Source organism: Squalius cephalus (genome assembly GCF_949319135.1).
Source record: "Squalius cephalus genome assembly, chromosome: 10".
Taxonomy (NCBI): domain Eukaryota; kingdom Metazoa; phylum Chordata; class Actinopteri; order Cypriniformes; family Leuciscidae; genus Squalius; species Squalius cephalus.
Genome location: NC_137131.1, coordinates 21,907,950 through 22,052,128, shown reverse-complemented (window position 1 = coordinate 22,052,128; position 144,179 = coordinate 21,907,950). Strand labels below are relative to the sequence as shown.

The window sequence follows — 144,179 nt, the reverse complement described above, 5'->3', positions numbered from 1 at the left end:
TACAATTGCATTGCATTTATCCAAACAAAGTGTTGGTATATAATAAGCAAGACAGCAGTGATGTGTGATCTGAATTTGGCAACATTACAGAGAATTACAGTGAAGTTTTGGAATATTTTTCATAATAACAAATCATAAAAATAATGCAAAAAGACAAATTTTCCCCAAATAAGTGTCGTATAGCCTAACCATCAGGACAGCAGTGATGTGTGATCTGAATTTAGTGACACTATAGTGTGTGTTTCTGTTACTGACTGGTCCCTTCGGATCTGTCTCTCAGCCGCCTGCGCATGTAGAGATCAATGTATTTTGTCCACTGCGAAGGAAAGTTTTGCTCGTTTTGAGGAAAATGATTAAACCTTATTAAAACAATGTTATTTGTGTAGTAACAATATTCAGCTCATGAGTTACTGATCCGTGAAGTTCGAATCTGTTAATTTATTGCCAACTTTACTCAACTAGCACACTTCATGTACTGCAGCAACAGTGCACTTTTAACAAGTTTTTGGAGCTGTTTGTTTCACCATATAAGACTTTTGAGGTTTAAATATTGCTGCATTTCACAGTCAACTAAATGCAATAAATATGCCAGACCCCATGGTGTAGTGTGTTCTTTGGAGAGTGCTTAATAACATTCAAGTGTTTAACTTGGGTAAACACTGAAAAGTTATTGAAAGTTATTGAAATTTTGAGGTGCAGGTAGGATCATGTAGGACCTTCAATACCACATACATGGACAGTGCCATGTCACACGAACATAGTCGAGTTTTCCTAAAAAGTAAAGTTTGCCAAGCGGGGTAAGGTAAAGTTATTTTTAGGTTTGATACTTGCTGAATATTCACCTAGGCTGCTTTAAGGACCGTCTGTACGTACAGTACACAAATATTTTTTTATGTAATACTTACAGTAATTCACCAAAGAGATGTTCCAAAGGTTGTAGAATTTTCCTAGTGACCAGACTGACTTACTACAGGTGAAATTTTGACAATACGTCCCTTACTGTACGTACAACACAAATAAGTTTATGAAACAATTACTGTAATTCCCCTAAAATATTTTGTCATGTTCCAAAGGTTGTAGTACTTTCCTAGTGACCTGACTGACTTACTACACGTGAAATTTTGACAATACCTAATAATAATTCAATTCAATTCAATTCAAATTTATTTGTATAGCGCTTTTCACAATACATATTGTTTCAAAGCAGCTTTACAGAAAGTGCATTTCAGAAATGTACATTGAGAAATACAGTTAGTTAATCATGTATTGATTTAGGGCATAAACATCGCCAGCGTCGAGTCGTCTCTTCACAGGCGCTGAGTCGTCTCTGCACGGGTGTTGGAGAATCTGTAGTTTCCATGAGAGGCTGGATACAAACTGGAGCTGACGATCTGTATTTACCTCGGGACTAGCTTCCCGAGATAACAACAGAAAAGCATATGGGAAATAATTAGCGTAGCTGCTGTTCGCAATATTAATGCATTCAATCTGATTCAACTGTAGTATAAAATGTAAGTATTATGTGAATGCCTGGCTGAAGAGATGTGTCTTTAATCTAGTTTTAAACTGGGACAGCGAGTCTGAGCCTCAAACAATATCAGGAAGGCCATTCCAGAGTTTAGGAGCTAAATGTGAAAACGCTCTCCCTCCTTTAGTGGACTTAGATATCCTAGGAATGACCAGAAGCCTCGAATTTAGTGATCTTAAAGAGCGCGATGGATTGTAGGGCGATAGAAGTTCCGTTAAATACACGGGAGCTAAACCATTTAGGGCTTTATAGGTCAGTAGCAATACTTTGTAATTGATACGGAACTTTATAGGTAACCAATGTAGAGACGACAGAATTGGTGTTATATGATCGTATTTTCTTGATCTAGTAAGAACTCTAGCGGCGGCATTTTAGACTAACTGTAGCTTGTTTATTGAGGATGCAGGACAACCAGCTAATAAAGCATTACAGTAATCTAGTCTCGAGGTCATGAATGCATGAACTAACTTTTCTGCATCAGAAACAGATAGGATGTTATGTAGCTTAGCAATGTTTCTAAGGTGGAAAAAGGCTGTTCTTGTAACATATGAAATATGATTTTCAAAAGACAAGTTGCGGTCTAATATAACACCCAGGTCTTTTACTGTAGAGGATAAAGTAACAGGACACCCTTCTAAATTAAAGTTGTATTGTAAGAGGTTTTGTGGGCAGTTTTTTGGACTAATAAGTAATACCTCCGTTTTATCTGAATTTAATAGCAGAAAATTACATGTCATCCAGTATTTTATATCTTTAACACACTCTGTTAATTTAGATAATTTAGCGTTTTCATCTGGTCGTGATGAAATATATAATTGAGTGTCATCAGCATAACAGTGGAAATTAATTCCATGTTTTCTTATAATATTACCAAGTGGCAGCATATATATTGAGAATAGCAGAGGGCCTAACACAGATCCTTGCGGTACACCGTAGTTTACTGACGTTATCTTCGATTTTTCCCCATTTACGCAGACAAAATGGTAACGGTCTGATAAGTATGATCTGAACCAGCTTAATGCCTGTCCCTGAACACCAGTGTAGTTTTGTAGTCGGTCTAAGAGTATTGTGTGATCTATAGTATCGAACGCAGCACTAAGATCAAGTAAAACTAGTATTGAGATACAGCCTTGGTCAGAAGCTAAAAGTAAATCATTTGTGATTTTAACGAGCGCAGTTTCTGTGCTATGGTACGGCCTGAATCCAGACTGAAACTTTTCATAGATGTCATTTTCTTGCAAGAAAGAGCCCAGTTGAGCGGACACAACTTTTTCTAGTATTTTAGACATAAATGGAAGATTTGAAATGGGTCTGTAATTTGCTAGGTTATTATGATCTAATTGTGGTTTCTTAATAAGAGGTTTTATAACTGCCAACTTGAATATTCTTGGAACATGACCTAAGGATAAAGACGAGTTAATAATATTGAGAAGAGGCTCTTCCACTACAGGTAACACTTGTTTCAGTAGTTTAGTTGGTATTGGATCTAATAAACACGTTGTTGGTTTAGATGCAATGATAAGTTTATTTAACTCTTCCTGTCCTATAGTTGCAAAGCGCTGTAATTGTTCTTGCGGGGTGATAATTGAGGCTGAATCATAAGACACCATTAAAGATTGTACATTTACAATTGTGTTTCTGATGCTTTCTATTTTCTCAGTGAAGAAATTCATAAAATCATTACTACTACACTGTAACGGAATATTTTGCTCCGGTAACGTCTGTTTATTTGTTAGTCTAGCGACGGTGTTAAATAAAAACCTAGGATTATTTTGGTTGTTTTCTATTAGTTTGCGGAGATGCTCAGCCCTGGCTGCTTTTAGGGCCTTTTTATAACGTGACATACTGTCTTTCCATGCGATTCTAAAGACCTCTAGATTAGTTTGTTTCCATTTACGCTCTAAATTACGAGTTTCTCTCTTTAGAACATGCGTAACACTGTTGTACCATGGTGCTTTAGTTTTCTCTCTAACCTTTTTTAATCTAATTGGTGCAACGATGTCTAATGTACTAGAGGAAATAACTAGCACTATGAGCACCATTTTCTCTAGTGACAACAACTATAGAAATGATCTATAGTTGTTGGAAGGATTGTTCTGCCTGGTCGATAACGCGGCGCAACATGACAAATTTCAGCGGTACGTAGTATGCAAGTGACCATGTAATGGTCAGTGACTTCATCACTTTGCGGTATAATATCTATATCGGTTGGATCGGCTCCATGTGATATAATTAAATCTAGCGTATGATTAAGACGATGAGTGGGACCAGTTACGTTTTGCTTGACCCCAAAGGAGTTTAATAAATCTGTAAACGCAGCCCCTAAAGCATCATTTGAATTATCTACGTGTATGTTAAAATCTCCAACAATTAATGCTTTATCGACATTGACCAAAAGATCTGAGAGAAAGTCTGCAAACTGTTTTAGGAAATCAGCGTAAGGCCCTGGCGGTCTATATACAGTAGCCAAGGCTAGAGATAATATGGATTTCTTTCTTACATCTAAGAGAGTAACATTTAGCACAAGTACTTCAAATGAATTAAACCTGTGACCTGTTTTCTGAGTAACAGTAAGAATATCTTTATAGATTATAGCAACACCACCGCCACGACCAATCAGACGGGGCTCATGCTTGTAACAGTATCCAGGAGGAGTAGACTCATTAAGACCGAAATAATCATTTGGTTTAAGCCAGGTTTCAGTAAGGCAAAGTACATCGAAACTATTATCTGTGACCATTTCATTTACAATAACCGCCTTAGGTGTAAGCGATCTGATGTTTAAAAGACCTAGCTTTATAAATTGTTTTTGTTCACTAATATTGAGATTTTCTGGTTTAATCACAATTAGATTTTTCTTAGATCCTGCAGTAGATTTATTATTTGATCTCACTAAACGAGGAATAGACACAGTTTCAATATAATGTTCTACATTGGTACTTATATCAATTAAGTTTGGACAGCAAAGAGTGTGATTTGGACTTTGACTTACTAGTCATATGGTGTGTAGCGTCTTGGAGATGTTGTCCGACAGAAGAGCCGCTCCGATTCTGCTGGGGTGAAGGCCATCAGCACGGAAGAGCCTAGGTCGCTCCCAGAAAAGATTCCAATTATTTACAAAGAGCAGTCTCTGTTCATTACACCATGACATTAACCATTCATTTAGAGCAAATAATCTACTGAACCTTTCGTGTCCTAGTCGGTAGGTGGGAAGCGGTCCAGACACGATAATCGTTGTTTCAGGCGATGTACTGCGTACCGTCTCGATCAGGCTCCTGTAGTCCTTCTTCAGAACCTCCGACTGCCGTAGCCTGATGTCGTTCGTTCCCGCGTGCAGCACGACAGCTCCGACGGGCTCGTCACCGTTCAGAATCCCGGGAACCTGTGCAGCGACATCGAGAACACGAGCACCAGGAAAGCAGTGAGTGCGAACCGTACCTTTACCTATGGTAGCACGGACATGCCGGACGATGGAACTGCCGATGATCACAGCGTCGCATTCCGTCTCGCGTAGAGGGGAGAAGCGGTTCCGGGTGGAGATCTCGAAGGCCGGGAGGGGCGGAGAGGTCCTAGCTCTGGTCCTGGCCCGCGTCTTCCGCTGTGGAATCACCCAGGGTCCATGTTGTTGTGTCGGTGCCGGAGTGAATGAAACCAGGGATGATCGCATCCTGGGCAGAGAAACACATGGAGTAGACGAGGTCGGAGTCAAAAGGTTACTAACCACTGACCTGTGAGCATCGGCGCGTGATGTTTCAAGCGCGAAACGTCGATCTCGTAGCTCGGCCTGTTTCTCTAGTAGGTCGCGGATCTGCTTCTCCACGGATTCCAGCTCTAACTGCACAGAATGCAGCTCGAAGGTGTCCTCACCTGCACTCAAAGGTAACGTTAGACACACATCCGTTATATTCGCCATTATAGCAGATGTGCTATAATGGCGAATTATAGCTTTCAGTGATACGGGTGTAAATAAGTCGATCGATAGGCGCGACCACGCGTGTAATGCTAGCGGGCTAAGGCTAGTAGCGGAAGTTCGAAAGGTTGGATATATGTAGCGATATCAGAGCAATCCGATTGTTTTTTAAGGAGAATAGTATTTCCAGATATGTTCACACGCTATAAAAATGAAAAAGTTCGTTTGTAAAAGAGTGTAAAGAAGAAAAACAAGGTTTTTGAATTAATTCGACGGAGCTCCAAACACAACAACGCACTCAGACGCATGCGCAAATTTTACCTAGTGGTAATACTGTTCACTAAATTCACTAAAAAGGGTTTTGTTTGTTTTAGGTTGTAGGGAGGGGCTACATTATTAATAACAGTAGTGAGTGAACCTGTTCGCATTGGTGCAGCAAATCTGACAGATAATGAACAGCAAGATCATGGAGGCATTCAAGATACTGTACAGTGCAGAATTATTTTATGACCAACAAGTAATGTTTGCTTCTTGTACAGCAGGAATGATGGGTCTGATTGCAGAAGCCAATACACAGGTCCGGTATTACTTTATATGCAAGGTTATCCAAAATAATGGTTTGTTGAGAGGATGCTGCAAGTTGGCTGTTGGCATCATCTTTTCTGACACTGACTCTTCTGTCAATCAGCATGTAGTGTAGTTGTCCTTCAATGTCAATATTTTCACATATTTTAAGTCACATGTGCTGATATAGCCACCTGACATAGCAACATAGTATGTCTCTACCACTTACAAACTTTATCCTTACATGACATTCACTTTTATGGTCTTTCGACCACCTCCAAATTCAACTTCAAATTCAACCAAAGTAACGTAGAAAGTCATTGTTGATGTGAACACTGTTTTATTTGTATTATCTTTCTAATTGTTCATGGAATACCACTGGGATTATACATAAAAGTTGTAATTAATTCCTCGGGGTTAGAGTAATATTTCAAAATCACCTCTTCATAATTTTGCTGTTGTTGATCTTCTCTTGGTTTAAGTTGTTGTTATATTATCATAAACCCTTTAACTGATTGTTTTGTCAAGTACTTTTTACTTTACTATACTTTCTTTTAGTAAAGTGACGATAAAATAAAAATGTAAGTAAAACAAATGTGTGTGTTGGAATGAAAAATTTTTTTTTCAGCAGTTTTTTCAAATGTTTTCAGTCAGGACTACTTTGGGTAAACAAAAATATTTAAGCAATTGAACATATTAAAATTATTTAATATTTATTAATTGCATAATGTAATTGGTTAACACACATAACTGTTAGTGGTTTGTTACATAATTAATCCTTGTCATGTTTACCAATGTGACCAGTGCCAAAGATGGTACCATGCATGCTGCCTTGGACTATCATCAGAAAAGATACCCAATGGTTGTGCTCACTGTGTACAGTTAAACAGTGGAACCAAATGCCACTTGGCTAAACTTTGTGTCATTAAAGAATATCTGCAAAAACTTCTGCTTTATTATCCTTGTTGCAATATTACCACTGTATATCTGTATTTTGGGACTTACAGGTAAAGAACCAAGGACTAGATATGATTAATTAAGACCAGGAGTTAGTCAGTAAATTTAAGACAAGAGTCAGAATTATAATAAATTAAAGAAAGTTTCACTGAAGATATTTTGTAGTTTCATCATGCAAAAATCAGCTTCAAGACTCACAAGGAGTTTGTAGGCCGCTCTGTTACAGTTACAAAGATCACAGCAATTATACCCTTCACCAAGGTCTAAGCTACGTCCTTGCTTCAGGTTGAATGATTCTGATTGGCTAATAAATAGATAAACACACATTTTCTACACATAGATAGACTGAAGCATATCTCCATCGATTATGCGGCTGACACACAGACCCTGAATTTAGGCACGACGTGACCTTCCAGGTCGCAGATCTGGGTTGCTGGGCGCCAACATAAGCAGATGGATGTAGTGACACCTGTTAAAGAAGTCCATACTTCATTTCTGGAAATGATCAAGCACTGTTACTGCATTCAGTCACACTTTAAAACCTAACAGTTATATGTACTAAATAAAATTTAGTTCACTGCACTCAAATATTACCGAAAGTTATGTGGACACAATGACTGAAACAGAACTGAAACTGAATGAGTTATAGAACATTTCTAGAGCATGATAATTGGATAATAATTGGATAATTAAGTGATGACCTAACATTATTGATATGCTGTTAACAAGCAGAATCACTGAGGAAAAGAGAAACACAAGAACTACAACTGACTTCCAGCCACAGCCTTAGATGAAATCAAATGAAGATAAAAGAAGATAATAAATCTCTCAAGATCTCAGCACGTCGTTAAACAACTGCACAAACAGCATTACCAGCTTCACTTATTACTAACCAGTTTGACTTAACTATTTCTGTCAGACGTCTACAGAAGTTCTTAAGAGAATTAACAGAGGTTTGGAATTTGATGATTTATCGAGTTTCGTTTAAGGTCACCGTGATGGAGATCAGTGTTTGCTTTAGTTGGGTTTCTGACCCTTGACTTTTGCACATAAGGTTTTTTCTGGCTGCTGCAACCCGTGTGTTTACAAAGCACATTTGTTATGGCACAAAAATCAAGAAAAAAAAAAATGAGCAGATGTTGATGGTTAAGTATTGATGATGACAGTCATCATGTAGTGACCTGATTTCCTGATCTCATTCAGAGTCTAATATCTGATTAAACAGGCAACATACTATTAGTTTTATTCAAAACTATTTTACTCAATTTATTCAAAAATTCTACAGCATAAGTGCCAACAGTGTTGTGACATCAGATAAAAGGCTTTTACAAACAGTCTTAGTAATGCCATAGATGAAAATGTTTTCTGCACACACTATTTGAAAAATCCTTCATTTTATCTGATGGTCACAACACTGATACCATAGATGTTTTTAAAATCTGATTGTCACAACAATAGATCTTACAGTAGAATCAAGTCACTAAATAATGATTTTCATCATCAAAGCACAACCATCGACACCTGATCATACTTTCTTTTGGTTTTTGTGCCATAACAAATGTGTTACAGCAGCCAAAGAAAAACTTATTTGCAAGGGTCAAGAGCCCAACTAAAGCAACTGCTAATCTCCAATATGGTGATCTTAAACGAAACTCAATAAATCATCAACTTCTAAACCTCTGTTAATTCTTTTAAGAACTTCTGTAGCTGTATATGGGGAACAAGTTTCTTTCAAACATGAAAATAACAGGGACCCTAAATGTATTCTAAATATACAATATCAAAATCCTCTCAAATTTGTAAATGGGGATTTTTGGAATGGGTCAAATGCAGATAGAACCTTCTAATTCTAAAAAAAACACCTTTCTCTTAGAATTATAAGGTTCTATCTGCCAAAACATTATTTGAACACTAAATATAAAATTATTAATGTTGTAACAATGTCTCAACATTTGTTAGAAAGTAAAATTTGATCCTTTCTATGACATTTATTTCATATTTTTAGCACTTCCATGTATTTAGGACATTTCAAATTAAGCAAGGTAGGTCTAAATATTTTGTCCAGTGCAGATGTTAATTTTTGGTACCAATTTGGTGGGTAATTAAACACATTATTGCAGAAATTGTTACTTTAATCTTTCTTTTGTTTAGACAAAAAGCAGTTACTGTAATACATCTGAGCAGGACTTTATTCCACCTAAAGTGGGCCAGGTAAAATGGCTTTCTCTCTAGACATCAGTATGGCTGAAATAACATGCTAACGTTTATTGTTGTAATTAAGACCCCATCAATTAAATTGTTGACTATTTCACCTTTAAGGCTTAATATTGTAAAAATTAAGACATTTTAAGACTTTAAAAACTGCAAGAAAACAGACATGCATCAGCAAATTAATTCATAAAGTTTAATAATCATTGAAAAATGATTCACTGACTATATAATCAGAAAAAAGGTCAAATTTTTTCATTTTTTCAAGGTCTCAAAAAGTCATATTTTAAAACACAGAACTATAATACTCACTGTGACTAATTTTTTAAAACACAGACTTATACTCTCTATGACTCATTTTTTGATTGGTCCTCTTCTGTCCATTCGAAGTGCTGATTGGCTCACGCAGATAGAACCTTATAGAGCCAAGTTAGAGTTCGACTTTGTAGATAGAACCTTTTTGTTTTTTCAATAAAAAGTCCCAAAATGTACACAACTTTAAAAAAAACATCACATAATGTAAATAAGTTGTCACAGAATAAGAATATGTGAATAACTCAATTTTGACAATGTCAGATAGAACCTTATAATTCCAAGGGGACGAAATGACTGGTAGGGACTACATTCCTCCCGGGTTAGAGACGTCACTAACCCTGAAATTTACATAAACCCCGCCCCGAATATGCTAATCAATGACTAGAAGAAAACTACACATAAGCTACATAAATTCAACTAACCATTCATAAATGTTGTCTACATGTTGTCACTGTCACAAACTGCTCCGAGACACGAAGGTTGAGATCCAAATGCAGCTTATTTAAGGCGTAATCCAAAGAAGAGGCAATAGGTCAAACACAGGCAGGCAGTCCGAAAAACAAACAAACAAAACAGGCAGGGGTCAGAGGCAAAAGAGTAATCCAGGGAACAAGGCAAGAAATCCCAAAAAAACAAGAGACATGAAACCAGGGAGAATGCTCAGAAATGCAGTGAGTCTCTGGCTCGGCAGACGTGACGTGAACAGTCTCTGGATCGGCAGACGTGATGTGAACCTCAGGCTCGGCAGGGCTGACGTGATGCTCAGGCTCAGCAGGGCTGACGTGAATCTCAGGCTGAGGGGATACTGTGGGTTCACGGAGCTCCTCCTCTACCCCGCCCAAAGTAAACGATGAGCCGCCCAACAAAAGGGCCAGGTCAATATAGTGCTCTAAAGTCCCGTGAGGATCATGCAAGGGCATGAATGAACTGAGCGGTTCAGATAGTCCTCCCCGAAAAAAGATCATAAGGCATTTTGTGTTCATTGAGGTGAGATGTGCCAGTTCAATAGGTCAAACACAGGCAGGCAATCCGAAAAACAAACAAACAAACAAACAAAACAGGCAGGGGTCAGAGGCAAAAGAGTAATCCAGGGAACAGGGCAAGAAATCCCAAAAAAAAAAAAAAAAAAAAAGAGACATGAACCCAGGGAAAATGCTCAGAAATGCAGTGTGACACAAACAAAACTTCACAGTGAGTGAATGAGTGAACATGGTATAAATAGGCTGAGACTAACAGGGTAATGAGACACAGGTGAAAGCAATCAGTGATGATAAGTCCGGGCAGAGAGTTATGGGAAATGTAGTTTGTGAGGGAGTGATAATAGTCTGGTGTGGAGTGCCCTCTGGTGGCTCTCAAGGGCACTCCAGCTGGTGACTGTTACAGTCACTTCTTCTTGAGTCTCTCCATCTTTGTCTGACTCCGGTTTGAACATAAAAGGCTAAATGTTTTTGAAATTTTCAGTGCATGTCTGTTTGAGGTAAAAGGACACAAGCTGTTGAAGCTCCGAACTCTGTGCTAGGAGCAGCAGCTAATTTGCATTTAAAGGGACAGACACACAAACGATGCAATTTTGCTCACTCTCAAAAAGTGACAATTTTAACATGCTATATAAAAATATCTGTGGGGTAGTTTGAGTTAATACTTACCATTGGTAAGTATTAACTCAAACTACCCCACAGATATTTTTATATCCCTGCTGAAAAATCCAGCTTAAAACCAGCCTGACCATCTTAGGCTGGTTTTGGCTGGTCTCCCAGCCTGGTCATAGCTGGTTTATCAGGCTGGTTTTAGAGGGGTTTTGAACACTTTTTTTTAGCTGGTCAGGCTGGTCTTAGCTGGTCTTAGCTGGTCATTGTTGGGCTTAGCTGGTTTTAGCTGGTCAGCCTGGCTGGTCTTAGCTGGTTTTAGCTGGTCTTAGCTGGTCATTGTTGGGCTTAGCTGGTTTTAGCTGGTCTTAGCTGGTCATTGTTGGGCTTAGCTGGTTTTAGCTGGTCAGGCTGGTTTTAGCTGGTCAGGCTGGTCTTAGCTGGTCATTGTTGGGCTTAGCTGGTTTTAGCTGGTCAGGCTGGTCTTAGCTGGTCATTGTTGGGTTTAGCTGGTTTTAGCTGGTCAGGCTGGTTTTAGCTGGTCAGGCTGGTCTTAGCTGGTCATTGTTGGGCTTAGCTGGTCATTGTTGGGCTTAGCTGGTTTTAGCTGGTCAGGCTGGTCTTAGCTGGTCATTGTTGGGCTTAGCTGGTTTTAGCTGGTCAGGCTGGTTTTAGCTGGTCAGGCTGGTCTTAGCTGGTCATTGTTAGGCTTAGCTGGTCATTGTTGGGCTTAGCTGGTTTTAGCTGGTCAGGCTGGTCTTAGCTGGTCATTGTTGGGCTTAGCTGGTTTTAGCTGGTCAGGCTGGTTTTAGCTGGTCAAGCTGGTCATAGCTGGTCATTGTTGGGCTTAGCTGGTCATTGTTGGGCTTAGCTGGTTTTAGCTGGTTAGCCTGGTCTTAGCTGGTCATTGTTGGGCTTAGCTGGTCAGGCTGTTTTTAGCTGGTCAGACTGGCTGACTCTATGTCTTTTCTATTTTTCCTGCCACTGGGTGTTGTGACAAATAATGTAAACAATTCCAAGTATACTTAAAATAATCTTCAGGAACACAGGCAACCATTCAAACAAATTCCTTTTATTTGATATTGCAGCCCCTTAAAACAACCCATTGATATGCTAACAGTAATGTACAAAATTATTAATTGAAATGATTAAAATGCTAAAAACTATAATAGTAACTAAAGGAGAATTATAGAGATACATTACATTTTTCTTTTCTTTTTTATGACATCTTGTATTTTTTGGGATATGTAATACCCCACTTGCTTCTCCCGCTTCTCTCTCTCCTTTTTCGGGTTCTTTTTGTTTGAGCCAGTCACTGAAGCAGACTTGAAAGATAAATTATTTAGATTATTCATTTGTCACTTTTCAACTAGTAAAACTTAGAAAGGTAATCAACTAATGTAAAACCCTATTACTAAATTGGCTACGGCTACATAAAGTATATGAATGAATGAATAAATGAATGAATGAAATAACAGATTACCTCTCAAAACTTGCAGCTTGGAGGGTGTCAGGGGAGGCTTTGCAGAATGTTTATTCGTGGGACACTCCTTTCCTGACACACTTCTGCTCTTTAAAGTGTTTGTCCCCCAGTGCCACAGCTATCTCTTTAACATAGAGAGAATCTTTTGTAGATAAATTAATCTTCTTCCATGCCTCTTCTCTGATCCAAACTTTGTTTCCTATGTGGATCTTCAAGACAAAACATAAATGAGCTTCAATTGTATGAAAGAAAAAAAAAACACTCTTCAAAATATCTTCTTTTATGGTCTACAGAAAAAAGAAACGTATACAGAATATATTCCAGTTGGTAGCTATAAATGTTGTGATGTTACTCCTACTTTGGCTACCACATAAGAGCTGCATTTTTTTTTTTTTAAAGATCCCAATATGGTCCCACTTTATATTAAGTGGCGTTAAGTACTATGTACTTACATCAAAAAATAAGTACAATGTACTTATTGTGTTCATGTTGTATTGTAAAACACTTTTGCTGCTATTGAGGTGTGATACGGGTAAGGTTAGGGACAGGTGTGGTGGATTGGGTAGGTTTAAGGTGTAAGGGAAGGGTCAACTGTGTAATTACAAATGTAATTACATAAATTAATTACAGCTGTAATTACATGCAGGAATTTTTAAAATGTAAGTACAATGTAAAAACATGTAGTTACACAATAAGTACATTGTATCAAATTATTAATTTCAATGTAAGTACATGTAAGTACATAGTACTTAAAGCCACTTAATATAAAGTGGGACCTTACAAATAAGAAGCTGTATTTTTTTTCCCTACAAAGATATCTAGTCATTTTAGTGAGATTTGAACAATTTGTGTGGAACCTTTCAGCATGTGTCAAGCAACTTTAGTCTGGGTAGATGCCATATTTAATTCCAAGTGAATCAAAAATGAGGCTGTGTGGGATATGCATACAGTCAGTTCAAAAGTTTGTACCATCTAAATGTGCTGGATCTTTTTACTTCATCACCACCCATGTTTTCTAAAGTTGATTTTTTTCAATATTTCATCAACATAACAGTACATTTAACCGATTGTAAGTCTGTCTTTTACAGCGATGTGTTAGCTGTAGCTTTGATTTCGAATTAAAAGTCACAATATGTGATGATCATTAGCTTCAATGCAGAACATTAATAACTATGATTGGGACTACCATATATACATACATTATAATGAGCAAAATATTGCATTAAAAACGTTGTGAATTCTTTGGGTTTAGTTGCTGTGTTTCAGCGTGTTGTCCTGGGAGGAGCGCATCCACAACAGGAGTTTCACTATTGTGGGATTCCAAATTTATTAAAATGTTTAATTTAGGTTTACATTGAATTTAGCATGTTAAGGTTAGGTATAAATTATTATTATAAGAGTTTTTTAGCAAAAGACTCTGGTCAGTCCTGTTTTACTGAAACTCTTGGAGTTTGTGTTTTAGCAAGAGTGTCCTGTCAGTCCTGTTCTCAGGTCTCAGCATTTGAATGGATATGCTGAGTGAATTAGGGTGGGCAGCATTCTCAGTCCCAAACAGGTTCCGAAACCTGTTTCATCACAAAGTTTTGGTTCCTGCCCCTAAATGTATATAAACTGTAAGAGAACATCTCACAGATTCAGACTTGGTGACTGCAGCTACCGACAGATCGTGTTCTCAATAAAGAATCCTGCTGAAGAAACAACCAAGTCTCCTGGTCTTTCGATTCTAAGTTCACAACAACTTGGTGCCGTGACCCGGATGGAGAAAAAGGAAACTCAAAGAACTTCAAGCTCAAAGACCTGAATCCAGATTGAAACAGCAAGCTCAACAAAAGATCTGCTTTCCAGACAGCATCTTTTGGAATCCAGAGCGAAACTTCCAGCTAAACAAAGATTACCAGACTGAATTTTTCCAGCTTCCTCCAGATTGAAACTTCAAGCTCAAAGATCTCAAAGCCTGACTGAGTTCCAGAATCTTCCTTTACAACCAAGGGTTGGTGAGTTTCACTCCATTCAAAGAACCGCTACAGACCAGTATATGTGTTTTTTTCCTCTGCGCCGTTCAGAGAAGAGTTAACAGACAGCTGCAGGGTTTTGTTAACTAAGTTATCCTCTAAAAAAAGTTTTTTTAGAGATGAAAGATACCCTCTGCCCGTCAGGGAAGATTAACATTACAGGTTAATATTGTGTACACTGTAACGGATTTCTGTAATTTGAACAGTATTTTACTGTAATATGTACAGTAAGATACTGTAAAATATGTATACAGTATGTTACTGTAAACAGCAAAGGATTATGGGAAAATATAGGGTCACTACTGTAATTCTTCACTACTGTAAATCAATTTACAGTAGTGAACTTGCCCGCGAAAAACTGACCAATGGCAAGAGGGATTTCTTTTCAAGTGTTTTTTTGAGGGGTGAAGTGGCAGTTAATGCACAGACAAAATATCATGTATCTCACCAAAAAGGTTAGTATATAATTTCTATTTTATGTAAAACAAACATTTTCAAATGTTTTTACTTATGTTAACAGCAAACTAACATGATGTATCGTTTTGTTTTCGTCTGAATGGTTTTAGTGCCTTTTTTTCCTGACTGTCGTCAGAATGGTTTTTTGGTGCCTTTATTACTGTCTTTTTTCCTGACTGTCGGCCGGGTCGCTGTCACGGTGATAATATTAACTGGTGAGTAAGTTAAGTTCACCTATATTAGCCGAAATATTCTTTAGTTAAAACTATAAAAAATAATGGTTGTGTGTTCCTCTGCCTCTTTAACGCAAGTTAGCTCATCAGGCGGGCGGAGTCGTCGGTAACGTTAACCGAGCTAACAGCGAACTCAACGTGAAATACTGAGGTAAAGTGAGATAGACGAAACCCTTGTTAAAGTGCGGGTTTTAAACAATATTTTCACGTAGGCCTATATGATTTATTTTATTTTTAGTTTGTGATCTGGATAATGCCATCTGCAACAATGGAGTGTGTTGGAGCCTTTTCATTGTGATAACATCAACTGGTAACGTTATGGTCAACTTCACCTAAATTAGCCGAAGTAAACTTATTAAACAGAGAAGCATAATAACTTTGGTATGTTCTGTCTCCTCTTTCACAACTTTTTGGCAGATGTACAACGTAAATACTGAGTAAAACTAAGTTAAAGGGATAACGTAGTACACCTTAAACAGAAAATTATGTATGTCATCATTTACTCGCCCACAATGTGTTCTAAACCTGCATGAAGTTCTTTCGTCTGAACTTAAAATAAGATTTTTTGAATAATGTTGGTAAATAGTGGCTGGTCCGCATGGACTTCTATAATAGAAAAAATACTTTGGATGTCAATGGGGACCAGTAACTGTTTGGTTGCTCATGTTCTTTAAAATATCTTCTTTTGTATACAGCACATTAAATAATTTAATGGAAGTTATGAACAAGTTGAGGGTGAGTAAATGGTGACAGAATTTACAATTTTGAGTAAACTAACCCTTTATCCAACACCATTGTTAATTTCATATTTTGTTTTATTTTCAAGTTTGTGGTCTGAATTATGTCGTCTGAAATGTCGGAGGTGTATTTTGGAGTCTTTTTTTGTGATTGCCTTCGTAATGGTGATAACATCTACAGGTGAGTAAGATGACATCAACTAAATTAGCTGAAGTATGCATTAGTTAAGCAGGCAAACATGTTCTTTTCTGTTCTTTATTTTGAATTTGCAGCGGCCATTCCCTCCGGACTGTACATCACTGCTGACGCTCTCCACTAATACACAGAACGGGTTGACGTTGGAGAAGGAAGAGGAGAAGGAGGAGGAAAGGGTTAGCAATATACCATTATCAATATAGCAAAGTTTTGCTAACTAATATTTTTAATGTTGTTTAATTGATTAAAAACTATAAACACCATACAACATTATATCTTACCTCATCTTCACCCCACATGTTATTGTTGTTAGTAATAAGTTCTGTTATTGTATTTTAGTTTTTTTCTGTAAACTATAACACTAAAATGCTGCTGTGACTTTGTCTGTTTCAGGAGAGTCTGTTCTAAAAGCAAAAACATGGATGCTGACAATGAAGGGCAGAATCATCATCCAGTTACAACTGCTAACAGACGACTCTTCAGCATTAGCTGTCTATTTTGTCGAATGCAGAATCAGGTAAACCAATATATATATATATATATATATATATATATATATATATATATATATATATATTTTTTTTTTTTTTTTTTTTTTTTACATTACATTACATTTACATGCATGCATTTGGAAGTCACTTTTATCCAAAGCAACTTACATTGTATTAAGTTTAATTTAAATTATCCATTCCCTGGAAATCTAAGCTACAGGAATGTATTGAAAAAGAATGAAGCTTTAATGATTTTAATGTAATGTATTATGGGGTAACCATCCCTGTAGGTTAGGGGTGGAAATTGGCAAAGATTTGATGATTCAATAGTATTGCGATATTTGGGCCACAATTCAATATTATTGCGCTTCCTAACATTGCGATACTGCAAGTATTGCGATTCGATTCTGCGATATATTGCGATTCATGTCCCCCATATTATTCAAAGACATTACAAAAAATAAGACTGCTCAACTCACTTCAAATGTCACATTAAATCTGTGAACATCTTCTACACATTTACTGGAGGCTAGTGCAAAAACTTTGTCCTTGAACATTCAGGACACAGGACCTTATTACAGAGCGTAATTATATGAACGCGTCACCACCGCATTAGCACCAAAAACATGGAGATTTTATTTTAGAGAATAATTACACAACCTATTCGATATACTATAATTCTATAATTAAATAAACTAATCGAATATCCAAAAATTGTGACTCATCCCTGCATGTAATACCTTGTTTTTTTCCCAAAATCTTCACTTACGTCTCGATTTTCGAAGGGGATTATAAACGTTTCTTCCTTGGTTTGCTTTTATTTAGGCCTATTACATTCACATTCTTTACTGTGGTAAAGTAGAAAAACGTTGTAGGACAGATAGCCTACATTTTTACTTGCACGTCAGATTCATTTCAACACAGTTTTTGCTTGTTATTAGACATGTACGGCGCGTCAAGTTTATTTGATTTTTAGTTTCGCTCTCTCTGGCAGGGCAATTTCAAACATAGCTTAAATGTCTTGCCCTTGTGGAAGATAAAATTCACTTTTCATACCTTTTACAACAAGTAGAAAACATGAAGATATCAGAAAATAGATTGATGGTCTCTTTCCTCCTCGTGTCATCCCTCTCAAAGCACAGAGCGGTATGGCTTCATGTGGAATCACGTGTCTTTGTGTGGAAGTATTAAACGAAAGTTTTTTTTTTTTATAGATTTATCTTTTCTATTATGTAAGTTTCTAATATTTACTGATATGTATTTGAATGCTTTATAGGCTTTGTGTTGCTTCTTTGACGGAATTGCTCAAATAAAGACTTTTTTGCTCGAATGAACTACATTTTTTTATTTCAATTTTCATAATAACCCCCCAACCACTGCAGTGGTAAAAAAAACTGCCACCGTCACAGCCTTATAACCTATATTGGAATACTTTGCGCTACTGTATCAATATAATTGCGTGCGCAAAATATAGTGACACTGAACAGAATCGATTTTTCCCCCACCACTACTGTAGGTGGATTCAGAATCAGATGTAGTGCTTTTATTAACGCCAAAGTACATGCAGCATCAAGTTTGAGGGTTAGGGGAAATTCTGCCAACACCGGTCTGAAAAAATTATATATTTTTCCCTGCTTGTGTTTGCAGGTTCATTCTGAGAGTCAACCCTGATGGCACCAAACACCAAAGGCACAGATTAGATGGAAATCTGGAAAGGTCCAAAGAAAAGCATCAGCCTGAAACCCTCAGTGTTTCTCATCAGAGAGCTTGTCAACTTTGACTGGCAAAATTACTGAAATGTAACAACACAACACTGACTTTGACTGTATTTTATTGTTTTAAGGCCTGTTTTGCTTTTCAGTGTGTGTACGTTTTTGCCATGCTACAGATACAAATGGTCACCAGGAGATTAATTCTATGGACTTTGGAGATGTTGCCTTTTTTTTTTTCTTCAGCTAGTGGCTCCTAAAGGTCAAGATTTGTAATTTGTACTTCTAAAACAAAATGTTCAACGATTAAAAAGAATATTATAAGGACAAATGTTTGTGAGTTATTGTGATTTTTTGGGGGGTGGGGTAAACATAAATTAAAAAAAAAAATTTAAATGATGAAAATTTAAAAAAAAAAAAGAAAAAAAAAACTCAATACTAATACTGTAAATGAAAATACGGTAATAATACTGTAAATGCAAGTACAGTAAATGATACAGTATACTGTAAGTGAAAATACAGTAATGATACTGTAAAACATTTTACAGTAACTTACTGGCATCCAGCTGCCAGTAACTTACTGTAAAATTTACAGCAACCTCTTTACAGTGTACCCTTTGCTTTAGGCAGAGAAGAATTAGCTTTATGTGCTAGTTATTTCGGTTGATCCTCTGTTTTTGTAGGCAGGGAAGATTTTAGCGTAAATTGCTAATATTTTGGTTTATCCTCTGTTTTTTTGTAGGCAGGGAGATTAAGTGTGAAGTGTTGGTCATTTGGAAAGTTAACAATAGCTGATGTGTTAACAAGTGTACCCTAGAGAAGTTTTATTTTTTTTATTTTTTTTTATTGTGTGGTAACAAAGAAAACTCACAGAAATGTTTAGAAAAAATGCCAGACTGATCCCCACAACGGAAAAAGGTGGCTTTGCGACTCCATCGTGGTCAGAAATTGAATTCAAAAATATGTTAAGAGAACAAATGGACCTAATAGTCACTGAAAAAGTTAGACAGGAACTAACTCAGAAATATGAAATTCACCCAGACAAAACTTGGTCAGTAGATGAGTGTAAAAAGGTGCTTGGAGCAAGCATCCGCAAAAACCATATGAAGGGCATTATTTGTTGTCACCGAGAATTTGTTTTAGCAAAAGCTACAGAACAGTCTAAGCGCAACTCAGAGCTAGAGAAACAGGTAAATGAGCTACGTGCTAGAATATCTTCGTTGACTAAGAAATTGAGCCGCAACAAAGCTATAGAAAAAACTGATGTAGAAGTTAGTCAGCCAGATAACATTTACCCTGACTTACAAGCTTTTTTTGAAACAGATGTAGCCATCCAATCAGTAACTGATAAGCCAGTAGATTCAATGAAGGTGTGTGGCGCTAGGAGAAGGTCTCAGGGAATTGAGGGAACTGAAAGTGTTCCTCTCAACTCTTCTGTTGTCCAAGTACAAACTGTTGCCAAAGCGCTAGGACCCAAAGATATCGAGAGACTATCCCAGAGTTTACCCTCAGCACGCACAGAATTTTCTGAATTTAGAAGAGCATTGATAAGTAAAATGCGTCTTTACGACATGTCGTTGCCAGAAGTTACACAGCTGATGTCACAAATTCTAACTGAATCTGAATTCAACAGTTTTGAGTCTGCTGTTACTTCCGAACTGCAACATGCCAGTAAAGGCGATTTGAGAGAAGGTGTTTTGAAAATCCTAAAGAATCTCTTAGGACCCAAAATAGATTGGTCGAAAGTTACTAGATGTGTACAAAAGAAAGGAGAGACTATAAGTGAATACACTGAAAGATTTTGTCAGGCAGCTGCAACGTGCAGTGGAATAGTGGAGGATTCTGAAAGTGTACTAGATGATAGAGGAGCTCTAAGCCGAATTTGGGCAGATGGTCTTATAGCTGAGTACAGATCAGCCTTGCCATTCCTACATGTTACGTGGGCTAACGGAACTCTCAGAAGTAACCTAGACAGGTTAGCTACATGGGAAAGAGATGCTGATGTTAAAACCCAAGTGAGAATAGCAGCAGCTACGTTTAACCCAATGAAACAAGACAATAGATGGACTAAAAAAGAAAGTACATGCCACTACTGTGGAAAACTAGGACATTGGGAGAAAGAATGTAGGAAGAAGTTGCAAGATAATAAAAGAAATAGAATGCATAATTCTGCTCCTTCTCAACCTGCCTACAACCCGGACGTAGTTCAGCCAATGTCCACTGAAACTTTAGGACAGCTCGCGCAGGCTATTCTAAGAGCACAAAAAGAACAGGAAAAAAACTAATTGTTGGGGCTGTGAGTAGCTACCTTTCCCCGGTAATCCATCATGACAAAATAATTTTTGTGAAAGGTAGCATAAAAGAAAGAGAGATTGACTTTTTGCTTGATACAGGTGCAGAGATTACGATAATTCCTACAAAATTGGCTAAAGGTTTAGACATCCCGTACAAGAAAACCAAACTTTCTTTAACTGGCGTAATAGGTGAAGATTCTGTTTTGTATGAAACCCCGCCCATAGAGGTACAATTTGGCCCGAAAACTCTGACGACAAAATTGCTATGTGCTCCATTGAATACAGGTGCAATTTTAGGCATGGATCTTCTGAGACAAGTACATCTAACTTTAGACATGTCCTCAGAATCTGCTAGCATTAAAATTTCCTCAGCACACATTTCTACCAATAATGCAATCCCTCCAGAGTATGCTTTCTTACTGAATCATCCAATTTGGGCTAATGACAAGGATGATTGTGGTTTATTGACAGGTGTAGAACCAGTCAAATTGACAGGAACTCCACCCCCGGTTACCAAACAGTATCCGATCAGTAAGGAAGCCATACAGGGAATCAAACCTATTGTAGAAAAGCTGCTGACGCAAGGAGTGCTAGTTAAAACCAACAGTCCCTGTAACTCACCCATATGGCCCATCAAGAAATCCAATGGGACATGGAGACTCACCATAGACTACAGAGTAGCCAATAAAAACATTGATAAAATCACCCCGCTAGTGGCAGATCCATCTACAATTTGTAATGGCTTACCATTAGATTGTAAGATTTTTTCAGTAATTGATATGTCTAATGGATTCTTTTCTGTACCATTGCACTCTGACAGCCAGCCATGCTTAGCTTTCACAGTTGACCATGAACAATATCAGTGGACCCGATTGGCTCAGGGATTTCAAAACTCCCCGACCGTATACCATCAGGCTGTCAGACGTGATTTGTGTGACCCAGAATGTCCAGTAAAACGGTCCACTATGATCCAATATGTCGATGATATTTTGATTGCCTCAACAGATCACGAGGTACATCAAACTGAATTAGCATCATTGTTGGACTATTTGCATAAAAAAGGACACAAATGCAGCTTTCACAAAGCTCAAATTGCTAAAAAGCAAGTCACATTTCTGGGTCAAACAATTGGTGCAGGAAATAGATCCATTACACAGGATCGAGCGGCTTCAGTCAAAGCCATACCTCCGCCTACTACCATTAAAACACTACGCTCATTTTTAGGAACAGCAGGTTACTGTAGACCGTGGATTGAAGAATATGCCTCGATTGCTCAGCCTCTCTATGACTTGTTGAAAGGCCATGGTAAAGATTCAGATATTGTTTGTATGGAAGAACTTCACCTCAAAGCATTCAATGATTTGAAGAGAGCACTATGTCAAGCACCAGCATTAGGAATTGCCCAAGCTGATAGACCCTTTGTGCTTTATGTCCATGAACACTTGGGCTTTATGACTGCATGTCTAATGCAAGATCATGGGGGCAGTTTACGTCCAATTCATTACTATTCTGGTAAACTTGACATAGTAGCTCAAGGTATGGGACCATGCCTCAGAGCAGTACAGGCAGTTCATCTAGCGCTTCAGGCTTCATCAGTAATGGTGTTAGGTCAGACGGTAAATGTAAAATGCCCTCATGCAGTGTCCGCACTAATGAATCAAGCAAAAGTCACTTCTGTCACTTCCTCTCGTTGGGGAAATTGGTTAACTACTCTCACAGCCCCGAACATTGTTTTACAGCGTGCACCGGTCACAAACCCCTCATCATGTATGATGTCTGCAATGACTGAAGTTGTGTTAGAGGATGAAGGCGAAATGACTCATGATTGAGTTACGCTTACATATGCAGCGACAAGTGAAATAGCAGAAACTCCCATAGAAAATGCAGAATTTGAGTTGTTTGTTGATGGTTCAGCTCAAGTAATTGAAGGGAACAGACGAGCAGGTTATGCAGTAACGTCCACCACTGAGGTGGTAGCTTCAGGTCGTCTTCCAGATCATTTTTCAGCTCAGGCTGCAGAACTGGTAGCTTTAACTAGAGCATGCACACTAGCTTCAGGATCAGTTGCAAATATCTACACAGATTCCAGGTATGCTTTTGGGGTTATTCATGATTTTGGTGTCATTTGGCAAAGCAGACAGTTTCTAACTTCTGCTGGATCCCCCATTAAGCATGCTGAATTAGTGAAAGATCTTATGTTTGCCATGAAACTTCCAAAGAAATTAGTGGTGATCAAAGTGAAAGCACATCTCACAACTAACACTACAGAAGCTAAAGGTAATGCTCTTGCAGATGTAGCAGCTAAACAGGCTTGTTTCTATGTAACTGTACAAGTGTGTTCAGGTAGTACAGCACAGAAGACAATTCTGCCTCCTGAATCTATCATTGATTTGTACAAAGATGTTCCTCTATATGAAGCATGGACATGGTTAGACAAAGGAGCCACCGTTGATTCATCTGGCTGCTGGACCAAAGGGGGGAAGTATGTTGCTCCCGAATCACTGCTGCCATATTTGGCTCAACAAATACACAATTTGGGTCACAGTGGTCCAGCAACGATGAATCACAGGTTCTCAAATCAATGGTGGAATCCAAAATTCAGAAATGTAGCCACAGAAACAGCCAAAAGGTGTGTTACATGTCAGAAAAATAATGATTTACCAGCAGCCATTACACCAGCAGCACATACCCCAGCTCCACCAGGACCATTTCGTTATTTGCAAGTTGATTACATATCGTTGCCTCGTTGTAAGGGAAAAACTGACGTTTTGGTAGTTCAGACAGGACCACTTGAGTCAAAAATAACAGACATTTGTCAAATATTCAAATTTTTTATTTGCATTATGGTTAAAGTTACATTTGGCGGTATGGCTCTGTTCTGAGTTACCCATCATTTTCATGAGCTCCATGAAAGCTAGTCAGGGAACAGCAGCAGCTTCTGGGGACATCTCCCATTAACTGGGAAAGCAGCAAAAACAAATCCCCCATTGAGAACAGAGCATGCATCAATGACAACAGAATGGCACTGATTAAGTTAAACAGAAGTTAAAGGAGGAGCTAGGGAAGGAGGTGGGTTGCAAGCATGCAGTGGAAGCAGCCAAGCAGGCACACTGAAAAATTACTTTAAATACGGCGCCCTGTTTGATAGAGACCAATTGAGTGCTTAGAAATCAGATCAGCTGTTAGGTCTGGATAGGTATCAGCTGATAGCTGAGCTTGACTACGCGGCCTTCCTGAACTGACGCTGAACGCTATATTTCAGACAGGACCACTTGAGTCAAAAATAACAGACATTTGTCAAATATTCAAATTTTTTATTTGCATTATGGTTAAAGTTACATTTGGCGGTATGGCTCTGTTCTGAGTTACCCATCATTTTCATGAGCTCCATGAAAGCTAGTCAGGGAACAGCAGCAGCTTCTGGGGACATCTCCCATTAACTGGGAAAGCAGCAAAAACAAATCCCCCAAACAGACCATACCAGGCAATCATCCCTGGCTCTTCTTGCTAATTGAAGAGCCAGTAGAGGATTAAATGAGCGTTTCAAAAAGCCAATCTTATTTAGTTGAAAAGAATGACCCAATAGATTTACGTGGAGCTAGCAAGAGGAAAGAAGCTAGAGCTAATAAGGCTGTAAAATTAAAAATAAGCCCATTAGTAATTGAAGCAATGTTTATTTCAACTACAGATCACAAGCATCACTCATAGCTTTCTGAGCCTCAAGAATGGCTCGAGTATCTGGCCGGAGGTACCGTTCATAAGCTGCCGAAGACCATCTTCCCATAGCTTTTAAGGGTAGAAACGGGAGTAGAGGAAGCTGCAGTTGTAGCCGCCCCTATGCGCAATGAATGAGCCGAATAACGCTCTGGGGGAAGGCCGCAGTATTCACAAAGCAGGCGGAAACGGGATGCAAACCAAGCTCTAGACATAGACTTTCCCTCCTCCGTTGTAAATAATGGATCCTCCGGACGAGCTTGTGAACGACTCCTCAGATAAGCCAACATAGATGACAGAGGACAAAAAGCAGAGTTAGTTTCAGAAACATAAACAAAAGATCCTTCTTTATTTCTATCGGTTTTTGAGTGTTTTAGAAATAGGGTGAAGTGGTGAGAAAAAATTGAATCAGATATAGTGAGGTCATGTGCCGGATTAAAGGAACCTGTGCGTGTTGAAAACTCGCCACCTCTGAGAAAGCCATAGAAAGCCGTAAGCAATACAGATTCTAACAACATATCAGAATAAATCTCAAAACATCCCTCTCTCAGACGTGATATTATTTTTTTAAGAAGTGGAAGTGTGAGAGGGAGACGATGATCATTGCCTTTTGGTTTCTCTTTTTTGAGTCCATTAAGCAGGAGACAAATTGATGAATTTTCGAGCAAGCTGATGGTGGATGGATCCAAGCAGCGCAGGTGGAACTGAATGCCGGCGATTTTGCTTTTGATGGATGAAGGCTGCATTTTTTGGGACTCATAACAGTGTACTATAAAAGCACTAACATATGAAACATTGACAGGAAATACATCTACAGAGAAGGTGGCACAGAAAGAACTAAAATGAGACCAAGCAGTGTCGTACATTTTTAATGTTGATGTTGCTAAACCACTGCGCATGTACTTTGCTGCTGAATGTACATAAGATTGAAAGGTCATGTCTAATCTATCACAGTTTGGCTGAAAGGAGGGCACACCAAGCTGGCTGACGCTGACCCTGGGCACAGGAGGTGGAATTTCTGAAATTAAAATCGAGAAAGAGAATCAGCAATTTGATTGTTTAAGCCTGGAATATGAGCAGCACGAAAAATGAAGTTATTCATGACCGATAACCAAGTAAGGCACCTTACGAATCTGTTAATAAATGGAACTGATGAGCGACCTTTGTTAATGATATTAACAGTAGCTTCATTGTCGCAAAAAAACTGAATTTGTTTTCTAGACCATTGTTTGCCCCACAGAATACAAGCTATCACTATGGGATATAATTCCAACAGAGCGGTGGACATGTTATTATCAGGCACGGATAGCAGCTCCTTTGGCCATTTACTAGCAAACCAATGACCATTAAAAAAAAAACCAAAACCGATGGAAGGCGCAGCATCTGTATACAATTTAAGGGCTGCAGAAGACTCAAGATCATCATAATGAAAAAAGGAAATGCCATTCCAATTTTCAAGGAGCAAAGACCAGAACCTGAGATCGGATCTGCAGCCTTCATCTAAGGTAACTATGTCCTTAAGATCTTTAACTGATTTGGATAGATCGAGGAGTCTGGCAATAAAAGACCTGCCTTGTGGAATTATACGCATCGCGAAATTAAGATGGCCTAGAGGAGAAAGCAAATCTCTTTTTGAAAAAGAAATTGACATCTGAGCATTTCTCATGATTTCTCTAATGCGATTTAATTTCTCAAGGGGCAACGAGGCTTGCATTAAGTTAGAATCTAATGTAATGCCTAAAAACTCAATAACTTTAAGAGGGCCTAAAGTTTTTTCCTCCCGAAAGGGGAACACCTAATTCGGTGAAAGTGTGTTTTAACGCCGAAATGCATCTTTCTGGCTTTGCATTTTTATGATCCACAAGCAAAAAGTCGTCTAAAAGATGGAGCACGTGCGGTAATTTGCAGTTATAAAGAAGAATCCAACATAGTGCCTCTGATAGTGTATCAAATATTTTTGGACTACTGCGACAGCCGAAAGTGAGCCTGACTGAAAAATATAATTTTTCCCTCCATTTAACGCCAAATAAATGCCACTGCGATGGATGTAAAGGCATGACTTTGAAGGCGTCTGAAATATCTGCCTTTGCGAGCCATGCACCCCTACCTGCTATTTTAATGAATTTAATTGCATCATCAACAGTTGCGTAAAACAGAGAAAACGGAGCTAGAGGAATAAGACTATTGATACTTTGAGCAGCGTCATTATGGGGGGCAGACAAGTCAATAATTAAGCGCTTCTTCCCTGAATATTTTCGGGTAGCAATCCCTATAGGATTAATCCGACAAGTTGAGAAAGGAGATTTATCAAAAGGCCCAATCATGAATCCTTTCTTAACTTCCTTTTCCAACAAAGAATCAACAATTTCAGGTTCCTTAACAGCAGAAAGCAAATTATTACAGAAAAAAGAATGATTAGGTAACCATAATAATCCTGCAAAAAAACCTTGAATAAGTCCCGTTAATAAACAATTGACGAAGCAGCGGTTAGGATGATTTTTCAGAGCCTGTCCCAGCTTTGGAACATTAATTGGGGTTGATGGCTTTATTTCTTTTTCATAAAGCGGGTTCGTCTTGGGCACACCGATTTTGGGTGGCTGTCCCCACAGTAACTACAAGCATGAACATATTTACAATTATAAAACTTGCAAACATTTTCATTAAAATTATAGCACAATGGAGTAGCAAATGGTGTTACCTTAGAGTCAACATTTTGAAAGCCAGGCTTAGAGGGTGGAGGAGACACTTTTTTTGGGCATAGATTGAGTGTGTGAGAATGAGAGCCACAAATTGAGCAGGAGAGAGCTTGATGACCAGTGAAATGTCTGCTTATGAGGGTTAAGTCGACTACTGACCAGTCCAGTCTCTGATTAAAACGTTGAATAAACATAGCAGCTTTTGCAGAGAATGATTTGTGATAGTCGTAGAAGAGAGTTCCTCCATAAGTCAAAGCCAAGTCAGAAATAATTGCTAAATAAGTGTCCAGCTCAGCTCTACGAGACGGATAGATTTCACATATGACATCTCTGAAAACCCCAAATGCCACATTAAATTCAGCTAGTGTTAACATTTTTGAAAGCCGGGGATCGCTATCTTTAAGCATAACAGACACGTCGCCGCAATCAACAACACGCTTCTCACTCATTTCTGAGCACAGCAATATTTTCACAAGATTGACATCATTACCTGTGATGATTTGGCTTCTTAACTGATGAGAAATCGCAGACGCTGGCGGAAAGAATGGAGAGCCTGTAGACACGCGAACTGCACTTCCCATCGTTCTCCGTGGTATAGTCACCGAATTGATGACGTCATCATCCTGCTGCTGCGTAAACACAGGCAGCCGTGCCGTGGCCGATGAGGAGTTCTCGGAAGACTGGCCGGAGAAGAGAAGATTTGTCGAGGACCTAGAAGTTGAACCGGACTCCAGAGCCTGAATTCTGGAGTTCATGTCGGAGAGCGAAAGCTGAATGTTGGACAATGCTGACAACACTGGGTCGTTGCTTTGAACTGAAGAAGAGTAGATCGCTCGGGTTGAGACGGCTGGACCACTTGCCCGCTTGGGTGCAACATCAGCGGATGGAGTGGAAGCCGGGTCGAGGTTCTTCCTCTTCTGCGCCTGTTTCCTGCCGGAGAATGGAGGAGGAGGAGGAAAATCTGCTGCTGGGACGTCAATTTTTTCACAGAGCAAAGCAAACAGTTCCTTATGCGTAGCTCCAGTCGGTGCCGGGATATCGTGTCTATACAAGGTTTCCAGTAACTGAAAAATGACTTTAAATACGGCGCCCTGTTTGATAGGGACCAATTGAGTGCTTAGAAATCAGATCAGCTGTTAGGTCTGGATAGGTATCAGCTGATAGCTGAGCTTGACTACGCGGCCTGCCTGAACTGACGCTGAACGCTATATTAATAGACAAGTTCTCAAGATGGATAGAAACTTATCCAACAGGGCGTGCTACAGCTGCACATACTGCTAAATGTCTTGTCACTGATTTCATTCCCAGATGGGGATTACCAGATTGCATTGACTCAGATCAAGGTACACACTTCACAGGACAGGTTGTCAAGGAGGTGTCTAGAATGTTGAAGGTTAAGTGGAATCTGCACTGCCCCTACAGGCCACCAGCATCAGGACAGGGCAAACAGAACAATCAAAACCAGGCTAAGCAAAATGCATCAGGAAGGAGTGTCATGGGTGGAAGCATTGCCAGCTGTACTGTGTAGTATGAGAGCGTCACCTAACAGATCAGTAGGACTGAGCCCTCATGAGATTATTACAGGACGCCCAATGCAGATGCCAGGTGTGATTGACCTTAGAAATGCTGATGTTCACATTGCCTCAGATGCCCTGATCTCTTACTGTGAACACCTTACAAAGGCAGTACAGAGTGCCAGAGAGAGAGTTGAGTCATGTTGGCAGACTCCACCAGAGGGTGGACACACAATCGTCCCAGGTCAATGGGTCATGATAAAATCATTCGGACACAAGCCGTTAGAACCTAAGTGGCATGGACCACATCAAGTAATGATGATTACAGCAGCTGCAGTGTTGTGCCAGGGAAAGAAAACATGGACTCATGTGTCAGATTGCAAAGTGGTTCCTCCCCCTACAGGGATAGGATAGGACACATGGACCAGTGAGGTGCCCAGGGAAGAACTGGAAGCAACAGGCTTTCGGGGGCCAACCCTGTGGTGAAGATTCCCTTATAGGCCCTTCCCAACCATAGTCCATCCTCACCTCACTATTCCTTTTTAGGTGTCTCATAAATTAAGAAATAGGGAAAGAAGGAACCACAATTAGCAGACTCAGATTGAATAGAGGATACAACCCTAATGTTTGTAGTCTTTTCAATGAATACTGGTCTGTTGCAGTTGTTCTTTGTTTGTTTGTTTTTAACCATATGCACTGACCTACACACCTGCATATACCCAACCTCCAGAAAAAAACTAGACCAACTGCAGAGACTACAACCAACACAGAAAAAAAAAAAAAAAAAAACACAACGCAGAAACTCATCTACGGGAACTTCAGTCATCCAGCAACATGATCAAGATTGCCTTAATACTAACCATCATGGACATAGCGCAAAGTGTAGACCCCAGAAACAACATATTCTTAGAACTGATGAATATGTCAAGAAATGCCTTGTTTGCTGGAAAGAACGTTTGCATGCCACATGCACCTTCAGTAGGAGCCGGAATCCCATGGGTTGCACACCCTATCTCCAAATGTGACACGTGTACCTTATTCAATCATCATACCAGTGGATTATTCAACAAGGATACGTCACAATGTAACCATTCCTCCAGTTTCTCAGTGTTGCATTCCTGGACTACCATCCTAAAAACCTAACTTCAGCTACTCCCATCATGACAGATCTACTCCTGCCAATGATGTTCCACTGGTGCATAGAAAATTATGCTCCAGCATCGACTCCACTGGGTGAAATTCCTCGTGAACATTGCAGTTTTGTGATTGAAAGAGGAACAGATGATTCCCATGTGTACGTCACTACTACAGAAATGAAACAGGAAAATGATTTAAACGAGTGTCTCTCCAGGAATCCATCCCTACCGAAACTTTTTGCAATAAATCAGTTGTGTATGATTCCTCCACCAACTGCCACTTTTTGGTTATGTGGAACTTCTGTCTACAGCATCCTACCCAGCCAATTCAACGGCAGGTGCACCTTGGTTTATGTTCTGCCAGCTATCAGAGAAAACACACACTCCACTCCAAGCTCTCCACAGTTACATGATTCAGCTCCTTCTGCCAACAAAGATGGCTGCATTCCAGGACTCACTTGTGTTCAAACGTGGTGGTCAAGAACTCTTGGAGCCTTAATCCCATCGTATGGTGTCATGCAGGCTCTCGATCAAGTCAGAAGCCTGTCGGATTCTGTACAGAAATTGGCCAATGATACGGCTTTGGCCCTGGGCAACATCACGAACACTCTCGCTTCGCACAAGATAATGATCTTACAGAACAGAGTAGCCTTGGATTACATTCTTGCAAAGCAAGGAGGAGCCTGCACCATTATCGGCCCTGAGTGCTGCACCGGGTTAATGGATCCAACAGAGAACTTGAACAAAATCCAACACGACATTCTTGATCTTTCAACAAAATTACACCAGATGACTGAAGACAATTCTGCATGGTTCAGAAACTAGATTGGTAAACCCTGGTTGTGGATTAAAGAAATAGCAATGCTGCTGTTATTTCTCCTACTGGCGTTCTACATAATTATGCTTCCACAGTATCAAGTGTTTCATTCAACAAATGACTCACGCCTCTCACGAGAAAATGACTGGTCCAACCATAAAAGAATATTACCCGTAAGAACTTCACGGACCCTAATTGCATGTTTTGTTTCTGTGTCAGCATGCAATTACAGATGAACAACACAGATCATTGCTTTGTGCCTGTAACTTACACAAGTTACAAGATTGAACTTGCTATGTGCCTGTAATTTACACAAGTTATAAGAATTAACTTTTAAGTGTCTAAATTTGTATTTTGTGAGAGTGTCTTTTTTTAAAGACTCTCAAAGGGGCAAATGTGGGATTCCAAATTTATTAAAATGTTTAATTTAGGTTTACATTGAATTTAGCATGTTAAGGTTAGGTATAAATTATTATTATAAGAGTTTTTTTAGCAAAAGACTGATTTACTGAAACTCTTGGAGTTTGTGTTTTAGCAAGAGAGTCCTGTCAGTCCTGTTCTCAGGTCTCAGCATTTGAATGGATATGCTGAGTGAATTAGGGTGGGCAGCACTCTCAGTCCCAAACAGGTTCTGAAACCTGTTTCATCACAAAGTTTTGGTTCCTGCCCCTAAATGTATATAAACTGTAAGAGAACATCTCACAGATTCAGACTTGGTGACTGCAGCTACCGACAGATCGTGTTCTCAATAAAGAATCCTGCTGAAGAAACAACCAAGTCTCCTGGTCTTTCGATTCTAAGTTCACAACACTATGTAATAGTTGATTACTATTAATAATAGCTCAAGTTAATCTGTGCATGATTTTGTGCAAGTATAAGTTGTAATATTGTGTTTATTTTGTATAAATATCTGATTTATCATATATAGGTTTAGGGTTGTTCCTTCAGCTCTTTAGCTTTAGCGCACACAGCTCAAACACAACTTTATTTGAAACAGAAATACTAAAGATGTTTAATATTACTGTAGTATTAAAATGTTTAATATTACTGCAATATTAAAGAGTTCAATATGTTTTCAAAAACACTGATGTGTTATTATTCATAACTAGTACTTTTATTGTTCTTGTATCATTTTCATCAACAATATGGTTTGAGTAAAATCATTCCCTTATTGTCCATGCGGAGGCTATTTCATTTTATTTATCCACGGCATATGCATTTTGATTCTTTATATGTAGCCTAAGTAATGTAGTAAAGTAATAATGTCAAATTACTTGTTTGCATTTTAATTTCATTTTATTTATTATTATTATTATTCGCAAGGCAATGGATGTTTTGGTAAAACTTCACAATACATATGTTATTGCATTAACTAACATCAGGGTTTCTGCAGGTATCTTCAAATTAAATTTAATGCCTTTTTAATGCCATTTTTAAAAATTTTAATGCCATACACGACCCATGACTAACCACAGATATTATATATATATATATATAATAGTTTTATTTTAAAAAGACGTGTCCCAAATTATGAATTGCAACCATTCAGTTTGACGATGATGCAATGATGAAATTATATAACTCTGAACTGAATTAGAAATGGCTCAGGAGGCAGCTTAATTAATTGTCAATTTATTTGGAGATATTTCAAAATTAGCAAAAAGAGAATTATTGTATTTATAATTTTATCATCACAAAAACAGCTCTTCAATAAGCTCAACTTTTTAAACGCTGGAACTTAATGTATTCAAAGTACATACATAAGCAAGAGCTATAGAAATTTCAGTCATTTACTGTTTAAATAAGTTCATTAAGGCATGTGCCTTAATTCAGTCGATTTTAGTTCCAACTCTGACTCAACATTTTTCAATTCACAGCACTTTTCCTTGAATCTCCTCCTTAGAGTATTAGATTTTGTTATCATTTCAGCCATGAGCGTTTTCGATTTGTTTTCGGCCTGCTCAGCTAGTTGATCGGCGTCCTTCTGAAGGCTGGCGCACACGACCGTCAACACCCCCTTTTTCTTTTTCAGTTCTTCCAACTCATCTTCCAAAGCTTTTCTCTTTAGTCCACGCATGGCACCCTCTCTCTTCCTCCTCTCCTCATCAAGGTAGATCCTGTATCTGGTCCTGGCTGAGGCTACAGAAGCCAGTAGTTCCTTTGTGAGGGACACTTTGAGAACCCCCCCTAAAGCATGTACTTGGTCACAGACAAGTCTGTGGGCCTCAACAGTTTCTTCTTTTATGTTGCATGTCTCTACTTCCTTGTTCACGGAGAAGCCTCTCTCTACCGTAGCTTGCCCATGAGATAACAGCAGGAGGCGTTGAATGAAACTCCGAAGCTCAGGATAAGACGTGTTGAGAGTTTGGTGAAGGAAAGTATCAAGTCGTTGCTCCATGGGTTTGAAAGAGAGGAACTCCTCACTTTTGCCATGCAGAGAGAGAAAGCTGTCAAACTGTTGCACAACAGCATCACCTGCAATGGACAAACACAAAAAAATAAATCAAATCAATTTAAATGGATGGTTATTTATATACCTGGTACAGGATATTGATGTAAATGTATTTGTTTAATCTGAGTTTGAACATGAAAGGAAGACTAATGCATATAAAATGCATGTAACATCTAATTATTTACTGTATAAGCCCATATTATACTTCCATATCATACTATTTTTAAGCAAGCACATTTAAAAACAAACTTAAACTAATCTTTAAAATGTTCTTATGATCAAAGTACTGAGAACACATCTTATGCATACTGTGCTGTGTGTAACCTTTATTTTCTATAATATTCCTACCAGCTGAAACTCCTCCTGTCAACTGCTTGTCCTGCAGAAATCTTTGAACTAGAGACTTCATCTTTCCCTTGCACCATTCTGGGTCTCTGCTCATGACGGAGGGGTCTAAGCATGCTATCTGCCTGACAGTGGGGTATTTCAAAGGGCTCTTTTCTTGCATTTTCTTAACGATTCTGGAGAGGCACATTATGCAGTCCCTTCTAAATTCGAGGACAGTGAGGTGATCTATTCTGTTGCTTGATTTGCTCTGAAGAGCCTATCAAGGAGGGATAGCACACATCATGTTAGTTATATAGTAATATATCAGGCATGTTTAAAGTTTATGTATACATCATAGGCATAATTTGCGGGTGGGACGGGTGGGACATGTCCCCACCACTTTTTGCCAGGGTCGATATTGTCCCCACCACTTTTTAAAACATCTCGCGGCACGAACGTACCAATTCTACAAATAAAACATCTCCAGTTAACTGGCAGAGCATTCATTTAGTTGTTTTTTAAATAAGAGATGATCTAGCGCTGAAATGTGTTTTTTAAATCAAGTGATCAAAGTGCTCGTTGCCGCTGCAATCAGTGGCGCGGATAAACATCTCATTAAACGACAAATATATATATATATATATATATATATAAAAGAATAAAAAAAAATAACCACTATCAACAAGAAATAGGAATCACTGAAGAATTGGGGTGCAATGGATCACAAGACTCACAGTTCAGATAATACAGTGTGAGTCACGACTCAGATCATTCTTTTGGATCAGCGCAAAAACAACAACTTAGCTTTACATTTATTACTTGGACAACACTTTCAAAAATTAATATAAATTTCAAACATTATTAAAGACAATAAATAGTCAGTAATAATATAAGCACAAATAAAAACAACGGAGAAAAAAAATGTTTCATGTATAATAAGGTTTGGAATGACATTAGGGTGAGTAATTAACGACTCATTTTGGGTGAACTAACCCTGTAGAGTGCATTGTCCAAACTCCCTATTTTTTTATTTTACGTATGGAGAATAAGTTATTCTGAGGAAACATGCTTAATTTAATGAATTTATGATGCTCTCTGTGGCCTAACAGCAAATTAAAAACCATTATAATGACAAAATGATTGATAAACAAATGAATGATAAACAATTATATGACAAAATGAAGGCTGCAATACTAAGGTTGTCCATTAGATGGAGACATAGCATAAAAAGTCTAATCTTTTCTTTCAGTTTCTAATCAGTTAGAATGACATAAATGCAAGAACAAAAGAACAATTATACTTACTTTGAAATGGTGCAGTAGTTCCTCACTCTTTGAATGTCCCATGAACTGTGATCCCAGATAACGGGACTGGACACAACCAGCCTCCCAAAATCGAACATGGACATCTAGTTGTTTATTTTTTGTTGAGTGGTTTAAACTCTCATCAAACATCAAAACAAATGGTCCTGCATTGTTAACTGCAGTAATCAGTTGATATTTGAAGTATGGGGCAAGTCCAAATTTTAAAATGTAGCTGGTTTTGTCCTTGCCACAAGAGAAAGATTTGACGATTTCAGAATCAGGAAACATTGCCTGAAACAACTCAGAAACACCTTCATTGGACGCGTAAGAGTGGTGATGGACAGCTGTGTTCAGACACCAGAGCACCTCCGCCTGCAAAGTCGCATTTGAGCCAAACGTTGATCGAATGTCGCTCGATTTTGCTGTGGTAACGATAGCTGCTCCACAAACGTTGGTGACAGCATCAGTTGTCGTCGTAACGTTACTACGTGTAGATTTGTCGGTCACGCCAAAGTAACTAGACATAGGCCCTGTCCCAAATGGCACACTTGTGGACTTCCTCAGAGTCCACACTTTGGTGACGTCATGTAGTGCAGACCTATAGGGCCCTTGGCGCGAGTCCACGAGGGCGCATTGAGAGGTATTTTTGGGACAGACTCGATCGTCACGCCGGAAATAACGGCCTGTTTTTTTTTTTTGTTTTTTTTTGCATTACAATATAAATCATTACAATGGAAATAATACAAAACAATGAACATGAACATGTGGGGATACAGAGAAAATGAAAGTAAATAATAACAGTAAATAAAATATTTTTACAATTTATATAAAACTTGTTCTATAATACAGGATATTTTCGAAGCTCTTTTATTGGAGGGGATTTTTTGAAGTGAAGAATAACTGTAAATCATAAGCAAAAAATTTGCAACTAGGTTTGAATTTAAGGTATATTGCTTTGTGAATATGATATTTACCCATCGTACAGAAAAAGTTTAATATATCATCTAGCTTTTTATTTTCAGAGACATCAGAGTGAAAAATAACCTTACTGACAGAAATATTACAGGTCTGGTTGTTGTTGGACAGGAGAAATCACATTTTTTGCGCTCCAACGTCTCATCTCCACGTCCACTACGCAGCCTAATTTTACAGTTCTATATTTTGATATTGTGCATATCACCTGGGCATTAGACAATAGATATATCATGCTTATTTAAATGATGTATACAGTTGTACATAATAATACATAATGTTACATTTGAACTAAGATTGCAATTTTAAAACATAATGAAAATGTGCATGAGTTTCAGATGAATTTACAGGTTTCAATATTCATACTATGTTTACATGACTCAGTAAAGCCCTGATATTCGGTTCTATTTATTTAATGAATCATAATGTGATCGTATTATTCAACGCACTATTATTATGTTTGAGACATCAACCACTGGTCGATGACCATAATGTTTGTATAAACTGTAGGTAACAACTGGTAAAATGTACATCTATAGGTCATAAAAACTGTAATATTTTCTTCTCAGCCATGTCAACCATAGACATCATATAGGTAGACGCCCTATCGACCGCTACTGCCTATTGGCACGGACGAGCCGTGGGGCCGCCATCTTAAACCGGTCAACCGCTCCGCTCAGTGTAATCTGTTTGGCAGGTGTCAGCACATTTAATTAATCATATCTCACTGAATACCGAACCGATTTTCACGCGGGTTTTTTTGCTGCAAAGGTCATACATGTAGCTATGATACAGGACACATTGCATATTTTATTCACAAAATACAACCAATAGTAAGTACGGTAATGTTAAATGTTAAATCTAACTTGTGAAAAGTAATCCCCGAGCGATGGTCCGCCGATTTGAGCAGGAATATGCTGCACAGTGCTCTGGCGTCTACTGTATGGAAGTAAAATAATGTCAAATGTTTTTGAAATAAAAAGCCTGTTGAATTGCACTACTTGAAAAAAAATAGGCATTTCATTAACCATGCTTGCATTTTAATGCATTGTATTTTTAGGGCTTGCATTTTTATGGGCTGAAATTCAACATGGTTGAATATTTAAGCTGTGAATATTTCAATTAAAAACATTTCAAACACCTTTTCATTATTAAAAATTCAATAATCCATATTCACCTTTCATATTTCACTTCCAAAATATTCAAACTGTTTAAAAATACAACCAATAATATTCAACAGGCAATTTTCGGGCCATTTTATTTCGCTTTGCAAATTCGCTTCCACAAAATTCAGTGGTTCAAATTCGACAGTAAATTCAACATTCACGTCCAGGAACTGCAGGAAAAGCAATAGATTACAGAGCATACTCTCCATCTGCTGTTAGTCAACCTCACCAGCAGGTGGTGCAAAAGCGCTTGTTGTTGACGAAGACATTCATTCATAAAATGGAAATGATTATCTGTGTCAGTATGTGCGGAAAAGATGATAAACACACAAAAGCTGTACGTTTATGTTTCATTCAATAACTTCATTGTTACTTTACCTGTGTATTCTACATGTCATCAGCTTTCTCTACCATGAACATGATTATAATCGGTTTCCCTCAATACCTCATACTCAAGGATTCCCCTTCAGTTGGGACAAAACGCTTAACGTAGCTTAATGTACTAATACAGTGATATGAAAGATCAGTCTTGCACCTTATTGGGGAAGTAGGCTGTAGGCTACTATATAGGCTACAGGTAAGCATGGACTCAGAATATGAACTTGACGCGCAAAGTTTCATGCTGAGCGTTTCGTGATATACTGGCGATATACATATAAGCCTACTGGTGATATATACTGATATAGCCTACTATATATAGTATGCCTACGTGTATTGCATTAGCTTAAACTGTCATAGCACTTGCATATTGTTGTCCTATTGTTAATTTAACTGTTTATCACTTTGGATACAAGCGTCTGCTAAATGACTAAATGTAAAATTGGCTTGACATTGGACATTCGCACATTTAGGGACCGTCTCTAAAGTTGCATACAACATTGGCATACATGTTTCTAACTTCAATAGCAAACTTACATTTATTTGAATAAATATCAAAAATCCAAAGGGTGCGCAATGCGCATTATGCCTGACACTACATGAACACTTTACAGTTGGTTTTATGACTGTAAGTCGTTCTATTCAAATGCTATCGGAGTTAGAAACGTGTATAAGTCGTATACACTTTAGAGACGGTCCCTAAATGTGCGAATATCCAACATCAAGCCCAGTGTTGCCAGATGTACGATAATTATCGTATTTGTACGATAATTTTGACCTCTGTACGATGTACGATCAATAATGGAAAAAATCCTATAATGTACGATAATTTCAGAACTGTGTGACACTTCAAATGATGGTCATTGTATAGGACTTCTCTTTTATTTAGCCGTGGATTCTACGTCTACCGGGGGAAGAACGTGTAGAGAGAGGGAGCGAGAGACCTTGCGTGTGTGTGCTAGTGTGCCTCACGAAGCGCATGTAAGGACCCAACCAATCATGTAAGGACTCCCGAATCAGAAGTATTGAGGGAAACCCTAATAGCCTGCATGCAGCACATCGCCACAATATAAAGTTAAGGCAACTAACTTAACAACCAAGATAAATATATGTCAACCTCAAAAATGTAACATTGGACCTGTACATCCGCATCGGGGAATAACATTATAATCTTGTTCACGGTAGATAAAGATGCAAGTGCTACACAGAAAAAGTAACCGTGAAGGCACTGAATTTAACATAAAACCGCCGTCATAATAATCACAAATACACTTACATTGCTGTAAATGAGTTTTATGAATGAATGACTTGCTCTTATTTTGCTGGTCTTCGTCAACAACACGCACTTTTGCACCATCTAATGGTGAGGTCGACTAACAGCAGATGGAGAGTATGCTCGGTAATCTATTGCTTTTCCTGCAGTTCCAGGACGTGAATGTTGAATTTACTGTCGAATTTGAACCACTGAATTTTGTGGAAGCGAATTTGCAAAGCGAAATAAAATGGCCCGAAAATTGCCTGTTGAATATTATTGGTTGTATTTTTAAACCGCTGGAATATTTTGGAAGTGAAATATGAAAGGTGAATATGGATTATTGAATTTTTAATAATGAAAAGGTGTTTGAAATGTTTTTAATTGAAATATTCACAGCTTAAATATTCAACCATGCTGAATTTCAGCCCATAAAAATGCAAGCCCTAAAAATACAATGCATTAAAATGCAAGCATGGTTAATGAAATGCCTATTTTTTTTCAAGTAGTGCAATTGACCTTTCGCCGAGCCCCGCCCCCCTTAGTTACTGTTGCTACGTCCGACAAACAAATGGTCAAACACGACCAGCGCGACAGATTGCCATGACTGAAAAAGGTATACCCGTGCGTGTCAGTGACCTTTTTTGGAGCAATACCTCCGCGATATCCTCCAGATTGAGGCAAAAAGGGTTACAGTATGCAGTGGAGGGATATATTATAATATAAAAATACGCAATGAAGGAGACACGACTACTATCTACGTCTCTATCGAGGCTAATGCTTACCGGTGTTCATACACATCATTTGTGATTATGGCAAAGAACAAGGAAACAAGTGTTTAAAAGCATTGTAAGACACTTACTGTTGTGTTTTTGTGTGAAAGAAAAAAACTGTCTCTGAAAATAAAAGTGCTGTCAGCAATAATTTCTTATGTGTGTTTTTTCGCATGATAACACTATGACTAAAATTTTAAATGCTGCAACACATGGGAGTTATATTCCCGATGCTGTAGTTTATTTGATCAGTCACAGTATATCATTAATCAAGCTTAATTTTACTTTTCAACTACAATTAGGCAGGTGAACTGAAAGCTTTTACAATCTTTTAGCTATAACTTAGGCCTATATCATTGACAAAAGTATGTGGTGCATTTTCTTCCAAAAATGATTTTCTTTCTCAAATTCATGCTTCAAGTTGACAAAGCACAATAAACGAAATCACACAATAACTGTTTAACCAGACATAGCCTTAATTTGCATCTAAATAACTTTCATTGATTGTCTTTCATAATGCACTTACCATAATATTTATTAGGGGGACAACAGATCACAAAAATCGCGGTTGAGACCATAATATTTATTAGTGGGGCAACGGATCATAACACTCGCGGTTCAGACAATATTATGTTTTTTGATTTTCAGATAGGATAGTTTTTCAGATCAGAAAAAAAAAAAAAAAAAAAAACGATACCACAGCCAGCAATCGTAATGTTCGACACATTTAACTGGGATTGGGGCCGTCCACACTGTTTTATCCATTGTAGGCACCGCTCACGTTGTGTTTTCGGCTTTGGGAATGGAAAAAACATAACTCCTCCAGACAATCTCTCGGGGTATGTAGTGTCCGATTTACAAACGCCATGGGCGCACGCTTCACCATCTTGCTAATGTTTGTCGGACCTGCTCACATAGTAACGGTTGCTATGATGTGTGATTGGACAATGGCCGTTTTGGGGGAGGGGCCGGCGAAAGGTCAATTCAACAGGCTTTTTATTTCAAAAACATTTGACATTATTTTACTTCCATACTACTGCTGCTATGCAACGCAAATAGGAGTATGACCGGTTTAAGATGGCGGCCGCATTTCTTGCGCCCAGCGGCCAATAGGGCGTCTAGCTATATGATGTCTATGGTCCGAACCAGGTGCGAACGAGTGCGGTGCGAAAAAAATCGTGTCCATCCGGATGCGTTCAAAAAATTGAACTCTTGCGAAAGGCTACGGACGGTTTCTATCCGAAAATCCCAACGGAAGTTAGCGTTGCTATGGTACTGATAAACAAACCTGGATTCTTAACTTTTAATAAAATAAATAATGATTTTATAACGATTAGTTGTCATGTCATTTTTTTATTTTCATGATGTTTTAACGTTATTAGGGCAGTTAATACAATTAAATAATTCAATATTTAAATATACTCGCTTCCGAGGCTTCCGACCACTGAGCTATATAATGACATATATATATATATATATATATATATATATATATATATATATATATATATATATATATATATATATATATATATAATGTCATTCTATATAGATCAGTGGTTCCGACGCTTTTCACCGTTGTGTACGACGTCCGCTGGGGGCGTATTGCGTATTACGGAGCTGATTTCAACTGCCAGTGTGAAGGCGGCGTAAGAGATAGTAAATATTTTCCTGGATTTTTTTTTTTTTTTGTGCGTTCCCGAGATTAGACCTTCCGAAAACCCGAAGTCTCTAGGTGGTCTGGTTGAGGAGTAGATAGAAGTACAAGTTTGGTGCGCACAGACAGAACAGAAATCATGAGTTAACAATCGCAATTTTGTCCGGTGGAAAATTGCGCTAAAAATGCTTGCACTATTATTCATACACAGGGTACATCCAACACATAACACTTAGTGTTACAAACACACGATTCCTAAAGGAAACATTTAGAAATGTAACTAATTATTAAATCAATGAAAAGGGAAGCTTATTTAATCTTAAGGTTTTTGTGGAGGAAACCAGCTGATCAATGATGATGAACCGTAATAGTCACATATGACTCAGTTGCCCTAGATGTCCAAGCGTCACATGTCAAGGCAACCTTCTCAGCTAAAGCTAGACATTCCAGCACGTTTGTTTTAACCTCCTTGTAAAGATTGGGCACAGCGATTTCAGTGATGTGTTGCCGGGACGTTATAGTGTATGTTTGCACAATATAACGGAAACCTTTGTTTTCAACAACACTGAGCGGACGCATGTCTTTACAAATGAAATAAACTACTGACTGGGTTATTTTGGTTGCATGAGTTGAAATATTGCGATACTCAAGTGTATTGATTTTTTCTTACACCCCTATTAGTGATTTAAAGCGAAGTGCAAAAGAAGGAAAAACTCCAATGCAATCACCCCTATCGCATATAGAAACAGCTGGTGCCATCCTTAAAAATATTTTAATTAAAAAAAAAACATGTTAATGTTACATTAACAGTGCATCTCTATTTAGTTTTTCACCGATGTCAAGGGGCTGTTTACACCTGCACTTCATGCGTTTTCTCAGATCGGATTGCTGTCTGATTTATCAAAACGATTCCTTACGATTTCCATTTTTTGTTTATATTTTTTGCGGATATAAACCCGATCTTCAATTCCCGCTATATGCAGATTTAATGGAGTGCACGTCACCGAAATCAACAGTTATGAGATGCATTATTTGATCATCAGCTAAAATTTCTGAATCAAAGGCCGCAATAAGAGAAAGCAGAAACAGCCCAGGTAAGATCATTTCGTTTCTTTACATTTAATGAAGATGATTGTGTGTTAATCATCAGACTTACTTTCACTTTGATTTGCGATAGTTTGCACGTTGGCTTGATGAATAGATGCTCATCTGCTCATCTGCGGCGATGCGTGCTGCAGTAGCGTCGTCATATCTGACTATAACATTACATATTTAGCCTATAACACGCTCTCACATGTTTATTTTTTAATAAACCATATTCAACAACATATAAAAATGAAATAATCTTTATAGTAATTTGATAAAGCCGCAGCCATCATTACCAAGCGGCGCAAACCATTGACAGTGAATGAAACGAAGCGAACTTAGCCTACAGGCCGTAGTGTGACGCATGCGTAAACCAATGGTGTAAACAATAATGCGCCACGGGTTTTTATTTAACCCTCTGGGCTTCTTCGCCCGAAAACGGGCGAAAACTTGAACGTTTCGAATTGTTTAATTTTTTTTGCTTCATCGGATGGGGGTGAAACTTGGTGACTTTTGTTTTATTACCTATATGAACACACAAAAAAATCAAGGAGATGATTCTGATATGTTAAAGGGTCGTAAAAAAAAAAGTCACACTTAGCTTCCTCCCGCCCGAAAACGGGCGACATAGGAAATGAATGGGAAATACGAAAAAATAGGAAAACTCAGAGAAACTTTTGGTGGTACAAGCTACAGATCAGCCACTGTGCTTAAAAAAAGTGTACAGCAATGAAGGGGTGACACTCTAGAACATCAAGAGTGCAAATAAGACACCCCCCCCCACCACCACACACACACACCTACACACACAGAGAGAGAGAAATGAACTGGTAAGACTGAAACAGCAAATTTTGCCCCAAACTATATAAAAATGATATAATCATAATAACTCCAAAACTATAGCAAGGAGAGTCAAAAGGTAGGTATCGTTTGAAAGAACTCTTTTTAAATTTTTTGAAAATATAAATTACATTAGGACATTGTCCTGCCAAGAAACAGCGGATAAAAGACAATATATATATATAATTTTTATTATGATTTTGCATATCTTTCTTATTTGTCATGGAATAACTCAGGAAGGAAATAAGGTAGGAGGAAAATTCTTTTTTAGTGAAGTCCCCCTACATGTTAGCTGCATCTGGATAAAAAAATAATATTTTTTGGACAAAGGAATCAAAAGTTACAGCATTTGGAAAAGAGATAGCCTTTTTGTACAGTCTTTGACACCCCCTCATGGGCAATTTTTTCTTCATGAAGAATATCTTGTCATAAAAGCAATAGATTATGTTAATTTTGGGCTCATTTTAATTGTAATAATATGCTGTAAAAAATGAAGTGCCATTTTCAATTATCTGAGAATGTTTCATGAGCTGTATGATGTTTTTGACACATTGCAGTACATTATTTTATAGATTATGAAAAAAAAAGAAATTCTATTTATCAGCAAATAACTCAGCAATACTTAAGAGTTTTTCAAAGTGGATACATTCACTGTAAAGTTCAGACTCTAAGCTTTCAAATGACATCAACTTTGTGTTAATCAAGGCAAGATTTTTTAAAAATATGGTAAAGAATATTTTCGCAGCTAGGTGGCGCCTGCTGGCGGTACACTCGGTTTTAGAGGGATTACTCAGCACTCGTTAGGAGTTAATAAATGTAATTAGATGCATTAAAAAGCTGAGATCCTAAGCTTTAAAATGATATATAATTTGTGTTGTTCCATTCAGTGGTTGCTTAGTAATAATTTTTTTTCTTTCCGAATGGGAATAAATCAAATAAATAAATAAAAAAGCTATAGGCCGCCTATAGGCGGTTATAGGACATGACACAAATTAATACATTTTGAAGCCACTAGATGGCGCTCTTCTCAGTTGAATTTTTTTTTTTTTTTAGGCCTGCACTCTATTTTGATGTGAAATGTTGCATTTATTGAAAAATAAAAAAAAATAAAAAAAATAAAAAATAATATATTAATTCTAATGGAAAAAATAGCTAATAAAAATTATATAATTAATGCAAAATATCATAAAAAATTCCAAAAATTCTAAATAATAATCAGAAAACATTATAGAACAAAAATATATTTGATTTGTTATCCTGGGACAAAGTAAAGTAAGATTTTAAGGCTTCGCCCGTTTTTGGGCGGGAGGAAGCTAAGTGTGACTAGAATACGAAGAAGCCCAGAGGGTTAAAAGAAAGAACGTAGCTTATGTTTGTATGTAGGTCTAGGCAATTTATATCCACAATAATTAATAACTAATATTATTTTATTGCATTTGTATTAGTTGTTTGAAGAGTAAAAAAAAAAATCGGTCGGTATTAACGCAAGTTTACAACCGGCAAGTCGGTCGGACTAAAAGGGGAAAAAAATAAAAAATTGGGTCGGTATTAAATTGACAGGGTCGGTCGGGTTACGGCAAACAAGAATATTTTTAAGGATGGCGTGAGATACAATTTGCAAGACTATGTATTTAATAAATAGTGCGTGTAATTTCTTCAGTACCGTCAGCAGAACTGATAACGTCCAAGCTTATTGATACTGCGGTGACTGCGGTCTTCCATAATTTGGCCCCAGGAGGACCCATTTAATACTGGGTTTCAGTACCCATGCCTACATATGGGTGTGTTCATATGGATGAAAGCCTGTTGTGTTCGGTCTCTTGATTTGTGATAGTGGCAGCTATTGTGAAACTCATCTTCTTCATCTACTGAGTGTGGATGGCATCAAGGTCTTGTCCTGAAGAATCACGCACTGTAAAAAAAAAAAAGTTGACTTAACTTAAAATTTCGAGGCAACTTGCTGCATGGCTTTTTTGAGTTTACTCAACTTTTAAATCAAGTAGTTCACTTAACTCAATTCACTAAGTAAAGTCACATTTCTCCCAACTTAAGATCTTTTGTTCAGCTGATTGAGTTTTTGTAGTTAAAAAAACTTCGAAAATTCTAAAATTTCAACTTTTAATGTTATGTTAACTTAACTTAATAAAGTATGTTAAGTGGACTAAAAATGTGTTTTTAAACATTACAGGTTTAAAAAAATAAAACTACTACATTCTTGAAATTTTGTTGGAAGTTTTATTTCATAACAGCAAAAAACAATGTTCAACAGCTATACTTATTCTTAAAGTAATAAAACAAAATGCAGAAAAAACACTTTTTCTTTAACATTCAAAGTGTTATCACATTGACACGTTCTATGGGTAACATTTAAAATTGTTAATATGAAACACAAATGAGCAATGTAAGTGCAAGTTAAAGCAGCACGCTGACTTTTTGGGACTTTAGCTTATTTACTGTTTCCCCATAGTTAGATAAGTCCATACACACCCTTTTCATCTCTGTGCATGCCGTAACTCTGTCTGACACACCCACCACTAGCCTAGCTTCGCACACAGACTGGAGGTAAATGATTCAAACTAGCATACCAATCCCAAATAAGTGACAAAATAACACCAACATTTTCCTATTTACATGTTAAGATTTGTATAGTTACAGCTAGTATAAATAACAAGGTCTGTTTTTTATTTGTCACATATTGGGAGCAGTATGCTAGCTGGAGCCATTTGCCTCCAGTCTTTGTGCTAAGCTAGGCTGGCAGTGGGATCGTCAGACAGAGTTACAGCACACACAGAGATGAGAAGGGTATGTATGGACTTATTTAACTCTGGGGTATACTGTGAATAAGCTAATGGCCTAAAAAGTTGGTGTGTTCCTTCAACGTTTGGGCTTAAATTGCTGAAACAGTGGCACAATGTTTTTCACAACCTCAAGTTTACAGTTTAAAAACAAGTCACAGTAAAATCTTAGTTTTGAGGTACTAGCAGAACAATGAGAGCTCATCTCATTGAACACCTTCAATAACCTCAAAAGAGTATTTCAGTTTCTCTGGGTACTCAAAATCAACGGCAAACAGAAAGCCGAACAAGTATATGCAAGTGCAGGTTAACGTTTGGCCTTAAAGTGCTGAAAGAGTGGCACAATGTTTATCACAATCAAGTTTACAGTTAAAAAAAAAATTTCAAACAAAATGCAAGCACATTTAAAAAAAAACTATGTACTTGCATCTTAAATGCTTAAGATAAATGCAACATCACAGTAATAGCTTATTTTTTAGGGACATTACCCTAGGAGAACAATGAGTGCTGCCCATCTCCATGAACACCTTCTCAATAACCTCGAAAGTGTATTTTAGTTGCTTCGGGTACTCAAAATCCAAGGCAAACAGAAGGCCGAAGAGGTAAGCAAGTGCAGACTGCAAATCTGCAGCATCTTTCAGTACAATTACCTCCTCCAACACAACAGAAAATTTGATGACACTGGGCAGTGTGCTGGGGCAGGCATCATCTTCAATTACAATAAGGATTCCCACCTTCATCCCTCTGGTCTGTCTGTCCTCTGGAGTCTTGTCCTGATGATAATAATAATAATAATAAAAAAAGAATAAATCAGTATCACTTGACAGTTGACACCAACAACAACAACAAAAAAAAAAAGGAACTATTAAGTAATTGATGTGCTCTAAATTTTGCAATCCCACCTGCAGAATAAGCAAGATGTTAATAATTTTATAAAGTACATAAATACACAAAATACAATTGGCTATTTTTCAATTTAGTACTGCCCTGAATAAGCTACATCACAAAAAAGCAATTATAATAACCAAGATGGTATATTTTCAGTTTCATTAAAATTCAAAATATTAGAGATTAACAAATTGCATACAAAATCATTGACTGAATCATGGTGTATTTGCAAAAATATACTTTAAATCAATAACTAATGAATAATCAAAACAATCTGTTTGTTGTTAAAGGAGAACTTCAGTCAATTTTAACATTGAGATAATTTTACAGTACATAGAACAGTGTACACTGTTGGGTACTGTCGAGTTTGGCTCAAGGTCATGGTGCAAAGGACCCTAAGGTTGAAATTACTCAGAACCATCCCTTTAATACAAAAATTCCCATTACCATGGCAAGATGATGTATAAGTAATGAAACATGACTCACCTGGCATGTTCTAAAAAGTGCTGAAGAGTCTTCTCTGAGAAACACTGGGAGACCTTCCAGGACGGTTTGCCTTCTATGAGACACAATATTTGTGGTCTAAAAAAAAAAAAAAGGGTACAAAACAACAACAAAAATATTGTAATGCACTGTTATTAATTTAATTTTGTTATGAGTTTGCATGTATTTTTTAAGTCACAGAGCCTCTGCTAATGAGCCCATGAATCAAAATAGATGGCTTTAATAGGAAATCAGTATTGTATGCAGTAAGTTCAGAACCAAAATCTAATCAGCTAGTGAACACTTGAGATACATTGTCATAATTCTTCAAAAATATCTTCTGAAAATAAAATATCAAATGGCTCTTATAAAATCGTTTTTTAAAAACATCTATCTATTGGTAACTTTAACAAGTTACCTGCTGATCAAGCTTGTTGAGAAGATCTTCCATTTCGTTTCCAAATGCCCCCTTTCTTGCTCTGTACAACTTGAGGAGTTGTGGAGTGTGCTGGTGTATTGCTGATCTGAAAGTATCGAGGAGGTCCACACTGGTAATGCGTTTGAATTCATTACATAACTGTTGATAGAAATAAAACGGGTCACTAAACTGGCTTCAAATGGCTTACAACAGACATTTACAATCAACAGAACAATAAAATGCATTAAAGATCATCTACACCCAAATAATTTCACTTCAACCATCTTCATTTTACCTCATTTGGAAGAAACAGGGCAGGCCATCGTTCCAGCACTTCAGATACCATTGGCACTACTTCCACAATCTCCTTTCGTCGGAGGGAGAAAGTCAAGCTCATTTTCTGATTGATAAGCACTTCAAAAAAGACATGTTTGTTAATACAATTTGTGGTAACGCTTTGAATTAGATCAAATTAATTACAGACACAAGTTGACAATGACATGCATGTTTGTGGAGAGCAAAATACATTTGCAAATTCATTGATTTTATGTGCATATCTGTTAATATCAAATCAAAATCAACTCCATAAAATGATACTTACTTTAAATGAGCCGTTAACTTAGCAGTCTTGTCGATTCCGATGAGTAGAAACACGTGAGAATGCCTAGCCAGGCAAAGGGCACAAGGACAAAAATGTGCAGATTTTCACTGACTTTGAGTTGTCTGAAATGGGAAATTTATATTAGCCCACGGCAACGCGTGTGTGAATAACATTAGCCTATAAGTTCAAGATAAAGAGTCGACTTTAAAATATTTCTTTGGTGTCACGTTATTGCAAAAAATCCCAAACTAAATAAAGTTAGTTTAAAATAAGTGGCGATTTCGAACTTCTTAACTCAAAACGATTACCTCAGATTCTATTATAAACATTTTACATGCTGAATGCTGAAGTTAGAAGACTTGTTTAACAGTTAATCTTGCTCGTAGAAAAAAAAATCATACCATGCATGTACAGGGTTTTGCGATCAATAATACATACTAATTTTACAAACAACTTCAAAATAATGCATATATTCTACTTATTACTTACATAAAACGATGACTTTGAGAAGAAACACGTTGTATGCAAGTAAATCCGCAGGTCTCGCACGCTGATGGTCAAAATGGCTCCTTCGTCTTTCCACTGTTCGGTGTTCGCGCGCTTCACTGCACATGCGCCAACTTCGTGGTCGTTACAGTGCGCATGCTCCAACTTCCAACCCAACTTGTATGCTTGTTAACTCGCATTTACAAATCGAATTTACAACTAATACTATGTTGGTTCAATAATTGTTGAACCAACGACTTTTCACTAGTTAAGCCAACATTTTTGCATTTAATTGTCCAGTTAACTTAAATATAATAATTAGTCTAACTTTTTGTGAGTTGGATTTTTTACAGCAGGGCCAAACGATAGGGATTATATCTCATCTAACAAGAGCATAGCCATAAATTGAAGAACTCTAATGATATCTTTAGCCCCTGATATTGCATTGGGGATATCAATTCAAACATTTTAAAGGCTAAGAGTATGAGCCATGAGTAAGCTGGCCAGATATCTGTGAAAAATAACTTGCGTGACTAAAAGTAAAAAGAATTTCAGTATTTATCAGTAAAAAATACCTACAAATAAATAAATACCACTGAGTATGGTGTCTGTCTCACTGGCCAACATAACTCAATCATTTTAGACGTATTGTTTATTATTGTCATGGACGAAGTCGATAACTGGAAGCCATGTTAATCTTGGAATAATACGGCCACCGTAGGAGTTAAAACGCCCTCGGAATTGAGAGGAACAGAAACTAATATTCACTGGGTAGTCATATACAATTTCAGCGCTAGATGGGGGTAAAAATCACACAGTGTAGCTTTAATATCTTCTTTTATCTTCAGTTGATTTCATAAGACTGACCCCCAATTTCCACCGGCTGCGTTACGGCTGCGTTACGGCTCCGGCACGGCGGCGGAGTCAATAGGTTTCCATTAAAGTCAATGAGTGTATTTCCACTGAATGCGGTACAGCTGCGTTCCGACTCCGGCGATCCGCAGCCCTCCGTAGCAGATACGCAGAGCTTCTATTTTTGCCGGATGCCGGAGAGCTCCGCAGCACTACAGGGCAGAGTGCGCAGGACAGGAAGTCGAGCAAAAAACAGAACAAACCAAAACAAAATAAAAGATCCGGTTAATTTTCAAAATAAAATACACCGTGATCATGGCGGATCATATTTCCCTACACTACACCTTGAAAACGTCATAATATACCATTCGTCATAACGTTCTGTTTATAGAAACTACATATCGCGCGATCATACGTGAATTAGTGAGATCTCGTGGGTCCTCGTGACTTCAGCTGTCAGTCATGGCCGCAGCCGTTCCGCAACAACTCCGGACCTGGTGGGTATTGACGGACGACGGAACACGGAGCTGTCACGCAGCGGAGCCGTTACGCAGCCGTTACGCATCTGGTGGAAATTGGGGGTGAGTCTGAAGATAGTTCTTGCGTTTTTCTTTCCTTCATTGATTTTGCTTGTTAACAGCAGGTGTTCATCACTAATGCTCAATCATCACTTAATTAGTCACTTAATTAATCGCTTAACTTCTTGACTGCAATGTATATCTTCTTTTAGTTTTTAAAATTAAATTAATTAAGGTAATCGGTGTCCTCAAATGTAATGAGTTAGCTTAACTTATAGGATTTGACTTTGTGTGTGATATTGTAAGCTAGCAGTAACTAAAAGCGCTTAAAAGTTAATTTAAAGTTTGCAATTTGAATGCAGTGTAAAGTTTAATTGTTAATTAAGAAATATCCTTGTTTTAGTGGACTCGATTAGTTCAGAGTACTCATAACTATTGTTTTTTATAAACTTAATTGAATTGAGGTAATCAGTGTCCTCAAATGAAATGAGTTAGCTTAACTTGTTGGGTTTTACAGTGCACCTCTCAGATATTTAATACAGACATTAGAGAATACATGAAATAACATTTTCGATAATCACACTGGTAATTTCTATAACAAAGTAAAATCTCCTTAGCCTAGAGAAGTCATTCAAATCATTTGATATTTAGAAGGAAAATATTGATTAATACCTTGATTATAATCACTCATTAGTTATACATTGAAGCAGCCGTGGATTCCAGAATTGAATCATTACAATAAGGTTGTTGCTTATTTATAACGTTGAAAATATGATTAAGCTAAAATCTTTACAGTTTTTAATCAATGAACGAAATGTGTTGTACTAGGAACAGCAGTTCTAATACCTACTTTTACCTAATACATTTATCAAAATTAATTGAGTAGAGTGATCACTAGGAACATAATGTAACCTTTGGAACAAGAAGAAACACTTAAGGTGAATTACAGTAATTTTTTTCATAAAATATGAATTTACTGTACTTACAGTAAAGCAGGTATTGGCAATATTTAACCTGTAGTAAGTCAGTCTGATCACTAGGAAGTACTACAACCTTTGGAATATGAAAAAAACAAAAACAAAAAAAAACAACAACACTCCAGGTGAATTACAGTAATTGTTTCATAAACATATTTGATTATTGTACATACAGCAAGGGAGGTATTGTCAAAATCTCACCTGTAGTAAGTCAGTCAGGTGACTAGGAACATTCTCCAACCTTTGGAACATGCAAAAAATACTTTAGGGTAATTACAGTTATTTGTTTCATAAACATATTTGATTATTGTACGTACAGTAAGGGAGTTATTGTCAAAATTTCACCTGTAGTAAGTCAGTCTGGTCGCTAGTAAAGCACTACACCCTTTAGAACACGAAAAAATACTTACTGTGAATTACAGTAATTTTGTCATAAACTTATTTGATAATTGTACATACAGTAAGGGAGTTATTGTCAAAATTTCACCTGTAGTAAGTCAGTCTGGTCGCTAGGAAAGCACTACGCCCTTTGAAACACGAAAAAATACTTATGGTGAATTACAGTAATTTTTTCATTAACATATTTGATAATTGTATGTACAGTAAGGGAGTTATTGTCAAAATTGCACCTGTAGTAAGTCAGTCTGGTCGCTAGGAAAGCACTCTGCCCTTTGGAACATGAAAAAAATACTTACAGTGAATTACAGTAAATTCATCAAACTTATTTGATAATTGTATGTACAGCAAGGGAGTTATTGTCAAAATGTCACCTGTAGTAAGTCAGTCTGGTCGCTAGGAAAACACTCTGCCCTTTGGAACATGAAAAGATACTTACGGTGAATTACAGTAATTTTTTCATAAACTTATTTGATAATTGTACGTACATTAAAGGAGTTATTGTCAAAATTTCACCTGTAGTAAGTCAGTGTGGTCAATAGGAACATGCTACAACCTTTGGATGATAAAAAAATCCCTTTGGTGAATTAATGTAATTTGATTCTAAAATATTTGTGTACTGTATGTACGGTGAGGTAGATATTGGCAAAATCTCACATGTGGTAAGTCAATGTCTTTGTTTTTATGAGGTTGCAATTTGAGGTAATGTATTTCTTTGTAGGGTGTGCTTTGTAACTTTAAAATGATTCAGTAACCATAACAGACACATTGAAGGTATAATGTGAAACTGTACTTTGTTTATAATGGTTTCAAAGTTCATCATTCCTCTATAAATACATCCAAAAAGTAAAGAAGTTACTGTTTTCAGCTGTTATAGTAACAAATAAATTTAGATAATGTAATATTTTTTGATGGAAGGTGTGCCATTGAAGAACCCCATAGACGTTTTGCTAGTTTTTGAAGTGTTCACCTGTTAGGGGCGCACAGTCAAAGACCCAGAACCAGATATGATGAATGAAGACCCGGAGTCTGAATTATAATAAATTAAAGAAAAGATTTACTTAAGATAGTTTGCAGTTTCATCAGCAGAAGTCAACTTCAAGACTCACCTAATGCCAGTGGTTCCTTAACCTGCAACCAAAAAGACTAACACACACACTGACACACAGCTTTTTCAAGGTTGGATTTGGACACTCTCTAACTATAAACAGTAGAGTATTCTCAAAACATCAAGATAACATGTTCTTTCTCTCAAGCTACACTTTATTAGTCTAACTGGAAAGTAAGGCTTTAACTGAGAAATGGTCCCTTAAACTATTTGCTTCAGTGACCCTTGTGACTTATAGTCGTCAGGGTACCCTAGAAAAACAGATGTATGTATTGACACATGTTGAAGACCTTTCTTAACAAAACAAAACATCTTTCCATATATCATTTCTGGAAGCCGGGCTAAATGAGCAAGCACTGTTACTGCATTCAGATATAAAATACAGAAATTAGAGAATACATGAAAAGAACATTTCAGTAATCACACTGGTAACTTCTATAACAAAGTAAAATCTCACAAGCCTAGAGAAGTCATTCAACTCATGTGATATTTAGAAAGCAAAATATTGATGAATACCTTGATTATAATCACTTATTACATATACATTGAAGGAGCAGTTTATTCCAAAATCCACACCCTTCACACCCAAAATAAGCATCATGTTTGCTGTCATGCTTTCTGAGTTCTTGTCAATAATCTGATGGATTCAGTACCACGGACAGTGATATTTCTGCAGGACTGTAAACATCAATCAATGCACATGAATTGTGTTATTGTGAGAGTTTAATGTTAAACGAAGATGCCATACAACAGGAAAACATAAAAAATATAGTTTAGCCATTCTTTTTATTCAACACCTGGAGAACACTGTTACACTGTAAAGTCTTTATCGCACTTAAAAACAGAAAAACAGAGGTGAATAAAACAGCAAGACATGGGCTGTAGTGTTCTGTAGGGTCCAGACAAGATGATCCAACTTGCTTTGGAGCAGTCAGCCCATGCTTTCAAAACCTTTTGAAATAAATAATATGTCTTTATTAAAACCAACACACCAACACAGTTCTTGTTCATTTTGATTTCAAATAAATAAATAAATATAAAAACTAAAAAGTTGTAAAATTAAGCGATTAACATGATTTTCCACTTTCTACAGTCTGGATTTTTACCAAATTAAACCTTAAATGAGGAAGTCCGAATATAAAACCAACTTTACCTAAGTAACAAACCAGGTGGAAGTGGTCACGCACAGTTTAAAACGTAGGCTAATACTGTTGGCTCATTTAAGATATTGTTTTTGTCTTTTTTTTGTGTGTTTGGACTTTGGATAAAGGTTAATGAATAAATATAGGCTACATGTAATGTAAATGTACTGTTCATTGTTTAATATACTGTGATCTCAATGACACAAAAGGTTCTCGATGGAATGTATCTCGAAAACATGTGTAAATGGTTGTTTTCAACTAACAACTACTATTTTAAAACTGAAGAATCTTGCGTCTTCTTTTGACTTTTGCATTATTTGTCCCTTTGTGAGACCCGTAGGCATGTTGGAGGTCAGAAGGGGGGCGTGTGTGCGCGTTACATCTACTACACCAGTTAACAGCCGCGCTGAGTGAATCCACTCCATAAATACCAATACTGATGTTTATATCATCTAGAAACGTCGTATCGCCTCACAATTTGAACAATAAATTTGTTTTGATTTTTACATAATGCCACGCTTATTTATTGTGAAGTTTGATGTGGATTGCTGTTTACGCCTGTAAAATCCTGACGATTATAAACGGGTAAATGCGACTTGACTTAAGAAGTGGGAAATATGCGAAAAGACGTGAGGATTCTGCTGGTTGGAGAACGTAAGTCTCTTATTAATGGAATGGGGTCCTTGTTTGTTACGAAACGACCGTAACCTTAAAATAAGTGAACCTTAAATGAAATCAACATTTACACTCTTCTACTGAATTATTGAGCTTATAGGTGATATAAATGTTGGAAATTGTTGCATTGTAACATGAAATCGCAGTTTTGTCTGATGACAAGGTTACTGTAGGCTACTGTCACTGCAGACTGTTATAACCTGCTCCTGTAATGACAGCGCATGGCTTCATAACAGTAACATTGAACATTGACTCATTTGGTTAGATTTATGTGTGACAATATGAAACAAGATGAGAGGGTTTGTGAACTTCATACAGTATCTAGTCAACGTTTTTGAGCATCTTTACGTGCCAGTTTTAGTCTGTTACCCATTACCAGGTCTAGGTAGACTGCTTACTACGTAGATTTTTTGTCTAAGCAGACAGCCCACTATCTTTTACAAAAACTGTCTTGGTAGCCAGATCACAGGGTTTACAGAAGGTTTTCTTGGTAGGCACTAGGCAGCTCACTAGGTTTACAGAATAACATCTAGGTAGGCAACATTTGCAAAATACAATGTGTAAAAATAATAACTTAAAGGGATAGTTCACCCAAAAATGAAAAATCTGTCATCATTTACTCACCCTTATGTTGTTCCAGATATGTAAGAGTTTCTTTCTTCTGTTAAACAAAAAAGAAGATATTTAGAAGAATGGTAATCAGACAATTGATGGTAGCCATTGACTTCCATTAGTATTTCAAATGGAAGTCAATGGCTACCTTCAACAGAAACTCATACAGGTTTGGAACAACATAAGGGTGAGTAAATGATGACTGAATTTTCATTTTTGGGTGAACTATCCCTTTAAGGGTTCTGACTCCTATAACATAAAGCTGTTGTGGTCCATGAAGACCTGTTTACAATAAAAGGAAGGATAGGTTTAGCTGTGACAGGTTTTTTTATAGAATGCAAAAGGTTGGTAAATATTGTAGTTTGCCAAACTCAAATGTATTTGCCTATCTGATAATGATCTCTGTTAACTTATTTATGTGTTTTATGACCATAAGAGGGTTTCATCTGGCTTTAAAGGAGAAGTTCACTTTTAAAATTAAAATTCTGTCATCATATGCTCACCCTCATGTTGTTTCAAACCTGTATGAATTTCTTTCTTCTGCTGAACACAAAGGAAGATATTTAGAAGAATGTCAGTAACCAGACATTTTTTGGGTCCCAATGACTTCCATAGTAGGAAAAAAATATACTATGGAAGTCATTGGGACCCAAAAACTGTCTGGTTACTGACATTCTTCTAAATATCTTCCTTTGTGTTCAGCAGAAGAAAGAAATTCATACAGGTTTGAAACAACATGAGGGTGAGCATATGATGACAGAATTTTCATTTTAAAAGTGAACTTCTCCTTTAATGTAGACCTGGTAAGCTGTAACATTATGAAAGGACGTCCCCAGTCCCCACTAAAATATAAATTAAAATTGCATGAGGAATTCTCGTGTCTAGGTTACATTAAGGATTTCAGGGTTGATCAGGTTGATCTGTGGAGATGAGGAAACCGGTAATGCTCTTTTATTTGTCTGTGTGTATAAACAGCCAAAGTGGGGAAGACATCCCTGATCATGTCATTGGTCAGTGAGGAGTTCCCGGCTGTGGTATGTATTATTATTTCCATTACAGTCTCTGGAAAAATGATTGTTCTGACTTTATTATTTGCAACAGTGTCAACAGTGTTTGGTGTCAGTATGGATGTTTTTGTCATAATAGGTTCCTTATAGAGCTGAGGAAATCACTATACCAGCAGATGTCACACCAGAGAGAGTCCCCACTCATATAGTAGATTACTCAGGTATTAAACCAGCAATGATGTATTGATTGATTTTATGATAGCAAAAGCACAACATTACTGACTTTCTTTTGGAGTGTCTATTTACACTGTGCAGCTAGCACAGCAAATACTGCCAATAGCCCATCTTGTGGCAAAGGCTACTTTAGGGCTTTGTGTAAGGGGATGACTTAAGGGATAGGGACAAATACGCTTTCAATAAGGCAGCATCCATTTATTACTTTTATAAATATAATATATAAACAGAAGATGTTGCTATTAATGCATAATGTTTTATTACATAGGCTACTATGTTACACTGTTTCTGTCACTATTTGCTCTATGCACTACTAGTATTTACACAAAAATACCCTTTTTTTTTTGCTATTTAAACTTACTGTAAATAGCCTCTATTGCTCTGTGCACTTGGTGCAGATAACCTCTGTCTTTTTAAAATCTAAAAGTAATTAACTTTTTTATTTTTAGTAAATATTTGTATTATTATTATTGAATGGAGAGGAGATAACAATGTTTTTTTTTTTTTTAAATATGCACAGAAGCTGAACAGACAGATGAACAACTGTATCAAGAGATATCAAAGGTGAGATGTGGATTCACAACACTCAGTGATTTTTTTTGTCGTTAATATTTTCAGAGAAATTATATTTGTGTCCCTTTTTAGGCCAATGTTATATGTATAGTCTACTCTGTGAACAACAAGAAGTCTATTGAGAAGGTGAGAGAACTTGATCATACATTCTAGTCTTCATGCTATAAGTCAGAATAACTTAATCGTTCATTAGAATAATCAGTAATTTGATCCATGATTTCCAAATCTGTCTGATACTACAATTTACACATTTTACATTCAATTAACAATTTATATATTTTATTTGCTCTTATATGGTACAAGTAAAGACCTGTTCACATCAAGAACAATAACTATGAACAGTGTTGGGGAGTAACGGAATACATGTACCGGCGTTACGTATTCAGAATACAAATTATGAGTAACTGTATTCCGTTGCAGTTACAATTTAAATAGTTGGTATTTAGAATACAGTTACATTGTTGAAATCAATGGATTACATGACAATACTTATCTGTTTCACAAGTTTATTCACTCTCTAAATAAATTAAGGCAACTCCATGCATTTCCCAGAAGCCCCAATATGAAAACGAAAAAATGCGCGGTTTGCGTGATCAGTCACAATGGAGTCGGAAGAGGAGCAGCGGGAGCTAGAGGTAGAGATGGAGCCGGAACAACAGAGCCAGGGCAAGAATGCGTTTCTATCTTGGAAATTCAAACAGCATTTCACATTAAAGAAAGAGAAGGGAGAATGAAATATAACTGTGCAGTGCAACCTCTGCTTGCCAGCAACCAACCTCCTTTCAGTGTCCAAAGACTCCACCTCCAACCTGAAGAAGCATCTTAAAGTAGGCTACGGTTTTTTTTCAAATACGTAGACCTACACCACAAAAGTAGTTGAAGATCTTTTTTTTTTTTTAAATTGGTCAATTCCAGCGTTATGGACGTGACATTTGCAGTCAAAACTTGAAATATAAATTCTCAGAAAATGCAATAATAGTGAAACGTCTGTTTATATATCCATACTCCCTTAATAAAGGAGTCCAGACATTAGACAAATATTGGTCTACATGTGTTTTATATTTAATATGAGGGAAATAAACATGCGTGACACAAAAAAATCTTTAACTTTTAGCTGGCAAAATATATATATATTTTTTTGTAATTCTGTGAATTACACTGCGCAAACCAAAAGTAATACTACTCACCGGATTAAGAAGGGTTGGCTCTCCACAGAACATAAAAATATTTATTTTATTTTTCGTATTCGCATTTATGAGGAAAAAACAATGTTACGGTCGTGACAGTTCTCCGTTACGGACGTGAGCGCTCTGAAAGCGGCACTAAAAGACTACTTTAAAACTTTCACAGAGACCTCAAACAGAAAGCAAAAAGCCTTTCTTTAAAGTGAATTTCGTTTTGTATTAATTGTATCTTAATTTTAATCAATGTTTCATCAACCAATTGCCTGGATTTAATAAGAAGTAGCCTAAATATAGGCGCCGGTGCGTGAACTGGAGCTTGTCTCAAAATTAACGTTTCACACATACACTGTTTGCAGTGCGTATGCTGTGCGTATTTTTTCCGTACCCAATGTTAACAGGTTAGAGCTTTCACACTGCACGGGGATGCGGTCCGTTTATCCGTTCCAGTTGCGGTGCGTATACAGCAGTGCAGAGATCGTTTCCGCACCGAGTCTATTTCTGCTGTGCTGCAAACACTGAATTAAAGTGACAGCACATGTTTCGTGCTGAAAATGTAGTAATTTCACCATAAATGCATTTAATTAAATAAAATGCAGTAATACCACCATAAATGTATTTAATTAAATACTGCTTTTTTTTCACAGTCATCTTTTTACTTAAGACCGGGGTAAAGCAATGAAAACGTCTCGGTTACGTATGTAACCCTCGTTCCCTGAGTAGGGAACGGAGACGTTACGTCGGATGACGACGAATGGGGTTTCGTTTAGAAAGCCTATCATCTTCGAGTATATAAAACGAGCCAATGGCAAAGAAATGCCATGGGTCTGCAGAATTTGCATAGCGTAACTCCGCCCCACCCTGGGGGTATATAAGGAAGTGTGCTGGCAACATGCAGATATGTCTTCGCTGAGGAGCCGAGACTGAACTCAGGCGTTCCAGCGGTACAGCGGAAGTGGCAGGGAGACGTAACGTCTCCGTTCCCTACTCAGGGAACGAGGGTTACATACGTAACCGAGACGTTCCCTTTCGTAGTCACTCCGAGTTATGTCGGATGACGACGAATGGGGTTCCTAGTGTAATCACGCCACCTCTCGACTGTCTTCCAGTGCCCTGCGTAAGTCTGAGCTCCCTGCCGTGAGACTAGCACGGACGAAGGAGTCCTACTTAACACAGGAATACCAAGGTACACTGGGAAGCATATCTCAGTGGAAATATGCAATTATGCCCAGCCCGAAGGGGGGGACTTGGAATACACATATGACCCCGGGGGGCTGCATATGGAGTATCACTGGGGTGTCCAGCTGCAGGTGGAATCTTTCAACCCCAGGGGTGGCAAGGTGGCTTGCCAAGGGAAAGACACATGCTCAGAGAGGCTTACAGTGGAATACACATGTGGGGGTCGCCCAGAGGGGGAACCATGCACATGGAGGCACCTAGCCAAGCGCGAAAGCTGCCGTGGCAAAACTCTGGCGTTGACGTCGTCAGTGCTGGAGGAGACTCAGGGCTTATTAGGCTCACCTGAGGAGAATATCGCACGTATCCCGTCCGAAGAGAGGATTGGCAAGCAAGCGAAGACACCTGAGCAGAATCTCTTACCGGCTAGTTGAAGCGAGTACATGAGAAGAAACTGGCTCCACTCGGAGATTGTAGAATCTCGCGAATGTGTTAGGTGTCGCTCAGCCTGCAGCTCTGCAGATGTCTGTTAGCGAGGCACCATGCGCTAAAGCCCAAGAGAATGCCACACTCCGGGTGGAGTGGGCCGTCACACCAAGGGGGCATGGTCGACCTTTCTGCTGGTATGCCAAAGCAATGGCGTCCACTATCCAGTGAGACAACCTTTGCTTGGAGAGAGCCTTTCCCTTCAGCTTCCCACCATGAATAACAAAGAGCTGGTCCGAGGTCCTGAAACACTGCGTTCTGTCAACGTAAGCACGGAGTGCGCGTACTGGACAGAGCAGTGCCAAGGCTGGGTCTGCCTCCTCCAAAGGCAGCGCTTGCAGGTTCACCACCTGGTCTCGAAAGGGTGTGGTGGGAACCTTGGGCACATATCCAGGCCGGGGTCTCAGGATCACGTGAGAGTTAGCCGGCCCGAATTCCAGGCACGCTTCGTCAACCGAAAATGCCTGCAGGTCCCCTACCCTCTTGATGGAGGCCAATGCAACCAGGAGCGCTGTCTTCATTGACAGGAACTTAAGCTCCACTGATTGCAGAGGCTCAAAGGGAGCACTCTGCAGGGCAGTTAAAACCACTGAGAGGTCCCAAGAGGGTACGGGGGGAGGACGAGGAGGATTCAGTCTCCTGGCTCCCCTCAGGAACCTGACGATCAGGTCGTGCTTTCCCAAAGACTTACCATCAACTGCGTCGTGATGTGCGGCAATGGCGGCAACATACACTTTCTGGGTGTAGGGAGACAGCCTTCGCTCCAACCCTTCTTGCAGGAAGGAAAGCACGACACCGATGGGGCATTTCGTGGGTTCTAGATTTTTAGAAGAACACCAATTGACGAATAGGTTCCACTTCAACGCATAGGCATGTCTCGTGGACGATGCTCTAGCGGAAGTGATGGTAGCCACCACCGCTGGTGGTAGGGTACTCAAACCTGCCTCGTCCCGTCCAGGAGCCACACGTGGAGGTTCCAAAGATCGGGACGAGGGTGCCATAAGGTGCCCCGTCCCTGAGAAAGCAGGTCCTTCCTCAGAGGAATTGGCCAGGGAGGTGCTGTCGCGAGGAGTACTAGTTCTGGGAACCAGGTGCGGTTGGGCCAATACGGGGCAACCAAAATTACCTGCTCCTCGTCCTCCCTGATCTTGCGCAAGGTCTGCGCAAGGAGGCTTACTGGGGGAAACGCATACTTGCGGAGGCCCCGCGGCCAGCTGTGCGCCAGTGCATCCGTGCCGAGCGTGCCCTCGGTCAGGGAATAAAACATAAATAAAACAGGGAATAAAACGAGTCGATCTCCATACAGAGAAAAGAGATCCTCTGCACGGGGCAGAGTTTGCTGTTACCTGGGTTCCCTGATCTTGAGTTAACTACCTTAGTTAACATTAACTAATAATGAACAATAGCCTACTTCTACAGCATTTATTAATCTTAGTTAATATTCATTTCACCATTTACTAATACGTTATTAAAATGAAAGGTTGTATTTGTTAACATTAATTAATGCACTATGAACTAACATGAACAAACAATGAACCAGAGGTGGGAGTAAGTCACACATGTGCAAGTCACAAGCAAGTCTCAAGTCTTAACCTTCAAGTCTCAAGCAAGTCCAAGTCAATTTTGTGAAAAGCAAGTCAAGTCAAGTCAAGTCACTGCTTTATGTCAAGCAAGTCAAGTCAAGTCGTAGCTTGGGTCACAAGTCACTGGCAAGTCATACAAACGTTTGATGATTTCACTGAATTTATATATTAAAATAAGTTAAAACTACAGAAGTTGTGGACTATGGTTTTATTTGCAACATTTTTTTTAAATATGCATTTCCACATACAGCTGAGTGGTTACTACTATAAAAATAAAAAAATAAAAAATAAATAAAATTTCAAACTACATAGCCTAAAATGTAAATGAAATTAGGCCAACATTAAAGCATGAAAAAATAAATATGCCTCAAACATTGCAGAAGACCATTAAAAGGTATTAAACTATTCACAATTCAAGTATAATGGATCCTATGCCACCAAATGGCATTCTTCAAACTGGCATCCCCTTTATATAAGTTATATATTTTTAATTATGAAGTTAAAACCGTCAATATGTGGCGCCAAATCACCGTCTTAATGTACGAGTCATAGAAGCATTCATTCAACTGATTTGTTCAAAACGGCAGATTCGTTCTGGAACTAAGCAACTAGGTCACTGAATCACAAATACGCATAACTCTTTCTGTGGCTTATTTGGAACTATTGTCATTGGAGAAATAGAGCAAAAACAAAGAATATTTGGAATATTATGTCTAAAATGTCACATCACAATATTCACTCTTTGTTTACTGAACTGTTTTATAAAACCATTATCACATTTGCAATCGCGCCAATATTCTTGAAATATTTTTTAATATGATGTGTTATAATTATAAAAATAACTCATACTAGGGCAATTTTTCCACCACATTTTGAATTTTGGGTGCATATTAATTCTGCTGGCATTTTGCCCCCAACCCCCTGATAACATCTGACCCTGCTTTAAGAGAAACATAAAACACGACAAAACATTAACAGTTTTCTATGTTGTTTTTGTCATTGGAAAGAACGACATATTTGGCTTTAATTAAAGCATGATTGGAAAGAAATGTGGCAAATGTTATACAAAACATATGCCATCATTAATTATAATTTGAATATTGGCAACATTAAGCTACATTTGAAAACATAATTGTGTATAAAGAGGCATGCTGTTTTGACCAATATTCTCTCTAGATTTAAAGATAGTCAAATTAACTATAACAAACAGGTTAAACAAGCCATAGCTAACTTTAAGACATGGTGAATGAAGTTCGACTGTTCGAGGTTGTGGTCGTCCGATATCCCTTGCCTGTTATTATGCGTACAGCAAATCTTCTTGTATGAATATAGTCAATTTCTAGTGTTTATATCCAAAAAGAAACGATACTGGGAGATGTTTTTGTATTTAGCGCGCTCACCGCGATGTATAGCCATTTCTCAATATGCGTTCTTGTCTGTACTTGTGTTCTTGTGGACTTGTGAAACGTCATCAGTCGCTGCCCAAGTACTGTTCCAATTCAAAGTTCACATCTAGCCAAGTCCAGTTCAAATCCTCAGATGTGTTCTTGATCCGCCCCTTTTACCGAGGATGCATCGCAAGGTGACTTGTGCGGACTTGAGACAGCCAGGTATCCCAGAATGCATCTCACACCAACCAGCAAGCGTCAAGCAGAGGAGAAACTCCACGTAATTTAAAAATACTGCTGTAATTGTGTCACGAAATGTAGTTTTAAGAGTATTTCAGGTGAGAATGTAGTTGTTTAAAGCTCAAATCTTTGGTTTATTTATAAAGATAGCGCCTATTTGAAAATTTGATCTGACGTTTTCGGAGTTGTGAGAACCAGGCAGTCGGACGCTCTGCGCTCATGTACCCCACCGAGAACAGCCTTTCCTCGGTTAGTGCAGCTGACGTTTGCCGCTGGCTCGGATGTCTCTAGTCTAGTGGTTTAACATGAGATATAAATCGTCTTGTGTATATCTAACGGACGATTTATTTATTTTATTTGTCTCATTAATCTATAATTTGTTCCCCGGCAAAACGTTAAGCTGAGGGCAAAGTTAAGTTTCATAGCTTTATTTAGTCTATTTAACTTTAACGTTGTAGCCTAGAGAGCTGACTTATGTTTGACTGAATCGTTTGCTTTATTATTGTATAGCTTCTTATACCTTTTAGGCTACTTATACTTTTATCATGGCTATTATTGATCATTAAAACTGACATTTAACAAAAAAGGTTATATTTTATTTTATAAATTTAAAACATTAAATATTTTATTATACATGTTGCCTACATTCTCTTCACTGTATGTACATATATAATAAAATAAAATGACACAACCCTGTCTCTTTTTGCTAAATGTTAGTTTTAATGATCAATATTATAATGTTTTTTATTTATCATATTTTTAAAATGAAAACAAAAAGAGTCTTTATATTTCGTGTTGTTATAAGTATGCAGTGAATCAATTGCGTTGTCTGAACCACATTTGTGTGGCCATTATGTTTAAGATTTTTTTAAATGAAAACGAAAAGAGGTGGTGTGGTTTAGGAGTGGTGGTTTATAACATATTTTGTTTTATTTGTAGCCTAGATATACATAAAGAGATAACCGGAGTAGCCAGAGCGTGCTGAGTGATGCTATCAAGTACGCCGCTGTTCCATTTGCAGAATTATCGGACTTGCGTCCTCCCGTCCTCGGGAGTTCGTTCTCCTGAGTCGAACTTGTCAAGTCCGAACTACCAAGGACTCAAGTCCAAACTTTGCGTACTTGGCATTGAGAAACGGCTTATGTTTTTTCTGGGCTTGTGCAGCGTCACGCAATCGCGCAGAATCTGATGACTGGCGTCAATGGTTCTGTTGCTTTCATTTTGTTCATCAATTGATGTTGCGATGATTTATATAAAAATGTATATCAAGTCATTCTCGAGTCATACAGTTCAAGTCAAGTCAAGTCTCGAGTCATTGGATCTCAAGTCAAAGTCAAGTCGAGTCATTTTCTTAATTTAGTCAAGCAAGTCTCAAGTCCTTAAATTTGCGACTCGAGTCTGACTCGAGTCAAGTCATGTGACTCGAGTCCCCCATCTCTGCAATGAACAGCTGTATTTTTATTAACTAACATTAAAAAAGATTAATAAATACTGTAACAAATGTATTTCTCATTGTTAGTTCATGTTAGTTAATACATTAACTAATGTTAACTAATTAACATTATTGTAAAGTGTTACCGTGTCTTTTTAATAAATGCAACACATTCCCAAAGTCATGTGAAATAATCGTGTTACATAATCGTGATTTCAATACTGAACAAAATAATCGTGATTATGATTTTTTCCATAATCGAGCAGCCCTACATCACATCTTCCTCTGGAGCGCCGAATGAGACCTGAGTTCCCTGATCTTGCGCAAGGTCTGCGCAAGGAGGCTTACTGGGGGAAACGCATACTTGCGAAGGCCCCGCGGCCAGCTGTGCGCCAGTGCATCCGTGCCGAGCGTGCCCTCGGTCAGGGAATAAAACAAATAAAACAGGGAATAAAACAGGGAATAAAACGAGTCGATCTCCATACAGAGAAAAGAGATCCTCTGCACGGGGCAGAGTTTGCTCTTCTCCCAGTTGACCCGAAGGCCCAGACGAGCTAGGTGCCGGAGCACTAGGTCCCTGTGTTCGCAAACCTGGTCTCGAGAGTGAGCTAGAATCAGCCAGTCGTCGAGATAGTTCAGGATGCGAACCCCGTGTTCCCGAAGGGGAACAAGGGCTGCCTCGACGACCTTCGTGAAGACGCGAGGAGACAGGGCTAGCCCGAAAGGGAGAACCGCATACTGGTATGCCTGCCCCTCGAAAGCAAACCGTAGAACTGTACCAGCGGGGTCATGCGGACCACAGACGTACCCTCGGTGGTGCAGCGAAGCGGAATGACCGGCCCAGGCGTGGGTGGCATAGCGGCCCGGTGCAGGGGCACGGTCATTAGCCGCGTCCTGCCAGAGGCGGCCAGGGGAAGACCAGCGTCCCACGGGGGCGTGCTCTGGCAGGGGACTGGCGACAGAGGGGGACGAGAGTGGCGAGGCTCGTGAGCGGCGCGCACTGTCATCCGCACACTCTGTGTGCTCAGAGATGGGGGAGTGAGTTCTTTCTTTAACCACATTAGGGTGCTGCCCGTCGTGGGACGAGCAGCGGGGGTGGGAAAACCAAGGATTCTCCCCCGGCCCTCCACCGGGGGAAGGAGCGGCCCTGCTACCGTCTCCTGGGAAGAACTCCATCTCTGAGCAGCCCGTCTCAGGAGCGCCGCTTGGAATGGCGTTTAGCGGGGCACGGGGCGGGAGAGGGCTGTGGCGCCTTCCTGTGGCGTCCTCCACGACGCGACCCAGATGGAGGCTGCTGCTGGGGCCGTACGGGAGGGGCGGGAGCCGTAGGAGGGCGCCCTCAGCGGCGAGCAGACTGAGGCACCTGTGCCGACGGCTGGGTGGAGGCAGCAGCGGGCCGTCGGGGCAGGACGTGTTTGAGAGCCTCAGTCTGCTTCTGGGCGGTCGAGAACTGCTGGGCAAAGTCCTCAACCACCCCGCCGAAGAGGCCAGCCTGGGTTATGGGAGTGTCGAGGAACCGGGTTCGCTCAGCCTCACGCATATCGGCCAGGTTGAGCCACAGATGTCTCTCCTGGACCACGCAAGTGGACATCACCTGACCCAGGGAGCGTGCGGTCACCTTCGTCGCTCGGAGAGCAAGGTCGGTGGCGTCACGCAGCTCATCAAAGATCCCTGGGTCAGTCCTCCCCTCGTGCATGTCACGCAACATCTAGGCCTGGTAGACCTGGAGTGTCGCCATTGCATGCAGTGAGGAGGCCGCCAGCCCCGCAGCTCTATAGGCCTTCGCCACAAGGGTGGAGGAGAACCTACAGGCTTTGGAGGGGTGCTTTGGGTCACCGCGGGAAGAAGCACTCTGAGGACACAGTTGCATCGCAACAGAGCGTTCAACCTGGGGAACCCCAGTGTACCCTTTGGCGGCCGCCTGATCGAGAGGAGGCAAGGCGGAGGAGGTCGCCGAGCGATCACGGGAAGACAAGGGTGCCTTCCAGGACCTCGTGACCTCCTCATGCACATCCGGGAAGAAAGGCATTGGGGTCACGCGCTGACGAGGATCAGCGGCGGCACCCAAAAACCAATCGTCCAGCCGCGAGCGCACCGGACCAGGTGGCGGGGACCACTCAAGACCGATGGCCGCGGCTGCCCGGGAAAGCATGGCCGTTATCTCGGGATCAGACTCAGGCAATGCTGGCACACCCGAAGGTGGCAGCACAGCCGAATCCTCACTTCCCAAGGACTCCTGCCCACCTTATGATGCAGCGATCGACATCACATTAGGGCTGTGCAATGAATTGAATTTCGATTTCGATTTCGGCTCCCAACGATTACCAAAATAGTACAATCGAGTAAAAACGATTATTTTGCCATATTCTGTTTTGAAAGAACGCTCTAATTTTGTCTTGTGTTCTGAATGACGCGCGCACATCCGCCCCTCCCGAAGCCGTAAACTCTCTCAGCTCAAATGTTTAAACTGATAAGACTTAAAAGAAGTGAAAATGATAAACTTTAGTTACGATGCAATGCTGGCCCGATTGTGCAACTGACAATTCCGTCATGTCCTGACTCCTGAACGCGAGAGTGTAGTTTCGACGCTTGCCTTGTCCAACACATTCAGAGAGAGAGAGATAGAAGACGCAGCGCCGCTGAACACTCGCGCGGTTTGTGAAATTGCGTCTTGGAGAAAGTTTTAAAATGATTGATTTGATTTTATAATCTGTGTGGATTCATTTAGGATAGGCTACTCATACAAACTACAGGCTAAAGTGAGTCAATGTTTGCGGTGGAATTTCCCGCATCATAATTGGTAGACCTGCGGGAATTATTAAAATACTCATTGAAGTATTATCTGTTATATTATTTATTTTAATAGTTCAAAAAGTACAATAAATGTTAAAATTTCGATTTTTTTAAGAATTGTTGAAAGGTGTCTTTGGTAACACTTTACAATAAGGTTCATTAATTAGCATTAGTTAACTACCTTAGTTAACATTAACTAATAATGAACAATAGCCTACTTCTACAGCATTTATTAATCTTAGTTAATATTCATTTCACCATTTACTAATACGTTATTAAAATGAAAGGTTGTATTTGTTAACATTAATTAATGCACTATGAACTAACATGAACAAACAATGAACAGCTGTATTTTTATTAACTAACATTAAAAAAGATTAATAAATACTGTAACAAATGTATTTCTCATTGTTAGTTCATGTTAGTTAATACATTAACTAATGTTAACTAATTAACATTATTGTAAAGTGTTACCGTGTATTTTTAATAAATGCAACACATTCCCAAAGTCATGTGAAATAATCGTGTTACATAATCGTGATTTCAATACTGAACAAAATAATCGTGATTATGATTTTTTCCATAATCGAGCAGCCCTACATCACATCTTCCTCTGGAGCGCCGAATGAGACCCGCGGCAAGTTAGAGGACTGTACAGCGGGCTCATTTAAAACGCTCGCGGGTTGCACGGCGCTAGAGGACGGTGTGGAGCGTGGAATAGTCGGCGCTTTGTTCCACACCGTAACCCTCAGGTCACCCTGGCCGCCAGCCGAAGTACCAGCTCTCGTGGAGCCAGTAGATCGGGGTGCGGGTGAGGGGACTCTACCATGAAGGTCATTGAGTCTTGACCGCAACCGTGCGATGGGCATGTTCCCGCAATGGGAACATGACTCATCCACAAACGCTGCCTTAGCGTGCTCAATACCCAGACACACAAGACAGCGATTGTGCCCATCAGAGTCAGAAATGAGAAGACCGCAACCAGAAGTGCACGGGCGAGGCATCTTTAAAAAGACGTGCCGCGTGCAAGCTCTTTTAGAAAGGAGATTTTTTTTCACAAATGCTGAAGCGACCAGGGAGAGAACACACAAACACTGGCAAATCACTGCACAGATAAGCAGGGAATGTGCACTCGCTGGAACTCGCTGTCACACCAACACTTGGAGAGAGGCTCGTTCGAAGAGAAGAGATGAAGTACATCAACTTGGCTCCGAAGCGAAAACATATCTGCATGTTGCCAGCGCACTTCCTTATTTACCCCCAGGGTGGGGCGGAGTTACGCTATGCAATTTCCGCAGACCCATGGCATTTCTTTGCCATTGGCTCGTTTTATATACTCGAAGATAATCGGCTTTCTAAGCGAAACCCCATTCGTCGTCATCCGACGTAACTCTGAGTGACTACGAAAGGGAACTACAGTTTACCTCAACAAGGCAAAATAATGAACAACACTCATCTGATTTGTGAAGGTTGAAAAACAAGTTTTTTGTGGCATGCAAGATTTATTGTATTAAAATTGAAATGCAACAGAAAAGGCATGATAGATAGTCGGCTGTTTTTTTCAATTTTAAGTTTTAATTTAAATGTTTGTGATTTTAATAAGTAGCCTACATGGTTAAATATGTTACCACTTGCTTGAACAACTTAATATAGGCCTGTAATCTAGAAGTAATGCATTGATTAATATGTAGTTTAAATTGTTTAAACTTGAATACGTCTATTAAAGAGTGCATATGTGTAGGCTACAAAGAGAATTGCACCGGTGACAAAACTTTTTTAAAATAAAATTTGCTGATAACTTCTGGATTTGAAATACAAATATTGTGTATGTGTTTGTGGTACAGCCGCAGATCAGTTACGCATTGCAAACGCATCATATGTGAAAGCACTATAGCGCGTGCTGCTCCTGCACCGCATACGCACTGCACACGGAGTATGTGTGAAACGGGCGCTCAGCGTATAAGGTAGTATAGGCCCTGCTTGCCTCACAGACATGTCTACTTTTAAACAGAACAATTCAACACGAAAGAACTGCTCTCTGCATATGTAATCCGTATGAAATGTGCATTTCTCTCTGGCGCTTTCACTATAGGCTACTGCGAAGATCGCGAGTCAGCATAATCAACTTCATCTTTGTAGCTGACACTAACAAAGAAAACACTTGTTTATTAATAAACAATTAAAATATCTCCTTTCTATATTTGACATATTCATAATTATTACTTTTGCCGGTTCTTTGTGACAGCTTTTAGGTGCTTTATTGACATACGCGTCACCACCGCATCACCGCACCCCCACCCTACAAGAATAGGCCTGTTTATTAAGCAGGATTTGATGGCCGACACTTATAAAATGCAATTCAATGTGGAAGTGATCCAAGTATTCAGAATACATTACTCAGATTGAGTAACGTAACGGAATACGTTACAAATTACATTTTTGGGCATGTATTCTGTAACGAAATACATTTTGAAAGTATCCTTCCCAACACTGACTATGAAGAAATATAACTATATTAGCGTCCACACACCAACTCATTTATTAGAACTAGTTTGGCTGCAGGTATGTTGTATGCTACTTTAAATGATCAAGCTCTTTAAAGTGGATTCTGGTTGGCTGTCAATGTTTTAACATTGCAAAATAATAACAAAATAATAATAATTGCATAACAAAATAATGTAATTGTCACAGGTGACAAGTCACTGGATTCCCCTGATAAATGAGAGAACAGACAAAGATAGCAGGTAGGTACCCGCTGGTATTATCTTCTGATGGGATGATCTTCTGAACTCCTTTCTCACATTTAACTCCAGTATATTGCATAAATACAAAAGAGACCAAGATAAATGCCATTACAGTAAACACTACTGGTGCTCAGATTAATAGTAAACTATAATAAAAAGGAAAGTGGACTTCGTGGCAGTTTATGATGGAGGCCCAAAGTTTGCCAAACTTTGAGTGACTGTTGTGTATTGCACATTCAAATGGGCAGTAGCTAAAATGCGTGGGAGAAAGAAAAGAAATGGCAAATGCGTTCGAGTGCGTAATTGGCAATTGACTCACTGCCTTTATAATGTGGCACTGCACCGAATGACAATTCCTCTGAATATTTTTTCTTCTAGACCGTTGACTGCATCGTCGGAACAAGCCCGGCATAGAAAACAAAAAAGCTTGAGAACCACTGGTTTAAATAGTCCTGTATATGTCACCAGAGTCAAGTCATTACAGGAAGATCCTGTCATGACATTTCAAAATGTTTTATTTTTTATAATTGAAACATATACATGGATGAATTGTTCACAATAAAATCTATAACATGCATTTAGAAAACAGATAGTAAATCAGAATTTTCATTTGATGCTGACTTGAAATTCTTGGCAGTGTGTACAATAACACCCCAGGTCTATGGTATACTAAAAATAGCCAGAAACTGTTTACCTTTGTGTGTGTGTGTGTGTGTGTGTGTGTGTGTGTTTGTTTGTTTGTTTGTGTGTGTTTAAGGGTTCCTCTTATCCTTGTTGGGAATAAATCTGATCTGGTTGAACACAGCAGTATGGAGACTGTCCTTCCCATCATGAACAAATACACAGAGATAGAGACTTGTGTGGAGGTATGTCGAGCCATGCTGAATGTCTCCTAAAGCGGGGACACACTTGACGACTGTAAGGCCGATTATGAATGTAACTTGATACTTACAACTGATCATTCCCAAACACGCCGAGTCAGAGACAGTTGCGTTTAGTCGGTGTTTAAAATCTGCTCCAGTTGTTGGAAACATTCTTTAAGTGTTTTCAGTTCAGTCTTAGAATGTTTCAGCTAGTCGTTAAGTGTGTCCCCGGCATTACCCTGATGTCTTCTTTAACTATCAAATAGGTCATGTGCATTCAGATTATAGTCTGAATGTTGTGTGGATTCCAGTAAAATCAATTAATTCATGACAATCAAAAAAAAAACTTAAAAAATGTTAAGTGGAGTGTAAATTGCAAGGCACAGTCAGGGATGTATAAGAAAGTAATTGATGGTTAAAAAAAAAAAAAAAAGGGGTGTACATAAATGGTATATGGTCTGTCTATGGTCAAGTGAGATCTAAAGATTTGAACTATTCATTTATGTTTTTTTAACTATTGAACTTTGTGGGTTTAACGTGGTTTAACAATTTCACCTCTTTTGCAAAATTCCTTATGCTTCACAGTAAGGATTTACACAGCAATTTTGTTAAAGGTCCCATGACATGAAAATGTCACTTTATGAGGTTTTTTAACATTAATATGAGTTCCCCTAGCCTGCCTATGGTCCCCCAGTGGCTAGACATTTTTATAGGTGTAAACCTAGCCCTGGGTATTTTTGAGAAAATGAAAGCTCAGACGGGCGAATCTAGAATCTTCCCTTTATGTCGTCATAAGGGGAAAGGTTACCTCCCCTTTCTCTTCTTTGCCCGCAAAGAGAATTTAGCCCGCCCATGAGAAAATGAGCTGCGCGAGCGCGATATTGTTTTTTTCCTCGAGAGACATCATGGCTTGCAAACGAGCGAAGCATGGCAGTTGCTCAGTGTTTGGATGTAAAAATGAACACAAAAGTATTTTTTTTAGTTCCTTCATCTGAGCCTCTGAAGAACCAGTGGGTTATGTGAATTTCTGAATGTGTAATTGTTAAAAGTTCAGACAGATAATCTTTCTCTCAAAGTCGTTCAATACTGTTTATGCATCAGTAAATCAAGCCAGTGACTAAAATATCAACTTCACATCGTTTCTCTTGGTAGGATGAAAATAATCTTATTTAAACTGTGATTAAAAAATATACAGAAAGCGATCAAAGAACAATCCCTTTCCAATCGCCCAAGCTGTCAATCACACAGCACGAGTTTATCTGGACACTTGCCAAAACTCGTTATGAAATCAATGACGCTGTTACACTGCACAATGAAGCTTTTACTGTACTTACCTCATGTTTGCATTGGTGAAATCATTAATGAGAGTGCAGAAACTGTGTTGCAATGATAAGATCTTCATTCACGCGATCAACAGGCTGTCATCTGCTCAGTGCTCATCACTGCAACCTTTTATGTGATGGGAATAGATCTAAATACTTAAATTCTCATGATTCATTAATCTCGATAGCTGTAATAGTAAAAACGTATAATAGCTGGAATAGTAAAAGTTTTCGAGAGAGTTCCACCTGTAATGCTAGCTATTTCATATGCAAGCATGTCAGCCGATCACAGCAGTGAGCGTTTACACTGAAGTCTCACAGCAGACACGCCCCTTCAAACAGAGTGTTCAAATCAGAGGCTAAAATCAGGCTAGAAAAAATGCCTTTTATTTCTAAATTATTACAATTTTTTATCTTAAAAACATTCTAACATTATAAGGGCACCCCAGGAAACATTATAAAATAATAAAATAATCCATGTCATGGGACCTTTAATAAAGCTAAAGTCTCTAGTTGTCAGATTTGCAAATCGCTTAATATTACCTGGAAGTTTAAATCGCTCAGATAAAAAAAAAAAAAAATCCTGTATTCCTGTCTTTTCTTTGACTGTGTATAACATTTATGCCTGGTTTCACAGCCAAGGCTTAAGCCTAGTCCCAGACTAAAATGGATGTTTGAGCTGTCGTAACTGAAAGCATCTTGCATTGGCATATCTTAAAATATGTCAGTGCCATTGTTTTGTTTCAAGATGCACACCATGACACCAATAAAGTATTTTTCTAAGGCATGTTTATAAAAGCTACTTAAAGGGATAATTCACCCAAAAATGACAATTGTCATCATTTACTCACCCTCATGTGGTTTCAAACCTGTATGAGTTTCTTCTGTTGAACACAAAACAAGATATTTTAAAGAAAGTTGGTAACCAGACGGTTGATGTTAGCCATTGACTTCCATAGTACTATTGGAAAAAGACTATTGAAATCAATGGCTACCGTCAACTGTCTGGTTTTAATTGACAACATTTTCATTTTTGGGTGAACTATACCTTTAAATGTCCTAAATCTAACTATATTTAAAGCTTACTCCTGGCTTAATCCATGCCATATCTTTACAACCAGGGTTTTAATGTTTAATTTGCATCTTCTCTACCTCTTTTTTTAGTGTTCAGCCAAGAATCTTAAGAATATTTCAGAGTTGTTTTACTATGCACAGAAGGCTGTCCTTCACCCTACAGGGCCACTCTATTGTCCAGAGAAGAAAGAGGTCTGCACATCTTTGTGAATAAATACATTTTAATATGTAGGCCTAGTTGCATGAACCACACAGTACTTCATGTATGTGAAGTTTAAGTTGTTGTTTTTTTTGGTTCACAGATGAGATCTGCCTGTGTTCGAGCATTGACACGAATCTTTAAGGTGTCAGATTTGGACAACAATGGTGTCCTCAATGATTATGAACTCACCTTTTTTCAGGTGAGATACCTGCTGTGTATGGCCTTTTAGGGTGCACGACACAATATGTGGTCACCCCCTTCTAATTAACAGGGTTATATCATGATGTTTTAGAGAATTGTTTGCTTCCTGTTTGTTACGACAATTTAGGGAGAACCCTTTTCTGCTCCTGCATAACATTGGTGTACTAAGTGAGGTCTATAATGAAATAGTTTATTCGGGGGTGGAAGACCTTAACTGGCCTCCATAAAGCCAAGACCGGCCAAGACCTGAACCACTTTCACAACATTACGAAGAATTGAAACACCGGTCCCATCGCCAACATCAATGCCTGATTTAATTGATGTCCTTGATGTCCCTAAGAACATGTTTTCATATTTATACATTTAAACAACCATTTGTTGGTCCTAACCTTAAAGAAGACAATCTAACTCTGTATTTTGCTTTAAGTCAAAACATAACCATATAATCAAACTAAAGGGTCAGTTCACCCTAAATAGGATATTCTGTCATAAATTACTCTCTCTTGTAATTTCAAACACACTTTTGTTCATCTTCGAAACACAAAATGAAGATATGAAGGAGGTGAAAAATATGAAAGATGGATATTTGATGTGCTCCATGTATGCATGCTGATCAATGTTTATAATACAAGCCAAAATTAAATCTGTTTATCATATGGATTTCATTTACAACCTTTAACTTTTTGTAGCGTCAAAGTTTTGGTGAAATGGACTTTCACTGGAGAGACAGAGAGCTCTCAGGCTTTATTAAAAATGTCTTACTATAAGTAAATGATGACAGAATTTTCATTTTTTTGGGTGAACTACCCCTTTATGTTGTCGTATATTCAATGTCACTGTCTGATTCTTATTTTTAGAGGACCTGTTTCAACACCCCACTAGCCCCACAAGCCCTAGAGGATGTAAAAAATGTTGTAAGTAAAAACCTGACAGATGGAGTGCGTGACAATGGGCTCACTCTCAAAGGTAAGGCTGCATTTGTGAAGCTTAACATTTGCATACTGCCCTGTGTTTGCTCAAATCTCCCCAGAAAGGAATCGATACGGTACGCAGCACATCGCCTGATATAACGATCATTGTGTCAGGACCGCTTCCCACGTACCGTCTAGGACATGAAAAGTTTAGTAGATTATTCACGCTAAATGAATGGTTAACGTCATGGTGCAATGAGCAGAAACTGCTCTTTCCAAATAATTGGAATCTGTTTTGGGAGCGTCCTAGGCTTTTCCGTGCTGATGGCTTACACCCAAGCAGATTCGGAGCGGATCTTCTGTCGGATAAGATCTCCAAAATGTTAAATACCTTTTGACTAGTAACCAAAAGCCCAAATCATAGTCTCTGCTGCACCAAATTAACTGATATAAATACTAGTGTAGAACATTGCATAGAAATTGTGTCTATTCCTCGTTTAGTGCGATCAAATCATAAATCTACTGCAGGATCTAGGAAAAATCTAATTGTTATTAAAACAGAAAATGTTGCTATTAGTAAACAAAAACAATTTCTAAAGCTAGGTCTTTTAAACATTAGATCATTCACACCTAAGGCAGTTATTGTAAATGAAATAGTCACAGATAATAGCATCGATGTACTTTGCCTTACTGAAACCTGGCTTAAACCAAATGATTATTTCGGTCTAAATGAGTCTACTCCATCAGGATACTCCTATAAACATGAGCCCCGTCTGATTGGTCGTGGCGGCGGTGTTGCAACAATCTATAGAGATTTTCTTAGTGTTACTCAGAAAACGGGTTATAAGTTTATTTCATTTGAAGTACTTGTACTAAATGTTACGCTCTTAGATGCTAAAAAAACATCCCTATTATCTTTAGCCTTGGCTACCGTATATAGACCGCCAGGGCCTTACGCTGATTTTCTAAAAGAATTTGCAGATTTTCTCTCAGACCTATTGGTCAATGTCGATAAAGCATTAATTGTTGGAGATTTTAACATACACGTAGATAATCAAAATGATGCGTTAGGGGCTGCGTTTATAGATTTATTAAACTCCTTTGGGGTTAAGCAAAACGTTACCGGACCAACTCATCGTTTTAATCATACACTCGATTTAATTATATCACATGGAACCGATCCAACCGATATAGATATCATTCCACAAAGTGATGATGTCACTGACCATTACATGGTAACTTGCATATTACGTACTCCTGTAATATATCATGCTGCGCCGCGTTATCGATTAGGCAGAACAATCCTTCCATCCACCATAGATAATTTTTCAAATTGCTTATCGGATCTGTCTCAGATGCTCAGTGAACCCAAACAAACGGATGAACTAGAGGAACTAACCAGCACTATGAGCACCATTCTCTCTGGAACACTGGATATTGTTGCACCTATTAGACTAAAAAAAGTCAGAGAGAAAATTAAAGCACCATGGTACAACAATACTACGCGTGTTCTAAAGAGAGAAACCCGTAATTTAGAGCGTAAATGGAAACAAACTAATCTAGAGGTTTTTAGAATCGCTTGGAAAGACAGTACGTCACGTTATAAAAAGGCGGGCTGAGCACCTCCGCAATCTAATAGAAAATAACCAAAACAATCCTAGGTTTTTATTTAACACCGTGGCTAGACTAACAAATAAACAAGCGTCACCTGAACAAAATATTCCGTTACAGTTTAGTAGTAATGATTTCATGAATTTTTTCACTGAGAAAATAGAAAACATCAGAACCACAATTGTAAACGTTCAGTCCTCAATCGTGCCTTATAATCCAGCCTCAACTATCACCCCGCAAGAACAATTACAGTGCTTTACAACTGTAGAACAAATAGAGTTAAATAAACTTATCACTTCCTCTAAAACAACAACATGTTTATTAGATCCCATACCAACTAAACTACTGAAAGAAGTGTTACCTATAGTGGAAGAGCCTCTCCTCAATATTATTAACTCGTCTTTAACTTTAGGTCATGTTCCAAGAACATTTAAACTGGCAGTTATAAAACCACTCATTAAGAAACCACAATTAGACCCAAATAACCTAGCAAATTATAGACCAATTTCAAATCTTCCTTTTATGTCTAAAATACTAGAAAAAGTGGTGTCTGCCCAACTAGGCTCTTTCTTACAAGAAAATGACATCTATGAAAAGTTTCAGTCTGGATTCAGGCCGCACCATAGCACTGAAACTGCGCTCGTTAAAATCACAAATGATTTACTCTTAGCTTCTTACCAAGGCTATATCTCAATACTAGTTTTACTTGATCTTAGTGCTGCGTTCGATACTATAGATCACACAATACTCTTAGATCGACTACAAAATTATACTGGTGTTCAAGGACAAGCATTAAGCTGGTTCAGATCATACCTATCTGACCGATACCATTTTGTCTATTTAAATGGAGAAAAATCGATCATAACTCCAGTAAACTATGGAGTGCCGCAAGCATCTGTGTTAGGCCCTCTATTATTCTCAATATATATGCTGCCACTTGGAAATATTATAAGGAAACATGGAATTAGTTTCCATTGTTATGCTGATGACACTCAAATATATATTTCATCACGGCCGGATGAAAACGCTAAATTATCCAAATTGACAGAGTGTGTTAAAGATATAAAAGATTGGATGACGCGCAATTTTCTTTTATTAAATCCTGACAAGACAGAGGTAATACTTATCGGTTCAAAAAAACGCCCACAAAACCTCTCACAATACAACTTTAACATAGTAGGATGTCCTGTTACTTTATCCTCTACAGTAAAAGACCTGGGTGTTATACTTGACTGCAACCTGTCTTTTGAAAATCATATTTCATGTTACAAAAACAGCCTTTTTCCACCTTAGAAACATTGCTAAGCTACGTAATATGCTATCTGTTTCTGATGCAGAAAAGTTAGTTCATGCGTTCATGACCTCGAGACTAGATTACTGTAATGCTTTATTAGCTGGTTGTCCTGCATCCTCAATAAACAAGCTACAGTTAGTCCAAAATGCCGCCGCTAGAGTTCTTACTAGATCAAGAAAATTTGACCATATAACACCAATTCTATCATCACTACATTGGTTACCTATAAAGTTCCGTATTAATTACAAGGTATTGCTACTGACTTATAAAGCCCTAAACGGCTTAGCTCCAGTTTATTTAACGGATCTTCTATCGCCCTATAATCCATCGCGCTCTTTAAGATCACTAAATTCGAGGCTTTTGGTCATACCTAGGATATCCAGATCATCCAAAGGAGGGAGATCATTTTCACATTTAGCTCCAAAACTCTGGAATAGCCTTCCTGATACTGTTCGTTGCTCAGACTCGCTCTCCCAGTTTAAAACTAGATTAAAGACGCATCTCTTCAGCCAGGCATTTATATAATATTTTTAATCTTACAGTTAAATCCGGTCTCTAGTTCATAAATGCCAGAGGAGAACTGGCCCCCGACTGAGCCTGGGTTCTGCCAAGGTTTTATTTTCTCCATTAGGTCACCTGATGGAGTTTTTCGGTTCCTTGCCACTGTTGCCTTTGGCTTGCTCAGTTGGGGATACTTAATTTAATCAATCAATCAACAATACTATTGATCAGCATTACCAAACGTGGACGTTTTACACTAGAAACAAACACTGATGTACTATTTTATTTAATACTGTGAAGCTGCTTTGATACAATCTGCATTGTGAAAAGCGCTATATAAAGAAAGTTGACTTGACTTGACTTGAATATCCAGATTGTTTTTTCCCACAGGTTTCCTTTTCCTACATACTCTCTTCATCCAAAGAGGAAGGCATGAGACCACGTGGACGGTACTGCGGAGGTTTGGATATGATGACGATCTTGAGCTGCATCAGGACTACCTGTTTCCCCCGTAAGAAATACCACTTACCATCAGTCACTCTTTCAGCAAGTCACATTCTCTTGTCATGGGTGGAAGCAGCAGCGTCTTATTACACCTCATTTCTGATTTCTATTCAGTTGGCTTGTTTGAAGAGACCTCTGTAAATTTTCTGTTGGTTAGAACATATTGTAGATTTATATTACTCAGGTTTGAAATACAGATGTTTTTACTGGGTCTTAGTTGTTCTGTTGGTTACATATTGTAATTGTGCCCACTGTTCAGTACAAAAAGTTTTATAAATGAATTATTAATTTATTACATGTGAGTATGTGAGTGCACAGAATATCTTTTTTGAGAAACAGATAAGTGGTACAAAAATAATGTAACTGCTCCCTTACAGTAATTAAAATCAAGCTTGAACTCTCTTAATCTGGAACTTTCTTAATCTACTTTGAACATTAGAGACTTTTCAGCAATCCCAATTTAATCCAACTATGCTAATCTTACAGTTATCAACATCCGACTCTATGTTTACGTTCCTACAGATTAAAAATACCACCGGACTGCACCACAGAGCTCAATCACAATGCTTACCTGTTTCTACAGAGCGTCTTTGACAAACATGATAAGGTACAAGTGGTTGACTTCCTCAGACATTGACTGAAAAAAAAGTTAATCATAATATTATATTAACATATTTATTAAGATTATCCTATTTGATCCTTTTGAAATGTCTAGATAAAAATGTATGTCACAAATGTAGTGCTAGACTTAATTTGCCATTTTCTGGATCATCATTTGTATCTTGTTTTTACCGAAGCTTGTTTGTTTCTGTTTTAGGACAGAGACTGTGCTTTGTCCCCTGAAGAGCTTATGGATCTGTTCAGTGTTTTCCCCTACATCCCCTGGGGACTGGATGTGAACAGTACGGTCTGCACTAATGACCAGGGCTGGATCACATATCAAGGCTATCTCTCTCAGTGGACGTGTGTATCAACCATGCCATGTGTCTTTGTGTCCTTAATGTTGTGAATGTAATTATGTGTTTTTGAATAGTAGAATGAATCTATTGATCATTGAAATGCTACCCATTTGTTCATTTCTGTCTGGATGGTTCATCAGTTTGTCAATTATCAATGTCATTTTTGCAGGTTAACAACTTACCTGGATGTCCAGCGATGTCTAGAATATCTTGGCTACCTTGGTTACTCTATCATTGCTGAGCAGGAGTCTCAGGCATCTGCCATAACAGGTAAGTTAAAAGACATTTTTGCTACATACTGTATAACATATAATTATATACATATACAGTGGTGGCCAAAATTATTAGAACGGTAAGATTTTTTTAATGTTTTAAAAGTAGTCTCTTCTGCTCACCAAGGCTTAATTTATTTGATCCAAAATACAGCAAAAACAGTAATATTGTGAAATATTTGTACAATTTAAAATAACAGTTTTCTATTTGAATATATTTTAAAATGCAATTTTAAAATATATATTTTGGCCACCACTGTATAATTACTACTTCTTGGTATTTTTGAGCAAAAAGTCTGTATTTTCAAATATGCATTAATTGAGTAGGTTTTTAAAAGTGATTAGAAAATGACAGCATTTTCATCTTTGGGTGACCTGTTCATGAGTCACTGATCCCTCCTGTGGTTATTATGGTAATTGAAGATGCAGAAATCAAAAGTCAGTAGTCCACTCGGTCCGTGTACTTTTTGACGATTTAATTTCCTGTTTGGAGAAAACGAGAACTCATGTATGTTTTTTAGTTTAGTTTAAAAAATGAAAAATGTGATTTTGGCTCTTTTTTTTTATTTTTGGTTTACAAATTAGTTTATGGGTTCGATATTTCATTTGCACACGTGGGCGGCGCTGAAACTCCCCGTTCATTTGATTGGTCAAAACGCTCCACCTTCAAAATCATGTCGGTTGAAGAACACGGCATACCTTTAAATGTTATTAGTTCCCTTTCAGTCGCTCACGTTCGACGTAACGTCGACGTGACGACGTAATTGGGATCACTTCAGAGAGCCCTATCAACTTCGAGTATCTACAGAACAAGCCAATGAACGTTGGCGTGCGTGAACGCGTCACGCGCCCCCGCCCCGTCGCGCGGGTATAAACAGGAAGCGGGCGCACGCACACATTGTCTTTCACTTCGGAGCCGAGCTTTTGCTTTCACTTCCGAACTCTACAGGAAAAGACTGCCTTTGAAAACGAGAAGAGGACTCTCCTTGTGTTGGTGTGACGGCGCGATCAGCGGTGGCCGCGAGCATTGCAGCTCACAACTGCTGTTTTCACAGCATTATTGTTCTGTGTGTGTGTGTGTGTGTCGGTTCGGTGGGCGTTTCCCCGTGTGTTCATTCACACCGCGGCTACCCCTGGGTGCCTCAGCACTGAGAGAGTTATTTTTCTATTTTTTTGTTTTCACTAAAAGAGCAACACAAGCGTGACCCTGCGTCTTTTTCAAGATGTCATTCCGCTTGTGCGTTTCTGGATGCCGTCGTTCCCTGGCGCCAGCAGATGGCCACAGTAGTTGCCTCTCTTGTTTGGGCATTCAACACGCTGAGGCAGCTTTTGTGGATAGTTCATGTTCCCATTGCGGGAATATGACTATCGCAGCGCTTAGATCGAGACTCGCTTACCTCAAGGGAGGTGCAGTCCCCTCGCCTATGCCCCGATCTAGTGTCTATTCTGCCCCACAGAATAGACCTACTTCGGTGCATGACCAGGGTGATCTGAGGATTACCGTGAGGGCTTCCCCGTCGAGTCATCCTCCGCGGGCCCCTCACGCCTCACAAGCGCTGTCGCCATTGGGGCTCCTTAGTGAACGTCTTGGTCCTTCTCCGGAACGGCCAACCGTTTCCTTTGGGGCTCCAGCTGATGATCAGATGTCGATCGCAGCATCGGAGGGGGAGCTTCAGTCCTCTGGAGATGAAGACTTGGCTCCGTTGCCCCCCTCGGGGCGTGTAGCGTTATCCGAGACGGATCCAGAATGGACGGCTATGCTTTCCCGGGCCGCCGAGAAGGTTGGGCTTGCGTGGAACCCTCCACCACGTCCCGAACCTTCTCGGTTGGACGATTGGTTTCTCGGGGCGGGCCGTGCTGGTTCTCAGTGCGCCGCCCCGGTACCTTTCTTTCCGGAAGTGCATGAGGAGCTTTCTAGGACGTGGAAGGCACCGTATAGTGCCCGAAGCCGTTCTAGTGGCTCCTCCCCCCTCGCCACCCTCGACGGCGGGGCAGCTAAGGGGTATGTGGATATCCCCCCAGTGGAGCGGGCCGTCGCGATGCAGCTGTGTCCGGCGTCCGCTTCCTCTTGGCGGGGTAATCCACGCCTCCCGTCCAAGGCCTGTAAGTTTTCGTCCGGTCTAACGGCGAAGGCTTACAAGGCCTGTGGACAGGCTGCTTCCGCCCTCCATGCCATGGCGCTCTTGCAGGTCCACCAGGCCCAGGCGCTCATGGACATGAACGAGGGTGGTTCTGACCCAGAGCTCCTCTGGGAGCTCCGTGTGGCAACCGACCTCGCCCTCCGGGCGACGAAGGAAACCGCACGTTCAGTCGGTCAGGCGATGTCCACCTTGGTGGTCCAGGAGCGCCACCTCTGGCTCAACCTGGCGGATATGAGGGACACCGATAAATATCGGTTCCTGGATGCCCCTCTTTCCCAGGTTGGGTTGTTCGGCGACGCGGTCGAGAGCTTTGCCCAACAGTTCTCGGCCGCACAGAAGCAGACGGAGGCCATCCGACACATCCTGCCCCGGCGGACTGCTGCTGCTCCCACCCGTCCGCCGGCCGCAGACCCTCCGTCTACTCGTCGCCGAGGTCGGCCTTCTGCGGCGTCCTCCACTCCCGCTAAGCCCCAACAGCAGCAGCAACCATCCAGGCCTCAGCGTGGAGCCAGCCGTAGGAAGCCGACCCCGCCCGTCCAGGCTGCTGCCAAACCAGGAGGCAAGCGACGCTGCAAACGACCCTGAGACGGGCGGTCCGGAGGTGGATCAAGTTGCTCTTCAGGAGATGGCGAAGGCGCCACTCCTTCCCCCGGTGGAGGGCCGGGCGGAGAATCTTTTGTTTCCTTTTCTTTTTGTTCCGCCACTGACCCACGGGTACCCACATTTTCAAAAAAAGAGCAATTTCTGAAACCTCTGGGCCCCAAGAGGGCGCGCTTGGCAGTCGACGACGCCGCCATGCCTTGTCACTCCCGAGCCCCTCTTTCATCGCCAGCAGGCAGCAGTGGCTGTGTCCTGGACGCACTGACGCCTCCGCACACTCACTCTGCCCTTCGACGGAAGCAGGTATGTGCTGCACCACACACTCAGACCCCACTTCGGGCCGCTGTGCTGTCCAAGTCGGGTCCCTGCATTCCGCCGCGCTGCCCCACCCCGGATACGTCTGTGGTGCCCTTGGTCCCGCTTGCTCGGTCTCTGGGAGCCTGGTTAATGCTTCCCAGCCCGTCTCGCTGGCTCATCCGTACCATCAGACTCGGCTATGCGATTCAGTTCGCCCGGCGCCCCCCTGCTTTCAAGGGCATCCTGTTCACCCGTGTTCTGGCGGACAATGCCCCTGTGCTCAGGGCAGAGATCGCAGTCCTACTGGCGAAGGACGCGATCGAGCCGGTCCCTCCAGCCGATATGAAGACCGGCTTCTACAGCCCGCACTTCATTGTACCCAAGAAAGGTGGTGGGTTACGGCCAATCTTGGACCTGCGCGTTGTAACGAATACGACTCTGGGTAAATATGAATTAGCTCAAGAATATGGGGAATTTTGGGAATATTAATATTTATGACTCATGGTCATAATTCATAAGTCGCATGTACATTTATTTTATCAATTATCGAGATTACCTTGTTCTGTAACTGGTCTGACCAACCTTTAACTCGGCCAGCGAGTAGATGTAAGGTCAGTACAGTTAAGAAGGGGGTATTGACAAACTTCAAGAGAGTTTCATGTCCTGGCCACGGACATCAAACTTCCTGAGTTTATTAATTAAAACTACTCAAGTAGTCTATATATCGAGCTTTGTAGCTTATAGTTGGATCTTTTAAAGTTTCATTGACTTATAAGGTGGATTTCCAAACACAGAGGCAGTGAAAAGTATTTATGAATTTTAATAAATGCAAAACTAGAGATTATATGAGCTACGAATATAAACGTACGTAAAAATGCAAACAATAAACAAAACATATAACCAAACAATAACATAAGTGATCAGAATGAAATGAAAGAAAGAAAGAAAGAGAAGAGAAGAGGAAGAAGGGTAACTTAATTCACAGACCTAAGAGACATCAGGAAATCAACTTTTATCAACTCAATATACTTGCAGAATTCTTTGCTCTTTCAGTGCGATGCTGTAAAAGAGGCGCGTGTGTCCGGCTGGTTTGCGTCTGGCTTCGTCTTCTGGGTCGTTTCGCAAGACGATGTAAAGGCTTACTTGAATTTAAGTTACAGAGAAAGTTAGATCATTTCCCTTTTTGAGGGGAAAGGCACGGATGAGCTTAGTTGCAAAGGCAAGGCAGCTACTCGAACATGTGTTGGTCCGAGGAGAAGGCCCAAAGCCTTCCCAGAGGTTCCTGGAGAAGCGTTGCCGGGGAGGAGAGGAGGAGGTCAGAGCGATCGAAGAGAGAAGAGCGATCGAAGAGAGAAGAGAGAGGAAACTGAAGGTTTGGACTTTTATCAGTGTCCCATGTACCGCCCCCCCCCTTCTTCGTGGAGGACGAATCAGCTGTCGAGATCTTTTCTAGCGGGAAGATCCTTTGTTCGTTTGGAACGATCTCCTGGCTCGAGTTACAGGGACGATTGACTTAAACCTTCCAGTTCCAGAAATATGAAATGTGTAAACAATGTATATTACTGCATTCTGCTATTGGAATTTGGCTCTGTTATATTGAGAGAATTCCATAGACATCAGACACATCACATGAAGGTTGTAGAAATGCAAAGTTACAGGAGATATGCAGAATTATACACATTTAAAGTTTTGATTACCACATGACAAAATCGTAGACACCCCAATATGACATGGTCATAACAAAAGGCACCTCAGAAATATATCACCATTTTGGTAATGTCCTATGTGGGTAAGTCAATGGGAAATCTGTGTGTGTGTGTGTGGTGCGTTTGGGACGTGACTCGCTGGAATGTTAGTTTTCCTGGGTTGTAAAGTTTTATGGTCTGAGGTAGGGTTACCACAAGACACTATTGAGGAACTTCTTTCATGAACCTTCAGAATTAAAGATTTTACTCTAGCAAGTCACACCTCTATTATAAATTTGTAATGAATGGTAAAATGAAATTTTACTATGTGGAAGTCCATATATGGAAATGTGCTTCAGTTGCATCTCGTGGTGGGTTTCTGGTTGAAAGTCCACGAGTGTGTGTGTGTGTGTGGAATGTCACGAGGCTGTAAAGTCACAGGAAGTCCATGCTGAACTAGGGGGTTTTACAAGGGGTTCTTAAAAATAGGGTCCTCTTTATGGCTCAAATGTCCCTCTGGGGAAATTATTAACCAGATTGCAATTTTGACATGTCCAAGTAGACTTAGCGACGCCGTGGACAGACCCGTTGTCTAAAAAGACAACGAAGGACGTGTTTGGAGACAAGGAATTACTAATTGGAACAGCATGTGACCGCATGTCAGGCATTGTCGCTACAGCGTCCTGAACCGGTCCCTTCACAGGCTACCGTTCAAGATGCTGACGCAGAAACGCATTTTCAAATGCATCCGTCCCCAAGATTGGTTTGCAGCGATCGACCTGAAGGACGCGTACTTTCATGTCTCAATTCTCCCTCGACACAGACCGTTTCTTCGCTTTGCGTTCGAGGGACGGGCATATCAGTACAAGGTCTTACCCTTCGGGCTGGCCCTGTCGCCCCGCGTCTTCACGAAAGTCGCGGAGGCGGCCATTGCTCCCATGTGCGAGCGTGGTGTTCGCATTCTCAACTACCTCGACGACTGGCTTATTCTGGCCCAGTCGAGAGAGCAGTTGTGCGAACACAGGGACATGGTGCTCAGTCACCTCAGCCACCGGGTCAACTGGGAAAAGAGCAAACTCACCCCCGGGCAGAGGATCTCTTTTCTCGGTATGGAGTTGGACTCGATCAACATGACAGCGCACCTCACCGAGGCCCGTGTCCAGTCAGTGTTGAACTGCGTGAGCACGCTCAGACGCAGAACAGCGGCACCACTGAAACTCTTTCAGAGGCTCCTGGGGCATATGGCATCTGCAGCCGCGGTTACGCCACTCGGATTGCTTCATATGAGGCCGCTCCAACACTGGCTCCACGATCAAGTCCCGAGATGGGCGTGGCAGAGCGGCTCGTGCCGGGTCCAAGTGACTCCGCACTGTCGCCAAACTCTCAGCTTGTGGTCGGACCCTTCGTTCCTGCGGGCAGGTGTTCCCCTGGAACAAGTGTCCAGGCACTCTGTGGTCTCCACGGATGCCTCTGCCACCGGCTGGGGGGCCACGTACAACGGGCATGCAGCTTCAGGTCTGTGGACGGGGCCTCAACTGCATTGGCACATCAACTGCCTCGAGTTGTTACCAGTACGTCTTGCACTGAGCCGTTTCAAAACGCTGCTACTAGGCAAGCACGTACTGGTCCGTACGGACAGCACTGCGACCGTTGCGTACATCAACCGCCAAGGTGGTCTACGTTCCCGCCGCATGTCACAACTCGCCCGCCATCTCCTCCTCTGGAGTCAGAAGCATCTGAGGTCGCTTCGTGCCGTTTACATTCCGGGCCTGCTCAACCGTGCAGCCGACGAGCTCTCACGACAGCAGGTGCTACCGGGAGAATGGCGACTCCATCCCCAGGTGGTCCAGCTGATTTTCAGGCGCTTCGGGACCGCACAGGTAGATCTGTTTGCCGCCCCGGACACGTCTCACTGCCAGTTGTTCTATTCCCTGACCGATGGGACCCTCGGCACGGATGCTCTGGCACACAGCTGGCCCCGGGGCCTTCGCAAGTATGCGTTTCCCCCAGTGAGCCTTCTTGCACAGACCTTGTGCAAAGTCAAGGAGGACGAGGAGCAGGTCTTGTTAGTTGCGCCGTATTGGCCCAACCGGACCTGGTTCCCGGAACTAGTGCTCCTCGCGACAGCCCCTCCCTGGCCCATTCCTCTGAGAGAGGATCTGCTCTCTCAGAGACGGGGCACCCTATGGCACCCGCGTCCAGACCTCTGGAAACTCCATGTCTGGTCCCTGGACGGGACGCGGAGGTTCTAGGTGACCTACCCCCTGCGGTAGTTGACACCATCACTTCCGCTAGAGCCCCCTCTACGAGGCGCCTCTATGCGTTGAAGTGGAACCTGTTCGTTGACTGGTGCTCCTCTCACGAGGAGAACCCCCGATCTTGCTCGATCAGAGCCGTGCTTTCCTTCCTGCAAGAAGGGCTGGAGCGAAGGCTGTCTCCCTCCACCCTTAAAGTGTATGTTGCCGCTATTGCTGCACATCACGATGCTGTTGATGGTAAGTCTTTGGGAAAGCATGACCTGATCGTCAGGTTCCTGAGGGGAGCAAGGAGACTGAATCCTCCTCGCCCACTCTCTATACCCTCTTGGGATTTGTCTCTGGTCCTTTCGGCACTTCAGAGACCACCCTTTAAGCCTCTGCAATCAGCTGAGTTAAAAATCCTGTCCTGTAAGACAGTACTCCTGGTTGCATTGGCCTCTATCAAGAGGGTAGGGGACCTGCATGCATTTTCGGTCGACGAATCGTGCCTAGAATTCGGCCCGGATAACTCACGTCATCCTCAGACCCCGGCCCAGATACGTGCCCAAGGTTCCTACCACTCCCTTCCGGGACCAGGTAGTGAACCTGCAAGCGCTGCCTTCGGAGGAGGCAGACCCAGCCCTGGCTTTTCTCTGTCCCGTTCGCGCTCTGCGTCTGTACGGGGACAGAACGCAAAGCCTCAGGACCTCAGATCAGCTCTTCGTCTGTTACGGAGGCCAGCAGAAAGGGAAGGCTGTCTCCAAGCAGAGGATGGCCCACTGGATAGTGGATGCCATCGCCTTGGCTTACGAAGCCCAAGGCGTGCCCTGCCCGCCCGGGTTGAAAGCCCACTCCACTTGGAGTGTCGCTTCTTCCTGGGCGCTGGCACACGGCGCCTCGCTGACAGACATCTGTAGAGCTGCGGGCTGGGCGACACCTAACACGTTTGCTAGGTTTTATAGCTTACGTGTTGAGCCGGTTTCTTCCTGTGTGCTCGCTTCTACTAGCCGGTAACACCGAAGTTCCCGCTCTAGTGTCGGCTTGCTGCGCCACTCCCTTCCTAGGAAAGGATACGTGCGCTTTTTACTCCAGTCGAGTTCCCCATTGGCGAACCCTGTGAGTTCCTCCGCACCCCTTCGGCAGTCGGACGTTGCGGAGCGTCCGACGCCAGGCCTAGTGCTCGTATGCTTGTGTAACTTGTGCTAGGCTGGGTTCCATATGTGCGATCCCTGCGGCGATCCCATATGTGTATTCTTCCACGACCAGCTCCCTGCGGTGAGCCCGTGTCTTCCCTTGGCAGAGTCTGCTCTGCCGTCACTGTCCGGTGTGTCTCCCCCTTTGGGTGGAGCCACCCCAGTGACATTCCATATGTTGCACTGCCCCTTCGGCCAGTCCATATGTGTATTCTCCACATGTTACCTCCCTTCGGGCAGGATGTGGCTCCGCAGCGTTCTTTCCCCTGGAAAGGTACGCTTTTCCAGTGTTATTAAGAGTTCACTGTGTGGGGTATAATGGAACAGCAGTTGAACTCCCTCTACGCAGGTCTTCCGCCCCAGCAGTTGGGGGTCTGAGAGTCTTGCGTAGGGCGCTGGATGTGGCAGCAACCGTGGCGTTTTCCATGGGATCCCAATTACGTCGTCACGTCGACGTTACGTCGAACGTGAGCAACTGAAAGGGAACGTCTCGGTTACTAATGTAACCCTCGTTCCCTGAAGGAGGGAACGGGAGACGTAACGTCCCGTCGCCACCGTTGCTGACCATCGCTGCATGGCCGTCACAAATCTCGGCTCCTCAGCAAAAAACAATGTGTGCGTGCGCCCGCTTCCTGTTTATACCCGCGGGGCGGGGGCGCGTGACGCGTTCACGCACGCCAACGTTCATTGGCTTGTTCTGTAGATACTCGAAGTTGATAGGGCTCTCTGAAGTGATCCCAATTACGTCGTCACGTCAACGTTACGTCTCCCGTTCCCTCCTTCAGGGAACGAGGGTTACATTAGTAACTGAGACGTTTTATTATAAAACTAATACAATTTTATTACATACTGAATTTGTCGATGTTTCTCTGAGTTTTCTTTAATATGTTGGCTTGAGAAAGCCAGCATATATTTAAACATTATTATTATTTATTATTATTATTATTATGAGAAATTGACTCCACCTAGAACTTTAATGCTTCACCAAACTCAGCTCAGACCTTCAGACTGGCCTGACTCACTTCTTTTCTAACTGGTCAGACTTACTTTCCCAAAAAATCCATTGACTTGCGTTATCTGAGCAATGAAGGCCATAATACTTTATGCTGTCCACTAGAGGGGGCGACAGGATAATAAGTCTTTTCTATTCTCTTTCCCTGTTTGCAATAGTTTAAATGACAAATAAATGCATGAATTTCATTCATAAATAGGCCATATCTGTGTATCCACTCTCTAGTTTATTTTAAGATATTGTTATTCACACTGGTTTTTGCATTTAATGTTTGTCCATCTGAAACTTTTATTTGTCACGAGATCTATATTTTAAGATGTAGCCTACTAGAACAATATATGATTCAACAACACAAACTCTGTTTTTACTCGGCAAATTTGTTTTCCTTTCAAGTAGGCTATATAGCCTACAAGTTATCCTGCTTTTTGCCATGGCTTGCCGTACTGCCCAGAATAAACAATATTTTCTCCACACAAGATGTTTAAAAACCCTGCATGTGGTTTTTGTGAAGACGAGCACATATCTTACAAAGGTTCCAGTTCTGTTTAGGCTATTGTAGTTTGTAATGCTTGTTATGTTCCTAAATTTATATAGGCCTAACACATTTAATCTATCTATCTATCTATCTATCTGTCTGTCTGTCTGTCTGTCTGTCTGTCTGTCTGTCTGTCTGTCTGTCTGTCTGTCTGTCTGGCTGGTTGGCTGGTTGGCTGACTGAGCTTCCTTTGTGAAAAATAGCAGACCACCTTTTTTAAACTGTTATTTAAAACGGTGGTCTGCTATATTTCACAAAGGAAGCACATTTGTGCGGTCGTTGGCGTTATACGAGAAGGACATTCTGAATATGAGCCTACTGTAAAATTAGCTGTCTTAAAAATGCGGATTGATCATTGCAGAGTTATTCCAGACGCCTCCTGGTGCTATTCGAATTGGAATTGTGTAGTCACAGATTATGAACAGATGTTTTACACAACAAGGATATATATTCCCATTGGGTTTTCATGTTTTAAGGGAACTTTAGACATAATGATTTTTATACTGTACAAACTGTGTCATCCCCTAACTCTAATGTAGCAGTTATGGGTAGGTCATCTACGGACATCTAATGTTACGGACATATTATCATGGTACAGTTCAGCCTATTATTGATTTTTATTCCCACTTTCCTTTTATCCAAAGGGACAAAGCTATTTGCACTGTATTTATCAATGGGAAATACATCATGCTAAAATAATCTGTCATATACTGTGGCTCACATTAATGGGGTTGCTTGCAAGTCGCAACAGCACGAATTACGTGACCAGCAACCACCCACTTGTGCAAATGAAATATCGAACCCATATTAAAGTCCACGTGAACCGGAAGTTGAAAACGACTTTTCTCCAGTGTTGTAACGTATTTCCCAGTGAAACTGAATATTGAACAGAGGGCAGGGTTTTACTCTAGCTATGGAAGTAAAATAATGTCAAATGTTTTTGAAACAAAAAAGCCTGTTGAATTGCACTACTTGAAAAAAATAGGCATTGCATTAACCATGCTTGCATTTTAATGCATTGTATTTTTAGGGCATACATTTTTATGGGATGAAATTCAACAGTTTAATATTTAGGCTGTGAATATTTCAATTAAAAACATTTCAAACACATTTACATTATTAAAAATTCAATAATCCATATTCACCTTTCATATTTCACTTCCAAAATATTCAAACTGTTTAAAATATATTTACCTATAATATTCAACAGGCATTTTTCGGTCCATTTTATTTCGCTTTGCAAATTCGCTTCCACAAATTCAGTGGGTCAAATTCGACAGTAAATTCAACGGAACTGCAGGAAAAGCAGTAGATTACCGAGCATACTCTCCATCTGCTGTTAGTCGACCTCACCAGCAGGTGGTGCAAAAGCGCGTGTTGTTGACGAAGACCAGCAACAGTTTAGAACAAGCCATTCATTCATAAAACTCATTTAACACCAATGCAAGTGTATTTGTGATTATTATGACGGCGGTTTTATGTTAAATTCATTTATGTGTCTTCATGGTTACTTTCCCTGTGTAGCCTACATGCATCTTTCTCTACCACGAACAAGATTATAATGTTATTCCCCGATGCGGATATACAGATGTTACATTTTTGAGGTTGACATATATTTCTCTTGGTTGTTTAGTTGCCTTAACTTTATATTGTGGCGATGTGCTGCATGCAGGCTATTAGGGTTTCCCTCAATACTTCAGGATTCCCCTGCTGGACATATAAAACGCTTAACGTAGCTTATGGACTAATTACAGTGATATAAAACACCAAACTCGCAGGCAAGCAAGATGGACTCAGAATAACGCACAAAGCTTAATGCTGAGCGTTTCCCAGTGATAGACTGGCATAAAGTTGGCTTGACGTTGGACATTCGCACATACGGGACCGTCTCTAAAGTGTATACGACTTTGGTATACACGTTTCTAACTTCAATAGCATTTGAATAGACTTAAAGTCATAAAACCAACTGTAAAGTGTTCATGTAGTGTCAGGCATACTGCGCACCCTTTGGATTTTTTATATTTATTCAAATAAATTTAAGTTTGCTATTGAAGTTAGAAACGTGTTTGCCAATGTTGTATGCAACTTTGGAGACGGTCCCTAAATGTGCTAATGTCAAGCCAATTTTACATTAGGCTACATTTAGTCATTTATTTAGCAGACGCTTTTATCCAAAGCGATTTACAGTTAAACTAACAATAGGAGGACAACAATATGCAAGTGCTATGACTCTTCCCAGTTTAAGCTAATGCAATACACGTACTATACATATATATATAGAGAGAGAGAGAGAGAGAGAGAGAGAGAGAGAGAGAGGGGAGAAAAGAAAGTGTTAGTATTAATTGATCAAGTGTTGATTTTGTGCCAGTAGGCCTATATCACGAAACGCTCTGCGTGAAACTTTGCACATTAAGTTCATATTCTGATCTGCTTGCTTGTAGCCTATATAGTAGCCTACATCCCCAATAAGGTGCAAGTTTGGTCTTTCATATCACTGTATTAGTCCATAAAGCTATGTTAAGCGTTTTGTCCCGACGGAAGGTGAATCCTTGAGTATGATGAGGTATTGAGGGAAACCGATTATAATCCTGTTCATGGTAGAGAAAGCGGATGACATGGCTACACAGGGAAAGTAACAATGAAGTTATTGAATGAAACATAAACACAGCTTTTGTGTCTTTATCATCTTTTCCGCATATATATACTGACACAGGTAATCATTTTCATTCTATGAATGAATGGCTTGTTCTAAACTGTTGCTGGTCTTCGTCAACAACACGCGCTTGCATCACCTGCTGGTGGGGTCGACTAACAGCAGATGGAGAGTATGCTCGGTAATCTACTGCTTTTCCTGCAGTTCCAATGAATTTACTGTCGAATTTGAACCACTGAATTTGTGGAAGCAAATTTGCAAAGCGATATAAAATGGACCGAAAATGCCTGTTGAATATTATTAGGTTGTATTTTTAAACAGTTTGAATATTTTGGAAGTGAAATATGAAAGGTGAATATGGATTATTTAATTTTTAATAATGAAAATGTGTTTGAAATGTTTTTTAATTGAAATATTCACAGCTTAAATATTCAACCATGTTGAATTTCAGCCCATAAAAATGCAAGCCCTAAAAATACAATTGTTCGGTTCTTTAGGAATCTCCCCACCGAACGGGGCGTCAGGAGAGGACACGTTGTTATGACTCTTTGTGGTTTTTTTATTTACTGTGATTCATTTTCCATACACAGTTGATTAGTCCACAAATAACAGGTTATAAACCTGTAGAAATAGAAAGGCTATGGTGTAAACAACAATATTAATAGCCACATACATAATATACCATAAATACTGAAAAATACAAATATAAAAATATAAATTTCAATATAGTCAGTATTTAATATTATAAATATTATAATATACTTAGTTTTTAAACTAAATGACTAAACAAAGAACATGCATCTAATCACAGAAATGCAACAATTTCACACACACCAAATATACATCAATGTCAATGTTGCACATTAAACCAATACCCCAAAACCACAAAAGTGTTCTCAGTATGTTGGCCTAAAGTGAAAAACAGTGAGTGTAGTTTTAAATAGCAATGCTGAGCATAGCAATCCATTACATTACATTACATCCAGTGTAAAGCGATTAACTACATTACCCATCAAGCACCGCAAACAGGAAGTAACTCGTGTGATCGTGAAACGCTCCAATTTCAAACATTCGCTGGAATATACACAGATACTATCGAGCCGACAATGATAAACATCAGACCGCAAAACAAGGTTTTATCAGCGTGACCAAAGTAACAGTTATCAAGCATTACAATCGCGCACAGACAATCGGCAGCACAGCGGTAGCGCAAGTTTGCACATATACTGTTTACAGACAAACCGCAGCTCAGTGGATAGAAACAGCAGCTTACCGTTGGCGCATCTCTCCTGACGAAACAACATAAACTAGTACTCGCTCCCGCTTATAGCTCGTGCTCATTCATACTGGATTCTAACACACCGTTTTTACTGGTCTACGTTTCAACTCTTGACTGGCCCGTGCTTTAATCAGGTAAGTGAACCTCCCACTTATTAACCTGCGTTACATTGCTGTTGAACACCCGTGACGTGAACGCGACAACAATGCATTAAAATGCAAGCATGGTTAATGCAATGCCTATTTTTTTCAAGTAGTGCAATTCAACAGGCTTTTTGTTTCAAAAACATTTGACATTATTTTACTTCCATACTAGCGCTCCTCCTCTCCATCTCTGCTCATAGCAGACTAATATGGGGGGTATTATTGTTGCAATTTTCCAAATAAATAGATTAATATTCACAAATAAATGTAAAGAGTTTCACAAAAAAATATTAAATACACAAATAAATAAAATGAGATTTGCAAATAAATAAAATATTTACAAATGTTTTAGTATTTTACAAACACAACTCTGCCTGGCATTTATTTGTGAACCGCTTTCTGTGCATTTGTAAATCGCTGCACACATTTGTGAATCGGTTCCTGTGCATTTGTGAATCTCCTCACGCATTTGTGAATCGGTTCCTGTGCATTTGTGAATCTCCTCACGCATGTGGATTTTGAAACACTTCTAGCGTGGACGTGCAGACAGATCCACAAATAAGTGGACTCCACCCACCGCCTACTCAAGCCAATCAGATAACGGCCACATCGAGCTGGCCAATCGTAGCACGTTCTCGCTTCAACCATTCACGTTTGGCTTTACACTCGGGGCGGGAAATGATTCTTGCATCCTTGAAAGGAGCAGTAGTAGCGCTGAACTGTTTGTGTGGTAAAAACACTCTGTTTACAAACGATTGTTGGAGTTTAAGGCCTCTTTATATTTCCATCAGGATACATTAAGGGAATTATGATAATCAGAGATCCCGAACATCATGAACAGTCTCTACACCGGCAAGAGGCGCGACACAGCGCGCCAAAAGCAAATAGGCACTATCTATTCACTGCTGCCGTAGCAGTTTCAAATAATGTAAAACTAGCATGTTTGAAACGTTAACACATATTCCCTATGTGACGTCTGCTTAGCTGCAGACATGTCTGCATAATCGTACTCTTAACGGCTCTGATCGTAGCCTACTTATTGACTAGTGCTGGTTACTTGAAAAATCATATTTCGTGATAGTGTCCTGGACGCGGGGCATTCAATGATAGTAAACGGATGCCCGCACTTATTCTAGATAGATTAGATTAGAAGATAGATTCTTCTAGATAGATAGCCTCGCACGGGGTAGACACGATTGCAAGAAATTACAGGACATACGATTTTGCCTTTTAAAGCACAATCGCGGTGACAAATAGCAAATATGAGGCCAAATGACCACCCAATATGGAACGGTACGAGCCTCAGCATCAGCGTGTGCTGCAAATAAAAATCTTGCAATGCAAATTAAAAACTCGTGTAGTGGGTTGAACCCAGTTATTCATTAGTCAGCTACTTGATGCTTTTCTGTTCTATCTTGAATAACGTGACGCGTCCATAATGCGTTGTTCCCATAATAACAGAGATGTAAAGGGCTGTTTCTCTGGCTTTTTTCAAGGCTCATAAAAATTGTGGTTTGGCTTGACAAGCAGTCTAATGTAATTCTAACAAAATCCAAATTTTAAACATATTTTATGGGCCTTTACGCGTACACTTCCTATTTGAAATGCAGATGAATGAGCACAGATCAAGATCGCCCAGTGTAAAGCCAAACGTGATTGGTTGAAGCGAGAACGTGCTACGATTGGCCAGCTCGATGTGGCCGTTATCTGATTGGCTTGAGTAGGCGGTGGGTGGAGTCCACTTATTTGTGGATCTGTCTGCACGTCAACGCTAGAAGTGTTTCAAAATCCACAAATACGTGTGGAGATTCACAAATGCACAGGAACCGATTCACAAATGTGTGCAGCGATTTACAAATGCACAGAAAGCGGTTCACAAATAAATGCCAGGCAGAGTTGTGTTTGTAAAATAATAAAACATTTGTAAATATTTTATTTATTTGCAAATCTCATTTTATTTATTTGTGTATTTAATATTTTTTTGTGAAACTCTTTACATTTATTTGTGGATCTTAATCTATTTATGTGTGAATTGGATACATTTTTGTGAATCTCTTTACATTTATTTGTGAATATTAATCTATTTATTTGGAAAATTGCAACAATAATACCTCCATAGACTAACGGTTTGAGGGGAGTGGTTAAGCGTTTCCCAACCCAAGCCGTCAAACCTACATCATCAGAGAAGGGACGCCATTCCAGACCGGAAGTAACTTTTCAGTCTTTGATTAAAGATTATGACGGCAAACAATTTTTTCTGTGTATTTACTTGCACGGATTAATTTTTCACCATAAGACTAGTAATATGCGCTAACAAAGTAAATAGGGTCAATTTTGATTTCTGTTGGACTTTAAACCGATTTGTAAACCACAAACGAAAAATTAAAAATCGAGCCAAAGTCTAATTTTTCGATTGCTCAAAACAAGCTGGTTATTCCATTACAAATAGGAAATGAAATGATCAAAAAGTACACGGACCCCACTCAAGTCAAATCACCTTTATTTATATAGCGCTTTATACAATACAGCTGTTTCAAAGCAGCGTCACAATAATATAGAGAAAAATAACAGAATCAGTGTTGCAAACTTCATAAATTATGAGACAAATCCTTGATCTGTGATGTAGCCTGGAATTAAACCACACTCTGTTGATATCACTATTTTCTGCCAAACTGCTTTATAGATGAAATTAACTAATTTACAGTTTTTCTCAATCACTTTGGCACAATTCTCAAATGAGACTTTTTTTTCTCAAAACAATAGGTTCAGATCTCTGAACAATTAGTTTCTTGTTCACATCAGATTTGAATTTCTTATTGATTTAAGCAAATTGCATGTGCTTTGGCACATGTGTGCAAAAGAGTAAGTGCAATTGTCTACAATTTGCACAATGCACATGGCTTGTTGATCAAAACTGATAAGTTGATTCTACACAACTTCTAAACGTTATTTCAACGTGTGAGCCATCACATGCAAAATGATCCATTCATTTATCAAAATCAGTCAGACATGTTATATTCCATATATATTGAAGACATGGAATGTTTAACCAACCAATTAAGTTTGTATTTTACAGTACATTTTTTTTCTTCTAGAAATGTGTTACATGTAAACTAAAAGTTATTGTCATGGAAGAGCAATAGGAAGATATGTAACTAAAAAGATATGTACTGTATGTTAGAGAAAGAGATAATAGAGTGTGTAAAAATGAACAAGCAACTGAGAATTTTCAGTTGACGTAACACATTGCTGCAAAAATAAATGTACTATAAAAATACAAATGTTCATTTTCTTTTTGTGTACTGCAGTGTTCAGACATTCTTGTACAGTATAGAAAGCAGTTAGTCAGCAAAAAAGCTGGAAAAAAACATGAAATTTGTATGTAAAAAATACTTCCATGGTGAAAAAGCATCTATATATTTTGACCAGTATGGCTCACACGATGACAAAAACACTTTTTATTTTGGTGCCCTTGGCCAATTTACTAACACAATAACTTGGTTTTGAAGCATGAATGAAATGTTTTAGGTGAGTGTAAATGTTTTGCAGACATGCAATTGAGTTCTAATGTTCCAGCAAACAATTGTTGTGACAATTGAGCTTACAGTTTAGGAAATATTAAGACTGTTTTGAAAAATGTGCCAAAGCTATTGAGAAAAACTGTAATAATTAATGATCTTTACAAGGGAACTGAATCAACATTGAACTGACTTCAGCCGAACATCAGCCGAAATGCATCATTTTCCCGTTATCACTGTAAAGCTGCTTTAAAACAATCTGTATTGTATAAAGCGCTAAATAAATAAAGGTGACCTGACTTTATTTCCATAGTGCTTTGTACAATACAGATTGTTTTAAAGCAGCTTTACATTGATAAACAGGAAAATAATGATCATTGATGCAAACAGATTTCAATTCTGCTATAAAAAAGTTCTAAAAAAAAAGTCTTGATTCAGTTCAGTTCAATGACTGTAAAATTCATCATGACATTATGTATTTTATTTTAAAATTCATAAAAGATTAGTATGACAGCTGTGGTGTTGACAATGTTTTTGCTCATGCTAGTGACCCGTGATAAGAATCTTGACCTTCAGAAGAAACAGACGCAACGGAATGTATTTCGCTGTCATGTGTTTGGACTAACTGGAAGTGGCAAAACTGGTTTCCTGCAGGGCTTCCTCGGCAGAAACCTTGTGGTCAGTTACAAGAAAAACACTTAAATGTTTTTAAAAAAACATTTTTTTAATTGAAAATCTATATAGACAGCTTACCTTCAAATAAGTATCCTGTCTGGATTTTTTATTTATTTTTGCTAATGATATTGTGGAATTAAATTAGCAGTTTGGGTAACACTTTACAACAAAGTTAAGTTTGTTAAAAATGTGCTACATCTAATGCATTAGGGATTATGTTGTTTGTTCATAGTACGAACATGAAGTAATTTGTTCATAGCTCAGCTGTTGCACAGTTAGATTTCATCAGAGCTACTCTGTCTAGAAATGAGAGGAACAACAGCAACATGATTTTGAAATATTTTGCATGCTTATCTGTGGTAGGGTATTATTTGCAATTTATTCATTAAAAAATGTGACATTGTGTAGTTTCAGAAGTGACATTGTCATGATTGCTGTTTATTTACTGTCTGTTCCTCACAGCATCAGAGGACAATAAGAGAAGAGCATAAATCATATTATGCAATCAGCACTGCACATGTGTACGGACAGGAGAAGTACTTGTTGGTAAATAGTTTTTTCTTACAGAATCTTACACATTAGAGTTTTTTTTTTTTTTTTTTCAGTTTGTGGAACTAGTTTCTGAACACTCTTTTCAAAAAGTATAGAGAGTGGTGCAGGGATGAGTTAAAAACCCGAAAGACTAATTTGCTACTGGTTCCATCGAGATTTTCCTATGGGGTTTAAAATGGGGTTTTCCAATTTGTGAGTAAAATAAGGTCTGTGATAAACATAACTTGACGATTCTTGAATGTTTTGCTCTACCATGTAAACTGCACACACTCACACCCCAAACGCTCTTATCTAGATACTTCAAAATTCACATATTCGCTATGGGTGTGTGTGTAATTTATGCTGTAGAGCAAAATGTCCAAGTATCATCAAGTTATATTTACCACAGACCTTCTTTTTCTCATAAATTGAAAAACCCCAGTATAAAACCCCACATGAAAATCTTGAGGAAACCACAGGCGAATAAGGTTTTCTGGGTTTTGACAGAGGACTAATTCTGTCTATTGCAGTTCCTCAAACCATTTGAACTTACATGCATTTAATCCATTTAAAGAGTTTAGAGAATTGACCACCATTTATCATTATTTGTACTATTTATCAGTTTTTCGAAAAGTAAACTGAATCTTTGTTCAGTAAACTTTGTTCTAAGTTCCTATGTTTTTCCTTCAGCTCCACAAAGTCTTTCCAGATTTTGATTTCCTGTCTGAGACAGAACTTTCATGTGATGTTGTGTGTCTGATCTATGATGTCAGCAACCCCTGCTCTTTTGAGTACTGCTCACGAATCTTCAAGGTTTGCTATACTGACACAGTGTTGTTCACAGTATTGTTGTTTTACACTTTGATGTTAATTTTTTTGGTATCTAAAGAAAAAAGCATAGCCAATACTATGCTGTCTGTTTAATAGAGAGAGCAATAAGTTCACATTTGTGGTAATGTTCCTTTATGACTAATTTAAACATCCTATATTCGGCATGTATTCTGATATAAGTGTTCTAAATGCACGTTTTACCTCATTTCCCAGCAACACTTCATGGACAGTAAGACTCCATGTATGCTGATTGCCGCAAAGTCAGACCTGCCAGAAACAAAGCAGCAATACTGCATGACTCCACTGGAATTCTGCCGCAAGCACAAGATGCCTCCGCCTCAGTCCTATACCTGTAACACAGCTGCGGCTCCCAGCAAAGACATCTTCATCAAACTCACCACCATGGCCGTGTACCCGTAAGTGTGTTTACATTGTCCACAATTATAATATTTATAGGGTATTTTAACACATTTGAAGCACAGTAGAGTTTGCCTCTGCTTGTTAATTCCTTTTAGTGTGTTTTAAGACAAATGACTTATTACTATAAATTACTATTTTTTAATTCTCTCCGTTATCTCTGTTAACTCTTTCCCTGCCATTGATGGACATTTCTATCATTTATGAGACAACGCTTCCCTGCCATTGACGGAGTTTTCCGGCTTTCCGTGTTTTTACTGTTATATGGTGAGGGCCGCTATTAGACATCTTCTGAAAGAGTACTGAATCTCCCAATCAAAAGACGTGAAAAAGAAGCAGAAACAAGCAATATCATATGTAAGAGAAAAAAAGAGTGCATTAAAAGCTGTAAATAAAGTGTGTTTTTTGTTTAAAAGCAGATAGTCTGTTCTTTCTTTTGAAATATTGCATGATAAGATATTCATACAACAAGATATTTTGGGGGCCATTAAACTTTTGTGAAAATTATCAAAAATGCTGGCGCTGACTGGCAACTTTTTTCAAAAATGCTGGCAGGGAAAGAGTTAATTTACTGCTCTTGTTTATCTCTCAGGGTATTTTTTCCAAATGCAGATAACAATAAAAATAGTACATGGTCAGGTGGTTTACTCAGAAGCGAGTCAGTTTGTGAAGTCCCCAGCATGTGATATAATTTTTTCCTTTGTTTTGTAAGACAACAAAAGAGAAAACAACAGAGAATGTTACACTTGTTAGTAGTTTAAAAAAACTTGAGGAACACTTAAATTGACAATGTGCTTTTAATCGTTTCACTTTTTCCCTTTATCTGTTAACTCAGTAGTATATCTTGTTTCTTAGAAATGCCTCATTTCTGTTATGTGCTTGTATCTTTCTGTGTGTTGGCAGCCATGCGCGTCTGCGCTGCATGTGTACCTGTAACAGGTGCACTTTCTGTCTGTGTCAGAACTTCCTCAACTCTGAGCTTGTGCAGACGGTTCGGACCAAACTCTACACTGTCGTCTTTAGCAGGTTCTCAGGATGCTTTTATCTTGCTTCATTGCTTTTCCTCTTTGTTTTTTACTTATCTCTTCTGCATTTATCTTTATTCATTTACTTTTTTTCTCCATTACTCTCATGCTGATTCACATTAATTTTCTTTCATTCAGCTTTTTGTTTTGGCCTGGCATAATGTGCTAATAAACATTTGAATATACTATATAGTCATAATACTATATAGATTATAAGAAAATGCATTGTGGAGAGGCCCTCTAGGCAACAGAGCTGCTGCAGTTATGATCTTCTGTGGACTGTCACCTCTTTTCGGAGTTGGGCTGTAGATTTTTGGATAGGTTACCTAGCATTTTTGGATACTTTTTCAATTCAGTCCTGCTTATTTGTGTAGCAGTTTTCAGAAAGTATTGTTCCAAAGGAGATTTACAAAGAATAGTGTCTCACAAATTCCCCCAATGAACAAGCAAAATGACAAGGAAAAAACTCCCTAAGACTCTCACGCTGGGGAAGCCCACCTCCTTATGCTTTATACAATCATTAATGCCTGCATACAAACATGTTATTTTGAGGATTAGCTGTATTAATAGTAATATTCACAGTTGTTTTTGTGTGTGTGTGTGTGTAATTAGACCTAATGATTATAATGACTTATATTAAAAAACAAACCATGCAACATGCAACTAGTAGGGATATACCCTTTGCATATACCACATATGGCTGGTCTTGAGACTTTCATGGCGAAGGGGGTCACGGGTGTGGGTTTTGGTTTGCTTGAGTGAATTGAGCACTTTCCTGCACATTCTACATGCTTCTTAAATTCAATATCTTGTCATCCTCACCTGACTTGCAACTTATGACATGCAGCAATTTAGTTTCTCATTTTCACACAACTTTTAAGTTGCAACACAGTGATTCAGCTATTACCCTTTTCCTCTCTATTTACTCTTCTTAAAGTTTCTTTGTGTTCTCCATCTGTCATTGCCATTTCTTGACTCTGAAATTGTCATCTTTCTTCATCTTTGACTGAGTTTTGTAACATTTTAGTGTCAAGCTTTTCCTCCTTTTCTTTCAATAACACTGTTTGTATATTATATCTATTTATTTGAATTCTTTGGTTTGTCTCTTTTCGGGCATCGTTCACTGAACTTGTGTTTCAGTTTTCCCTACAGAATGTTCCTAAATGTTTTATTTGTAATTATCTTAAGTTGCAGCCACGTAACTGTATAATTAGTACAGTTCTAAATGCAAGCTATTAAACATTAATTGAACCTTTTTCTCTTCATTTCTGTTTGCTCTTTTTTTAGGCATATTACCCATTCTGACCTGAAGAGCTCTACATTTTGGCTCCGAGCGAGTGTTGGAGCCACTGTTTGTGCTGTTCTAGGCTTTGCCATGTACAGAGCCCTCCTCAGATCTCGATGAGCAGACCCTAAAACTTACATCCCCCACTTCCTGTCTGCCCTAGCTATCTCCCATTTGCAGAAGAATCAATAGAAACAGGAATATTTAAGAAAGAATGCATGATGCAACATAGCTGTTATATTTCTATTTATTGTCAAATGTACATTCCCACGTCTTGAGACTCTATTTGAGACAGAAAACTATAAAGTTTTTATTTAAACATGATACAAGCAAATTGTAAATATGTACATGAGAGATAATATTTATTTGTTGCCATGTGAATAAAACATATAGCATTCATATTTAAAGCAAACAAATGTCACACTTTGCTCTCGCTTGTATCTCAAACTGTCAGATAGACTGTTAGCGATCTGTGGTCCACTGTTTTTGAACCAAAACCAACCAAGTGGCAGACAAGACCGGAAGCCTGTCTGTGAAACTGTGGAAACACTTCATCTAAACTTTATTTGCATGCTTTAATGTTTTACATAACGTCTGAAAAATGATGTGAAAGTCTTTATCATCAACATTTTTTTCCCTTGTCAGTTTCCATCATTTTCCAACCTTTCAATAAACAGGTCCTGCAACATTATTTTGTGATATTGCAAATTTTTTTACATGGAGACTGTGCAGACAGTGGGAAACTACCATTCTGTTCTTATTCAGTTCCACACAAGGGATAAAAACAAAAATGGCAAATAAAGATATTGCCAGTGTGTACTTAAGAAATACTAAATACTTTGTCTTTTATCATATAATATATACATTTTATAAGCAATTCATTTCTGTATAAAAAGGATACAAGCTGAGATTCTGTTTTTGTAGCAATAAAATTACATGTCTTAAAAGTACCTTTAACAAAGAGGTATAGATGAAAGATGAAAAGACCAATTTTATGCTATCAAACTGATAGCTATTTAATGCTGATGATTCAGGAAAATCTTGTGGGTCAGCTAAAGCATCATCATGAACGTCAACACTCAAGTAGAGTGACTTCTTATTCACTAAATTTCGTTGAATCAATTAACATAAAGGTTTTCCTTGCTGAACAAAGTGGCCACAGAGCTGTTTGCTTCTTCCAGTTTTGCAATATCAGTCTGACAGATTGTGGCTTTTCTTTTGGTCGGCCGCACCCCAGTCATCTCCTCGTAAACAGGAACTACAGGCTGAGGCTTTCTACGGTTGGGCCTTTTACACTGTATGTGAGAGGAAATCGGTATAAGGGAGGGTTTAACTGAATAAACCATATACGGTTAGAAAGACACCACCTTTAAACCACATATTTGCTGGAAAATCGCTGTCAACAGTGTCAGGATTTTTTTTATTTAATTTTTGATTTTGTTGAACCAATATAACAATTAAACATTATATTGTAAAATAAAGTTGCAATGAAACTTTCAAATGTGTTCTTACTCACATTATAATTGTATTATTATTTTATTATAATCATTGACATATTCCCCAATGATGGGGTCCCTAATATTAGGGTCCACTTTTTTGAGGAGGAGGAAAAAAGGTCTATGGACCTATTGTTATATAAACTTTCTTCTATGTTTGCCTAAAGAACAACCTAAACAGGGTGGCACAGCTTACCTCACTCTCCCCTATCCATTGAATTTAAAAACAAACTTGAAACTAAATACTTACACAGTAAGCTGTAGCGAGAGTGAAAACCAGAACCCCCAGCAGACATGCAGCTCCAGAGATCACATACAGCAATGACAGGTAGCTTAAACAATCACACGATGGCAATGGCTCATGAGCTGCAACACAGTCACAACAAACACAATCTCAATAAAGGAACATGCTGCAGCCATCAATGAATATACATAATATATATATATATATATTTTATTTATTTATTTTTTGTATTTTTTTTGCAGACACTATTTCTTACTGACTGATTTATAGGTCAGATATTTATCTGACCTATAAATCAGTCAATAAGAAATAGGCTGAACACATGTAAAGTGGGTTATATTATAGTATTTATTATGGCTATTACTAAACTTTAGTTCATACTAAACTTATGGATTTATTGTAGCCATTTGTATCGCACACATATATAAGTAGGAGCCAAAAGAATTATGCACAAAATGTATCTCTTTTTCAGTAAATGCACTAGGTAGGTTTCAGCCCAAGTTTATATTATTTAAATGTTCAGTCTTAGGTTCTGTAACAATCATCTGCAAATAAAAAAGAACAGTACACAAAAAAGAACAAATGCTTTTGTGGTTTCTGCTTCCTTATGAGTAATTTGAGACTTTCACTGCTTGACTGCATCAGATTGTCAAGTTTCACTCACAGTAGCCTACGTTGATACATAAACAGGGGTAGTAAATTGCAAGTAATCTAATGTAGATCTAATTGTAGATTTGATGGATTTGAAAATCTTTCATTCCAATTTAACATGACTAGCATGTTGACTGAAAGATTCGAATACTACAAGCTAATGCACTGAAAAATAACAGTAATCAATCTGTTCCTGTTGAGGTTTATTAATTGATTATCCTACATTTGTATCCAAAAGTTACACACCACACTGCATGAAAATAATGCACTGAGTTAACTATTTACTGTTGAAAATGAAGCGCATCTGTATGATTTCTGTTTGTTAAGGTGATGGCATTAAATGCAAGATTAACCTATTTCGGCTATCCACTGTTTGGACGGGACATCACCATAGACCTGGATCTAGACTGTTTTATGTAAACACATATTTGAAAGTAATATAAATAAAGGTCACCTACAGAAGTCTTCAACATAGATGAAGAAATCCATCTTGCCAGGGATATTCTTATCATGTGGAAGACTGCCATAGTAGAATTCACAGTGGTACACGTCTGTGTCCTGACCCTGCAGGTTTGAGATTGTCAGATGAACTGTGTGGTTGTACAGCTCATCACGTACTGTGATGCGATCCTTGTCCTCAGATTTAGTGATGGTTGATAATAATCCTTCAGAAAGATACAGTACTCGTCTGGACTGCAGCAACCTGCGTTCCAGTGAAAAGGCGAATGGTTTTCCCTCCTTATTGGTTGATTCGCAGGAAATGTCAATGGATGAATTTCTTTCTCTGTGGATATAAACAATACCTCCATGTGCTGAGGTGAAATGGCTATAAGTTAGTAACATTTGTATAGATGAATCACATGTATTGAAAAATTAATGAAAGTTACACACACTAATAAAACTGCTTTAGACTGCTAAAATAAAATCCAACAAGTCTTATGAGTATACTTTTGTTAAACTTTAAATAAACATTAGCTTCACTCCTGACCATTTTATGTAAGTGTATTAGTCAGTCTTCAAATTATCTTAACAAAAAAACACTAACAAAAAGGTTAGAACCAGTATGGAATTTAACTTACCATTTACAGAGGGGGTGATAAGAAACAAGAGAACAACATGAGCATACTTCAAATCTAACATTATGAAAGAGGAAATTGATTGCGAGACCAGTGACTGTGGTAAGAAAGTCAAAACTGTCTGAGTGTAACAAAGAAATAATCTCAGATGAACATGAGGAGAGTGTTTTGACTCCACCTTGAATGGGGTGTGGGGTTTGGGGGCCTTTAACCCTTTAAAGCCGCATGTATCATATTTGATACACGAGTTTCTAAGACATATACTGAATCAGTGAGAGCAATACTTTCTTTGAAAACCTGTTGTATCTATTTTGATACGTGTATTCTGCCATCTTGTGGAATTTCACTGTACTGCAGGCAGTAGAGGGGTGATTTTTTAGCTTTTCAAATTGGCGGCTGCGAGTTGAATCAAGCTAGACGCTTTCGGCAGGAAAATAAAGGCTAATTTCAAGTTGTTAAGGTAAAAAATAATATTGGATTTCGCCTGATATAATTAATTTAACACTTTCTGAATTGAAATAATGCATAATTACTTAATAATTTAATCGTTAAATTACGAGTAAATCGTGTTGGAAATTGTGTATCAAATTTGATACAACAGGTATTAATGGAACATAAAGCAGTCTAAACAGTAATGTCAAATGTAGTAATGTTATTTTATGACTACCACAATGCAAACACACACAATATTGGGATGATTCAATTAATGGCAATTAATGACTGAAATGACATAACCCTCTGGGATTCTTCGCCCGAAAACGGGCGAATACTTGAACGTTTCGAATTGTTAAATTTTTTTTGCTTCATTGGATGGGGGTGAAACTTGGTGACTTTTGTTTTATTACCTATATGAACACACAAAAAAAAATCAAGGAGATGATTCTGATATGGTAAAGGGTCGTAAAAAAAAGTCACACTTAGCTTCCTCCCGCCCGAAAACGGGCGACGAATGGGAAATATGAAAAAATAGGAAAACTCAGAGAAACTTTTGGTGGTACAAGCTACAGATCAGCCACTGTGCTGAAAAAAAGTGTACAGCAATGAAGGGGTGACACTCAAAAACATCAAGAGTGCAAATAAGACACACCCCCCCCCCCCCCCCCCTCATTTAAAATGATATATAATTTGTGTTGTTCCATTCAGTGGTTGCTTAGTAATTTAAAAAATTCTTTCCAAATGGGAATAAATCAAATAAATAAATAAAAAAGCTATAGGCCGCCTAAAGCTATAGGCCGCCAAAGTGCATCTTTGCACTTTGTTGGTGCAAAGATGCAAGCATTGCACCAACAATCACTTCTCACATGTGTACTGTGAGAAGTGTAAGGTGCATCTTTGCCTGAACAAAGACAGAAACTGCTATGTTTTCAAACTGTTAAAGGCATAATAGATTTTTTGTTTCTAAAATCTACACTGTTGTAAGCAAAACGTTCCACAAAAGCCTGATGTATCAAATGTGATACAAAAAATATATCATAAACAAAATGAGTTGGCAAAATTTTTTTTTTTATATTTTGATTCAAGGCTTAATAAACATCTAATTTCCAAAAATATATAATTTTCTGCCATTTTTTTAATGTGTCAGGCTTTAAAGGGTTAAAGAACAAGAGGAAAAGGAAACCAGCATTAGGTGGTTTGTCAACTTCAGTTAATCTACGGTTTCACAACGATTTTTACATACAGTCATCTTCACTTTGTTAAATAACTCAAAAGTGTATTATGTTTGATAATATTTAAACATGGAACCATAAATATGAAAGTACAAATCAATCTCAGTCGATTATGAGTGGTAAATCAAAATTACACAAATTTCATTGCAATCTAAAAAGATAGAAGAGATATGCTGACTCAGCTCTTTTCCCTGGGTACAACAACCAAATGAAAAGTTGTTTGAATAAAACTGACCTTTTACTTTTTCAATGCCAATAACTTTTTTCAGAGCTTATTCACATCACAGAACCAAGTTATACTGCCTCTAAGAAGGGAGTACAGAGAACACAGACACGGGACTAAAAAGAAACAGATTTGGTCGTGAAAACAGGGGAACAGGAACTCTGGATTCATGTTATCAATCTGCATCTGGACACATGTACACATTACACATCTGAGAGGGCAGGAAAGGAAGTAGTCTAAAAAAGATTGTCATCTTATGTAGAAACATCCTGCTGGAGCCACAGAATGAATATTTAGACCTATCCTTTTCAAAGTCAGCAAAATGCTGTATATAATTTAGACAAAATGTATTGTTATTCGGCCAAGCAAAGAAGGAAAACAAAACAATGGCAACAGACAACTGGCAACAGAGACAGTTTGCTCCAATCAAATGCTACATAGGTCAAGGAACCCAAACTCCATCAGGTGACAGAAATGGAGAAAAAAGAAGAAGAAGAAAAAAAAAAAACCCTTGGGAGAAACCAGGCTCAGTTGGGGGACCACTTCTCCTAGATCAGGGGTAGGCAACATCAGTCCTGGAGAGACACTGTCTTACAGTTAAGATCCAACACCTGAACCAGCTAATCAATGTCTTCAGGAGTACTAAGGCTATACAGGTAGATTTTTTTAGGGTTGGAGCTAAACTCTGCAGGACAGCGGCTCCCCAGGGCCGATGTTGCCTACACCAGTCCTAGATGAACGAGCACAGTGGGAAATTTAGGTGGGAAGGAAGAGTTGTCAGTCCAACATTAAAACTGGACATTGTTGAGCCAATAGTAGACGACTGGCTTATCAGTGGCCTTAAGTAAAAAAACAACAACAACAAAAAAAACATGTCTGATTCCCAAGCATCTCTGTTTGGAGAATATGCTTACTAGTGAAATACTTCCCTTTTGTAAGGGATAGGGTTTTGAGGCTTTTTAAAGTTTAAGAGGTAAAGGAAACTTCTGTGAGAATGTTTTCAAATGTGGTTTCTTGTTTTTATAGAATATGTGTGTTCTCAGAAATTTTTTGTGTTATGTTCATTAAAATGGTTTAACGGTTACATCTCAGGGCTGAACATCGTGGAAAACATTAAAGTTTTCACATGTATTCACTACACGCACCTGTACACCTTCGTGCACTCGGAAAAGAAGAAAAAAAAGTGTTTGACTGTTGTTCAGTTTAATTAATACGAGCTAAAGCAACACATTTTTGAACATTTTGTCACAAATCAATTAACGTATTCAATCCACCTATTTAAAACCGAAGTTTATCTAATCCATTTTAGTTGACATTACTTTAACTGGGCATTATCTATTTTCTCACAAACCATCTAATGCTGGTTTCCTTATCCTCTTGATCTTTAAAGGCCCCCAAACCCAAAACCCCTTCAAGGTGGAGTCAAAACACTGCGCTCCTCATGTTCATCAGAGATTATTTATATCTTAAAATGTCAGTGCAATTGTTTTATCTCAAGATGAACACCAGTAATGTATTTTTTAAGGCATGTCTATAAAAGCAACTTAAATATCCTTGTTGAACTAAGGCCTAATCCTGGCTAAATCTAAGCTCTGTCTGTAAAACCCAGGCATAAGTTTTTTTATTTTTCAGTAAGGGAAATACCCGTTAGTGTTTAATGTTCCGTTACGACAGAAATTTAGAAGAGTTTAAGAGTTAATGTTTTTTAATTTTGTGGTTAACTTAGTGATATGATACTAATGGTGTGAGTTTAGTTGATTCACTCACAACTATGTCAGTACCGACACCAGCATTGTCTTATTTGTTCATTCTATACATTTCATATGATCAATGATTCTGCACCCAATAAAATCGTTTATTCAATGAATTTAATTCAGTCTTGAAACGCGATCCTGCAGATTTGCCATGTACATCAGGCCCTTCCTATCGAAGCAAGCTACACAACTCCTTGTCCAAGCTCTTGTTCCATCCAGACTTGATTATCGTAACACTCTCTTGGCAGGCCTTCCGGCATGTACTGTCAAACCTCTGTAACTGATGCAGAATGCTGCAGCAAGAGTGGTCTTTAACAAGCCGAAGAGAGCACACGTCACACCTCTATTCATCAATTAGCACTGGTTGTCAATTGCCGCTTGCATCAAATTCAAGGCACAAATGAACAACCACTGGCTCGGCACCCCAAACCTAAACTCACAGCAAAGTGCCCTCTAGCCTGCGTTCTGCAAGTGACTGCAAGTTACATTCTTTTAAATAGACTAGAAAACTATGTTGGCATTAGTGGAATTGCACTAGCATGGTTTAAATCATACTTATCTGACCGTTACCAGTTTGTAGCAGTAAATGAAGAGATGTCTTATCGATCACAAGTTCAGTATGGCGTACCACAAGGCTCAGTACTAGGGCCGCTGCTGTTCACTCTGTACATGCTACCATTAGGAGATATCATTAGGAAACATGGAATTAGCTTTCACTGTTATGCTGACGATACTCAGCTGTATATTTCTTCAAAACCTAATGAAACTTACCAGTTCACAAAATTAACGGAATGCATAGCTGATATAAAAAATTGGATGACTAGTAATTTCCTACTTCTAAATTCTGAAAAAAACAGAGATTCTAATTATTGGACAAAAAACTCCCACACGTAATAATCTAGAATACTGTCTAATACTTGATGGCTGCTCTGTTAAGTCTTCATCGTCGGTTAGGAACCTGGGTGTGTTCTTTGATACCAATCTTTCATTTGAAAGTCACATGTCTAGTATCAGTAAAACCACATTTTTCCATCTTAAAAATATATCTAAATTATGCCATATGCTCTCATTGACAAATGCGGAACAATTAGTTCATGCGTTCATGACCTCAAGGCTAGATTATTGTAATGCTCTACTGGGTGGTTGCCCTGCACACTTAATAAACAAACTACAGCTAGTTCAAAACACAGCAGCTCGAGTTCTTACCAGAACCAGGAAGTACAACCATATTAGCCCTGTTCTGTCAACACTGCATTGGCTGCCTATTAAACAATCGCATAAATTTTTAAATATTGCTGATTGCCATTACATCATAAGAAGAATGGCATCTACGCTAATTTTGTCTTTGTTATCCCGAGATTTTCCCGCAGCCTGCCGGATCCAGGCCGTATCCAGATCTGACGAAAGACCTTCGCCTGGACCCGATGACAACGCAGTGCTTAAGTGCCAACTAGTCTCTCCCTATGGAGGATCCCTTTATGTCACAGTTCTGTCACCCTTGTTCTGGGTTTTCTCTTGGTTTGTGACAGAGCTGTGACACTCCCGGTTTGTCATGTGTTTGTGTTGTTTGGTCTGTTGTGAGCACATGGCTGTCATGTTATTTCCTTGTGCCATGTGCTCTCCTGTCTATTGTCTAGCCCCTCCCATCTTGTTATCCGATTATTGGTTAATTTGTCCCACCTGCCCTTCTCGTTACCCTCCTTTGTTTGTTCCCCTATTTAGCCTCCCTGTGTTTGTAGTCCTGTGCTGGTTCGTTTGTCCTAGTTGCTTGTTCCTGGTGTTTCCTTCCCGTTTTGCAATCTGAGTTTTTGAGTTTGTACCTTGTCTGCCGGTTAATACATTTCCTCTGCATTTGAATCCTCGTCTCACATTCATCCATTCCGTGACAGAATGAACCAGCCTGATAATGTGGATTCAGCGGAGTGAAGTTTTTTCTGGAGAGGATAAGGAATCTTCAATTTCCTTGTTCGAATATTTTGCCAGGTGCGCTCAAAGGACTCTGGAGGAGGAGGTGACCATGGTAGACTGCGGTCAGCAGAAAGGCAAGCCTTCACCGCTGGTCCCGAAACGAGGAGAGGAAGGAAGAACCCCTCCGTGACTGTTCCGGTGGTCCCGGTTCCGGTGGTCCCAGTTCTGGTGGTCCCGAGTCCAGTGGTCCCAGTTCCGGTGGTCCCGAAACGGAGGAGGAGAAGGAAGACTTCCTCCATGCCAGCTCCGGGGGTCCCGAGTCCGGTGGTCCCAGTTCCGGTGGTCCCAGTTCCGGTGGTCCCAGTTCCGGTGGTCCCAGTTCCGGTGGTCCCAGTTCCGGTGGTCCCAGTGCCGGTGGTCCCAGTGCCGGTGGTCCCAGTGCCGGTGGTCCCAGTGCCGGTGGTCCCAGTGCCGGTGGTCCCAGTGCCGGTGGTCCAGAGTCTGGTGGCTCCAAAACACAGGAGGAGGAGAAAGGCTCCCTCCGTAACTGTTCACGTCACGTCTGCCCAGCCAGAGACTGTTCACGTCACGTCTGCCGATCCAGAGACTGTTCACGTCACGTCTGCCGAGCCTGTGTCACCGGACAAGATGGCCGCCGCAGAGCCTGTGTCCCCTGAAAAGATGGCCGCTGAAACGTTGTTGGATTATTTTTCAACGCTATTTAAGATCCTAGAAATTCCCAGGAATGTTCACGTCACGTCTGCCGAGCCTGTGTCTTCGGACAAGATGGCCGCCGCCGAGCCTGTTCACATCACGCCTGCCGAGCCTGGGTCTTCGGAAAAGATGGCCACCGCCGAGAGTGTTCACGTTACGTCTGCTGAGCCTGTGTCTTCCGACAAGATGGCCGCCTCCGAGCCTGTTCTAGTCACGCCTGCCAAGCCTGTGTCTTCGGACAAGATGGCCGCCGCCGAGCCTGTTCACGTCACGCCTGCCGAGCCTGTGTCTTCGGGCCAAGATGGCCACCGCCGAGACTGTTCACGTCACGTCTGTTGATGCAGAGACTGTTCCTGTGCCGGAGGCTGTACCCGTCAGCCCTGCCACGGCCCAGAGGGCTGTCTTCACTTTTTATTTGGTTGCTGTCTGGCGTGCCTGGGCTGCACACACTACCAAGATGGCAGCCTCCAGTCCGGTTGGAACCCCGGACACTGTGCTGAAGCCGGTGTTTGTTTCTGTTCCTGAACAGGTGTCCGTATCTGTTCCTGAGCCGGTGGTGTCTGTTCCTGAGCCGGTGGTGTCTGTTCCTGAGCCGGTAGTGTCTGTTCCTGTTTCTGAGCCGGTGGTGTCTGTTCCTGTTTCTGAGCCGGTGGTGTCTGTTCCAGTTCCCGAGCCGGTGGTGTCTGTTCCAGTTCCCGAGCCGGTGGTGTCTGTTCCAGTTCCCGAGCCGGTGGTGTCTGTTCCAGTTCCCGAGCCGGTGGTGTCTGTTCCTGTTTCCGAGCCGGTGGTGTCTGTTCCTGTTTCCGAGCCGGTGGTGTCTGTTCCTGTTTCTGAGCCGGTGGTGTCTGTTCCTGAGCCGGTGGTGTCTGTTCCTGAGCCTGAGCCGGTGGTGTCGGTTCCTGAGCCTGCGCCGGTGGTGTCTGTTCCAGTTCCTGCGCCGGTATCTGTCCCTGTGCCGTGGCCGCCCGAGGGGTCGTCTCCGCCCTGGCCGCCCGAGGGGTCGTCTCTGCCCTGGCCGCCCGAGGGGTCGTCTCCGCCGCCCTGGTTTTCTGCCAGGAGTCCGTACCCTTCTGTATCAAAATTTATAAGGAAAGACCAGTACTTTGTTTAGGCTTGGTTTGTAGGGAATTTCAAACCTGCGCACATATTCAAATGCACATACAGTGAGGAAAATAAGTATTTGAACACCCTGCTATTTTGCAAGTTCTCCCACTTGGAAATCATGGAGGGGTCTGAAATTGTCATCGTAGGTGCATGTCCACTCTGAGAGACATCCAGAAAAAAAAAAAATCCAGAAATCACAATATATGATTTTTTTAACTATGGCCCGGGAGATTTATTGCTAGGAATTTTGAGTGCTTTAGTTAGTTCATTAAGGCTAAGGGGTGCGTCTAGAATGTTGGTTTGTTCTGCAGTCAATTTTGGCAATGTCAGACTGTTCAAGAAGGTGTCGATTTCTGATGGAGTAGGTTGGTGAGTGGGGGAATAGAGGTTGCTGTAGAAATTCTGAAATGTGTTTATATTCTGTGGGTTTTGATTAATGTTTCCTGTGATGTCTAAGATGGCTGGGATGATTGATTTCTCTTTCTTGTGTTGGAGTGGCCCCTAATTTAATAACAAATGATTGTTGCAATGGAAGCGAATCAATCAAAACTAACTTTAGCTGGAAAATAACTTTATTAAAGAACCGCTATAAAACCAAAACAATCTCTGTTACCTTAAATTATACGTCTATCTCTGTAAAGCTGCTTTGAAACAATCTACATTGTTAAAAGCGCTATATAAATGAAGATGACTTGGTGCACAAAATCACTTTCACAGACCTTTACCTTGACTGTTCCATGCTAGTGGAATGACCTGCCAAACTCAACCCGAGTTTTATTGATTTTCAATAAACAGCTTAAGACGCATCGTCAACACTTGACCCATTAATACTAACACTTGCATTCTATTCTGAATATCTACATCTCTCTGTCTATATATCTATATATATACAGTGGGGAGAACAAATATTTGATACACTGCCGATTTTGCATGGTTTTCCCACTTACAAAGCATGTAGAAGTCTGTAATTTTTATTATAGGTACTCAAGGTCAAGGTCAAGTTTATTTCTATAGCACCTTAAAACAACACGAATGTTGACCAAAGTGCTTCACAATCTCAGCACAGATGCACAAACAGTTAAAACATACCATATCAAAAGAATTCAAACCAAAAAACATAAAAGATAAAAAATAAAATAAGAGCCTAGTAAAGACACTAAAAAAAAAGTGCAATTACATGATCTTTTCAAAAATGCATACAGCATTTAGACGCATTTTAATATGCTTGTGCAAAAAGGTATGTTTTAATCTATGTTTTAAAAACTTTTAATGTAGGGGAAGCTCTAATTGATAGTGGGAGTGTATTCCATAGTTTTGGAGCGTAAACTGAGAAAGACCTATCACCCTTTGTTTTCAGACGGGTTTTCGGGACATTTAATAATAACTTAGATGACGATCTATGTGATCTCTGAGGAGAATATGAACTTAAAATTTCTGATATATAATTAGGGGCCAATCCATTTAGAGCTTTAAACACGCAAGTTAAGACCTTAAAGTCAATTCTCTGTTTCACCGGGAGCCAATGGAGAGAGGCCTGGATAGGTGCAATATGTTCCCTCTTTTTTGTCCCAGTGAGGAAACGAGCTACAGCGTTTTGGACAATCTGCAATTGTGAAATTGATGACTGACTAATTCCAGCATACAGGGCATTACAGTAATCGAGTCTTGTGGATATAAGAGCATGTATTACTGTCTCCAAATCATTAAAAGTCAGAATATGCTTTAACTTACGAAGACACTTTAGTTGAAAAAAGCTGGCCCTGACTACAGAATTTATTTGTTTGTCAAACTTCATCTCATAGTCAAAAATGACCCCTAGGTTTTTAACATAAGAGTTACTTTCTAACTGCGAATTGCTTAGAAAAACACTATATTTCTTAATTTGAGTTTTGGAGCCAAACAGGATAACCTCTGTTTTATTTTCATTTAATTGGAGAAAATTCTTTTCCATCCATTCTCTAATATCCTTTAAACATGCTAACAGGGAAGAAACAGATTAATTTCCAAAATCTAGTGGTAAATAGAGAGTTGAGTATCATCTGCATAGATGATCTTATGATGCTCGAAAATCAAGCGCAGTGGAAGCATGTAAAGAGAGAAAAGAATTGGACCCAGGATGGAGCCCTGAGGCACCCCACAAGTTATTGGTACTGAGGACGAGGAAAATTCTCCAATTTCAACAGATAAGCTCCTATTTAAAAGATAAGACTCAAACCACTGCAATGCATTGTCGCAGATGCCGACCTCATGATTTAATCTCTGCAACAGAATAGAATGGTCCACAGTGTCAAAGGCTGCGCTTAAGTCTAACAAAACAAGGACTGCACAGTTGCCAGAATCGACTGATATCAAAATATCATTAGTCACTCTAAGTAAGGCAGATTCAGTACTGTGTTTGGCTTTGAAAGCAGACTGAAAAGGATCCAGGATGTTATTTGCAGTTAAGTACAGTGTAAGTTGATTTAATACGACTTTTTCTAAAACTTTTAATAAAAAGGGCAATTTTGAAATCGGCCTATAGTTATTAAGTTCTGAAGAATCAAGGCTGTTTTTTTTAGCAAGGGGTAGATCATAGCGTGTTTTAAACAAGATGGAACAGTGCTGCTATTCAGAGGCATTTATAATGGAGAGTACACTAGGTAAAACCACATCCAGTACCTCATTTAAAAGGACAGTGGTAATGGTATCCAGAGAGCAAGTAGTTAATTTCATTTTGGAAATCAGAGCCCGCAAATTGGAGTGTGATATAGTCTGAAAAGCAGACAGACTAGAAGAAATCAGTAAATTATAACAACTTTCAGATGAAGATGGTAAAATCTGGGACCTAATGCCAGTTATCTTATCTATGAAAAAGCTACAAAACTTCTCACACAGATCAGCACTTGGAGCAAAACTGGATAGAATGGGAGGATTTAACACAGAATTTATTGTGGAAAATAAAGACTTTGGACAATGAGAATTTTTTTCGATCAAATTTGAAAAATAATATGCCCTTGATAATTTAACAGCTTCCTGATATTGAGACAGACTAGCTTGCATAAGCTGATAGGAAATTTGCAGTTTGTCCCATTTCCATTTTCTTTCTGCCCTTCTACAACTTTTTCTTATAATTCTGATGTCTTCGTTTAGCCAAGGTTGCTTATTTCGTTTTTTTTTTTAAACTTTTAGAGGAGCGACTTCATTCAACACCTCGGTACATGAAGCATTAAAATTTGTAACCAGAGTCTCGACATCCATATCTTGAGCTGCCAAATTTGTACAACCAGCCACCGAAGCTACAAACAAATCCTTAAAATTGGAAGCAGTAGCTGAGTTTAAGGAGCGCGCAAGAAAACTAGGTGGCTGGTATACAGAGCTACAAGAAATAGGGAAATCACTGTCAAACACAACAGGCCAATGATCAGACAGACCAGTGTCACTTATGTAAATGTCATTAATGAGGAAACCAGAGGATAGCACAAGATCAATTATATGACCTAACTTATGGGTTGGTCCAGATACTGATTGCTTAAGGTTAAAAGAGTCCATTAGCTGTACAAACTCATTTACAAGAGGCTTAGCGGGACAACACAGATGTATATTGAAATCACCGACAATTAAAAGATTGTCGTTTCTCGTGACTATATCAGATAAGAATTCAGAGAAATCACTTAAGAAAACACTTTTAGAATTCGGAGGTCTGTATATCACAGCGATGAGCAGAGAGCAAGGGGATTCAACTTTACATAGCATAGCTTCAAAACTATCAAAACTCTCTGCTGGTATTTGCCTACACTTAAAACTGTTTTTAAAAATTACAGCAACTCTCCACCCTTCTTTGACTTTCTAGGGCAGCTGAAAAAAGTTTGTGGGAAGAAGTTCTGAAATAGGGCTCAAGTCATTTTCAGTCAGCCAAGTTTCAGTGATAAACATAAAATCCAGTTTGTTTGATAAAAAAATAAATAATTTAGTAAAAATGTTTTGTTTACCACTGATCTAGCATTTCATTTATCAAAGCTGACTTTGGAAGCACTGTTTGTTTTGCTTTCACTTCCACAGGGAGCGTGGACAACTTTGATAGAGACCGTAGATAATAAATGTTTGTGCCCCGTCTGGGTGTTTCCAGATGCCGGGTCCGTCTGACAGTCGACCATATAGTAGGTATAGAACCCGGTGTAGTAATAGTAGTTGTCCTATACGAGCGAGCTCCTCGATGAACATAACGTGGGCGGCGGATTATCCCAGACTCAACACACGGCGAGTAAACGTCAGGCAGCAGGCGAGATTCAGAGCGATTGTTCATGAGTAGTAAGTCCGAACTTGAATATTTTAAATCGCATGATGGTGGCGTGGGATCGATAAGCACTGAAAAAACTTTCACTCTTCCAGATGACGATTTGCTATAAGGCAGATAACAACGCCCAGCGCACAACAAACAAAAGCATGGTTCACTTCAGTCACTCACCAGATCAAACCTGATTTAGATACCAGGAAAAAAAACGTACAGCCCGAGAATAAATCCAGATTGAACCGCCAAAACACAGCAGGACAAAAAAAAAAAAAAAGTTTTTTTCTTGATCGAAGTTAACACAGTATGACTCACGAAAAAGTCATCTTTTAGTCCGATGGAGATTGCAATGATAGCTCTTTATGCAGATCTTCTCGGAGCAGAAACAGTAGTAAAGATAACTAACTGCACCATGAGGTTTGGCCCAGAGATTGTCCCGGGGTTTTAACTCAGCGTTGCTCCAGAAAAATTGCTGTCCTTTGATCACAATGAGAATGAAAGAGCCGACAAAAGCTCTTATGTAGATCTTCAAATAGCAGAAAAACAGCAGTGGAAATTACAAAAAGTGCCCCAATAAATACTGATTTCTCGAGGCAAGGCTTCGTTTCGTTCAGGAGCATGACCGGAGAGCAGCGACAGACAAGAACGCACGGCGTGCACTCAACCCACAATCGCCGTGTACTCTTCAACTGTGAGTGACGGAATCTAAAACAAAAATCCAGAAAATCACATTGTATGATTTTTAAGTAATTAGTTTGCATTTTATTGCATGACATAAGTATTTGATACATCAGAAAAGCAGAACTTAATATTTGGTACAGAAACCTTTGTTTGCAATTACAGAGATCATACATTTCCTGTAGTTCTTGACCAGGTTTGCACACACTGCAGCAGGGATTTTGGCCCACTCCTCCATACAGACCTTCTCCAGATCCTTCAGGTTTCGGGGCTGTCGCTGGGCAATATGGACTTTCAGCTTCATCCAAAGATTTTCTATTGGGTTCAGGTCTGGAGACTGGCTAGGCCACTCCAGGACCCTGAGATGCTTCTTACGGAGCCACTCCTTAGTTGCCCTGGTTGTGTGTTTCGGGTCGTTGTCATGCTGGAAGACCCAGCCACGACCCATCTTCAATGCTCTTACTGAGGGAAGGAGGTTGTTGGCCAAGATCTCGCAATACATGGCCCCATCCATCCTCCCCTCAATACAGTGCAGTCGCCCTGTCCCCTTTGCAGAAAAGCATCCCCAAAGAATGATGTTTCCACCTCCATGCTTCATGGTTGGGATGGTGTTCTTGGGGTTGTACTCATCCTTCTTCCTCCAAACACGGCGAGTGGAGTTTAGACCAAAAAGCTCTATTTTTGTCTCATCAGACCACATGACCTTCTCCCATTCCTCCTCTGGATCATCCAGATGATCATTGGCAAACTTCAGACGGGCCTGGACATAAGCTGGCTTGAGCAGGGGGACCTTGCGTACGCTGCAGGATTTTAATCCATGACGGCATAGTGTTACTAATGGTTTTCTTTGAGACTGTGGTCCTAGCTCTCTTCAGGTCATTGACCAGGTCCTGCCGTGGGATAGTCCTAAAATGGTTCAGGTCATACTTAGATGGGAGAGGTTATTATGTGAGTATAGGAGACCATAAGTCTGAGTGGACAGCCATGACATGCAGAGTCCCTCAAGGCTCAATTCTTGCGCCACTCCTGTTCAACCTGTATATGCTCCCAATGAGCCAAATAATGAGAAGGAACCAAATTGCTTACCACAGCTATGCAGACGACACACAGCTCTACTTAGCCCTATCGCCCAACGATTACAGCCCCATTGACTCCCTGTGCCAATGCATTGATGAAGTCAACAGTTGGATGTGTCAAAACTTTCTTCAGTTAAACAAAGACAAAACTGAAGTCATTGCGTTTGGAAACAAAGATGAAGTTCTCAAGGTGAACGCATACCTTCACTCTAGGGGTCAAACAACTAAACATCAAGTCAGGAACCTTGGTGTGTCACTAGAGTCAGACCTTAGTTTCAGTAGTCATGTCAAAGCAATAACTAAATCAGCATACTATCATCATCTGGAAAATATTGCAAGAATTAGATGCTTTGTTTCCAGACAAGACTTAGAGAAACTTGTTCATGCTTTCATCACCAGCAGGGTGGATTATTGTAATGGACTCCTCACTGGCCTTCCCAAAAAGACCATAAGACAGTTGCAGCTCATACAGAACGCTGCCGCCAGGATTCTGAGCAGAACCAGAAAATATGAACACATCACACCAGTCCTCAGGTCTTTACACTGGCTCCAAGTTAAATTTAGGATTGATTTTAAAGTATTATTACTGGTATATAAATCATTCAATGGCCTAGGACCTCAATATATTGAAGATATGCTCACTGAATATAAACCCAACAGATCACTCAGATCATTAGGATCATATCAGCTAGAAATAGCTGAGGGTTCACTCTAAGCATGGCGAGTCCGCTTTTAGCTATTATGCCAGCCGCAACTGGAACCAGCTTCCAGAGATCAGATGTGCTCCTACAGTAGTCACATTCAAATCCAGACTCAAAACACATCTGTTTAGCTATGCATTTACTGAATGAGCACTGTGCCAATGTTCGTCCGACTGTACTGTATTTTATTTTTTTAAACTGTTTTAATTATTCTTATTTCTTTTTATTATTTTTAATTTCTTCTATGTAAAGCACTTTGAATTGCCATTGTGTATGAAATGTGCGATATAAATAAACTTGCCTTGCAGTTCTGGGCTGATCCCTCACCTTCCTCATGATCATTGATGCCCCACGAGGTGAGATCTTGTATGGTGCCCCAGACCGAGGGAGATTGACGTCATCTTGAACTTCTTCCATTTTCTAATAATAGCACCAACAGTCGTTGCCTTCTCACCAAGCTGATTGCCTATTGTCCTGTAGCCCATCCCAGCCTTGTGCAGGTCTACAATTGTATCCCTGATGTCCTTACACAGCTCTCTGATCTTGGCCATTGTGGAGAGGTTGGAGTCTGTTTGATTGAGTGTGTGGACAGGTGTCTTTTATACAGGTAACGAGTTCAAACAGGTGCAGTTAATACAGGTAATGAGTGGAGAACAGGAGGGCTTCTTAAAGGGGTCATATAATGCCATTTTTGTACAAGCTAATATGATTCTTTAGGGTCTAAATTAAAAGTTTGTAATATACTTTAATTAAAAATTCTCATTAGTATTGTAAGAAAACACTCATTTTACCTGGTCAAAAACAGCTGTTTTCAGCACGCCGTTTCAGTGCATGTGTCTTTAAATGATAATGAGCTTTGCTCACCCCGCCCCTCTGTTCTGTGCGTACACCGTTGAAATAACACAATAACCATAACGCGGTTCATTATAAACGTGGGATTATGAATTATATTGAGAACGTCGTACATAGAAAACATGCTGTAATGTACCCTGAGTGTAAACCTTAGACATTCATTGTGAAGCGTGCAGCAAGGTTTGCAAATTTGCAAAGATTAATATAAATATTAATATAAAGGTTAATAAAACATTACACTCACTTCTTTCGGAGGTTCAGCAGAAACACGTTGGTACCGATCCGTTTTTTCTCGTTTGTAAAGCTGTCTGGTGTGAAATGATTTGCAAACATGAAAGCATCGTGGGGAATCCCCACGTCAATCCTTTTGGCATATCCCTTCAAAAACAAACTCAGCCACTGCCTCTTCAACGGTTCGGATTTAGGAACATCAAAATGACTGCTGTGTTCCTTTTTACACCGAAGAACAGAACACCACAATCGCAGACGCCATTCTGCTCATAGACAGCGCTCCAGTGAGGGTATCAACAATGACGTGCGGACTATGATTGACAGCTCGCTCACGAGCGAGGGCGGGTCTGTGTTGAAACGCTGCTGTCAATCACCAATCGTGGGAGGTGCGTCGATTTTGTGACGTCACAAAATCGAACAGCTTGATTTCAGAGAGGGTCAAACATATAAGGAGATTTAAAAAAAAAAACACTGGATGGATTTTTATTATTTTATGATGGTTGTGTACAGGCACTGCCAACACACATTTCAATACAATCAACTTGTAAAAGTGCATGTACCATTATATGACCCCTTTAAAGAAAAACTAACAGGTCTGTGAGAGCCGGAATTCTTACTGGTTGGTAGGTGATCAAATACTTATGTCATGCAATAAAATACAAATTATTTAAAAATCATACAATGTGATTTTCTGGATTTTTGTTTTAGATTCCGTCTCTCACAGTTGAAGTGTACCTATGATAAAAATTACAGACCTCTACATGCTTTGTAAGTGGGTAAACCTGCAAAATCGGCAGTGTATCAAATACTTGTTCTCCCCACTGTATCTATAAAAAAAACTTGCCATGTACTGTGCTAGACCAACTGTGATTAGTCACAGCACTTACACATTGTTGCCCTATATGCCCATTGTTGGTGTAATTGCTTCTATTGTTCTGCTTATTTGTAAGTCGCTTTGGATAAAAGCATCTGCTAAATAAAATGTAAACGAAACGTTTCCACACAAATTAGCACAATCAGTTTAGGTTGATACTGTATGAACGAAAGAAGTTCATTTAAACAAATCTTTTGTTGAGTCAACTTAAATTCTTAAAGTGTCATACTAACCAGCAATTGTGCATGTTAGTTTGCTAAAGCCATGTCTGATTAGTATGACACAGGAACTTACATTTACTATATTGTAACCAACCGTAACTAATTGGTGGAAAAGTTTTCCTTAATTTCATTGAACAAACCTTTTTTTAAAACATTTTTATAGGAAGCATATTGTGTACAGTAAGATACATTTTGCCAAAAGATGGTTTTAATACTTTGGCCAAACCATCTCCACTATATAACAAAGCTTATTAAAAACTGTTGGAAAAACACCTCAATTAACACCAAATAGCATGACAAGTTGTTTTCATGTGTGGAAAATAACCTTAAAACCATTTTGACTGGTACTGTATTGTGCATTAAAATTCAAGCAATGAAACAAACTCAAACTTAGAATACAGTTGTTTATTTCACAACATCAGTCCATAAAAAAACCCTACCTTTCTACTTTAAATCAGGAGCAACAATCATAACAATACTTCTTGGCATTCCAAGTAATACCAAATTAGGAAGTAAAGATGAAAACCAGTGTAAAAATCAAGTAAATTTAAAGCAGGGGTAGCCACCCCACTCCTGGAGAGCTACATTCCTGCAGTTCAGTTCGAGCATTGCTCCATCACACCGGGAATTTTCAAGTAATCCAAAACACCATGGTTATAACATGTGGTACAAGTGTGTTTGATTGACTCTGCAAGACGGTAGATCTCCAGGAGTAGGGTTGGCTACCCTAAAAGAGATAAATTTAAATTGTGACTGTCTGACAAACACTTAACTGGTAAATATCCTCAGTCAATTTTTCCTGCTTGCCCCAAATGATAAAACAGACGTCACATTCTTCTTGTGAGGAATCCATTACATGAGACTAAAACCCATGGGTGAAATACAAAAACATGCAGTAAAATTGGATTCTTTGCAATATAATTCACACAGCGGGTCTTACCTGCAGACCAGGAAATGCTTCCAAGCCATTGTACCAATTTTAAACTGGTAAGTGAGAAATATCACATCAAGCATGTCATGTCAGTCAAATGTGTGGTGCAATTCAAATCCAACTTCTGGAAAGCTCATTCATGCAACTAGGTTATTAAGTGAAAAATGTGTCAATTGACAGTTAAAAATATTAAGGAGTGATTACAGCTTTATTCTTTACTATAAATGACTCTTTCAATGGTGTGTTAAGACTAAATGCCTATATGAACATTCCAGAACAAATTAGTTATTGACAGAGTGAGTGTACCTGTAACGTCATTATGGCTTTATCAAGAAAACCAACCTGCCTGAAGACTCCATTGTTCAGGAAACACTCACACAAAAACAAAATCAAGAAGAAAAAAATTAAAATTAAGCATGTTTTATTACAATGAACATAGCAAAATAAAAAAAATAAAATAAAACAAAAAAAATTACAGAGAGACGTATTTACCCTTGTGCTATTTAAACCCTGAACAAATGGATGCAAACAGTTAAAAGAAAAAACACCATGACAACAGTGATCTGAAGCCCTCACCAATCTGATGTTGGGGACGTAAAGTCCAACAGCACAGTATGGTGCTGTGAGGGCTTCACTACTAAGATAAAAGCAGAAATCTTACTGGGAACTTGCCTTGTGCATGGAGATACTGTTAGGCCAGCGGCTTCAATATATTATGAACCTTTGTCTAATATACTGTACTTGTACAACCTGAATGAAACACAATAGGAAGAAAAGCAATACATGTATCAACTGTAACATTGATACTGCCGTTATCTTCTTGTCTTTTTATTTAAAGGCTGAATCCAATACTTTTGTGTGATATTACATATCTTAAATGTCCAGTTTTTCTTCAGCAGTGGGTTTAGAGCTCATTGGTTTGGCTACATTAAAAGCACAAGATGAGAAAAGGTTTAACCTCCAAACCTAGTGGGACGACAGCGCTGTTTCAGTATCGGCTGCCTGGAGACATTACGGGTGGCCTTATGCCCATGGGAGGCCCAGGTGGGCCACCTTGGTATGGGGGCACCATTGGGGAACTCTGTCCATAAGGAGGCATGCCACCAGTCAGATAACTAGGCATGCCCTGTGGAGGACCACCATACTGACCTGAAAGCAAAAAAAAACAAAACACACATTGTGATTTAAACTAGAGCGCAAGTTTATTATTTGTGTGTTTTTAAGTCCTGTCAGTTTAAACATCAAGCGCAAGAAGACTGGAACTCGTGAAATGACCGTCTCGGCGAGTATCCTCGTAAACAGTCAGTTTGTAAACAACTGACAAAGAATACTGATGAGTATCATTATATTGGATCCGTGAATTTATCTTGAAATGACACCAGCCTAATATACCTGTATGCAGCTGTTTGGGTCACAACGAGTGTTAAACAACAAGCTTTAACAGAGTTAAACAAAGTCAGTTTTTTCCAATATTGTGCAGCCCTAGACTAAATTTTACATTTACATAATAATTTAAACAAGACTGACTGCTAATATTAAGCATACATCTCATTTTGAAGGAGTTTGGCCAGCCAAACGTAATGAATTGAGTTAATCATCAAATCATCACTTATTTTAATGTCAACATGATTACGAATTAAAGTATGATTATAATAATAAACAGATAATCACTGTCCTTGATTACGATTGGCTGTTTGAATCTGTAAAAAGCTCTTTAAACATACATCTGTAACCTCATTACATCACTATTACAAAACCACTGAATCTGTTTGTTGCTTAGCAACCATTCTGATAAACATTGATTTAAAAAGTTAGTAATAAAATTAACCGCAGAGTATCATTACACAGAAAAAGTGGCAGGTCTATTATTTTGCATTTACACGACTTAATGCACAGATCATTTGACATACATACAGCATCAGATTGTTTTGTTCTGTCTATTGCTATGGTTATCATTGTCAATCGGATTCAACTGTGCATTTTAATACAGTTGTCAATCCAGAAACTTTGATATGTGTAGTTAGCAGGTAGCAGCATAAAAAAGACACTTTTAAAGGTTATTTCTGCTTCTAAATCATGAGTCCTTCTCTCGGCTGTCCCAGTGGAGTAGAGAGCACAATGAATTGTTCTTCATGTGCACAGTAACTGAAATGTACAACTGTTTAAAGAAAAGGTTCAATAAACTGTTGCATAGATATGATACACTAAACATCAATATCTATTCTCTTCCCCTTGTTTTGTGAACTTTTCAATGTGAAGCGCAGCACGCAATGACTCCATGTTGTTTCAAGCGCATCATTCTGCGCACGGGATGCACATAAGCCGCTCTAGTGCTCTATATTGAAGCCTTTCATAATAGGCCTATAATAATTTTGAATGAAAGATTATTATTGATGAACGAAATTAAGATTATTAATGGTCTTTCTTGTTCTGTCCTATCTATCAAATGTTGTTGCCTCATGTAAAAGCTGTGCTATATATTTAAAATAAATGTCTTTTCATTTTTTTTCTTCATCATTGTATTTTATAATACAAAGAACAATATGGAACATTTTAAACTAAATGTTTTTTTTTTCACTATAACATTTGCTGCCAAATTATCCACTAATCTCTTTTATAATAGCATTTTAATGAAACGAGAGAGCGCATCCGCGGTGATAGAAGAGATGTGCGCTGTGTTATGCGTTGCTATTGACAACGGTCATATAATTTAGTGTATGCTTAAAAAAAAAAGTGCATAGAGCTGCTAATTTTATTTGTTGTTTGTTGATTTCCAAATATAAAACTTGTTAAAATGTTTTCAGTGTGTGTATCAGTTCTTTTTGAACATTTTCATCTAATTTTAACAAAACTGTGATAATATTGATAATCGTGATAATTTTGGTCACTATAATCGTGATATGAAATTTTCATACACGTACATCCCTAAAAGAGGCCACTCTGTCCATCACAGAACGCAAACACCAGGGTTCGTACACCTTTTCCAAGGTCAAATTCAAGCACTTTTTAAGCACTTTCAAGGTCCATTTTAAAGCTTTTTCCAGCACCTTAAACCACCGTAAATTACATAGCAATACATAGTCAAAATTATTATTTAGAGTTTTTATCACATTAAAAGAGATAATGCTATAAACGTAACAGCAGAAGGATCAGATATTTAAGCAAATCACATGTTTTATTTTTTCAAAATGTATCACTGTCTAAGTAGATAATGCCTATGAATAATACTTTTCATTATGATGTCCAAATATTGCGTCCCAGATAATATGATTTTTTTCAGGCTGTAAAACTGAAGTAATTTCAAGGGCTGACAATATGAAAACATAGGATTTGAACAGAAATATTTTACAGGCCTTGGTTTTGGGACACATTCTTGATATAGACAAGGTTTAAACAACATGTTGTAATTCCATTTTAACCCAGAAGACTCTGACAGTGCACAGGCGGGATGGGTATCGTTAAGGTTTTAATGGTATTACTACTCTTACCGATCCTCCTTATCGATCCGGTACTTTAACGGTATTCTTATCGGTTCTTTTTGTTATATTAAAAAAAGGGAAAAAAATCATTTAGAACATAATTAATATTGCTTTATATTTTGAAATGTAAAATAAATATATATAGCAAAAGAAAAAGCAATGCTTTAACAAAATAAATAAAACATGTATGTTATGCAGAAGGGTGCAGGCTTTTGTGTTTTATATACAGAAGACATAGGACACCAAAAACAAAGTACAAACACATGGTCAAACAAAAAAAAGTATACAATAAAACAAATTATATACCCAGTGCTTTAATTTCAGTAATGTCTACTGACATTACTGTTCAGGATTAATATGGGCTAAAAAGACATCTAATAAAGTCAGATGTAAAATAACACTGCATAGTTTATCATAGATGGATTAAAGCTTATAAAAAACAAAATTATTCATTCAAGAGCTGCGACTGATTTTCTCTTTGCCTTTTGTTGTTTGATTCACATTAATGGAGCAATCGTCAGCAGGTTTATTAGACTGCTGCCTCTTTAAGACCAAATGCAGATCTAATCATTATTACGCATCATATTTTCTCCCAACTATTTACGTCCATTTAAGACAAACTGTATTTAAGTGAATCTCCAAGGCGGCCATTTAGAATATTTTTTGTGTAGCTATATTTGATTGTTTAGATGTGCACACGAAGCCCAAAATATACGTTGCTTGTCTCGTTGCGGTGTTTCGGAGCGCGTGCATTTGGAACAACGTCTTTGCGTCAATTTTAGTACTTTCAATAGCCTTTTATCATCAAACCCGTCCTGCAGTTTAGCAACAGTATAGACTACATTTTACAACAATCACCGATCGTGCAGATTCTGACGTTACGTTTGGGTTTTAGGGAGAAATGACAGCGCACCGCTGTGAAGGGAAGGAAGTTGACAGAATGCAGCTTTAGTTTTTAATGGTTATACCTCAAATATCTTCTTTTTATAATCATTGGAAGCCAAAATCTAAATCTAAAATAAAATTAGTTTAATATCAAGATCTATAGTGTAACCATTTGAATGTTTAGTTCTGTCCTCATCGTCACTCATTAAGCAGGGCTCATGTGTGGTGCGCACGCCATGGCTCCGCGTGAAAGATCGCTCGCTCTCTCTCTCACACACACACACACACACTATCTCTTTAGCAAAAATGCATCACAGACAAATGGTTCAATATTATTATATATAGAAGTGGCTGGCGAGATTAAATTTGCAAGATAATTTCTTAATAGTAATAATAAATAGCACGTGTATGCCTACTTTCTTAATTTCTCAAGTTGTCAAGTTAATGCGCGTGATCATAGGTACCTAAACCTATGCGCGTGAACTCGACAATCGACTACTTTGGACTTCGACCGAAAACAGGAAGTAAATACAGGTATGTGTGCTGGCTGAATTAACGTTTTTTTTTTTTTTTTACTTTTATTCATATCTTTCACATCTACTGCAGTCAGATTCACCCGTGTTAACTCTAAAGGAATCACTCACATGGCTGGGCACTTGTAATGACACATCAAGGATGTTAAGAGGCTAAAAGCAGGTTTAAAACTTGCCCCATTGAAGTCAACAGGGTGCATATTTTAAAAAGAGGATAACAAGGTGTAGGCAAAACCGATTTTTGTCGTTGTTCTCTGTACTGACAGCACTCCAAATTTACAAAATTTTTTAGTTTTTTTAAAGTTGTGGGTAGTTAACGTTACGGTTACTGTGCTGTAACTTTGGCTATGTTCACTGCATTTCAGGACGTTTTGTTGTTGCGTCGACCTAAACGGAGCTCAGCACTGGCGAGCTTGCGTGCACGCCGCGGTCAAAGTTAAAAATAGTTAAACTTTTGCCGCTGCGCTCTGTGACGATTACATGCGTGGGGCAATAAAAACGGGGCATCCAAACAAGCGCAGAAATCTAAATTAAAACTCCTACTTTTTCTCTGGCCAGCGTAGCGCAAATCGCTCTGTATCTTAAGGGCTACATTTTATTTCTCCATTTAATAAACGAACTATTCAGTCAGATAGGTATTTGTTGTGAAAGAAATACAGTTCCAATTTCAAGCATTTTATCGAAAATTTAAGCACTTTTCAAACCTTGAAAACACATCAAAATTCATGCATTTTCAAGGATTTCAAGCACCCGTACGAATAGGGTTGGGTACCGAGTTCGATACTTTTTAGGTACCGACCGAATTGCCTCGGTAGTATCGAGTATCGAAAAATGACTTGTTTTTCGGTACCAGATTTCGATACCTAAGGGGTTAACTCGTCAACGTCAGTGCTCAAACAAATACATATGAAATGCACAACGACACGCCTAAAGTCGCTCACGCACATACACGCAAACTCTACACACACACACACACACACACACACACACACACACACACACACACACACACACACACACACACACACACACACACACACACACACACACACACACACACACACACACACACACACACACACGAGACGCGCGGAACATACTCATATGAGACGCGCGCGCGCACACAAACTGTCCACGCACATTCTCATATGAGACGCGAGCACACACACAAACTCGCGCACATACTCAATGAGACGCGAGCACACACACTCGAGTCACAATACCCTAAAGATGCGGAAAAGTCGATCAAAAGTGTGGCTACATTTCTCCAGGCTCAATGCCAACAGCGCGCGATGAAGTATTTGCGGTAAAATAATTGCTGCAAAGACCGGTACCACGACAGATCTGATGAAGCCCTTGACAGTGCACGGCCACGGAGTAAACATAAGAGCAGAAAGTTGCTCCGTCTTTGACTGGTAAATGAAGAAATACCTTGTTGATCACTCTGACAGTGTTTATATTGCAATAATAACCTACTGAATGTACACTGCCGTTCAAAAATGTGTTGGTTGGTCAGAATTTTTGGTCATTTTTTTCAGTAAGCATTAAAGTGATCAAAAGTGACCTTAAAACATGTGTAATGTTACAAAATATTTCTGTTTCAAATAAATGCTGTTCTTTTAAAATTTTTATTCATCAAAGAATAATGAAAAAATTTATCATAGTTTCCAAAAACTGTTTTCATATTTCTGAAGGATCCTGTGACACTGAAGTAATGATTTTGAAAATTCAGCTTTGACATCACAGTGATAGATTTAGTATTTTCAGTCATCAGATTCATTTACATTGTGACTGTGTATCAGATGTAATCCACTCTGTCTGTGTCTGCAAAGGTGTGTGTCAAATGGCCCATACAGATGAATGGCCCATTCAGATGTATGGCCCATAGAAACTGATTGGTGTGAATGAATAAAAAGAATCAGCATTGCTCAGAGTGGATTAGCAAGTTAGATCGATCTCCTGTGGGAGGTCCTAACAGTTTTCCTTTGTTTGTAGCTCTTTTGTCTTCATGTATAAAGTTCTGTCTCAGACACAGAACTTTGGGTTAAGATTGTTGAAGGGCGACATGCTAACATCGCTGCTGAAGGACTGCTACACTACAAACCTTCAATAAATTCTTCTCCCCACAAGAACTCTGGTCAAGCTTACTTATTTTATGTATTGGAGAAATCTAATACATTGGCGAGCCACCCAAACGACTGCTCGGCCAAATACACCAAAATCTAACAATTTGGCGAGCCAGCCAGGAGACACTGACAAGAAGAGAACTCACCAACTGCAACAAGGAGTAAACCAAGAACTCACCAGCTGCAACTCAAATATCCTAATTTGGTGAGTGAAACTTATCAGCTGTCTAAAAGAACATCTTCTGAAAAGAATAACAGTAGACCAGTAAAGATTTGTAGTGTAGTCACACATACTGTGTATTGTTGAGAATTTTAGACTTTTTCATGAGTCTGTAGGAACCTTTTAAATGATTTAGTTAATTCTCTTGAAACTGTAGGAGCTATAGAAATAAGTTGTATAGCTTGGCCCTGTTCTCGAGTCTCTAAGAATCATTTAAGAAAGAGGTTTGGTCCGTTCTCATGGGATTGCAGGAGCTATTGAAATAAAGTATAAGTTTGGTCCTTTCTCTGGAGTCTGTAGGAATTGTTAAAGAAACAATTTAGTCCGTTCGTCCAGAGATTGCAGAAACTTTAGGCTTGGGCCTTTTTCATGAGTCTGTAGGAACCTTTTAAATGATTTAGTTAATTCTCCTGAAACTGTAGGAGCTATAGAAATAAGTTGTATAGCTTGGCCCTGTTCTCTTGAGTCTCTAAGAATCATTTAAGAAAGAGGTTTGGTCCGTTCTCATGGGATTGTAGGAGCTATTGAAATAAAGTATAAGTTTGGTCCTTTCTCTGGAGTCTGTAGGAATTGTTAAAGAAACAATTTAGTCCGTTCATCAAAAGATTGTAGAAGCAGAGGCTTGGTCCTTTCTCTTTGGTGTCTGTAGGAATTGTTAAAGAAACAATTTAGTCTGTTCGTCCAGAGATTGTAGAAACTGTAGATAAAGTTGGGACTGATGTTGCTGCAAGAATTGGATTGGGAATTCTTGACTGGGTGCTAATTCAGTAGCCAATGTAAGATTAAAATGTTTTGGGACTGATGTTGCTGCAAGAATTGGTAATTCTTGACTGGGTGCTAATTCAGTAACCAATATTTTAGTTTTGAATTAAACATTCTAATTGTGTTAGGAACTAGAAGTGTATCTGCCTTCTGATGAAAGATGCAGAAAGATTGAAAGTATATAGTCTAAGGGACAAATTTGAACCAAGTTAATTCAGCCTTCTGAGTTTTATCAGTCGGGAGTATTTCAGAAATGAAACAAGGAAACTTAGTCTGAAAGTGAATGTTTTGTTTTGAATGTAGGATTGAAAACTAAGCTGAGTTAGTAAATTTATGATTTGTCTATGTAACTGAAAGGGTCAGTTCTCAGACTGCTGAGAATTTAAATCCGAATAAGCACCTTTAACGGCTCTAACACCTTTTGTTTTGTTTCCACACCTCTGAGGGCATGTACTTCTCCTGTACTTGCCATGGCTGAGTCTGCACTAAAAAATGGTAACAGCCCTGCTCTGAGGCCAACAACAGAAAGATATGGAACAGAACCTCCAAATGTTACCATTGATCAGATGATGGACAATCTGAATGCATATTTGGGCAAAAGGCTGGGACTAAGGAAGTGCCATGATGACATATGCCAGAAGTACGGCATCAAGCACTCAGAGAGTGGACTGTGGGCCTTGCCGGACATTAAAAGGGCTTATGGAAAGATGCAGCGCTTAAGGACAAACACCAACAGAGATGGCTTGTCTGTGATTTTGGTAAAACAAATTCTACAGCATCGACAGAAGTGTGAGATTGACAAATCACAGCGTGAGTACAATGCAGAGAAAGCAAAGGTTCGAGCACTGGCTGAACAATTGCAGAATGAGAAGAAGGACAAAGAAAGACTCTTAAATGATAATGACAAGCTGTTAAAGTTGCTATCCACACAACTGGAATCAAAAGATGGTTCTGGACAAAAAATCCCCTGAAATCTAGCAGCAAGATACAGAAAGAGTCACTCTACCCATTTAAAGACCTCAAGAAGATTGAGGATCAACAACGTCGTTATCTGCTAGAGGAAAGTGACAGCAGCTCGACTTGGAGCCCTGATGACAGTGATGTTGAATCTGAGACATATGCTCATGTCACCAAGAAAAACAAAAAGGTTAGACTCGCTCCTGTAATTGTCAAGAACAGAAGGACTGAAATTGAAGTTGACAATGAGGAGGAGTATGAGGAGGAAGGCGAAAGACGAACCCGCATCGTAAAAAGAACAATTAAGAAATATGTTCCACATAGAACATACCAACCAGCTTCTCCAGAGCAAGTTGACAAATGGTCAAAAGAATTGCCAGACGTGTACAAGCAACCAAGGAAAGCTTGGCAATTTCTTCAACGCTTACAGAAAATCTACAATTTACATCCAGTAGATGGTGTTATGATTGTTAATGTGAACTTAAGGGACAATGACCAAAAGAGGCTAACTGAAAGTGTTGAAAACAGGGTAGGCGAGTCTCAAGAAAACATTGAGGCTGGATGGGAAGCTCTACGAACATTCTTGTTTGAACTGAAACCAGCAGAGGTTAATTGGGCTAGAATTACCTCATGCATGCAGAAGACTGGAGAAAGTGTTGCAGAGTTTGAAGAACACTTCACACAAATTTGGTTGGAACATGCTGGTTTAAATGACAGCGAGGATCTTGACAAGAACACTAGCATGCCTCTGAAAACTGCTTTTGTAAATGGACTGAAACCTGAAGTTTCAAAAACCCTCAAAATCCAATATGACGACTGGGACAGGGTTGGAACATCTTTTAATCAGATTGTTGAGTGGTCAGCAAAGATTGAAAGAACACATGAAGTCAAACTCAGAGCATTGCAATCGAAGACAATGTCATACAACAACAGGACAACGTGGAATGAGCATAAAGAAAATGAAGATAATAGACAGTCACAAACTCAAGGAAGATGCAGGTATTGCAACGAAGAAGGACATTGGGTTCGTGATTGCAAGCTGAGTTTAAAACATCAAAGTGATGACAAGGACAACCTGTTGAGGAGGTTTCAGCAGTTGACAGCCAAACAAAAACAGATTCTGCTAAATGCTGTTGAGCCGCAGGGAAACTGAAGAGCCTCTCTCTGCAGCACCAACTAGTGACATCTCATCAGACAACTGATGGAATCCATGTGTATGCAAAAATGACAAATGAAGACACCACCCCAAAGGTAAAAGCATACACAGAAGTCTCAACAACTGAAGCCAAAGATGATATCCTAGTAGAAGGTGCTGTTATACAAGCCGTAAAGGAGAGAGGTGCACATACAGCGGCATTAAGACAACTTCAGCAAGTTTTGCCATGTAAACTGATTCAAAATGAAGCATCCAGAAAACAAATGCAATCAGTAACGGAAGCTGAAACAAAACTGCATAATGACAAGCAATGCAGTAAGGATGACCACAAGGAAATTGGACTATGCCCTTTTGAACATGTCACAGGCCGGCCCATGTCCAATGAAAACCTAACATCTGACAGCCTTGCCCAAACTGATGAAAGACTCAGCCTGGTAGGACACAATGCCAAGGATCAATTTTCACCATTAGAATCCAGGAGGGAAAGCCTTCATGATCTCATGGTAACTGATGAAGCAGTTAAGGTGCAGAGAAAAGATGAGTGGACCGACGTGAGCCATTGGGATTTGAAACATCTGCCTAGAGATGAGGGATAGACGGCAGTAGTGTTTATCAGAGTCCAGATATGGCGGGACTAGAGTTTTTAGGCTCTAGCTTGTCGCCTGAGGACGAAGACATAAACATACAGCCACTGATAAACACAGTAGTGTCCTGCCAATATTAAATAGGGACAGTTTTCAGGCAGTTATGAACTATGGTGTTTACAATATTTTCCTTGGCAAGATACGTTTCCTGTTTCTCTTTTGTGTGATTGCAGGTGTTCCAGTGTGCCAGAGGATGAGCAAAGACATCCAACATTTAGACTGCACTGCATTGGCCAACAAGAACACTTCTGAACATTCACAGAACACAACACTATCCGCCACCTCCAAAAGATCACAACTCCAAAATAAAATCTTCTAGACTCAAGCATTCAAGAGGATGCAAAGTTTCACCATGAACTCTTATCCTGTCATTTTAAGTAATGGAGCCTGTATGCAGCATGCTGTATATATGATTAATGAAGTTTGTTTTGTGATCAAATATGATCAGAGGAGGGATTGATAGATTTAGTATTTTCAGTCATCAGATTCATTTACATTGTGACTGTGTATCAGATGTAATCCACTCTGTCTGTGTCTGCAAAGGTGTGTGTCAAATGGCCCATACAGATGAATGGCCCATTCAGATGTATGGCCCATAGAAACTGATTGGTGTGAATGAATAAAAAGAATCAGCATTGCTCAGAGTGGATTAGCAAGTTAGATCGATCTCCTGTGGGAGGTCCTAACAGTTTTCCTTTGTTTGTAGCTCTTTTGTCTTCATGTATAAAGTTCTGTCTCAGACACAGAACTTTGGGTTAAGATTGTTGAAGGGCGACATGCTAACATCGCTGCTGAAGGACTGCTACACTACAAACCTTCAATAAATTCTTCTCCCCACAAGAACTCTGGTCAAGCTTACTTATTTTATGTATTGGAGAAATCTAATACATTGGCGAGCCACCCAAACGACTGCTCGGCCAAATACACCAAAATCTAACAACAGGAATAAATTACATTCTGAAATATATTCAAATAAGATTTTAAATTGTAATACTATTCCACAATATTAGTTTAAGTTAAGTTTTACTGTATTTTTGATCAAACAAATTCAGCTTTGGTGAGCATGAGCTCTTTATAAAAAAAATATGTTGTTCCTTATGTATATGTATAAGGAATATTTTGTTGCTTTGTGCACTGGCTTAGGAGTATGAGTCAAACTGAAAAAATAAAACCAAAGTTTTTCTGAGGTAATGTGTTATGTAATCTTGTTAAAATGGATTTCATAAAATTGGTATCGAAAAAAGTATCGTTCAGGAACCGGTATCGAAATCAAGGTATCGGTATCGGTATCGAAATTTTTTGAACGATACCCAGCCCTACGTACGAACCCTGAAACACAAACACTCATGGGAGCGTTTTAAAACAGACGGCTATCAGCGAGTACCACTGCTACAGAACGGCACATCAAATGATCAAATAAATCTTTGGCGGGACTAAGATTCATTTTTGGCGGCAGCTAAAATGGTTTTAATACAGGAAAAAACGTGTGATGGTGACTAATCATTTCAACACAGAAATGATATGACCTACAGACACAATCTTACCATGTATGGGATGCCTCATTCCAGGCTGCTGAGGAGGTATCATTCCTCCCACTGCTCCACTAGGGGGAGCCGAGGCAGCAGCCGCTGCAGTCTGCCCAGACCGAGGGATTAGCCTCTGGTACCTAGGCAGCTGAGCCCGTCTCTCTTCCTGAATTGGGGCCAAGACAATAACAATGTAATCAGACACTTGCAGTAACAAGAACAAACTTTGGACTGCATGTATTCTCACAACATCACTTAATTGGTAAATTTGTGCTTTTGTAATATTCCCTTTAACACCAGATAATGCATTCACAATTACTTACTGTCAAAAAAAAGTAGTTAGAGCAAAACTCGAGCACTCACCAGCGAAATATCCTCATCAGGGTGCATCAACTTACTGGTAGCACTCAAGGTGGTGAGGGTGGCTGGCTTACTTGTGACTGTGGCAGGGGGTTTGGCCACAGTGCTGGGGGAGACAGCAACAGAAGGAGTGGAGGAAGGCTGAGTGTAGGCTGGGAATGTCACTTTAGGAGAATCAGAGGTGTTTGATGATGGTCCTGATACAGTCTGCTGCGCCTGAAAGGAAAAACTGACATTTTCAAAACATGCTTGTAAGAAAAGCAAATGTCTTGCCCAATCACAGCACGCACTGCTAAAAATTTTTTTTTTTTTCTTAAAAAGAGAAGGAAAAACAAGTTAAAATGTAAAGTAGAGCTGTTTTGGATAATTCTAGAAAAAATGTATTTCAAATTTTTTTTTTTTTTATAAAATTCATACAAAGAAAATACAAATCTTTTATGGTACAAAGAAAAAAGTATGGTTAAAAAAAGCTAGTACAAGTACATATAACATGTATATAGAACATGCTGAATGCAAATAGCATATGCATGCATCAAGAATCGAATCAAATCACTAAGCAGCTAAATACCAACACCACATCTTCATATGCAGGTGTGCATATACTAATGACAGAAACAAGCGTGTCTGATCTGCATGCTGTGCTGCAGTAAAGAGAAGCACACAAACTAGTGCGTACTTGGGCAGAGCTAGGGAACAGAGGCTTAGAGGAGGCAGACTGTGTCTCTGCACTTGCAGGGGCGGCGCTGGGGCTCGCAACACCAGTCCCCATCTGAAGCACAGAGAGAAAGGATAACAGTATATGTGTATATAAAAAAAACACCTTTCCTTAGACTCAACTCAGGATTTAACGTCACAAAGTAAACTGCCAATTACTCTCAAAAGACTATTTATAACGAGTTATAGTCTCTTTAGCGACAAGAACTTAGCTGTTGTCCTTTATTGGCAATATATTTGTCAAAAAACAAAAAGAAAAGTACTTCACCATTATGCTGGGTTCAGACTACATGAAATCAGCCTGGTTTTGGTACAATCCATTTGATGTAGGTTGTCGTGATTAGGGTTGGGTATCGTTTGGGTTTTTTCAATACCGGTGCCAAATCGATACTTTTAAAACGGTACCGGTGCCTAGACGGTGCCCGAACAGATACTTTAAAAAAAAAAGAGAGCCTCAAAACGATGGTGAATGACATTAATAACGGCTTTTTAATTGAGAAAAAAATAAAAATTAAAAAAAATAAAAATCTTAAAATTGATTATATTAAAATTGTAGAGCTAATATATAAATATAAATAGTCTAAGTACAAAACACAACAAATTTACATAAATTCACAATAAAACCTAAGCCACCTAACGCAAATACAATAATTTAACACTAAATAACACTAAAGTAGCCTAGTAATAAAAGCAAAATAGTCTGAAATCTATGAGCCTGACATGGGGAAATGTCCAGAAAACAGCCCAGAATCGACCAGAGTGGAGGACCTTCGTTGCTGCCCTACATGCCGGAGGCATAATAGGCAGTAAGTCAGTCAGTCTGTATTCGGTATGCTACAAACCAGCTTTAAATTTCAGCAATTCTTTTCAAATTTTTTGCCGTCTCTGGCCAAATACGACACCTCTCCTGACTTATTGCATGTCCTGCACAAGTTGAGCGTTATTTTAGAATGCATCACCTTAAATGCAGTGAAGCGAAACCCTTGTAAATGACGGAAGAATGCTGTCATTTACAACTGTGACAATGAGCGCCCATCAGGATCAACTGAAGGATGGATTTTCAAAAGTATGTGAGGTTCGCGGCTCTATTACTGCAGTAAACTTGCACAACGTTCTTGAATGAATAAATTTATTATATGTACGCCGGTCTGTTATTGTAGGGACATCGACTTTACATTTTCACACTAAACATGACGCGGAACAAAACGAACAGTGATTGGTTGCGTTACATGTCAGTCAGTCCTTGGATGATATTTTTATTCTTAAAGGGTCACGACACCCCCCTCTTTCAGCTCAAGTCTAGCTCACAATCTTTTTGAAAAATGCAACTTAATTGGGCGTGGTGGCTGTGAGAAGAAGGGAGGGGAGAGGGTGTGGTATGGCACGGCAGGGGAGAGTGGAGGGGGGGGAAACTGTCATCGACTGTCACTAAAAATCAGTGGTAAAACGTGAGGAAATGCTAGATTTGTTTATAGCTGGCAAAGTTATAGTCTAATGAAATACACTGACACCTTATAATTGTATTTAAAGGGGGGGTGAAATGCTCATTTTCACTCAATCTCCTGTTAATCTTGAGTACCTATAGAGTAGTATTGCATCGTTCATATCTCCAAAAAGTCTTTAGTTTTATTATATTTATAAGTGAAAGATAGACTGTACCGAGTCTTTCCGGAAAAAACCGAGCGGCTGGGGGCGGGCCGTGTGGGCGATGTGTTAAAGCTGTGCTAACGCGCCGAGCTAGTAACGTTAACAACACACAGAGACATTTGTTCAACAGTTTTACTCACCGCCTGCGGTTCCAACGCACGACTGCGGACCTTTATCATTGTGACTGCTCGATCCTTAAGCATTAGACGATCTGCAAATCCGTGATCTGGGCTTTGTTTATAAAACAATCATCGTCGAAATGCAGGGAAACAGTCTTGCTCAACTTGTTTTTGCCCCGGAAAAACAAACTGCATCCACTATTCCCTTAACGCTGGGTTCTTTGGGAATCTGTGCAGGTTTGTCTTGCCCTGGCAACCAAAAACCCACTTCTTTGGTGACACTGACTACCCTAAAGCCGAGCAGAACGCTTAGATGAGGTACTGCTTTCGCTCTCTTGCTCTGGTGTACGAGTGCGCGCGCGCCCGCGATCTTACCGGAGAAGTGCCCTTAGGACCCGTATAAGGAAATTCCGTTACATCTGACGTCACACATGCCCATACTCGAAAAAAACTTTCCGAAACTTGTGACAAACCGGAAGGACAATTTTTGGCACAGAAATACTCCTTCAAACGTACAATTTAATTTTTTAAACTTTGTCCATGTTTAGCATGGGAATCCAACTCTTTAACAGTGTAAAAAACTCAGTATGCATGAAATAGCATTTCACCCCCCCTTTAAAACATATAAATGCACATGTATATGTATAATTATGTCATTATAAAATATATATTTGTTTATATACACACTATAAATGCATATATTTGAAAATAAATAAAATAAATCGCTTAAAAAAAAAAAACATTCAGTAGGCTACATAGCCTATCTACGCACCCCCTAAACCCACATAATAAAGATGGACAGTGACATAGAAATTTGCACAAATTAAGCATACGTTCCATACAATTAAGGTATTATCGAAATATCTAAATTTTAATAACGAGTGATTATTTAACAGAAGGCAAGTAAAACGGTCAGGGTTACATTTTAGACACACACACACACACACCTCTGAAGCGATAGAAAAGTCCTCGGGACCGCATCACTTGCAAGACGAAACCTGCATTGGTGTACAAGGTCGAAGTCCACCATTCTCCCGTTGAATGGTTGCTACACACACATAGTTTAGAAGTGTCCGTGGTTGATGGCCAACCAGCCGCCCGCAGTCAGAGTCCAGCCCTGGCAGCATCGCGAGGAAAGATGCACTGGAACTTTTGCACCACGAAAACAAACGCGCGTCCATACCTCTCTCATCTACTACGCGATATAGTTTGACATACTGTCTGTCATTGGAAAGTTCCACGTGGTGTCATGAATAATTAAGAGAAAGTGTCTTCTCATTGGATAAAAAACTCAGTCTCATTAATAATTATGAGACACCGATGAGTCATCAAAGTACTATCGTGCTCTGCCACGTCATAGCCTGTGACGTGGACACAATGAAGATTTTAAACCCGGAAGACGAAAATTTAACCATTTTCCCCCTACTATTAAACAGATGCTAACATTGTTTTAAATGGTGTTTAACACACATACCTCTGTTAAAATCTCAGAAATTTTGGTTTAGGGTGTCATGACCCTTTAAATACATTTAAGTGAATGTGTTTTGTCATTTAAGAAACCTTTATAATGATCATGATTCATGTTAGTTGATCTTTAGCGCACAATGGGCGCCATGTTAGTACGCACCGCAGTTCAGAGAATTGTATCTATCAGATTTAGGCCTACAACACGTCAATTCATCCACTTCTCTCGAAATACATTAAAGTAAGTGGCTGGTGAAGTGTGAGAAGAACAGAGTAAATTTTATAGTTACCTACACAATGTGTATCTAAACACGTCATCAATTTATAATTGAAAGGATTGCCATTGCCGCTTCCATAGACATCAGTGTGTATTTTACAACTATAAATGTTGTTTTGCTAGTACTTGTACAAATGTTTGAAACCTAAAATAAACCTTATGTGGTTGAAAACACTGAATAGTCGTGATGTAATATGACTTGAGTCTGAGAGCATCTGTCTCTGGCTCAGCGCCAGCCAACACGTGAATGCAAATTTGAATTTAGCAGTTGATGATCACGCGATCTGAACGTTCTAATCACACCAGTGTGGACGTTCGTATCCGTCAAAGGGTTACTTAGCGATCACATGCGGTGATGATGTTTCTTACTTCCGTTTCAGAGAACCAGAGAGCAAATATTTCAACAGACCGCTGAGGCATTTAAGTGGCACCAAAATGAGGCACCGAAATCTGCGTTTTGATTCGGTCCGGTTACATACCGGTTACTTAAGTTCAGATTCCACATTGGTGCCCGGTTTCGGTACCCAACCCTAGTCGTGATGATTCATAAATGACAATGGGCGTCGGGATGCAAGAGTTAGATCATTTTATCTCGCATGGTGTCTCATAGTGGACGGTCGGCAACCGTTGCTGTATCTGCGATGCTTAATGACATCCTAACAGAAAGACTAGCAACAGCAGAGTCAAACAACTCTCAATAAGCTGCCAAGAAATACAGTGTCAGAGTTTGTATTAGAAGATGTCGGGCCCAAAAAGACAGTCTTAAAAAGCTTACCGCGGTCCTAAAAGCAGCCGCTTCAAAGAAACTGACAGGCAAGTGTCAGTACGTAGCCAAAAAAAAGAAATAAGGGGCTGCCCATAACCAGAGCGCCATCAAGCTGAAGGCACTAGAAATCGCCACAGAGCTGAACTTAGCCACCAGCAAGGCCCATAATTTCTTATTTCGGCTACATACTGACGCACTCGCCTGTCAATATCCTCGAAGCGGTGTAATGGATTAGCGCTTGCCCTCCGACTTCAGGGAGAAACTGCTGTCTTTTCAGCGCTATGAGATCGGCCTAAGGAAAAAACATTCATGTCCTCTGGATCAAATAATGCGGATCAAACACCTGTGTTTTTTGACATGCCAGCATCTGTCACTGTACATAAAAAAAGGTGATAATTCAGTCACAGTGAAATCTACTAAACAAGAACAGGTTATTTTTATGGTAGCTATGCCATAAAGTGTTCATTTCTTAATGTGATTGTTGTTGGTACATTTTACCAGTATTTACCATACTTTAAATACAAAAATCATAATTTAAATATGAAAAATATGCACTATGAAAATAATTTTCAAATAAAATATTTTCTTTAAAAGACAAGATTTGGTTGTCAAAAAGCCTTTTTCCGTCGTCTTATATTCGGAGCAATACGTTACTAATCCAGCAAACAAGTCAGTCTGGTGACTCTGGTCCTACGTTCAGTACCTGCACAGCGCTGGGGAAGAGAGGTTTAGAAGCAACAGACTGTGTGGCAGGTACAGCTGGTCTGCTGGCCATTCCAGGAGCTGTGACAGGAGCTGTAGGTGCCATAGGAGGCATGCCAGGCCTTGCAACATGTGGTGGCATTCCTATAAACAAGAAAATGATTTACTACTACAACCTTTTGACAGTTTTTCCCATTTTTGTCTATGCTTGAATATGAATACAGAGCACAAAGTTTTGGTGACGGAATATATTCGGTCAAAACAGCTTTAACAGATTTAAAACTTGAAGCGTTTTGAGTGTTTCATGTGCACAATATGGATAAGCTATAACAGGTAAAAATGTCAGCAGGGTGGAAGCACATTACAGTGACCAAAAATTCTGCTAGGAGTAGCAATATATAAAATTTGTTCAGCTAAAATAGAGGCAGCTTGTTACCAAAAAAAACCTTTACTATAACTCATTTAATTGACCCAAGAACAAAACTAGAACAGTATACAGAGTTTAATTAGCAACCATTTAAGTTTTCCTATTAGTGCATCACTAAAGATAATGACTTATTTATATTAACTAGTCTATTTAAATAGTTTAATGACTATCAACAACACTGACCTGGTGGCATGCCAGGCATCATTGGATGCATCATCCCTCCCATTGGCATCATGCTATTCATAACAGAACCAAAGATTAAATCACACTGGACCATAATAATAAGGTTATAATATACATAAATTAACATTGAGACCTACCCCGGTGGCATGCCTGGCATTACTGGTGGCATTCCAGGAATCATTGGTGGGACACCAGTCAACATATGTGGCATGCCTTAAGGAAAAGATATGAAGTCTTAATGGGCCACACTTTTGTTTGAGCTGTACTCTGTAAACTTTCGTCATACACACCTGCATAACCATGTGGCATGCCTTGGGCATGAGCTCCATGATGGATGCCTGCCTGGGTCATAGGAGGCATGTAGGCAGCCTGAGGCTGAGCAGCAGGCTGCTGAAATGATGAAGGTCCAGCTTCATCATCGTCATCATCATCCTCCTCATCAGAATCATCCTGATTCTGTTTCTTCTTCTGACTCTCTGCACAGACAACAAAACAAGGTTATATATCTGTGACAAACCATTCTATTGACATTTTAGAAACCACTTAGATTGCCTAAGCACTATTACACTGTACCATGCGACTTTTGTTCAAGTACTCTTCTCCGATCTTGCATGTCTTTTTCTGGAATACCCTCCATGCCGTAGATTTCCAGTTCTATGTCTGTTCTTCCTGGTATTGCATTAGGAACTCCATCTATTGTCTCTTTGTGCACCTTTAAAAAAGAAAAAGATTTAATTCAACACCCCTTAGCAAACATCAACGTGTTATAGATTATAAAAGGGTCATACCTGCATGCAGTGTATGGCTAATCCAGGCCCTGTGTACAGCTTCTTGTGACAAATATGACATTTGAAATGTTTGGCTTTCTGGTGCTGAATGAGAATCTTTTCATCATCAAAATCTCTGTTGCAGTACCTTAAATTCTGGTTAAGGATCACATTCAGAAGAGGAGAAAATGTTATAAATAAAAAGAAAGATGTGAAATGCTTCACATGAAACTTTACTGTTTTAAAAATGCATCTGACTGCAGTTCTAGATCACCATTACAGCGCAAAATGTCCAGAAAGCGCCTTGCTAGCTATCGTGTCTAAAATACTCTCTTAACCCTAACAAACATGAACTTATAACTAAAATGGCATCAAGACAAGAAAATGCACCAATACTAAACATGCAGGCGTCTGATGTTCTTTTAATATGTAGCAATAAATGTAACTGCAGCGTGAGACTGACAGCATGAGCTTGAATAAAAAAAAACAGCAGATCACGCTGCTGCAACACAGCACTGCACTGAACAGGCCGCATCGGGTCATGGAAAAGGATACCAGCACCAAGGCTTCATTTGCTTCTTCTTCTTTCTTCCCATTTTAATAACAACTACTTATCTTCTTCTTATCCACAAGAGAAATATTTCAAAACCGTCAATACGCACAGATTCTCGATTTCAGGTCTGACCACACAAGAAATGGCGCGGCTCCGCTATTATCTCTTCACCCACAATGCAGCGGTATATGACGCAACCACGCAGCTGCGTCGCGCGCTCCTGACGAAGACCCCTGATTCCCCTCCCACATAGGAACCAACATCTCTCAGCTTCGTCAACTGTTATTCCAATAAAAGGACATTTCTGATGCAAGCTAAAATTCACGTTAGTTTTTCACCCTTATACTATTCCAGACCAGCAAAACTGCATTCCCCCACACTACAAAGACAGAACTATCCATCAAAAAAATAAATAAATTGTAGTCAGAAAAATGCCTTGTAGTAATAGTAATTTAAGCACATTCCTCACATTCTTTCAACTTAAATTCAAAATAACTTTTAATTCAGCTTAAAGGGGGGGTACAATGGTGTTTCATGTATTCAGAGTTGTTTACAGTGTTAAAGAGATGGATTCTCATGCATAACATGGCCAAAGTTTTTAAAAAATATTTTGGACGAATAACGGAGAATTTCTGTGCCGAAAATCTTACTTCCGGGTTGGTACAAGTTTCGGCTGTTTTTTTTTCGACCGTGGATCTAATGACGTAGACCAAAGTGGAACTCCTTATATGAGCATTTCTCCCGGAAAAGCGCGGCCGCGCACACGTCGACCAGAGGAGAGCGAGACCGCGCACATCAACGCGCTTCAACAGGAAATCATCGGCAGCGCTGCATAGTGTCTCCAAAGTGTGTTTTTGGATGTGAGGGAAAGCTTCCCAAAGAACCCAGCGTTAGGAACAGTGGATGCAGATTGTTGTGTAGTTGTGTAGACTGTTTGTTCCCTGCATTTCGACGATGAATGTTTTATAAACAAAGCCCAGATCGGATTCTCTCTATGGCTCTGGCTTCGCCCACACGGCCCGCCTCCAGACGCTCGGGTTTTTTCGGAAAGACTCGGTACAGCCTATCTTTAAACTAAAGAAACTAATAAAACTAAAGACTTTTTGGAGATATGAAGGATGCAATACTACTCTATAGGTACTCAAGATTAACAGGAGATTGAGTGAAAATGAGCATTTCACCCCCCCTTTAAAGGGGGGGTGAAATGCTATTTCATGCATACTGAGTTTTTTACACTGGTAAAGAGTTGGATTCCCATGCTAAACATGGACAAAGTTTCAAAAACTAAGTTGTACGTTTGAAGGAGTATTTTTGTTCCAAAAAATACTCCTTCCGGTTTGTCACAAGTTTCGGAAAGTTTTTTTCGAGTATGGCTCTGTCTTACGTAAGACAGGGCGGAATTTCCTTATATGGGTCCTAAGGGCACTTCTCCGGTAAGATAGCGGCCGCGCGCGCACTCGTAGACTAGTGAGAGTGAAAGCAGTTCGCCATCAAAGCGCCCTGCCCGGCTTTTGGGAAGTCAATGTCACCAAAGAAGTGTGTTTTTAGTTGCCAGGGCAAGACAACCCTGCACAGATTCCCAAAGAACCCAGCGTTAAGGAACCCGTGGATGGAGTTTGTTTTCCTGAGCATAAACGGAGTTGTGTAAGAGTTGTTCCCTGCATTTCGACGATGATTGTTTTATAAACAAAGCCCAAATCCACGGATTTGCAGATCGTCTAATGCTTAAGGATCGAGCAGTCACAATGATAAAGGTTCGCGGTCGTGCGTTGGAACCGGACGGATGAGTAAAACTGTTTGTTGAACAAAAATGTCTCTGTGTGTTGTCACCCCTTGTCACTAGCTCGGCGCGTTAGCACAGCTAAGCTTCGCCCACAGGGCCCGCCTCCAGCCGCTCGGTTTTTTCCGGAAAGACTCGGTAC

At 39.4% G+C, this 144,179-nt stretch overlaps 4 protein-coding genes across 10 annotated transcripts; 1 reads left to right on the top strand and 3 right to left on the bottom strand.

Annotated features, from left to right (window-relative positions):
* Positions 1-44,980: 44,980 nt before the first annotated feature.
* Positions 44,981-48,547, bottom strand: LOC307165538 (uncharacterized protein). Its single transcript, XM_079883247.1, has 6 exons — positions 48,438-48,547; positions 47,949-48,070; positions 47,643-47,761; positions 47,348-47,506; positions 46,933-47,028; positions 44,981-46,331 (listed from the first exon to the last, which is right to left on the bottom strand). Coding segments are annotated over exons 2-6 (693 nt in total). The 5' UTR covers positions 47,950-48,070; positions 48,438-48,547; the 3' UTR covers positions 44,981-46,013.
* A 5,232-nt stretch (positions 48,548-53,779) lies between these two features.
* rhot1b (ras homolog family member T1) lies at positions 53,780-102,012 on the top strand. Of its 4 annotated transcripts, none has more exons than XM_079883223.1 (20): positions 53,780-54,081; positions 55,690-55,748; positions 55,861-55,942; positions 56,476-56,519; positions 56,601-56,654; positions 69,499-69,551; positions 70,309-70,417; positions 72,901-73,002; positions 73,113-73,211; positions 74,071-74,179; positions 77,921-78,041; positions 78,557-78,641; positions 78,852-78,997; positions 79,163-79,263; positions 97,106-97,236; positions 97,696-97,779; positions 98,455-98,577; positions 98,809-99,011; positions 99,916-100,038; positions 101,325-101,456. In XM_079883223.1, exons 1-20 carry the CDS (start codon positions 54,045-54,047, stop codon positions 101,440-101,442), a joined length of 1,983 nt encoding a protein of 660 aa, XP_079739349.1. In that variant the 5' UTR covers positions 53,780-54,044; the 3' UTR covers positions 101,443-101,456. The 4 variants fall into 4 exon arrangements, with proteins under 4 accessions (XP_079739349.1, XP_079739350.1, XP_079739352.1 ...); XM_079883225.1 differs by having other exon boundaries at positions 53,787-54,081; positions 69,930-70,417; XM_079883224.1 differs by lacking the exon at positions 99,916-100,038 and having other exon boundaries at positions 101,325-102,012.
* Positions 101,407-104,934, bottom strand: cd7al (cd7 antigen-like). The gene is made up of 4 exons (XM_079883246.1): positions 104,793-104,934; positions 104,172-104,525; positions 103,069-103,184; positions 101,407-102,617 (listed from the first exon to the last, which is right to left on the bottom strand). Exons 1-4 carry the CDS (start codon positions 104,851-104,853, stop codon positions 102,441-102,443), a joined length of 708 nt encoding a protein of 235 aa, XP_079739372.1. The 5' UTR covers positions 104,854-104,934; the 3' UTR covers positions 101,407-102,440.
* A 16,515-nt stretch (positions 104,935-121,449) lies between these two features.
* znf207b (zinc finger protein 207, b) lies at positions 121,450-142,504 on the bottom strand. 4 transcript variants are annotated; one of them, XM_079883233.1, is made up of 12 exons: positions 142,260-142,504; positions 141,726-141,852; positions 141,511-141,649; positions 141,228-141,413; positions 141,075-141,150; positions 140,938-140,990; positions 140,329-140,471; positions 135,315-135,407; positions 134,642-134,854; positions 134,297-134,444; positions 122,957-123,139; positions 121,450-122,740 (listed from the first exon to the last, which is right to left on the bottom strand). In XM_079883233.1, the coding sequence occupies exons 1-11, from the start codon at positions 142,298-142,300 to the stop codon at positions 122,979-122,981; spliced, it is 1,380 nt and encodes a 459-aa protein (XP_079739359.1). In that variant the 5' UTR covers positions 142,301-142,504; the 3' UTR covers positions 121,450-122,740; positions 122,957-122,978. The 4 variants fall into 4 exon arrangements, with proteins under 4 accessions (XP_079739359.1, XP_079739358.1, XP_079739361.1 ...); XM_079883232.1 differs by having other exon boundaries at positions 121,450-123,139; XM_079883235.1 differs by lacking the exon at positions 135,315-135,407.
* Between the last annotated feature and the right edge of the window lie 1,675 nt (positions 142,505-144,179).

Bases quoted from the DNA above. Each gene is read 5' to 3' on its own strand.
- cd7al (XM_079883246.1), bottom strand. From the start codon at position 104,853: ATGTTAGATTTGAAGTATGCTCATGTTGTTCTCTTGTTTCTTATCACC. The intron at 104,526-104,792 runs GTAAGTTAAATT...ATTTCACCTCAG, and splicing joins TATCACCCCCTCTGTAAATG to CACATGGAGGTATTGTTTAT. The intron at 102,618-103,068 runs GTAAGTATTTAG...TCTCACATACAG, and splicing joins CTCTCGCTACAGCTTACTGT to TGTAAAAGGCCCAACCGTAG.
- znf207b (XM_079883232.1), bottom strand. From the start codon at position 142,300: ATGGGAAGAAAGAAGAAGAAGCAAATGAAGCCTTGGTGCTG. The intron at 141,853-142,259 runs GTATCCTTTTCC...CCAGAATTTAAG, and splicing joins CAAATGAAGCCTTGGTGCTG to GTACTGCAACAGAGATTTTG. The intron at 135,408-140,328 runs GTACTGAACGTA...TCTGTGCTTCAG, and splicing joins TCTTCCCCAGCGCTGTGCAG to ATGGGGACTGGTGTTGCGAG.
- LOC307165538 (XM_079883247.1), bottom strand. The intron at 47,029-47,347 runs GTAACTTGTTAA...TTTTTTTTTTAG, and splicing joins TCAACAAGCTTGATCAGCAG to ACCACAAATATTGTGTCTCA. The intron at 46,332-46,932 runs GTGAGTCATGTT...TATTATCATCAG, and splicing joins CACTTTTTAGAACATGCCAG to GACAAGACTCCAGAGGACAG.
- rhot1b (XM_079883223.1), top strand. From the start codon at position 54,045: ATGCGAAAAGACGTGAGGATTCTGCTGGTTGGAGAAC. The intron at 78,642-78,851 runs GTACAAGTGGTT...TTTCTGTTTTAG, and splicing joins TCTTTGACAAACATGATAAG to GACAGAGACTGTGCTTTGTC. The intron at 78,998-79,162 runs GTGTGTATCAAC...TCATTTTTGCAG, and splicing joins GGCTATCTCTCTCAGTGGAC to GTTAACAACTTACCTGGATG.